The sequence below is a fragment of the Poromitra crassiceps genome, assembly GCF_964638095.1.
Source record: "Poromitra crassiceps genome assembly, chromosome: 13".
Classification (NCBI taxonomy): Eukaryota; Metazoa; Chordata; class Actinopteri; order Beryciformes; family Melamphaidae; genus Poromitra; species Poromitra crassiceps.
In genome coordinates, this window is record NC_139644.1 from 4717363 (window position 1) to 4861541 (window position 144179).

A 144179-nucleotide genomic window follows, 5' to 3' on the forward strand; every position below is an offset into this window, starting at 1 on the left:
TTTGAATAACTAATGTCATATTTTTTCACTACCATTCACTGAGCCTCCCCTGAAACTGTTTGGAGCCCCCCTGGGGAGGCCCGCCTCCCACTTTGGAAGTTAGAAATTGCTATATTCTTAATTCTTTTGACTATGATATGAAAGAAAATTCATATAAAGCCCTTTCTAAAGGAACATGCCATGCACATTCACATTACATTCCAAGATTGTCATGGTGTCCAGACACCAGATTTTGGGGGGAAATTCCTTAAAAAAGATGAATCTTTCAATGAAATGAATGTGATAGCATGAACCAATGCTGTCTACAGTCCTAAATATATATATTTTTTCTCACACTTTATAGGCATTGTAATAGTAATTGTCATTTTGAAAGGGAGAATTAACAGGCTCATATACTATATAACTTAGTAACTCAGTAATATAACTTATTACTAGGATTTCAGTAATATTATACCAGTGACTTTGTCAAGTAACTCAAGTTACAAATTGATTTTTATTTTTTATTTTTATCAAAGCACATAACGATACAATCATTTCCTAATCAAACTGTGTGTTTTTATGCAAATAACCACTATAGATGACAATAACAAAGGAAAAGAATAACATTTAGAATTTTGGATTGTTTACACTGACTTCAAGGCGGTTGACATTATTTTTCCTGATGGTTCGTTCCGGGGCGGCGATGTCATTCTGCTGCTGCTGTTGTTTTGGTGAAAGTAATGCAAAAGTAGTGTAATAAGTAACGAGTTACTCTACACAGACAGTAATATTGTAAAGTAACGTATTACTTTCAAATGAAAGTAACTAGTAATAGCCTATGTGGTAGGCTATATTACATTTTGAAAGTAACTTGCCCAACATTGGAAACAGACTGACTGACTGACTGTCTGTCTCATTGATTTGAATGGGAAGAGTGTGAGTGACAGGCGGCTCAGCGCAGCGCGCACAGTCCAGTGTTGCCAGATCTCGTGAGAGAAACAAGCCGCTGTCGAAGACCTGGTGTTGCTTGTTTCTCTCACGAGATTTGGCAACACTGCTGGCAGAGTGATGAAGTTTGTCGGACCGGGGTCTGCCTGTGCCTGCCTGGCTGGTACCGTACTCTGAAACTTCCCGACCGACACCGCGGGGCTGAGACCCGGGCCGTCTGCACTGAAGAGCCGGGTCGGACATGTCTCTGTTGAAGCAGCGGGGGAGAGAGCTCGAACATTTCGATGGACTGTCGCTCTTATACTGGTAGGTGAGAGCCTGAGAGGTGAAGGAGAAGCATGCATGCCAAACTCCCGTCAGAAAACCGCTAGTTTAATGTTGCCTTGTTCAAAGAGCTAACGCACATTCTCGTAGAACAGGTCTTAAAGACCTGCTAATATCAAACTGCAGGTTTTGCAGTTTTGCAAGATGCTGGTGGGTTTGTGGGTTCCGTGTTGACTGACTGTTGGTGCTTGGTGCACCAGCCTGCTAGTGCTAATATAATAATATAATAATATAATAATATAATAATATAATAATATAATATAATATAATAATATAGTCTATATACACACTCTAGTCTAGCTGGTGTCAGGATGTGCTCTAGCTTTCTTTCATGGTTGCTATCCAATCACACAGGATTGTCACACACTTGTCTTAAAATATTTTTAAATTATTAAATTATGGAAATAAAATAAAGGAATATATATAAAAGATTAAATAAAAAACAATAACCACTAATTTGGCTACCCCAAATATATAATAAAATAAAAGAGATGACATTTTAATGACCCCTTTCAGAAAGAAAGAAATATGGCAGTTTGGTGAGGCAGCAGAAGGCAGCGAGAGCGTTCGTTTTGCGCTTGTGGCCTGTTTGGGGGGGGTGGAGTCAGTCAGGCAAATGTAGGTGCTGAGTGGACAGTTGGAGCTTGGTTGCTTAAAGGGAAGCCGAAGGGAGGCGATCAGACGCAGCTGGGTGCTCCCCTCTCTGGACAACACCCGGAGGAACCACTCCGTCTCTTTGGCAGTAGCACCCTAAGGTGTCCTCGTCTCTCTGGTGTCCTCGTCTCTCTGGCAGTAGCACCCTAAGGTGTCCTCGTCTCTCTGGTGTCCTCGTCTCTCTGGCAGTAGCACCCTAAGGTGTCCTCGTCTCTCTGGCTGTAGCACCCTAAGGTGTCCTCGTCTCTCTGGCAGTAGCACCCTAAGGTGTCCTCGTCTCTCTGGTGTCCTCGTCTCTCTGGCAGTAGCACGCTAAGGTGTCCTCGTCTCTCTGGTGTCCTCATCTCTCTGGTGTCCTCGTCTCTCTGGCTGTAGCACCCTAAGGTGTCCTCGTCTCTCTGGCAGTAGCACCCTAAGGTGTCCTCGTCTCTCTGGCACTAGCACCCTAAGGTGTCCTCCATGTTTCTCTCCTCAAAGAAGTTGCCCGAGCTCTGGGACTACTTTCTCCTTTACGTGTCAGGAGCCCTGGAGTGGAATCCTGACAGCAAGCCTGTAGACCTGGGACTATTTCCTCTCAGGATGAACCCCACCATTAAGACCCCATACTACAGGTAGGTGTCACATAGGGCTGACCACATACTACAGGTAGGTGTCACATAGGGCTGACCACATACTACAGGTAGGTGTCACATAGGGCTGACCACATACTACAGGTAGGTGTCACATAGGGCTGACCACATACTACAGGTAGGTGTCACATAGGGCTGACCACATACTACAGGTAGGTGTCACATAGGGCTGACCACATACTACAGGTAGGTGTCACATAGGGCTGACCACATACTACAGGTAGGTGTCACATAGGGCTGACCACATACTACAGGTAGGTGTCACATAGGGCTGACCACATACTACAGGTAGGTGTCACATAGGGCTGACCACATACTACAGGTAGGTGTCACATAGGGCTGACCACATACTACAGGTAGGTGCCACATAGGGCTGACCACATACTACAGGTAGGTGTCACATAGGGCTGACCACATACTACAGGTAGGTGTCACATAGGGCTGACCACATACTACAGGTAGGTGTCACATAGGGCTGACCACATACTACAGGTAGGTGCCACATAGGGCTGACCACATACTACAGGTAGGTGTCACATAGGGCTGACCACATACTACAGGTAGGTGACACATAGGGCTGACCACATACTACAGGTAGGTGACACATAGGGCTGACCACATACTACAGGTAGGAGCCACATAGGGCTGACCCCATACTGCAGGTAGGTGCCACACAGGGCTGACCACATACTACAGGTAGGTGACACATAGGGCTGACCACATACTACAGGTAGGAGCCACATAGGGCTGACCACATACTACAGGTAGGTGGCACATAGGGCTGACCACATACTACACGTAGGTGTCACATAGGGCTGACCACATACTATAGGTAGACACATAGGGCTGACCCCATACTGCAGGTAGGTGCCACACAGGGCTGACCACATACTACAGGTAGGTGCCACATAGGGCTGACCACATAAGGTGCCACATAGGGCTGACCACATACTACAGGTAGGTGCCACATAGGGCTGACCACATACTACAGGTAGGTGTCACATAGGGCTGACCCCATACTGCAGGTAGGTGCCACACAGGGCTGACCACCTACTGACCACATACTACAGGTAGACACATAGGGCTGACCACATACTACAGGTAGGTGCCACACAGGGCTGACCACATACTACAGGTAGACACATAGGGCTGACCACATACTACAGGTAGGTGCCACATAGGGCTGACCCCATACTACAGGTAGGTGCCACACAGGGCTGACCACATACTACAGGTAGGTGACACATAGGGCTGACCACATACTACAGGTAGGTTCCACATAGGGCTGACCACATACTACAGGTAGGTGGCACATAGGGCTGACCACATACTACAGGTAGGTTCCACATAGGGCTGACCCCATACTACAGGTAGACACATAGGGCTGACCACATACTACAGGTAGATGCCACATAGGGCTGACCACATACTACAGGTAGACACATAGGGCTGACCCCATACTACAGGTAGACACATAGGGCTGACCCCATACCACATACTACAGGTAGGTGCCACACAGGGCTGACCACATACTACAGGTAGACACATAGGGCTGACCACATACTACAGGTAGGTGCCACATAGGGCTGACCCCATACTACAGGTAGGTGCCACACAGGGCTGACCACATACTACAGGTAGGTGACACATAGGGCTGACCACATACTACAGGTAGGTTCCACATAGGGCTGACCACATACTACAGGTAGGTGGCACATAGGGCTGACCACATACTACAGGTAGGTTCCACATAGGGCTGACCCCATACTACAGGTAGACACATAGGGCTGACCACATACTACAGGTAGATGCCACATAGGGCTGACCACATACTACAGGTAGACACATAGGGCTGACCCCATACTACAGGTAGACACATAGGGCTGACCCCATACCACATACTACAGGTAGGTTCCACATAGGGCTGACCCCATACTACAGGTAGACACATAGGGCTGACCCCATACTACAGGTAGACACATAGGGCTGACCCCATACTACAGGTAGACACATAGGGCTGACCACATACTACAGGTAGACACATAGGGCTGACCACATACTACAGGTAGGTTCCACATAGGGCTGTCCACATACTACAGGTAGGTTCCACATAGGGCTGACCCCATACTACAGGTAGGTTCCACATAGGGCTGACCCCATACTACAGGTAGACACATAGGGCTGACCACATACTACAGGTAGATGCCACATAGGGCTGACCACATACTACAGGTAGACACATAGGGCTGACCCCATACTACAGGTAGACACATAGGGCTGACCCCATACCACATACTACAGGTAGGTTCCACATAGGGCTGACCCCATACTACAGGTAGACACATAGGGCTGACCCCATACTACAGGTAGACACATAGGGCTGACCCCATACTACAGGTAGACACATAGGGCTGACCACATACTACAGGTAGACACATAGGGCTGACCACATACTACAGGTAGGTTCCACATAGGGCTGTCCACATACTACAGGTAGGTTCCACATAGGGCTGACCCCATACTACAGGTAGGTGGCACATACAGCTGTCCACATACTACAGGTAGGTGGCACATTCGGCTGTCCACATACTACAGGTAGACACATAGGGCTGACCACATACTACAGGTAGACACATAGGGCTGAGCACATACTACAGGTAGACACATAGGGCTGAGCACATACTACAGGTAGACACATAGGGCTGACCACATACTACAGGTAGACACATAGGGCTGAGCACATACTACAGGTAGACACATAGGGCTGACCACATACTACAGGTAGACACATAGGGCTGAGCACATACTACAGGTAGACACATAGGGCTGAGCACATACTACAGGTAGACACATAGGGCCGACCACATACTACAGGTAGACACATAGGGCTGACCACATACTACAGGTAGACACATAGGGCTGAGCACATACTACAGGTAGGTGACACATAGGGCTGAGCACATACTACAGGTAGACACATAGGGTTAACCACATACACATACTACAGGTAGGTGGCACATAGGGCTGGGCGATATGGTTCAAATCAATATCACAATAATCACAACCATTATCAATATATATCACGATATAGCTCACGTATGCAAAATCCTGTTAAATCCAGTTGAACTGAATGTTAGATGTGATGTCAAACAAAATAGAGATACTCAAATAATATTCCATAAAAAAAGTTTCATACTTCAATTTGCCAAGTAAAGTGAGTAAAGTGAGTAAAATTAGCTCGTTATTTTTAAGGCGTTTACAGACTCGTCCGTCAGAGCCTCGCCCCGCCCTCCCCGCATGACGGCGGGTGGACGCCGTCATGCGGGGAGGGGGCGCCGTCTGCTGACGGGGGCTGCTCCAAAATGTAACTCAGCGGCGACGATACGTGCGTGACGTCAGCTGCACGAGAGTTGTGATTGGCCGTTGCCGGCACACCGGGACACGGAGTCAAATTATGACGACGATAAAGAGGTTAGTAGCAAATCCGAATCATTTTCCTTTGTGTGCCAACCTCTCCCTACCAACCAAACGCTAGGACTGACGTCCTAGCGTGTAGGGCTCGCTGGCACCGGCAGACGGCGAGACGGCTCCAATTCGAGGCGGACGGACGAGTCTGTTGTGGCCTTTAGACAGCAGAATCATGTTTCATGATATCCCAAAATCACCACATCAATATATCAATATATGATTCCACTGAAAGAGGATAAACGCTGAATTCTCGCCCAGCCCTCGTGCCACACCATTGATATATAATAATATATATATATGTCGATGTGCCACACCATTGATATATAATATAATATATATATGTCGATGTGCCACACCATTGATATATAATAATATATATATATGTCGATGTGCCACACCATTGATATATAATATAATATATATATGTCGATGTGCCACACCATTGAGATATATAATATCATATATATATGTCCATGTGCCACACCATTGATATATAATAATATATATATATGTCGATGTGCCACACCATTGATATATAATAATATATATATATGTCGATGTGCCACACCATTGATATATAATAATATATATATATGTCGATGTGCCACACCATTGATATATAATATAATATATATATGTCGATGTGCCACACCATTGATATATAATAATATATATATATGTCGATGTGCCACACCATTGATATATAATATAATATATATATGTCGATGTGCCACACCATTGAGATATATAATATAATATATATATGTCGATGTGCCACACCATTGATATATAATAATATATATATATGTCGATGTGCCACACCATTGATATATAATAATATATATATATGTCGATGTGCCACACCATTGATATATAATAATATATATATATGTCGATGTGCCACACCATTGATATATAATATAATATATATATGTCGATGTGCCACACCATTGATATATAATATAATATATATATGTCCATGTGCCACACCATTGAGATATATAATATCATATATATATGTCCATGTGCCACACCATTGAGATATATAATATCATATATATATGTCCATGTGCCACACCATTGAGATATATAATATCATATATATGTGCCACACTGGGAGAGGTTTGCTGATAGGTGTGAAAAGTTGCTGTGTAGTTTCAGGAGAGCTGAGACACCTCTGAGACACCTCTGCCCCTAAATGAAAATGGATGTTCTCCGGGAACACGAGACGCCTTCTTCACTTTCTCTGGGTTGCTGCCAATCCACCGGTCACAGCTTGAGACTGCTGGAGTGATAGAAACATGACATGATAGAAACACAATGTAAACTTCAGCATGACGTTTATGTCACAGCTTGAGACTGCTGGAGTGATAGAAACAATATAAACATGACGTTTATGTGACTGAAGTAGCTCAAGGGAAGAAAAGTTCAATGTCTGGGCGGGACCGGCACACAAAAAGAGAGTAAAAAAAGACCATGAATTCCAATTTCTGACGTAATACAGTGTTAAAAAGCTTCTGTGTAGTATAGTGACTATACTACACAGAACCAAGTGCTGCACGATTTGGGGGAAAAGGTGCAATTTGCCGTTACTGTGAACAATATTGTGATTGTGATATAATAAACAAATGGTACCTAGGGATGTGCCGGTATGAGTTTGTGACGGTATGTTTAAACAAGTGAGATAGTACTTAGTACACACAAGAGGCTAGGTACAGGCAGTTTAAACAAGTGAGATAGTACTTAGTACACACAAGAGGCTAGGTACAGGCAGTTTAAACCAGTGAGATAGTACTTAGTACACACAAGAGGCTAGGTACAGGCAGTTTAAACAAGTGAGATAGTACTTAGTACACACAAGAGGCTAGGTACAGGCAGTTTAAACCAGTGAGATAGTACTTAGTACACACAAGAGGCTAGGTACAGGCAGTTTAAACAAGTGAGATAGTACTTAGTACACACAAGAGGCTAGGTACAGGCAGTTTAAACCAGTGAGATAGTACTTAGTACACACAAGAGGCTAGGTACAGGCAGTTTAAACCAGTGAGATAGTACTTAGTACACACAAGAGGCTAGGTACAGGCAGTTTAAACAAGTGAGATAGTACTTAGTACACACAAGAGGCTAGGTACAGGCAGTTTAAACCAGTGAGATAGTACTTAGTACACACAAGAGGTTAGGTATAGGCAGTTTAAACAAGTGAGATATTACTTAGTACACACAAGAGGTTAGGTACAGGCAGTTTAAACCAGTGAGATAGTACTTAGTACACACAAGAGGCTAGGTACAGGCAGTTTAAACCAGTGAGATAGTACTTAGTACACACAAGAGGTTAGGTACAGGCAGTTTAAACCAGTGAGATAGTACTTAGTACACACAAGAGGCTAGGTACAGGCAGTTTAAACCAGTGAGATAGTACTTAGTACACACAAGAGGTTAGGTACAGGCAGTTTAAACCAGTGAGATAGTACTTAGTACACACAAGAGGTTAGGTACAGGCAGTTTAAACCAGTGAGATAGTACTTAGTACACACAAGAGGTTAGGTACAGGCAGTTTAAACCAGTGAGATAGTACTTAGTACACACAAGAGGCTAGGTACAGGCAGTTTAAACCAGTGAGATAGTACTTAGTACACACAAGAGGTTAGGTACAGGCAGTTTAAACCAGTGAGATAGTACTTAGTACACACAAGAGGTTAGGTACAGGCAGTTTAAACCAGTGAGATAGTACTTAGTACACACAAGAGGCTAGGTACAGGCAGTTTAAACCAGTGAGATAGTACTTAGTACACACAAGAGGTTAGGTACAGGCAGTTTAAACCAGTGAGATAGTACTTAGTACACACAAGAGGTTAGGTACAGGCAGTTTAAACAAGTGAGATAGTACTTAGTACACACAAGAGGTTAGGTACAGGCAGTTTAAACCAGTGAGATAGTACTTAGTACACACAAGAGGTTAGGTACAGGCAGTTTAAACCAGTGAGATAGTACTTAGTACACACAAGAGGTTAGGTACAGGCAGTTTAAACCAGTGAGATAGTACTTAGTACACACAAGAGGCTAGGTACAGGCAGTTTAAACAAGTGAGATAGTACTTAGTACACACAAGAGGCTAGGTACAGGCAGTTTAAACCAGTGAGATAGTACTTAGTACACACAAGAGGCTAGGTACAGGCAGTTTAAACAAGTGAGATAGTACTTAGTACACACAAGAGGCTAGGAACAGGCAGTTTAAACCAGTGAGATAGTACTTAGTACACACAAGAGGCTAGGTACAGGCAGTTTAAACAAGTGAGATAGTACTTAGTACACACAAGAGGCTAGGTACAGGCAGTTTAAACCAGTGAGATAGTACTTAGTACACACAAGAGGCTAGGTACAGGCAGTTTAAACAAGTGAGATAGTACTTAGTACACACAAGAGGCTAGGTACAGGCAGTTTAAACCAGTGAGATAGTACTTAGTACACACAAGAGGCTAGGTACAGGCAGTTTAAACAAGTGAGATAGTACTTAGTACACACAAGAGGCTAGGTACAGGCAGTTTAAACCAGTGAGATAGTACTTAGTACACACAAGAGGCTAGGTACAGGCAGTTTAAACCAGTGAGATAGTACTTAGTACACACAAGAGGCTAGGTACAGGCAGTTTAAACAAGTGAGATAGTACTTAGTACACACAAGAGGCTAGGTACAGGCAGTTTAAACCAGTGAGATAGTACTTAGTACACACAAGAGGTTAGGTATAGGCAGTTTAAACAAGTGAGATATTACTTAGTACACACAAGAGGTTAGGTACAGGCAGTTTAAACCAGTGAGATAGTACTTAGTACACACAAGAGGCTAGGTACAGGCAGTTTAAACCAGTGAGATAGTACTTAGTACACACAAGAGGTTAGGTACAGGCAGTTTAAACCAGTGAGATAGTACTTAGTACACACAAGAGGCTAGGTACAGGCAGTTTAAACCAGTGAGATAGTACTTAGTACACACAAGAGGTTAGGTACAGGCAGTTTAAACCAGTGAGATAGTACTTAGTACACACAAGAGGTTAGGTACAGGCAGTTTAAACCAGTGAGATAGTACTTAGTACACACAAGAGGTTAGGTACAGGCAGTTTAAACCAGTGAGATAGTACTTAGTACACACAAGAGTTTAGGTACAGGCAGTTTAAACCAGTGAGATAGTACTTAGTACACACAAGAGGTTAGGTACAGGCAGTTTAAACCAGTGAGATAGTACTTAGTACACACAAGAGGTTAGGTACAGGCAGTTTAAACCAGTGAGATAGTACTTAGTACACACAAGAGGTTAGGTACAGGCAGTTTAAACAAGTGAGATAGTACTTAGTACACACAAGAGGGTAGGTACAGGCAGTTTAAACCAGTGAGATAGTACTTAGTACACACAAGAGGTTAGGTACAGGCAGTTTAAACAAGTGAGATAGTACTTAGTACACACAAGAGGTTAGGTACAGGCAGTTTAAACAAGTGAGATAGTACTTAGTACACACAAGAGGTTAGGTACAGGCAGTTTAAACCAGTGAGATAGTACTTAGTACACACAAGAGGTTAGGTACAGGCAGTTTAAACAAGTGAGATAGTACTTAGTACACACAAGAGGTTAGGTACAGGCGGTTTAAACAAGTGAGATAGTACTTAGTACACACAAGAGGTTAGGTACAGGCGGTTTAAACCAGTGAGATAGTACTTAGTACACACAAGAGGTTAGGTACAGGCAGTTTAAACAAGTGAGATAGTACTTAGTACACACAAGAGGTTAGGTACAGGCAGTTTAAACAAGTGAGATAGTACTTAGTACACGCAAGAGGTTAGGTACAGGCAGTTTAAACAAGTGAGATAGTACTTAGTACACACAAGAGGCTAGGTACAGGCAGTTTAAACCAGTGAGATAGTACTTAGTACACACAAGAGGGTAGGTACAGGCAGTTTAAACCAGTGAGATAGTACTTAGTACACACAAGAGGGTAGGTACAGGCAGTTTAAACCAGTGAGATAGTACTTAGTACACACAAGAGGCTAGGTACAGGCAGTTTAAACAAGTGAGATAGTACTTAGTACACACAAGAGGCTAGGTACAGGCAGTTTAAACCAGTGAGATAGTACTTAGTACACACAAGAGGCTAGGCACACAAGAGGCTAGGTACAGGCAGTTTAAACCAGTGAGATAGTACTTAGTACACACAAGAGGTTAGGTACAGGCAGTTTAAACCAGTGAGATAGTACTTAGTACACACAAGAGGTTAGGTACAGGCAGTTTAAACCAGTGAGATAGTACTTAGTACACACACGAGGTTAGGTACAGGCAGTTTAAACCAGTGAGATAGTACTTAGTACACACAAGAGGCTAGGTACAGGCAGTTTAAACCAGTGAGATAGTACTTAGTACACACAAGAGGTTAGGTACAGGCAGTTTAAACCAGTGAGATAGTACTTAGTACACACAAGAGGTTAGGTACAGGCAGTTTAAACCAGTGAGATAGTACTTAGTAGACACAAGAGGTTAGGTACAGGCAGTTTAAACAAGTGAGATAGTACTTAGTACACACAAGAGGCTAGGTACAGGCAGTTTAAACAAGTGAGGTAGTACTTAGTACACACAAGAGGCTAGGTACAGGCAGTTTAAACCAGTGAGATAGTACTTAGTACACACAAGAGGTTAGGTACAGGCAGTTTTGAACATGCCTAGTATTCTACAACGGACTGGAAGTTCGGAAGGAACAAAAACAGCTGACATGGCCTTCATCATCATCATCATCATCATCATCATCATCCAACTAGCGTTAGGTTACGTTATCAGTTCATTGCTCTCCTCTTTCTCCCTCTGCCAAACAGCCACACCTTATTTCAAACAAGTAACATTAGTCTACCGCTCTCACATTCAGCTGTTTGTGTTTCATTGGAAATAAGTTACTGTAGCAACGTTATCATACTGGTAGTAACAGGCACCAGCTAACGTTAGCTACCAAGCTAAAACTAAGCTGCACTATCAGACAAACAAGCAGACTTACCAAATACGTAGACGCAATGTTTCCAATACATATAATGTATAATATAATAAGTATAATGGGTATAATCCATACTGCATTTATGATCGCTGTTCCGCTGACAGAAATGCACTTTTAGGCACAATACTACATTACATTAACCTAACTTGTCCACCGCTCAAGTGTCCAGACAGCGTCTCCAGTACAACACGTACTCCCGCCGTACGATCCGTAGCATCAAACAATGCAATATACTTGAAACATGTCACTATCTGGATTCTGGGCCAAAATATTTGACTGGTACTCTAAGGCCTATAAAATAACCGTTCAGCCGGAGGCGGAACTCGTCATCTTCGGCTGCTCGGAATCCTCTCTGCTCCTCCATATGGCTGTGCAACAGTCTCTGATGCAGGGGACGACTGTTGCTGTGCGGCCTCGCCCGTAGCTCGGCTGCTGCGTGACCTCACCTGCCCTATTGGCGTGTGTGTGTATTGCTCACGAAATGTTATTGCATCAGTGATGTCACAATGCCTCTGTGTGTGTGTGCCCCATTATGATCACTGATGACATCATCAGTGTGTTGTGTGTGTGTGCCCCCCTATGTGCGCGCACGCGTGTGCGCCCTTATGACATCACTTTTGACATCATCACTGATGACATCGAATCATTAGGTAATTAGCCCAGTCACCCGCATGGGTGCGCTTTACACACCCCACATACTCAATTAGATAGATAGTTCAATAGGCTGGTTCACTTTATCCACCGGTTCACTGCCGGACTAGTCTCGCTGGCCAGCCTCCCCTCCCTACCGTGAGAGGAGTCTGGCTGCACGGAAACAGGCTACTCTCTTCACATGGCACTCTTTCAGAACAGAGACAGTCTCAAATTTTTTTTTGACATGTTATTTTACTAAAAATAATGCATTTTACCATCATTTCAAGTAGAATGATACCAGCCAAGCAAGAATATTTGAAGTGTTTCAAGTGCTTTACTGAAATATTTGGACCCTATAATGATAATACAATTATCTCAACCTTAAAAGGTTACATGTAGGTGCCAAAAAGCCATACATTCACATCAAAGAACAAAGAAAAACAACAATTATAATTCAACTTTAAACGGTAAGTGTGCAGCTGCAGCATTTATTTAATTTTTATTTTTTTTATTTTTTTCAACTGAGCATGCAGACAATTATCACATGGCACTCTTTCAGAACAGAGACAGTCTCTAATGTCTCTTCACATGGCACTCTTTCAGAACAGAGACAGTCTCTAATGTCTCTTCACATGGCACTCTTTCAGAACAGAGACAGTCTCTAATGTCTCTTCACATGGCACTCTTTCATAACAGCCACAGTCTCTTGATGCTTAGTCATAATGTCTCTTCACATGGCACTCTTTCAGAACAGAGACAGTCTCTAATGTCTCTTCACATGGCACTCTTTCAGAACAGAGACAGTCTCTAATGTCTCTTCACATGGCACTCTTTCAGAACAGAGACAGTCTCTAATGTCTCTTCACATGGCACTCTTTCAGAACAGAGACAGTCTCTAATGTCTCTTCACATGGCACTCTCATAACCAGGGCCGGTTCCAGAACAAGGGATGACTAGGGATGCATCATAGATAGGAAGGGGTGCACATGCTCTTTGGCTGGCCACCCGAAAAATTTGACATGTTATTTTACTAAAAATAATGCATTTTACCATCATTTCAAGTAGAATGATACCAGCCAAGCAAGAATATTTGAAGTGTTTCAAGTGCTTTACTGAAATATTTGGACCCTATAATGATAATACAATTATCTCAACCTTAAAAGGTTACATGTAGGTGCCAAAAAGCCATACATTCACATCAAAGAACAAAGAAAAACAACAATTATAATTCAACTTTAAACGGTAAGTGTGCAGCTGCAGCATTTATTTAATTTTTATTTTTTTTATTTTTTTCAACTGAGCATACAGACAATTAAAATAAGGGTGCAATGCGTGCTTTTGCACCCCTGTAAAACCGGGCCTGCTCATAACAGCGACAGTTTCTTGGCAAATGAGACAAACCTAGTCTCTCTTATCAGACTCTCTCCGTTTGCAGCTAGCAGCTCCTCTTCCTCTCACTCTGTTATACAGTCTTTACAACCATCCACTGAAAGTACCAAGCAGGCCTGCATTATTGCACAATCTATATCTTCATCAAAACTTGCCATTTTCAGTGTGTAGCTTGCAGGCTAGTTGTTGTTTCCAGTGAGTCAGACTAAGACATTACAATACATTACATTACATTACATTACGTCACAACGCTTTTATCCACAGCGACTTACAATAACACATTTTTGTCAGCAATAGAGCAATCAACTATGCAACACAGTCTATGACAACTACAACTTCTGAAGGAACAGTGGTACAAGTTTAGTTTAGGTTAGTGTTTTTTTTTTTTTTTTTTTTTTTTTTTTTTTAATAAAGAGAGAGAAAGAAGTTAGATCAAGAAGGGCCCAGATGGAGCCTGAAAAGGTGAGTCTTTAGTCTTTTCCGAAAGATTGATTTCGGCAGTGATTCAGCTGTCCTGACCGAAGGAAGCTCGTTCCACCATTGAGGTGCCAGGGACGAGAAGAGTCGAGATCGGGATGAGCGACTTTTGAGCCCCCGTAGCGAAGGAGGGGCGAGGTGCCCAGCACTGGTGGAGGAGCGAAGGGAGCGCTGAGAGGTTTGGACAAGCGTTACAAGCGTAACTTAGACCCGCTGCCTGCTTCCAGTGAGTCAGACTAAGATGTAACTTAGACCCGCTGCCTGCTTCCAGTGAGTCAGACTAAGACGTAACTTAGACCCGCTGCCTGCTTCCAGTGAGTCAGACTAAGACGTAACTTAGACCCGCTGCCTGCTTCCATTGAGTCAGACTAAGACGTAACTTAGACCCGCTGCCTGCTTCCATTGAGTCAGACTAAGACGTAACTTAGACCCTCTGCCTGCTTCCATTGAGTCAGACTAAGACGTAACTTAGACCCTCTGCCTGCTTCCAGTGAGTCAGACTAAGACAAGTGTAACTTAGACCTGCTGCCTGCTTCCAGTGAGTCAGACTAAGACAAGTGTAACTTAGACCCGCTGCCTGCTTCCAGTGAGTCAGACTAAGACGTAACTTAGACCCTCTGCCTGCTTCCATTGAGTCAGACAAGACGTAACTTAGACCCTCTGCCTGCTTCCAGTGAGTCAGACTAATACGTAACTTAGACCCGCTGCCTGCTTCCAGTGAGTCAGACTAAGTCAAGCATAACTTAGACCCGCTGCCTGCTTCCAGTGAGTCAGACTAAGTCAAGCGTAACTTAGACCTGCTGTCTGCTTCCAGTGAGTCAGACTAAGTCAAGCGTAACTTAGACCTGCTGTCTGCTTCCAGTGAGTCAGACTAAGTCAAGCATAACTTAGACCCGCTGCCTGCTTCCAGTGAGTCAGACTAAGTCAAGCGTAACTTAGACCTGCTGTCTGCTTCCAGTGAGTCAGACTAAGTCAAGCGTAACTTAGACCTGCTGTCTGCTTCCAGTGAGTCAGACTAAGTCAAGCGTAACTTAGACCTGCTGTCTGCTTCCAGTGAGTCAGACTAAGACAAGCGTAACTTAGACCTGCTGCCTGCTTCCAGTGAGTCAGACTAAGTCAAGCATAACTTAGACCTGCTGTCTGCTTCCAGTGAGTCAGACTAAGACAAGCGTAACTTAGACCTGCTGCCTGCTTCCAGTGAGTCAGACTAAGACAAGCGTAACTTAGACCTGCTGCCTGCTTCCAGTGAGTCAGACTAAGTCAAGCGTAACTTAGACCTGCTGTCTGCTTCCAGTGAGTCAGACTAAGACGTAACTTAGACCTGCTGCCTGCTTCCAGTGAGTCAGACTAAGTCAAGCGTAACTTAGACCTGCTGTCTGCTTCCAGTGAGTCAGACTAAGACGTAACTTAGACCTGCTGCCTGCTTCCAGTGAGTCAGACTAAGTCAAGCGTAACTTAGACCTGCTGTCTGCTTCCAGTGAGTCAGACTAAGACGTAACTTAGACCTGCTGTCTGCTTCCAGTGAGTCAGACTAAGTCAAGCGTAACTTAGACCTGCTGTCTGCTTCCAGTGAGTCAGACTAAGACATAACTTAGACCTGCTGCCTGCTTCCAGTGAGTCAGACTAAGTCAAGCGTAACTTAGACCTGCTGTCTGCTTCCAGTGAGTTAGACTAAGACAAGCGTAACTGTTTCAGCTTTCAGTGAACAAGTACTCAACTTTCCACCGCTCCTGAAAGCAGCAACCCTCACTGTCAAATTTACGCTTCTTTGCTGTGGCCAAACTGTCCTTGTCTGCCACCCAGTGGGAAATACCTGTTGCTAGGCAACCGTTCGTTTGATGTTTAGTGTTTGCCGCCTGGAAACATTAGTTCCGCCTGCAATGTTCATACTTTGTGTTTGTCTGCAAACTGCATGATAGTGCTGTCATCGTTAGGTGAATGGAAAAAATGCAAAGTGAACTTGCTTGATTAACCAATACTGTGTGGAGGGAGGGCCACATATAGTATATTTTATATATATTAGGCCACATATAGTATATTTTATATATTTATATATATTAGGCCACATATAGTATATTTTATATATTTATATATATTAGGCCACATATAGTATATTTTATATATTTATATATATTAGGCCACATATAGTATATTTTATATATTTATATATATTAGGCCACATATAGTATATTTTATATATTTATATATATTAGGCCACATATAGTATATTTTGAGAGACAAGACGAGGGCCGCTTAAAATTGGGAAGCTCTGTGCTAGCAGCTAGCTCGGTGCTGCAGGTGCATGCAGACGTAAAATGGACTCGGGATTGGTGCCGATGCGTTTCATTGTTGAAAATGTTTGTTATTGTTATTGTATATGTAATGTTATGTTTAGGCAAGTAAAACCACTTGGTTCAGGTGAGGGTTATATTTAGGCAGGTAAAACAACGTTATGTTTGCTATCCGGACTAGGAAGTTGAAAGACAAGGAAGTTATCGGTCCGCCCTTCACTCTTATGTGTCAGCGAGCTATTTCAATATCAGACCGTCATTAGGTTATAGACCGCCAGAGGTTGCCGCTACTTCCTGGTTACAGGTCCCGACTCTGGCGTACTGGCACTGCACACATGCACTTACTCGACTACAAGGTCGCATTCGTAAACATTGGTCGTTTTCACCACCTTGAAAATTGACCAATGTTGTTGTTTTCCTTGTGAGGACGGCTTGGGTGAAGAGGTTACATGAAGAGATCTGATGAAGTCCAGGCCGGCTCCCTGCTGGGCACTGTGCACTCAGTCCACAGAGCTGAACCTGGATTTACATGAGGTTTGTTAGCTGTGTCTGAAACGCAAGGAACCTGTCTTATCACCAAGCTACCTAAGTAGGTACCTGCTTAATGAGGTACCTGGTGTGGTTTGAATGTAGGTGTAGGTACCTGCTTAATGAGGTACCTGGTGTGGTTTGAATTAGGGCTGTGCGATTAATCGATTTTGAATCGTAATCGAATTAATTAGTTAGGACGATGTTAAAAAAATGAAAATCGTAAAATCGTTAGGTTTTTTTTTTTAATTTAATTTTCACTTTAACTAGGGTAAGTACGTTACGCGGGGCGGCTCTCTCTCATGTACGCATGCTGCTACTTGTGTAAAGTCTCTCTAGAGGCTGTGATACTGGCTACTAAAAACAGCAGCACAATGGACTTATTTCAACACCTCCGACCAAAAAGCAGCTTGTTGCACTGCAGGCTGTAGCCTACAAGATAACGATTGCCACAACACACTCACGCGCGCACACGAACACAGACATTATCACCGGACGATGAAACGTTGCCAGTTCACATAATAACAAAACAACACGTGAGGCCACCGAGTACTGATAGATTGGCTGTATTCATGGCTGTCTGAATTTCCCCCTAACTGCTATCGCAGTTCCACGCATTCCTGTTGTGACTTTGTGTTATTCTAGTACAGATATAACTCCGAGCACGGGTGGTCGCTTAGACACTAATATAATTATCTCACGGAGGAACACGCAAATCCACCAGTGTCAAGTTAGCAAGCAACAGCCAGGAAGTTAAGCATAGCAGCGGCAAGCTAAAACAGGAAGTTGAGTTGTTCTACCTTCAGAGTAAAAGCGTAAATTGTCAATTATGGAAAAAAGGGGGGAAAAGAGCTCTGCAGGGCAACAAATGTTTAGAGAAGTATAATAGTATAATAAATCGAAATCGAAATCGAAAATCGAGTTTTGAGAGAAAAAATCGTCAATTTTAGTTTTAGGCAAAATCGCACAGCCCTAGTTTGAATGTAGGTGTAGGTACCTGCTTAATGAGGTACCTGGTGTGGTTTGAATGTAGGTGTAGGTACCTGCTTAATGAGGTACCTGGTGTGGTTTGAATGTAGGTGTAGGTACCTGCTTAATGAGGTACCTGGTGTGGTTTGAATGTAGGTGTAGGTACCTGCTTAATGAGGTACCTGGTGTGGTTTGAATGTAGGTGACAGAGAAATCATTTGTCCAGGAAAATAAATTCTTTGGCGGACTAGGCTTGGGCCGTTTTTCAGTAATATCGCGATATTTGCCGCCATATGAAATATTTTTTCATGGCATATGGCTGAATATAATGGCTATATATAATTCCTCCCAATGTTATGTCCCGCCTGTCTATACAGAAGTTAGATATCCTGGAAATGCCGTTTCAGCTGGACTTTAAATAAAGATTTCTCTAAAAACTCCTGCTGATGCAGTCCAAGACAAGACCATCGTTTAGCCTAAGCATGAGCGATCAAATGCGTAACGGCAATTAATAGATCATTGATTACTCATTTACAAGCCGAGCCAGAATTAGTTATTCCTAAACACACAAGTTTCTTCCCTATTTCCAGTTGCTGCTTGCAGAAAGTGCAGGCAGTGTGGGGGCTGACTGTGCAGCATCTGAAAGTTGAAGGCTTCATTTGGCCCTCGCTACACTGCCAAGTGTGCACTTGTTCCACCGCGTCAATGGTGTCCGACAGGCTAAAGCAGACACGCCTGGTGTATTTCAAATGATTCAAACACATTCAGGCCCGGGTCTGGCCCCGTTCCTCTCTGCGTCTAAAGCCCATGCATCAGAATGTTTGAGGGTGTGTTTAACACGGGCCTGGCCCTGTTCATCTCTGCGTCTAAAGCCCATGCATCAGAATGTTTGAGGGTGTGTTTAACACGGGCCTGGCCCTGTTGCTCTCTGCGTCTAAAGCCCATGCATCAGAATGTTTGAGGGTGTTTAACACGGGCCTGGCCTCGTTCCTCTCTGCGTCTAAAGCCCATGCATCAGAATGTTTGAGGGTGTTTAACACGGGCCTGGCCCCGTTCCTCTCTGCGTCTAAAGCCCATGCATCAGAATGTTTGAGGGTGTTTAACACGGGCCTGGCCCCGTTCCTCTCTGCGTCTAAAGCCCATGCATCAGAATGTTTGAGGGTGTTTTTAACATGGGCCTGGCCCCGTTCCTCTCTGCGTCTAAAGCCCATGCATCAGAATGTTTGAGGGTGTTTAACACGGGCCTGGCCCCGTTCCTCTCTGCGTCTAAAGCCCATGCATCAGAATGTTTGAGGGTGTTTTTAACACGGGCCTGGCCCTGTTCCTCTCTGCGTCTAAAGCCCATGCATCAGAATGTTTGAGGGTGTTTAACACGGGCCTGGCCCTGTTCCTCTCTGCGTCTAAAGCCCATGCATCAGAATGTTTGAGGGTGTGTTTAACACGGGCCTGGCCCTGTTCCTCTCTGCGTCTAAAGCCCATGCATGCATCAGAATGTTTGAGGGTGTTTTTAACACGGGCCTGGCCCTGTTCCTCTCTGCGTCTAAAGCCCATGCATGCATCAGAATGTTTGAGGGTGTGTTTAACACGGGCCTGGCCCTGTTCCTCTCTGCGTCTAAAGCCCATGCATCAGAATGTTTGAGGGTGTTTTTAACATGGGCCTGGCCCTGTTCATCTCTGCGTCTAAAGCCCATGCATCAGAATGTTTGAGGGTGTGTTTAACACGGGCCTGGCCCCGTTGCTCTCTGCGTCTAAAGCCCATGCATCAGAATGTTTGAGGGTGTTTTTAACATGGGCCTGGCCCTGTTCATCTCTGCGTCTAAAGCCCATGCATCAGAATGTTTGAGGGTGTGTTTAACACGGGCCTGGCCCCGTTGCTCTCTGCGTCTAAAGCCCATGCATCAGAATGTTTGAGGGTGTTTTTAACACGGGCCTGGCCCTGTTCCTCTCTGCGTCTAAAGCCCATGCATCAGAATGTTTGAGGGTGTTTTTAACATGGGCCTGGCCCCGTTCCTCTCTGCGTCTAAAGCCCATGCATCAGAATGTTTGAGGGTGTTTTTAACACGGGCCTGGCCCTGTTGCTCTCTGCGTCTAAAGCCCATGCATCAGAATGTTTGAGGGTGTTTTTAACACGGGCCTGGCCCTGTTGCTCTCTGCGTCTAAAGCCCATGCATCAGAATGTTTGAGGGTGTTTAACACGGGCCTGGCCCCGTTCCTCTCTGCGTCTAAAGCCCATGCATCAGAATGTTTGAGGGTGTTTTTAACACGGGCCTGGCCCCGTTGCTCTCTGCATCTAAAGCCCATGCATCAGAATGTTTGAGGGTGTTTTTAACACGGGCCTGGCCCCGTTGCTCTCTGCATCTAAAGCCCATGCATCAGAATGTTTGAGGGTGTTTTTAACACGGGCCTGGCCCCGTTGCTCTCTGCATCTAAAGCCCATGCATCAGAATGTTTGAGGGTGTTTTTAACACGGGCCTGGCCCCGTTGCTCTCTGCGTCTAAAGCCCATGCATCAGAATGTTTGAGGGTGTTTTTAACACGGGCCTGGCCCCGTTCCTCTCTGCGTCTAAAGCCCATGCATCAGAATGTTTGAGGGTGTTTTAACACGGGCCTGGCCCTGTTCCTCTCTGCGTCTAAAGCCCATGCATCAGAATGTTTGAGGGTGTTTAACACGGGCCTGGCCCCGTTCCTCTCTGCGTCTAAAGCCCATGCATCAGAATGTTTGAGGGTGTTTTAACACGGGCCTGGCCCTGTTCCTCTCTGCGTCTAAAGCCCATGCATCAGAATGTTTGAGGGTGTTTAACACGGGCCTGGCCCCGTTCCTCTCTGCGTCTAAAGCCCATGCATCAGCTCTTGCTCCGCCCCTCACTTCTTGTCTTTGCATACTCTTAACAGACGGGAGAATCGCCTCCATTTTTCCTTGTCAGGCCAAAATCAATTGGAGGTAATGGGATTCCGATTCAGCTCTCGTGGAGCACCGTGTCCCTATCCCCGCTGGTGGCTATTGATCTGCTTGGAATGACTTCATTGCTTTGGATTTTGCCTCCACCGGCGATCTAGATGGAGAAGCGAAGCGCTGACTGGCTTTGCCCTCAGGGAGGTGTGCTTGTTGCTGATTCTCTCTCTCTCTATTGACACCTCCTGGCTTCGCTGACTGGACCTTTGTGTCTGTTTAGGAGCCTCAGAGGCATTTGAGCTTTCTTCATTGGAAGTGAGAAGATGTAAATAGACTGTTATAGACTAGGCAGCTCTAATTAGCTAGAAGAGGCCAGCCTTTCATTCAACTGAAGGCTAATTAAGTCATTAGCGAGGCCTTTACTCTCATGCCTTCGCCTCTGCATTTTGTCCCTCATGTTGTTGTTTGGAATGTATTTGTGCAGGAGGCAGATTGTACGAAGCTCTGTTCAAGAGGACAAATCCACAGCTTTGTATGTTTCTGCAATGCACGGATATGTAGAATATCACGTTTCTGAAGCATAAATACCTGTCACATCCCGTTTCTACGTGTATATCAACATAATACACATCATAGAGGCTGGCAGGCTGCTATAGGATGAATCAGCGTGACATCATCACAACAAAAAAGCACTTCCGGGTGCCACTGCAGCAGAAACTAGTATGAAATAAAGCTGAAAAGCTGTGCAAGCCATCACAACTTATACTGTGTTATACTGTGTTATACTGTGTTATACTCTATTAGTGTATTTTGACTTTGTGAGTGAGAGCAGAAGTAGCTAAAGGTCATGTATGTATATATATATATATATATATATATATATATATATGGTGAAGAGAGGATTCCCATGTACACAGCCAGTAGAAAGATCAGGTGCTGGTCGGTTGCAGGAAAAACATCAATTGAAAAATTAAAGGAACCACCGCAACACTGAAAATGACTTACTGATATTTATTTATTGTGAACAACGCGTTTCGCGTGCAGCTTCATCAGGTTCACAGAAAATGCCATTGGCACCCACAGGTGAGTTAAATACATTAGACAGGGTCACATGACCAATTGTCACTGTCGTCTTTTTTAAAGATACAAGTTACAAAACAAGTCTTTCAAAAGAATGACATGTATTTACCAATATATCACAATTATGGCAGTTAATTTACATAGTATATCAAATATATTTTATGAAGATATTTAAGATTTTTCAAAGGAAAAAATACATTAAGAAAAGTACAGAGTTAATATTCAGTTACAGAATGAAAACATATTTTTAAGACTAAGCACCTGCACTGAGTGCACTCCCTCTATCACTAAAGGGGGGGGGGGAAGGGTAATGGGACTTAGTGGCTCGTCTCTTCCTAGGCTCCAGATCACCTGTAGGAAGAGACAACAATTAATATAGATCACAAAAAACAACTAAAATCTTGCATTTCATTAAGGTCAAAGGGTTCAATGGTGTGTAATTCAAAAATCCAGAAAGCCTCTGGTCTCAGAAGTTGATTGATCAGATTGCCTCCTCTTGGGTTGGGCTGTATTTTTTCTATGCCAACAAACTTGAGGGAAGTGGCTGCACCGTGATTCTTTTCTTTATAGTGTCTGGCAATCGCATAGTCCATGTTACCATTTCTGATAGCAGCTTTATGCTCGGCAACTCTCACTTTAAGATGGCGTTTAGTTTGACCAACATACATGAGGCCACAGGGGCATTTCAAGGCAGAAACAACATGGGTGGAAAGACAATTAATAAATTATTTTATTTCTTACCTGAATGTGGATGGTTAAATGACTTGGTGTCAAATGTGTTAGAGCAGTGTGCACATTTTCCACATCTGTAGTTACTAGGGGTGGGGGAAAAAATCGATTCACCTAAGTATCGCGATTTTTAATGTCACGATTTTTTGGATCGATCTTTTATTCCAGAATCGATAATCGCAAATTAAAAAAAAAAAAAAAAAATTTTTTTTTTTTTTTTTTTTTTGGGTGCTTGCAGTCAGGCCACTCACTGAACAGCAGGCCAGGCGCCGCCTACTGGTTTACTAGTGGTTTTATTACTTTATTAGTTAGTCTGAAGTAATAATTACACTTCAGGGTTAAAGTGGGTGCATCTCATTGTAAAATTGGACCCAAATCTGGCTTCAAACGGCCCAAATTTCACGCGCGTTGGCCCATATCGGCCTGGCCTGCTTGGTATCTAATGCCCGGCCTGAATTATGATCCCAGTCCGCCCCTGTTTTTAACTATATCGCCCAGCCCTACTCATGATATATAATATACAGTCTCTAGTGTATGATTCAACTTTTCCCATGTTCTAATCTAGTGTAAAAAAGCAAACAAACTGAAAAAATAAAAGAAAAAAATAAACAAAAATCGCAATAAATCGTAATATCGAATCGCAATAATCGTAGAATCGCAATAATCGTGAATCGCAATATATATCGAATCGGCACCAAAGTATCGTGATAGTATCGAATCGGGAGATAAGTGAATCGGCACAGCCCTAGTAGTTACCATATACTTGTTGAGAAAGCCAATTAGTTGGAGTAGGTTCTTTATACATAGAATTAATAACATCATCTCTTACGTTTCTGCCTCTTTTAAAACAAAACTGAGGTCTAGAGGATGACAATTGATTTAAACTAGGGTCACATTCTAAAATACGCCAATGTTTACTTATGATGCGTTTGATTTGTCTAGAAGCAGTTGAATACTCAGACACAAAAGTGACTCTACTTTCAGTCTGTCTAGGGACAGGGTGCAGTAATTCTCCCCTGTCTCGTCTACTGGCTTTTTCAACCGCTTGATCGATAAGTTTTTGGTTGTACCCCCTTTGTTTAAAGCGCTGGGACATTTATTTAGCCGAGGCATTTATGATCGCTGTTCCACTGAGAGAAATGCACTTTTACAAGGCACAACTGAGCTACGTTAGCGTAAGTTGCCCACTGCTCCTGGTTAGACAGCGTCTCAGCACGTTGCCTACAGGAATCCGTAGCATTAAACAATGCGGTATGCATACTTGAAACATGTTGGTTACGGCATGTATAAATAAAATATAAAACTGTCTGACAGGATGAAACGTCCGCCTGACTTCCTCCAAAACAACGTCATTACTGTAAGTGACTGAATTTAGTCAACACAAAAACATACAGTGCAAAATACCGTATTTATTCTAAAAAACGCCCCGGCGGGAAAATGAGTCAGGCGCTTATTATGCTAAATCAATTTGGACCCGGCGGTAAAGGGAAGACCCGGCGGCAATTAAAGTACAGGCGCTTATTGGAAGAATTACGGTATATACCGTAAATTCCGCACTATAAGCCGCACCGGAGTATAAGCCGCACCTGCAAAGTTGACTGTTTTTTTACATATATACTGTAAGCCGCACCGGACTATAAGCCGCGGGTGTTTTAATGGTATTTTTTTTTTTTTTTTTTAATTGTGTTTTAATGTTTAATTACCATATGTAAGGTTTCATGCACAGAGGGGATTGTCGGGAAAGAGATGGCTGTTTGAGGAAGCTCCCATTTATTAACATTTCAACAAAACAACATAACACAACACCACCTGTGTTTTTTTTTACAGTGCACACAGTGTCATACAGTGTCATACAGTGTGGTGAAAAGAGGGCAAGAGAGGAAATTAAAACAGAAGTGGATTTATAGTTAGAAAGAGTGCTAAAAAAGAGAGAATTCCGTTTTTTGTTTTTTTTTCCGGAAAAAATCCATAGATAAGCCGCACCGTTATATAAGCCGCAGGGGCCAAAAAAGGCCAAAAAACGGGGGGAAAGCCGCGGCTTATAGTCCGGAATTTACGGTATATATATATATATATATATATATATATATTGTGGAAGTTGATGCAAAGGAGATGAACAAACGTGAGTGCGAGTCTTGCTTGAGCTTACTTCCAACTTTATTTTACAACAACAACAAAACACTGCCAGCTTCCGGCATATATATCTCCTCCCCCCTGACCCCCAGTTCTGGTGTGAGAGACTCCCTTAAAGTGACACTACACAATATATAAATAAATAAATAAATAAATATATATATATATATACCGTATATATGTGTGTGTGTGTGTGTGTGTGTGTGTGTATGTAGGTATGTAGTGTTAAAGTTGTGTGAACTGTTGCAGTTTTAAATTGTGTGGATTTAGTAAGAAGTACAGCCTGCTAGAGTGAGACACACTCAAGGCTGGCTCCATAGGATCCCATTATAAAGCCTGGAAAGAGCATAAAACTTAAACTGTGATTTCTCAAAAAGTATAAAAGATAAATTAAAGCTGAATTAAGGTGATAGAGTCCTAAAAGTGGTGCCTTGTTAGTTTAAATGGAGTGTCTAGCTTAAAGTATGAAGGAGCAGTTAGAGTTCAAAGAGGGCATGGTTTCACCCTGACCTGCAGTTTAAAATGAACATGGCAGTTGCACCCGGAAGTCTGTTGTGTCCGTTTTAGAATGTTGCAGGGAAAAGTTGCAGTGGTGTAAACTGGCCCCTGTCATCTCGAGTCCAGCCAGCTGATGGCGTCGCCAGCAATGACGCTTGTCAAGTCACAGGCAGCGTTTCCGTTAGACAAGAACGGTGCCGGACCACGTGTCCGGCATGATTTCAGTTTCCCAGACAATTGGAATAAATCCCAGTCAAATATTAGATCTGTGTTTATTGAAAAACAATTGATAGCAGCTTATAGTCTATAATCTCCATATTGCTGTAAATTCCCTGAACCAACCATGTTTCTATGACCGGCCAATCAAACGGAACAATCCGAAATGCAAGCTTCGGGGTTAATTCACTTCTCTGTGGACTTTGTTACACGCTGCCTTAGGCTCAACACGACGTAGCCGAGTTACGCTACTGTCTGACATTTGTTTTCAAATTGACCTTGAGATTTTACCATTTTCAAGGCGTTATTGTCAAACTACAACATTTGCTGTAGACCAACCTTGCTATTTCACAATTGTTTTGGAGATTGCCTTGATGTATCAAGCCTGGGGCGATTTTCAATTTTTCTAATTAAACTTTTCAGTCTCTCAAACTTAATCTGGGAGGACAATTAGGCCTACTCACCTTGAGTTTTGAAAAGTTGAATACAACTTTTTATCCTCTAAAATTAAATTAAATTACAGTGAAATTAAACTCTTCCTCATTTTGCTGGGGTCCCGCCGGACCCTCGTCAAAGAGCCCTGGGGGACAACCAGGGAATTACAATGTGTCTTGATGCTTGCTGTACTTGCACCTTGTCTTCCTCAACTATAGAGGGCAGCCGTGTAATTAGAAACCGTTCAGAGATCACCCATATGCCCACACAAAAGGATTAGAACTCTATCAACAAGAGTGGTGTGTGTGTGTGTGTGTGTGTGTGTGTGTGTGTGTGTGTGTGTGTGTGTGTGTGTGTGTGTGTGTGTGTGTGTGTGTGTGTGTGTGTGTGTGTGTGTGTGAGAGAGTTGGCCCAGGCCTCTGTGTGGATTGGATAATCCCATAATCTGATAACAACCCACTGTGCCGATTTACTGATTACAGTTCTGGTGCAAATGGATGTTGCCATGGCTGCCAAATAGAAGAAGAGAATAGATCTGGGCCGAGAGAGAGAGAGAGAGAGAGAGAGAGAGAGAGAGAGTGTGCACTTGTGAGAAATATGATATTGAATTTGCAGAAAGTGATAATTTCAGTAGTAGTCAACATGTTAATGTGTGAGTGGAGGATTTGTAGAGAGAGAAAGAGACAGACAGACAGACAGACAGACATACATAGTGTGTGTGTGTGTGTGTGTGTGTGTGTGTGTGTGTGTGTGTGTATATTTGTTCTTCTGTAGTGAGCACTGTACTGTATGTCTCCTCGTTCCCATAGCTTCTCATTCAGTGCCAATTAGCCAGGTTGTTGCTGCTCCTAATTAGGATGAAAGGAATCTACTGTGTGAAGCTTTAGATGGACCTGTGCTGTTGAGAACATGAGCTGTGTCCACTCAGACCTTTGACCTGAAGAAGTGTAACGTTATACGAGGGATCAGCCGAGCAGCATTTTGGTCAACAAACCGCGTCACTGGGTGGCAACGGCAATGGAACCCTATGGAGCCTGAGTTTGAGCGTCTGTTCAAGTTCAAGTTTGAAGGGCACTTTGGGTTGCAGCAAAACATAGAAGACATAAAGTGCAGACACAGTTAAACACAATATGAGTACAAAGTAGCAGTTTAAAGTGCCAGTGTGGTTTAAAGTGACCATTGCAAAGTGCAAGGCTATAAGTTTTGACACTCAGCACTACACAATTACAAGAAATAAAATGCTACAATAGTAGGCTAGGCTACATATACCAACTGACTCTAGCCGGCTGACTGTGTTTACATTTTAAATACTGCGACAGTTCACACAACTTTAACATGACATGCATATATTATACATCAAACTCTTGAGCTAATTCTGCTCTCACTCAGAATGTCAAAATATAAGCGATGTGATGTGATGTATAGTTTTTGAGATATTAACGTTTGTTTGGCACAACTCATACTAGTTAACTGCCGCGGGGTTACGTATTTTTGGGTGGCAGTGACGTCACGCTGATTCGTCCTATAGGCCTACATTATTTAAAAAAGACCCAGAACCTCATTCCAAACTCGCCAACTGGCAAAGTTGGACGTTTCCCCCCCATCATTTAACCGAGCTATCTCCTGCACATGTGTGAATTTGGGAAGAAAGAAAACTCACTAAAATGTTCACATTTCAGCTCTGGTTTCAACAAATGCATAGCATAGCCTGCCCTACTCTTAACTCCTCAGTAGCCTATTCCTATACATAAGCCGTACATAAGCCGACTAGATCGCTCTCTCCCTCTCTCTCTCTGTCTCTCTGAAAAACGTGTGAGAGTCAAGCCTCCACGCGGCGAGTCCCCGGGATATTTTTAAGGCCCCCACATTACCCACCGCGCCATTTATTGATCTATTTGTTTGATTTGGATGACTTCTCTTGAGTGATGTAAGCGGTGTAATCTGCGGGTGAAGGTTGTGGACGTGTCTGGTGAACAGAGAGGCTGCAGACAGAGCACCATGTGGCCATGTGAAGGATGAAGGCTTGAGGGAGCTCCAGTCCGACCTGACGCGTCCTCGTCCTCCGTGTCACCATGCCAACCTTTTCTGTCCTGTATAAAGGAGCCGTCATCATCAGCAGGTACCTACACATCCAACGGGACACGCGCTTTGTTGCGGTGAAATACAGATGTCATGCCGTGCGCCTGCTGGTATCCTGCAGACTGCAGTTATTAGCGCGTCTTGCTCGGGCCGTGCTGGAGCGTGTGGTGCGCTAGCATTGTGATGGGAAGGTTATGTGGGAATAGAAAAAGCCGTGCGCATCCTTCAGCGGCGAGTCCTTGTAGTCAATGTGGTGAAAGTCAGCAACCGCCAGGATGACTTCTATTGGTAGAAAATCCGAGTCGAAATTCATAAAGTGGGGAAAATGCAGTGGTGCGTTTTTAGCTGTATTTTACCACAATAGTTTTAACTGTGAAAGCGTGTTGTTGTGGCGTCCATGGCACAGTACAGAGCACACCTGTGCTCCTCCATCCATCCATCCATCTGTCGACCTACCTGTTCATGCGCCGTGCGTAATGGTGGCGCCTTTTGAATATTTTTCAAAAAAGATGAAAACGTACAAGTATAGCCTATTCAAAACCCTGAACTATAACTTAACATGGATAAACTCAGTGAATGAATTATTGTAGCACCACTTAGCTTCCAAAGAATAGGACGGATCAGCGTGACGTCACTGCCACCCAAAAATGCGTAACCCCGCCGCAGTTAACTAGTATGAGTTGTGCCAAACAAACCTTCATATCTCAAAAAGTATACATCACATTGCTTATATTTTGACATTCTAAGTGAGAGCAGAAGTAGCTCAAGAGTTTGATGTATAATATATGCATGCCGTGTTAAAGTTGTGTGAACTGTCGCAGTTTTTAAAATGTAAACAGGGTCAGGGGCTAGAGTCAGATGCTCAAACTCAGGCTCCATAGGGTTCCATTGCCGTTGCCACCCAGTGACGTGGTTTGTTTACCAAAATGCTGCTCAGCTGATCCCCTCGTATATATGGCCAAAAATGGCATCACCTCAACTGGCTCAACAGCCACTTTAACGGCCTCATGTGAAGGAGCAGTGGCTCTCTCATGATGTCAGTCACTCTCCTGTCCTGAGGAAACCCTTTTCAGCTGCTTGTATCCACGATCTGGTCTTTTCATCATGACCATACAGTAGATGAGAGTTGGGATGAATATTGGCCGGTAGATCGAGAGCTTTGCCTTCAGACTCAGCTCTCTTTTAGTCACGATGGTGCGGTAAAGTGAGCGCAGTACCACTTCCACCGTTTGTCATGGTAATTTGGCTTCATAGGCCTACAGCATAAAATGGAAATTATGATATTTTATGGGTTAGTTGCTATGGTGACAACACAAGTCAGGTCATTAAGAGCGTAAAGTGTGTCACACTGTCTGTTGCATGAGTCCTTAGAAAACACTGAAAGCTGACGTTAGTGATGGACATAACATGATCAAAGACTAGTGTAGCCTTCTTCTCTCTCTAGCTCCTCCAGTCAACATCAGCATGTTAGAAGGTCCAGACAGACTGTAGTGTAGCCTACTTCTCTCTCTAGCTCCTCCAGTCAACATCAGCATGTTAGAAGGTCCAGACAGACTGTAGTGTAGCCTACTTCTCTCTTTAGCTCCTCCAGTCAACATCAGCATGTTAGAAGGTCCAGACAGACTGTAGTGTAGCCTACTTCTCTCTTTAGCTCCTCCAGTCAACATCAGCATGTTAGAAGGTCCAGACAGACTGTAGTGTAGCCTACTTCTCTCTCTAGCTCCTCCAGTCAACATCAGCATGTTAGAAGGTCCAGACAGACTGTAGTGTAGTCTACTTCTCTCTCTAGCTCCTCCAGTCAACATCAGCATGTTAGAAGGTCCAGACAGACTGTAGTGTAGCCTACTTCTCTCTCTAGCTCCTCCAGTCAACATCAGCATGTTAGAAGGTCCAGACAGACTGTAGTGTAGCCTACTTCTCTCTCTAGCTCCTCCAGTCAACATCAGCATGTTAGAAGGTCCAGACAGACTGTAGTGTAGCCTACTTCTCTCTCTAGCTCCTCCAGTCAACATCAGCATGTTAGAAGGTCCAGACAGACTGTAGTGTAGCCTACTTCTCTCTTTAGCTCCTCCAGTCAACATCAGCATGTTAGAAGGTCCAGACAGACTGTAGTGTAGCCTACTTCTCTCTTTAGCTCCTCCAGTCAACATCAGCATGTTAGAAGGTCCAGACAGACTGTAGTGTAGCCTACTTCTCTCTCTAGCTCCTCCAGTCAACATCAGCATGTTAGAAGGTCCAGACAGACTGTAGTGTAGTCTACTTCTCTCTCTAGCTCCTCCAGTCAACATCAGCATGTTAGAAGGTCCAGACAGACTGTAGTGTAGCCTACTTCTCTCTCTAGCTCCTCCAGTCAACATCAGCATGTTAGAAGGTCCAGACAGACTGTAGTGTAGTCTACTTCTCTCTCTAGCTCCTACAGTCAACATCAGCATGTTAGAAGGTCCAGACAGACTGTAGTGTAGCCTACTTCTCTCTTTAGCTCCTCCAGTCAACATCAGCATGTTAGAAGGTCCAGACAGACTGTAGTGTAGCCTACTTCTCTCTCTAGCTCCTCCAGTCAACATCAGCATGTTAGAAGGTCCAGACAGACTGTAGTGTAGCCTACTTCTCTCTCTAGCTCCTCCAGTCAACATCAGCATGTTAGAAGGTCCAGACAGACTGTAGTGTAGCCTACTTCTCTCTCTAGCTCCTACAGTCAACATCAGCATGTTAGAAGGTCCAGACAGACTGTAGTGTAGCCTACTTCTCTCTCTAGCTCCTCCAGTCAACATCAGCATGTTAGAAGGTCCAGACAGACTGTAGTGTAGCCTACTTCTCTCTCTAGCTCCTACAGTCAACATCAGCATGTTAGAAGGTCCAGACAGACTGTAGTGTAGCCTACTTCTCTCTCTAGCTCCTCCAGTCAACATCAGCATGTTAGAAGGTCCAGACAGACTGTAGTGTAGCCTACTTCTCTCTCTAGCTCCTCCAGTCAACATCAGCATGTTAGAAGGTCCAGACAGACTGTAGTGTAGTCTACTTCTCTCTCTAGCTCCTCCAGTCAACATCAGCATGTTAGAAGGTCCAGACAGACTGTAGTGTAGTCTACTTCTCTCTCTAGCTCCTACAGTCAACATCAGCATGTTAGAAGGTCCAGACAGACTGTAGTGTAGCCTACTTCTCTCTCTAGCTCCTACAGTCAACATCAGCATGTTAGAAGGTCCAGACAGACTGTAGTGTAGCCTACTTCTCTCTCTAGCTCCTCCAGTCAACATCAGCATGTTAGAAGGTCCAGACAGACTGTAGTGTAGCCTACTTCTCTCTCTAGCTCCTACAGTCAACATCAGCATGTTAGAAGGTCCAGACAGACTGTAGTGTAGCCTTCTTCTCTCTTTAGCTCCTCCAGTCAACATCAGCATGTTAGAAGGTCCAGACAGACTGTAGTGTAGTCTACTTCTCTCTCTAGCTCCTCCAGTCAACATCAGCATGTTAGAAGGTCCAGACAGACTGTAGTGTAGCCTACTTCTCTCTCTAGCTCCTACAGTCAACATCAGCATGTTAGAAGGTCCAGACAGACTGTAGTGTAGCCTACTTCTCTCTCTAGCTCCTCCAGTCAACATCAGCATGTTAGAAGGTCCAGACAGACTGTAGTGTAGCCTACTTCTCTCTTTAGCTCCTCCAGTCAACATCAGCATGTTAGAAGGTCCAGACAGACTGTAGTGTAGCCTACTTCTCTCTCTAGCTCCTCCAGTCAACATCAGCATGTTAGAAGGTCCAGACAGACTGTAGTGTAGCCTACTTCTCTCTCTAGCTCCTCCAGTCAACATCAGCATGTTAGAAGGTCCAGACAGACTGTAGTGTAGCCTACTTCTCTCTCTAGCTCCTCCAGTCAACATCAGCATGTTAGAAGGTCCAGACAGACTGTAGTGTAGCCTACTTCTCTCTCTAGCTCCTCCAGTCAACATCAGCATGTTAGAAGGTCCAGACAGACTGTAGTGTAGTCTACTTCTCTCTCTAGCTCCTCCAGTCAACATCAGCATGTTAGAAGGTCCAGACAGACTGTAGTGTAGTCTACTTCTCTCTCTAGCTCCTACAGTCAACATCAGCATGTTAGAAGGTCCAGACAGACTGTAGTGTAGCCTACTTCTCTCTCTAGCTCCTACAGTCAACATCAGCATGTTAGAAGGTCCAGACAGACTGTAGTGTAGCCTACTTCTCTCTCTAGCTCCTCCAGTCAACATCAGCATGTTAGAAGGTCCAGACAGACTGTAGTGTAGCCTACTTCTCTCTCTAGCTCCTCCAGTCAACATCAGCATGTTAGAAGGTCCAGACAGACTGTAGTGTAGCCTACTTCTCTCTCTAGCTCCTCCAGTCAACATCAGCATGTTAGAAGGTCCAGCTACGATAAAAAAAAAAAAAAAAAAAAACACGATTTCAGACGGACAAGCCCGTCTTTATTGTCACACGATTACACATCAACACATGCACGGAGGGCCACAAACACACACATGCTGACTAGGGGTGTCAAAAATAATCGATTATAAGATGCATCGCGATGCGGACGTGCACGATTTTGCATCGATTAACAAATATCAAAAATCGATTATTTAATTATTATTATTATTATTATTATTATTTTTTTTTTTTATCAAATAAAATAGAATGTAAGTACATGCAGTTGTTTATTTTAATTATGGATCATAATACAATGCAATTCCAAATGCACTTACTTGTCATTTACTTTTTATTGTTATTTTTCTCAATGACAAAACAAAACAATACTGTACAGACAACAGCACAAAACATAAATAAACTAAACGAACAAAAAGACAGGGGAGGATGTTTCTTGTACTCATCTACATTCACATAATCATTCATTCATTCATTCGCACCCACATACAATTTTCAATTATAAGCATTTACGGTACCCATTTACACACACCACCTTGTTTCTTCTCAGCTATACAAAGTCAGGTCTTATATCCGATACATAGGCAAGCCACTTCGACCATTTGTTTTCAAAGGAATCAACTTGAGCTCTTAGTCTAAATGTTACTCTCTCCATTACATATATCGAGTGGATTAGATCTATCCATTCATTCACAGTTGGTACCTCTTGCTTTAGCCATTTTCTAGTCACAGCCTTTTTGCTAGCCACTAACATCACTCTCAACATATATTCATCTCGTTTCACACAATGCAACTCTTCTATATCTCCCAAGTACAGTATTTTAAAATCAAAAAGAATTTCCATCCTAAAAACCGCCTCCAGGACCTCATGTACTTTCTTCCAAAATGGAACCACAGAGGGACAACTCCAAAAGATATGGAAATGGTTTGCCATTGTATTTCCACATGACCTCCAACATTCAGATTGGTGAGAGAATTTAGATTTTTGCGCTGGAGTACAGAAGTATCTAATCACATTTTTCCAACTAAATTCCCTCCATGATGGTGAACTCGTCATTTTCCATTGCTGACCACATATTCTGGTCCAATCTTCTGGAGATATCGTGGAGTTTCCCTCTGCTTCCCATCTTTCCTTAATATTCATAGTATGGTCACCTTTTAGACTTTGAAGAGCCATATACAACCTAGATACCATCTTCCTGTAACTACCATCATCGTATGCATTCTGGAAGATACCAAGGATTTCCATTCCCATTGCTCGATCATTTTTCGGGAATGTCTTATCTATAAAGTTCCTGATTTGTATATATCTAAAGTGATCCTGATCCTGCAAATTAAATTTTACTTTGAGGTCCTGGAAGCTATACACTCTACCTTGGTTCAAGAGAGTACAATGTGCTGTAAGGCCACTAGGAGCCCAATTTCTAAACGTTGAGTCATATCTACTGGGAATAAAATTCGAATCGTATGCAAACCACTTGAATATTGTCGCCCTATCTTTCAAATGATGTTTTCTAATTATTTCCTTCCATGTTTTAAGAGAGCTAATTACCAAAGGATTATTGGGATCCGACAGGAAATCAGTCGATGAGGGGTCCCCTATCAACGTATTAACTGGAATTCTCTCACTCATTGAGCCTTCAATCTCTTTCCACCGGGAGTTATAACTTGGAGTACACCAGCCCACTAGTGGCCGGATCTGGGCCGCTCTATAATAGTCCCTCATGCATGGAAGGCCTAAACCCCCATTCTCTTTTGCTAGTTGCATTGTTTTATATCTAATCCTCGGCTTCTTCCCTGCCCAAATAAATCGTGATATAATTTTGTCTAAATCAATAAAGTATTGTTCAGTTTTTTCAATGGGAATCGATTGAAAAAAATATAAGAATCTTGGGAGGATATTCATTTTAACTGAGTCAATCCTTGAGCCTATATTTAAATACGGGATTAAATTCCACCTACTTATGTCTGTCAAAATTTCCTTTCTAAGTGGGCCATAATTAATTTCTTCCAATTTGGACAAATCTGTGGACAGGTTAATCCCCAGATATTTAATTGATGACTTATCCCAGCACATTTGGTATTTGGATCGAAGACTATGAGGAGGATTATAATTTATATTCAGGATCTGAGTTTTTCGTTCATTGACTTTATAGCCTGAGTATGACCCATATTCTTTAAGCACCGCCATCAAGGCTGGGAGAGAGTCTGTTGGGCTTGAGAGGTACACGAGAATATCGTCTGCAAATAATGCTAGCTTTTGTTCCCCGGCAGCCATTTCTATTCCCCTAATCGAGTTATTCTGTCTAATCCATTGTGCCAATGGTTCGACAAAAATTGCGAATAACAAAGGACTGACCGGACAGCCCTGTCTCGTAGACCTCTCAAGCAAAAAAGAGTCAGTTAGCTCACCATTGATCTTTAATCTGGCTGATGGCTTGTCATACAAGGCTTCTAATGTCTTAATAATGACCTGATCAAAACCGAACCTTTCCATAACTTTAAATAAGAATTTCCACCTAACCGAGTCAAAAGCTTTTTCAGCGTCTAAACTTATAAGCATAGCTTGTATTTTATTTAGATCTATATGTCTAATAACCTGCAGGGACCTCCTGATACTATCGTGAGTCTGACGTGACATAATAAACCCAGTTTGATCTAAGTTGATTATTTCTGGTAGAATTTTTTCCAGCCTCTTGGCAATAATTGACGTAAACAGTTTATAATCAAGGTTCAGTACACTAATTGGCCTATAATTCGCACATTCCGATTTGTCTTTCCCTCCTTTAGGTATAACCGAGATAATTGCCTCCTTCCATGAATCCAGAGTTTCCCCTTCTTTCAGGACCCAATTAAATGTTTTCAACAGAATAGGTGTCAGGGCCCCCTTCAGGCCCTTGTACCACTCTGTAGTGAATCCGTCAGTGCCAGGGGACTTGCCTGCCTTCAATCTAGCTATAGCTGAATATATTTCTTCTTGTGATATCTGTTGGATCAGTGACACATTTTGGGCTTCTGTAAGGGTTGGCAAATTTAGAGATTCGAGCATAGACTCCATTTTCTGATCATTATCAACCTGGGGTTGTGTATATAGCTTCTCATAATATTCTTTAAAACAGTTTTTAATTTCCCTCATCTGATAATGAAGAACATTAGTTCTTGGATCCTTTATCTTGTATATCATGCTATCTGCCTGTTGTTTTCTAAGTTTGTAGGCCAACAGTTTTGAATATTTGCTACCACCTTCATAGTATTTCTGTTTAGTGTATAACATCTTTTTTTGAATTTCCTGTGTACATATTTCTTCAATTTTATTTTTTATCTTTTTTATCTCTATTTTAATCTTAGGGTCAATTGTTGTCTTATGCTCAAATTCCAATACTTTCAATTCCCCCTGCAGAGTGTTAAGTTTTTCGGCTCTCGCCTTCTTAATAAATGATGTTACTGCAATCACCTTTCCCCTCATTACCGCCTTACAGGCGTCCCAAAGCACTGGCGGACTCACCTCTCCATTGTCATTAAATTCTATGTAGTCTGATATCTCCTTCGTAAACCTTTCAATATTCTGTTCATTCAATATGTTGGAGTTAAATCTCCAGTATGTAAACTTCCTCTCAGAAGCTGCTGTTAGGGACAAATACACTGGGCAGTGATCCGAAAGATCCATCGTTCCAATATGGCAATCTTGCACCTTACTGCTATCTGACCCAAACATTAGGAAATAATCGATTCTCGAATATGTTGAGTGAGGAGATGAAAAAAAGGTATAATCCTTAACTGATGCGTTACGTTGCCTCCAAACGTCGATCAGCCCCAGCTCAGATATTATTGAGTTTATTTTCCTTGTAGTTTTTTTGGATTGGCCTGATCTCAGTCCTGATGAATCAATATGAGGATTCAGAGTAATATTGAAGTCACCTCCACAAAAAAAGTTCCCTGTGCTTCTGCCGCAATCTTATCCAATATTTGTACATAGAAATCTGACTCTGAGCCAGGTGGAACATACACATTATAGATAGTAAACAAATGACCCTCAATTTTACCCTTTATCAATATGAATCTTCCTTCTTTGTCCTTTATAGTTGTTATGTGTTCATACATTATTCTACCCGAAATCAATATTGCTACCCCTCTTGTGTGCCTATTCCCATTTGAAGCGTGGAACACATACTTAAATCCTTGTCTTCTGAGCTTTTCATATTCTACCCCTGACATGTGTGTCTCCTGAATCAGGGCGATATCAATATTCTCTCTCTTCAGTTTTGCCAAGGTTCTTTTTTGTTTAACTGGGTTACGAAGCCCATTTACATTTAGCGAAATCACATAAACCATGTGGTGCGTACATTCATCGTTTTGGAATTGGGTGCGTTGCTATGTATGAGAATGTCCTTCCTACTTGTAGGAATCGTATATGAAAAACAAAACCAGATCTCCCCTTTGAGTAACAAAAAACAATAAGAAATAACAGAAACTTCCCTGAGCAGGGGGACTATGGTCCCTCTATAGTCCCTGTTGGTGGGTGGAGGGAAAACCCCCCCCCAAATGGTGGGGGCCCCCCCTAGTGGAGGAATGCTTGTACATTCCATGACCTCTAGATAAGTCCAACATAGATGAAACATGCTTGTCTGGTCAATCGGTAATCCAAGATAATAGTTTCCTAAATTATTATACTTATTTATAGTCAGTAGGTAACTAAAGCAGATCTTCCTTTAATTAAAATAAAATGTAAAATAAAATAGAATAGGAAATGTCCTCTAATTTACTTCCCTCGTTTACGTACAGTTCTTTTGTGTTCTTCCCATTCTCCTTTTACTCCTGCGACTCTGCCCTCCTGAACGGCTGTAACTTTTCCTTCACTCTCGTCTCCATTCGGCCCCCTCTGATCCTCTCTTCCCTCCGTTGCCATGGAAACGCCTTCTGTATACGATCCTCCATGGAAGAGCTCGTGTCCCCCCTCGGAGCGACCAGGTGGAATCCCCTCTCATTCATCTCACGTGTGGCATCCTGCGCGTCCTCGTAGGTCTTCGGCCCGGTGCTCCAGTGGATTCGGATCCTCGTGAACGGTGTTTGGAATCGGATCCCTCTTTCCTTGAGAGCTTTTTTGATTCCCCCGTAGGCACGGCGCTTCTCCATCACTTCGTAGGCGTAGTCGTGGTCAAAGTAAATCTGTTTGTTGTTGATTTGGATTTTCTTCTTCCAAGCCAGCTTCAGGATTGATTCCTTAACTTCAAACTGCAGGAAGTTTACAACGATGGATCTAGGATTGACATCGGGTCCTGGTTTTCTCGCCAGCGCTCGGTGTGCGCGTTGGATTTGAAGAGACATACCTTCGGGTAATGTGAGCTCCGTATTCAGCAAGTTCTCCACGAAAGTAATCACCGAGTCACCCTCGGCCTCTTCCCGTATCCCGTATATCCGGATATTATTTCGTCTCGACCTACTTTCCAGGTCCGTCACCTTTTCCCGTAGCCTGCGTTGTTCTTTGAGCAGCGATATCATAGCTTCTTTGGTTACTGACCCGCTCTCTTCCATCACCGCAATCCGCTCCTCCGCCGCGGAAATAGCCTGGCCCTGGGTGTTGAGTATTTCCCCGACCTCCGTTAGCTTCTGATAGAGTTCGACTTTCAGCGTTGTTATCTCCTCTTTCAGGTCTTTCTTTATTTCCCCCTTAAGTTCGGAGAAGGCCGAGTACATATCTTTCTTGAATTCTCGGAGTTCTTTGGAGATAGACAGCATTTCGTTGAGCAGCTCACCTCCGGTGCTGAGAGGGCCTTCTCCCTGTTTTTCGGCTAGCACGCCCACGCCATTCTCAGAAGTGGCCATTTCGCTATTTTTCGACGTACAAGCTTCAGTTACCTTGTTTTTGGGTTTCTTTTCTTTTCTATTCCTTCCCCTTCCACTCATTTCTTACTCGAAGTAGTTTGTTTATTGAATTTTTCAAGTTTGGGGGTGAATTTGATACCGATTGAGACAGAGCACTTAACTATGCGACCGCATCAGGCATGGCTCCACCGGAAGTCTCCAAATGCACTTTTATTTTAAAAGTAGCCACACAGTGAGAAAAAAGAAAGTGAGAAAAAATAAATCATGTATTGCGGAAAAAGTGATGCATCGATTTAAGATGCATCGCGATGCATCGTGATGCATCGTTTAATCGAATCGAATCGAATCGTTGACAGATGAATCGTAATCGAATCGAATCGTGAGGCCAGTGACGATTCACAGCCCTAATGCTGACGGTGGCCGGTGAAATTTGTCCTCTGCATTTAACCCATCCTGGCTTTGTCCTTTCCTCCGGGGGGCAGGCCAGGAGCAGTGGTCGCTTTCTCGTACAGCGCCCGGGGACCGACTTCGGATGTTGTCGTCACTGGTCGGATGACGATGACGATCTGATCTTCTGCATGTTTTTAATGGGGGGGGGGGGGGGGGGGGTTATATACGGAGGAACCCCCCCTGGGGGAGCACGGGGAGAACATGCAAACTCCACACAGACAGAAAGGCCCTTACGACGAGATACCCCACCTGGGCAGTAGGCACTGAAGATATGGAGGGAACACAACCACAGCGCCCACAGTGTCCCAGGCGAGAATCGAACTCAGGACCTTCTGACTGCGAGGCGACAGCTCTACCACTGAGCCACCGTGCCCCCCCTAGTGTGTGTGCTAGTGTGACTGCCTGGAAGCAGGCTGCAGGTCTAAGCTCTGCCATTGGTGCTGACCATTTCAGTCGGCAGCGGAAGAAAATCCCTCTCCGCTCCCTGCAAGCTCTGCCATTGGCTCCGACCAGCTCAGACCGACCGGCTCCGACCATTTATGGATTTGCTTTCCGCGCTCTGCGTGTCGAATCTGTCGATCTCAAATGCCTCCACCGCTGTGAAACAACAACAACACTAGCTCGTTGCTACACGCTGAAGATGGCAAGTTTTGACAAAGATTTGGATTGTGCAATAAAGCAGGCCTGCTTGCTAGTTTTGGTGGATGGTTGTAAAGATAACAGAGCCTTTTTTCCCTGCTAGCCCAGAGTGGAGGTATGACCAGCCAGACTCTCTCCCGGTGCAGGCAAATAGTCTGGCAAGCGAGACTATGGAAGCTAACTAGCCCTACAGTTCACATAAAAATGGCCGCCACTCCGACTGTTCAGGATGGTTGATGATTTGAATGGGAATGACCGTTCTATCCAGAGAGACATCCACACAGGCAGGATGGTTATAGTGTGAAGTTTGTGATTGACTTATTTTCTCCTTCTCTCCTCTTTCATCCCTCCATCTTTAACCAGGACACTGATGGGTCCATATGGAGTAGACCGAGCCGTTCATTCCCATGAGTTTGTAGACTGTGAGAATGGTCTGGGTAAGTCTTCTTTTCTATTCAATCGCCATCGATAGAAAGCCCCCTCTGCCTCATGCTGCATTTGTTTATAACTCTGAGGTCGCACATTACCACTTGCTACTAGCAAAAATCGAATAAAACTTGCCACTTCCCGCCTCCGACCATAGACGAATGCAGCATAAGTCCCTTTTGCATTTTGAAGAAAATCCACTTCCTGGTGGGTTGACTGCAGTGAGCTGAGCCCTACATGGAGGACAGTTACTGTAACCCAAATGAATGAGCATATTTCTGCCTCTTGAAATCAATGAATATCACCTTAGCTACAGTATGGTGAATCACCATACTGTAGCTAAGAACTTAGTTACATAACCTTCCCAGTCCTCCTCTGTCAGCAATATGCCCTTATAATGACCATCCCCTCGCTCCCTGGAGATCACAATATTCTAAATGCCATCTGTACAAAGTCATGACTATTGATGTATGTACTGTGCTGTGCTGCTGGCCAGCTCTCTGCTGCTGAACATGTACTGTGCTGTTAGCCAGCTCTCTGCTGCTGAACATGTACTGTGCTGTTAGCCAGCTCTCTGCTGCTGAACATGTGCTGTGCTGTTAGCCAGCTCTCTGCTGCTGAACATGTGATGTGCTGTTAGCCAGCTCTCTGCTGCTGAACATGTACTGTGCTGTTAGCCAGCTCTCTGCTGCTGAACATGTGCTGTGCTGTTAGCCAGATCTCTGCTGCTGAACATGTACTGTGCTGTTAGCCAGCTCTCTGCTGCTGAACATGTACTGTGCTGTTAGCCAGCTCTCTGCTGCTGAACATGTACTGTGCTGTTAGCCAGCTCTCTGCTGCTGAACATGTACTGTGCTGTTAGCCAGCTCTCTGCTGCTGAACATGTGCTGTGCTGTTAGCCAGCTCTCTGCTGCTGAACATGTACTGTGCTGTTAGCCAGCTCTCTGCTGCTGAACATGTACTGTACTGTGCTGCTGGCCAGCTCTCTGCTGCTGAACATGTACTGTGCTGTGCTGCTGGCCAGCTCTCTCCTGCATTACACTCAATGGCTTGGGATTTGTAATGGTTTCCAATGGGAAATCTCTTACATTCCTTTGAGGTTTGATTGATTTCAAATTCAGTCCTTTGAAAAGTCATGATTGTTTTGTGATTTTTCTCCAACAGGAATCAAAGTGATTGGTGGAGTGAAGGAGATAAGTGGAGAGGAGTTTGGAGTCTACGTTAAACGCATTTTACCTGGTGGCCTTGCTTCAGTTGATGGTACTGTCATTACTTTCCAAGTGCACTTTTTCTTGTCATACTGCATCTTTGTTTACGTCTTACTTATCATTACCCTCACCAGTGCTGTATCACTTATCATTACCCTCACCAGTGCTTTATCACTTATCATGACCCTCACAAGTGCTTTATCACTTATCACTACCCTCACCAGTGCTTTATCACTTATCATGACCCTCACAAGTGCTTTATCACTTATCACTACCCTCACCAGTGCTTTATCACTTATCACTACCCTCACAAGTGCTTTATCACTTATCATTACCCTCACCAGTGCTTTATCACTTATCATTACCCTCACCAGTGCTTTATCACTTATCACTACCCTCACCAGTGCTTTATCACTTATCACTACCCTCACAAGTGCTTTATCACTTATCATTACCCTCACCAGTGCTTTATCACTTATCATTACCCTCACCAGTGCTTTATCACTTATCATTACCCTCACCAGTGCTTTATCACTTATCACTACCCTCACAAGTGCTTTATCACTTATCATGACCCTCACCAGTGCTTTATCACTTATTACCCTCACCAGTGCTTTATCACTTATTACCCTCACCAGTGCTGTATCACTTATCATGACCCTCACCAGTGCTTTATCACTTATTACCCTCACCAGTGCTTTATCACTTATTACCCTCACCAGTGCTTTATCACTTATTACCCTCACCAGTGCTTTATCACTTATTACCCTCACCAGTGCTTTATCACTTATTACCCTCACCAGTGCTTTATCACTTATTACCCTCACCAGTGCTTTATCACTTATCACTACCCTCACCAGTGCTGTATCACTTATCACTACCCTCACCAGTGCTTTATCACGTATTACCCTCACCAGTGCTTTATCACTTATCATGACCCTCACCAGTGCTGTATCACTTATCACTACCCTCACCAGTGCTTTATCACGTATTACCCTCACCAGTGCTGTATCACTTATCATGACCCTCACCAGTGCTTTATCACGTATTACCCTCACCAGTGCTTTATCACTTATCATGACCCTCACCAGTGCTTTATCACTTATTACCCTCACCAGTGCTTTATCACTTATTACCCTCACCAGTGCTTTATCACTTATCACTACCCTCACCAGTGCTTTATCACTTATTACCCTCACCAGTGCTTTATCACTTATCATGACCCTCACCAGTGCTTTATCACTTATTACCCTCACCAGTGCTTTATCACTTATCACTACCCTCACCAGTGCTTTATCACTTATCACTACCCTCACCAGTGCTTTATCACTTATCACTACCCTCACCAGTGCTTTATCACGTATTACCCTCACCAGTGCTTTATCACTTATCATTACCCTCACCAGTGCTTTATCACTTATCATGACCCTCAGCAGTGCTTTATCACTTATCATGACCCTCACCAGTGCTGTATCACTTATCATGACCCTCACCAGTGCTTTATCACTTATCATGACCCTCACCAGTGTTTTATCACTTATCACTACCCTCACCAGTGCTTTATCACTTATCATTACCCTCACCAGTGCTTTATCACTACCCTCACCAGTGCTTTATCACTTATCATTACCCTCACCAGTGCTTTATCACGTATTACCCTCACCAGTGCTTTATCAGTTATCATGACCACCAGTGCTTTATCACTTATAATGACCCTCACCAGTGCTTTATCACTTATTACCCTCACCAGTGCTGTATCACTTATCATGACCCTCACCAGTGCTTTATCACTTATTACCCTCACCAGTGCTGTATCACTTATCATGACCCTCACCAGTGCTTTATCACTTATTACCCTCACCAGTGCTTTATCACTTATCATGACCCTCACCAGTGCTTTATCACTTATCATTACCCTCACCAGTGCTTTATCACTTATGACTCTCACCAGTGCTTTATCACTTATCATTACCCTCACCAGTGCTTTATCACTTATAATTACCCTCACCAGTGCTTTATCACTTATCACTACCCTCACCAGTGCTTTATCACTTATTACCCTCACCAGTGCTTTATCACTTGTCATGACCCTCACCAGTGCTTTATCACTTATCATTACCCTCACCAGTGCTTTATCACTTATCACTACCCTCACCAGTGCTTTATCACTTATCGTTACCCTCATCAGTGCTTTATCACTTATCATTACCCTCACCAGTGCTTTATCACTTATTACCCTCACCAGTGCTTTATCACTTATCATTACCCTCACCAGTGCTTTATCACGTATTACCCTCACCAGTGCTTTATCACTTATTACCCTCACCAGTGCTGTATCACTTATCATGACCCTCACCAGTGCTTTATCACTTATTACCCTCACCAGTGCTGTATCACTTATGACCCTCACCAGTGCTTTATCACGTATTACCCTCACCAGTGCTTTATCACTTATCATGACTCTCACCAGTGCTTTATCACTTATCATTACCCTCACCAGTGCTTTATCACTTATCATGACTCTCACCAGTGCTTTATCACTTATCATTACCCTCACCAGTGCTTTATCACTTATAATTACCCTCACCAGTGCTTTATCACTTATCACTACCCTCACCAGTGCTTTATCACTTGTCATGACCCTCACCAGTGCTTTATCACTTGTCATGACCCTCACCAGTGCTTTATCACTTATCACTACCCTCACCAGTGCTTTATCACTTATTATTACCCTCATCAGTGCTTTATCACTTTTATCGTTACCCTCATCAGTGCTTTATCACTTATCGTTACCCTCATCAGTGCTTTATCACTTATCGTTACCCTCATCAGTGCCTGTTGCACCAACTTCCAACAACTGTAGTTGGTTGTGTAATCTGCACTCGTAATCTTCCCCATCAAGGATTTTGCCCCAATCCTCTGATATCCACTGAAATGTGTCATGGGAGCCGCGCTAAATTAAAATGCTCTGATCCTCCTAAGTCAGGCAGCTTTCATTAATGACGAGAGAGGACACATCTCATTACTAAGTCAGGCAGCTTTCATTAATGACGAGAGAGGACACATCTCATTACTAAGTCAGGCAGCTTTCATTAATGACGAGAGAGGACACATCTCATTACTAAGTCAGGCAGCTTTCATTAATGACGAGAGAGGACACATCTCATTACTAAGTCAGGCAGCTTTCATTAATGACGAGAGAGGACACATCTCATTACTAAGTCAGGCAGCTTTCATTAATGACGAGAGAGGACACATCTCATTACTAAGTCAGGCAGCTTTCATTAATGACGAGAGAGGACACATCTCATTACTAAGTCAGGCAGCTTTCATTAATGACGAGAGAGGACACATCTCATTACTAAGTCAGGCAGCTTTTGACGAGAGAGGACACATCTCATTACTAAGTCAGGCAGCTTTTGACGAGAGAGGACACATCTCATTACTGCAATAAGGCCTTTGGATAAAAAGCTAGAGGGCCTTTTTATTCTAACCACAGTGCCTGAGAGTCGACTTCCACTGATCCACTCTTTGTGGGGTTGTTAAGTTAAGTTAAGTTAAGTTAAGTAAGTTAAGTTATCCTTTATTTATCCCCATGGGGAAATTCATCCCCTGCATTTGACCCATCCTCTACTAGGAACCTTCCTAGAACTAGGAGCAGTGGGCAGTCGCAGTGCATTGCAGGGTAAAACTCCGATGGTGAAATAAGTTCTCTTGTCACACAATAAATCACACTCGTTTGACTTAAGAGGGCATGTATGTTGTATCCTTCACATTCGCTAACCAGTCTTTGAACTGAAATCTTTGAAGAAGTTGGGATCCCTGTCGGAGAGAAATAGCCTGGCTGGTTCGATGTTTATCCGTTCACCTGCGTCGCGTTGAAGCACTTCTTACAGACTGGCTTCGTTTGATGTGTCCAGGGGCTTGCCTTCGCTGTTGGCAACGTAAACAAAATACTTCCACATTTTGCTTTGTGCATCTGCTTTCTCTACAAGCGTTGGGCGGCTTCAGACTCTCAGAACAAGCCGCTGCCATTTTCGCTGTGTCTGTCGGGCTGCTGAGGAGGACTGAAGGACTGGCCAGAAATCGGCACGCCCACACATGAAGCAGACATACCGCTCTTATGACAAGCTCCGAAGTGGTGAAATGTCCGCGATGACGGGGACGCGCTTATACCGGAAAACAACTTTCACACATGAAGGCATTACACCGCTTTCTGGTCATTTCCCGGTATAAAGCGCATGTGTGAAAACTGCAGGACTTTCTCCAGTGCTGGCACACAGTGATCAAAGTGTGGAGATAGGTGTGGCTACAGTATGTGAGTCTAGTGCATTGCCAGAACACTCTTAGTGTTTTGACCTAGGTAGGCAAATAAGTACAAGTCAGCAGTTTGGCTGATTGTTGACTCCTCCTGTAGGTTAATTATTGTTCCAATAAAGTGGATTCACTTCTAAAAGGACCTGGCTAAATAGGTTGTATGTCACGTTTTCGGAAGGGGGATGCGTAATCGAGAGTAACTAGTAATGCAACTAATTACTTTTGATACCAAGTAATCAGTAAAGTAATTGTATTACTTTTTTAAGGAGTAATCCAGTAGCTAATTACATTTCCTGAATAACTTGCCCAACACTGATGACAAGCAACCTTGGCCCTCTGTGTGACGTGATCGGCCCAGTCATATGCTCAATATTCAATCCCTCGTGTCTAGGGGTTGACTGGTATTATGATCCTATAACATGTGAACAGAAACAATGAATCAGGCTGTTTATCGATTGAGAGGCAGGCCAACAAGCTGAAAATATAAACTAGCATAGACTATCAACAAGCTGCGTCGTGGGCCGTGGCCCCATCTTCTGTATGGACCCACTGAGCTCCAGCCATCTTATCTTAAACAACATTGTGATTTGGTCCTCCTTTCCAGTTTCCACACACTCTCTCATTGTTCTAACACACCACATTCTACCTGTCTCTGGCCCCGATACTCCTTGATTGAGGAATTGTAAGTCATTCTGGATAAGAGCAGCAGCTAAACATGAGCCCACTGTCAGACATGAACAGGCAGAAGTCTTATACAGCAAACCCGGCCAGTTGAGCCGGATCAGGTCAGTTCCTGGAATATCTTCTCTTTTCTTTCGCTCTCTGTATGTCAGGTGACTGTTGGGATGGAGATGTTTAGTACTAATTAGGGATGGGCATCGAATTTCGAATTTTCGAATAATCGTTGTTATTATCAAGGTCGACTTTTCTTATTGAAATTCGAAATTCGATTTTTTTTTTTTTTGAGTGAAATGTTGCATTGTCTCCCCTGATTCTAAGTATAGTCAAATCGCTTGGTTTGAGCAAGTAAAACAATTTTTATAAGCATTTTAAGCAAGGTTTATGGAAAAATGAATGGCGGATGAAATCCCATGAAGAGGGAGAGGGGTGACTTTGGCACCCCTTTGGCACTCAGACCTGAGCCTACTAAATATTTAATGAACCACTCATGATTGTCAAAACTGTTTTTTATTTTCGAAAATGTCAATGTCATGTAACATGTTCTTTACTTCAGTGGTGCAATGCTTGTTTGAGCTAAAAATCCACAGCAGAAGCTTTTTATATTAATTAATAAAGCCGTAGACTTAGAATCAGGGGAGACAATGCAACATTTCACTCACAAAAAAAAAAATAAAAAAAAAATACATTTTTAATTTTTTTTACATTTTTATTTTTATTTTCGAATTTCGAATTAAATTCGAATTTGGCCAGCGAATTTCGAATAGTGTTTTTGCTAGAAATGCCCATCCCTAGTACTAATTACAGTAGGGCAGCACAATACAAAACATCAAACAAAGCACGTCAGGATGTTATAAAGAGTAGGGTCATACACTTACACATCACATTTTCAGCAGAAGCTCTGGGGCCAGTTGCACCAAGTGGTCTTAACTATGCCTGGTCTTTAGAGTGGATTTACGCCTGTTGCACCAACAGGGCTTACGTCTGGTCTTAACTACGTCGGTCGTATGTGAATTGCCAGGGAATGCCCCATGATTTGCCCAAAAATGTGCCTCGCGCTGTCACTGTGCCATTACGCTCTAATATACAGTCTATGGCCACTACTGTATGTGCGTCACTACACCCTCCCTCCTCCCTCCTCCTGTGGAAGCTCCGGGGGAAAATGGCGGCGATTGAGTGCCAGGCAGTCTGAATGAAATTGAATGTAACGTTCCCAATTCCATGTATTAAATTCTAAAAAAACGACCCTCAACATTTGGGAAGGCTAAGCCACACAACTAGTTTGTTATGTCATGCTTCGAAGGCGACTTTACGACGATGAGGACGGTGAGGACTCAATCACAGCAGGTCTCCGCTGATAGACTACCACGGAGATCTCTTACAGGCACAGGCACCTTATGCCTCCTCCTGACCAGGCGTAATATTTATGACCGGTCTTAGTGAGAAAAAGGCAACCGGCGTAGCTGTTAGGTCGTAAAGTTATGACCGGCTTAGCTTAAGACCAGTCGTAAGACCACTTGGTGCAACTGGCCCCTGAGGAGTAGCAGCAGCTGACATGACAGCTAGAGCTCCCCCTAGTGTAAACCTACCATAGCCTGCCAGAAAATGTCTTTTTAACTAGACATGAGCAAGTAGAGGAGGAGGTGAGATGTGTAGTTTTCTTCTCATCATTTTGATTTGTATTGCCTTCCACTGCTGACATGTTTTCCACCTGTGTTGACACACCTCCACGATTCACAGCACCAAGTGGCAGAAGTCAAAGCATAGGAAGAAATCCCCATGTGGCCTCCTTGTAACTGCCTCCTGGAGGCTGGACATGTTTTTCCGTTGATAATCTGCGTGTTTAGCTGCTCTGTGTTTGGGTGTGGACTGTTGCAAACTGTCATACAATCAGCAGGGATTAGAATTGAGGATGGGTGTCTACAGGCAGTGTGCTGAGTCTAGGAGTTTGGTGTCAGGGGAGATCTTTGTGAAGGAGCTGGCAGGAGCTAGTGGAGCAGTGTGCCAGGAGGAAGGAACCAAGACGACGAGGCAGCTGGGCACAGTGCCTGCTGAGGAAGTGTCCGATTTGGTGGATGTTGTAGAGCAGGGAGATACGCATGTTGTATACATGTTGTATACATGTTGTATACATGTTGTATACTGATAGCACCACTGTACACCATAGCATTGCTGTTTGACCTATCTGCAGTGTTTCCCCTACCATACTACAGGCCTGGCGGGCCCGCCAGAAAATAAATATATATATATTTTTTAGATCTCCTTCCTGCTCTCCCCAAAATTTCAATAAACCTTTATGACATATTATTACAATACAACAATACTGGTGTTGACAGTAATAGAAGATGCCAAATCATTCAAAACAATAAGCATTTTGCTATTAGGACTATTGTGCCAGCGTGCGGCGCTGTTCCAAAACGTGTCAATGTGTGTCGTTGCCTGGGAAATGCACATCCCATAATACAACTGTTCGCATCACATCCCATAATAGTATGATGATACTTGGGATGCCATTGCGAACATATATGTGAACAGGTTAGCTAAAAGTTTAGCGTCGCCAGCGAGGGCCCCCACCGTTGCGGTCGGGGTACATTTCGAAATCCCTCCAGGCCTGAATATGTTTCTAGGGGAAACACTGCTATCTGATAGCACCACTGTACACCATAGCATTGCTGTTTGACCTTGCTTTGACAGGAAACCTGATGGCAGGAGACCAGATCATGGAGGTGAATGGGGACAGTCTAATAGGAGTCTCAAGTGAAACGTACGCAAGTAATCTTGCTCTCAACTTTGCTAGAACCTCAAATGACAAAGTGTGATGCTCAAACAATGATGTGAACACAGTGTGTTGTCTTTGTGTCTGTGCTTCTGCAGAGCTGTGGACATTCTGAGAGCGGCCTCCGCAACCAATCACATGCGCCTTCTCATAGCCAGAGACGAGGAGGCAAAGTAGGTTGCATATTGTAGATGTATATACTATTCCTGCAGAGGTGCTGTTGCTGTTCACCCTGTATTCTCATGATTATTTTTTCTCAAGAATGTTTTTGTTTTGTTTGCAGGCTTTTGTTTAGTAACCTTAGGAAAAGGAACCTTGTGTTAGACTATTCTACAATATTATGTGATTATGCAGGTTATGAGAAAAACACAAAGCACATTTTAACCCCAAAACCCCAAATTTTTTCCATTTAGATCAGCAACCTTTTTGATATGAAGTGCCATTTTTGGAACGTGTGTGTGTGTGTGTGTCTCCCTAAATTTTTCTCGTGTTTGGTCTCAAAATGGCATTTAACACTCGACGTTCGGCAAACAAGATTTTCAAAACCTAAAGTCCACGCGGCACGCTCCTTCTGAAACACCAACCCCACTCTTCCGGAATGCCTGAACCTTTAGCTTTCTTACAGTAGCTTGTGGGCCTGCCATCGTTCTAATCTGACCATGACCTGTTGTGGGCTGGTCAAAACAAGGTCACCTGTTCTTCCCACGATACTTCCATTACAAGTAATGAGATCTTTAACTAAGTTGGCAAAGGTAATAGTGGCTTAAGATATTTAAAAGAGCATGAGCGTAACATGTGGCCTTATGGCGTACATGTACATGTAGGATGCGTCTAATCCTAAGTGGAGACAGGATTTGACACCTCTCCTCCACCCCAACATGACAGTCCAGGCGCCGTCTTCTACAAACCTGCTGTCTCCATACCTGCCAACAGGGGCTGTGAAAAAGAGGGAGCTTTTCTGGGGTAGCTACAGACAAATAAATACTAATCAAATAAACATACAACATGTACAAAAGATGTGATCAAAAGTCAACATCTAAAATTTACATCACAAAAAATATCAAATGCTAACATTGTGAGTGTCAGTGAGTGAAACCTTCAGAAATAAGAACAGGAATGAATATTATATATATATATACGGTATATATATATATATATATATATATATAAATATATATATATATACACTGTATATATACAGGACTAGTCTGCAGAGGCAAGTGAGACAGGAGGCACAGATGTCAAAGCTTGCAACATGCATGGTGTTTGCTGATAGCGGTTAGAAACAGGAAGATCTTTTGCACCAAGTGGACTGAAATTTGGACGCGTATTTCTTCTTCTTGGGACGTGTTTCATTCATTTCCAGTGGCACAGCGAGCGGAGCCCATACAGCACATGCGGTCCTCACCTGAGAGCTTGCGCTGGGTTGCCAGGTACCATGACATCCTACAGTCTGGACATATTACAGGAACTGTCAAACACCCATTTGAGTTGTTGTATGACATCGAGAGATTAGCGGGAGAAATTGCCAATCAGGAGCACAGCGGGAGAAAGGGTTAAAAATAGGGAGACTCCCGCGTAAATCAGGAGTGTTGGCAGGTATGTAGCTGAAGTCTTAAGTTAAGTTAGGAAGTTCATACATGCTTTTTTAAATGAAGGAGGATCTGGCTGTTATGTGTAAAATCCTTCAGTCGTCTTAGAAAGAAAAGCCGTTGCTGGCACTTTTTAACGATTGTTTTGGTATTCGAGTGCCAGCTAAGATCATCCGAAATAGTGACACCAAGAAATGTAATGCTCTTTACCATATCAACCTCGGTGCCATTGATTATGATAGGATGATGGAGTGCCTTTGTACGGCGGAAATCAATGACAAGCATTAAGAATGAGGTTGTTGGCCTCGCTCCACCTGACTAGGTTTTGTACCTCTGATCTGTAGTTGGACTCGTCATTTGAGTTTATGAGCCCCATGACGGTGGTATCGTCCATGTACTTTACAATCAGATTGTCGAGGTAGTGAGCGATCGTAAAGAGGGTAAACAAGAAAGAAGTAAGAATGCAGCTTTGAGGTGAGCAGAACAACTATATCACACAGATTATTTCCAATCCTGACTCTGTGAGGCCTCAAAATAAAATAAAAAAACTAAAAATCCATTCACAGGCAGCATCACACAGACCAGATTGAGCAGTTTACGGATCAGAAGTGAGGGAATGATCATATTGAAAGCAGAACTATAGTCTATGAAAAGCATTCTGACATAAGATTCACTTTTATCTAAGTGTTCATAGACAGAGTTCAGAGCTATGGAGATAGCATCCTCAACTGATCTGTTGATCAGATAGCATCCTCAACTGATCTGTTGGATCAGATAGCATCCTCAACTGATCTGTTTTTCCTATAAGCAAAGTGCCAAGGATCAAGAGAAGGAGGAATCTGACATTATGTAGTCCAGCACTAAACGCTCCAGACATGTCATTAACACACTGCACACCTGTGGAAAAATGGTATAGCATGAAGTACTCGATTGGGATAAGTTTCACTTTAAGGGTACTGGTACTGATAACGATACCCAGCCCTATCATACCTGTACATTCAAGATTCAAGATCATTGTAATGGCCATAGTGAGTAATCAGATTACTCTTGTACGGTATGCAGCGCAGCAATCTCATCAATAGCAAAAGATGAAGCAAACAAGACAATCTCAATTTATACTGTCATAAATGATCAAGTGCAAAATCAAAGAGCTTTAAAGTGATATACGAGTTATATTGTAATAATATCATATTGAATTGTCTCAGATATTGTGGTGAGTTTCAGTAGACGATGGTTCCAGACACCAAAGCTTTGAGACGGTGGATTTAATTCATGGTGGATTTACAAGCGTCTGTAAGCTTTGAGATAGCGTGAGTCTGTCTTCCCCATTTCTCTGCATGCAGAGGAAGCAGAGCAGACTGAGGGGGAGAGAGAGCTTAACCCAGGACTGTGGTCCTGATGACATGAGCCTCTGTGTTAATCTGAGCTGTGTGCTTTAACTCCCATGCAGCAGGGGGGGGGGGAGAGGAGGGGAGGGGAGAAGAGAGGATGAGAGGAGGGGAACAGAAGAGAGGATCCGAGGAGGAGAGGAGAAGGAGGAGGAGAAAATGAGGCGGGCTGATACCTCTCTGTCTCTGTCTGCCTCCTCCCCAGGGTTGTCACACTACTAGAATTCTGACTTTGATACCGATACCCTGGAAAATATTGATACTCGATACCAATTCATTTCCATTTCAATACGTGGTGGGTGCTGGTAAATGACAACACATCATCTCATTATTTGTGTTATTCTGATATTTGGTGTGAATATAATGTGATGGTCACACTGTGAGGTCCGATGCCCACGTTTTAAATAAAGCAGTAGTAAATAAAAAACATGTTTATGCCATAATAACGTTACATCCTACGATATACAGTAGGCTATATTTGTGTCTGGTCTAGCCTGTGCTGTGGTGTGCAGGAGTGCTGGGTAACCAACGTTATAATAGGCTGGAGACGCGACTTACGTAAAATTTGAGGGAACCCTCAATGATTCTTCGAGATTAAGATTTGAATGAAATTACATTTCATTTTTTAAACTGTCCCGACTCCACACACACTGTTGAAAGAACAAGTGAAAAGGGATCCATGTTTTGAAACAGTATATAGTTCAATGTCAGATAGTGTAGTGGTAGAGTAATGCGCTGCCACGCTGGAGACTCCGGGTTCAAATCCCAGTTGGGACAATTTTTTTTTTTTTTTTTTAATCTAGTATAAATTGTTAATCTGGACATAATTATGTATAAAGCTGCTGAATACACACAGTGTACATAGCAGAATAACTGAATATTCCTTCCCATTCATGGTAACGTCATATTTAAACATCAGCTCGACGTCCTTGCGTAGACGTCTAAATCATCCCCAAATCGGCTGTGATTTGGCCTAGTCCTGGACGTCACTGAAAGACGTCATCATGACATCATTTTGCTTGCTGGGTTAAGGCCATGATTTCTGCAAAACGGAAATAAGAGACGGAATCATGGAATTTGGTAATAAAAATGGAATCAACTGTAAAACATGCAATATTGTAGAATTTAAAATAATTTGTCTGAAATTGATATTATCAAAATCAAAAGTAGACCTAATTATTGTAGTAACCTAAATTATTTCATCCTTGTAAAATGGGCAGAGAGAAATTATTGTGTTTTTGATCGGGCTGCTTTGAGAGGGGGGGGTCAGTCTTGCTTTGAGAGGGGGGTCAGTCTTACTTTGAGAGGGGGGTCAGTCTTGCTTTGAGAGGGGGATCAGTCTTGCTTTGAGAGGAGGGTCAGTCTTGCTTTGAGAGGGGGATCAGTCTTGCTTTGAGAGGAGGGGTGAGTCTTGCTTTGAGAGGGGGGGTCAGTCTTGCTTTGAGAGGGGGGTCAGTCTTGCTTTGAGAGGGGGGGTCAGTCTTGCTTTGAGAGGGGGGTCAGTCTTACTTTGAGAGGGGGGTCAGTCTTGCTTTGAGAGGGGTCAGTCTTGCTTTGAGAGGGGGGGTCAGTCTTGCTTTGAGAGGGGTCAGTCTTACTTTGAGAGGGGTCAGTCTTGCTTTGAGAGGGGGGTCAGTCTTGCTTTGAGAGGGGTCAGTCTTGCTTTGAGAGGGGGGTCAGTCTTGCTTTGAGAGGGGGTCAGTCTTGCTTTGAGAGGGGGTCAGTCTTGCTTTGAGGGGGGGTCAGAGGGGGGTCAGTCTTGCTTTGAGAGGGGGGGTCAGTCTTGCTTTGAGAGGGGGGTCAGTCTTGCTTTGAGGGGGGGTCAGTCTTGCTTTGAGAGGGGGTCAGTCTTGCTTTGAGAGGGGGGTCAGTCTTGCTTTGAGGGGGGTCAGTCTTGCGTGGGACCTTGACGTCACATCACAACTTGGTTTTCGCTTTGAGAAACATGCGGAAGAGGCTGTAATAAAAAAAGTTATATGGATCATAACCCCTCAATTAAAATTAAAATTAAAATGGAAAAAACTAAATTTGGGGAAGGGGTTTCATATGGCCCTAGCATCGGTGCATCTTTCTATCTGTCCATGACTCCTTTAAAATGATTGTTATTACTTGACTTGATATTAATTGTTATTATTAACATTTCTCGTTTGCTTCCCCTGAAAAGGAAAGAGTTTGCTGAGCTGCTGGAGAAGTATGGAGGATCCACACGCAACTCTCCTATCCAACAACAAGGTGCTTCCATTTTTCAATGATCCATTCCACATTCACTATTTTGCACAAGCGCAGTAAAAACAGTCATTATTTTGTTTTGAATGTGGGCCATTGTTTGATGTTAGGAGCCATGTAGCTCTTCATCAGGCACATCTACTGTATCTCCACACTTTCAGATGCTGCTCCTCCTCACACTTTGGTTTTGCACACTGTATTGATCATTGCTAGCATGACATTGCCAGACCAATTCACGTTGCACTGCATTGCATTTGCATGAAAGACATCATTTACTGTACACCCTGTTTTTAGCTGAAGGGCTCTCAGGGCTTGTGGAGACTTGGATTACGCCTGGTAACGTGATATCTCAGGAACGCCTTGATGGAATTTAATCTAATTTGCCTCAAACGTCCACATGGACTCAAGGATGAACTGATTACATTTTGCTGGTCAAAGGTCACGGTTAATGTGACCTCATGAACGCCATTTTCAAGCTCGGTAACGCCATATCTCAGTAACACCTTGACGGAATTTCTTCACATTTGGCTCAAAGTCTGGACAGACATGGATGTCGACTGCTCACTTGTTGGCGGAGGCATACAGTATATCCGGTCGTTCTAGCTTAACATGATTTTTAGAAAACGCTTCAAAAGTCATAAAAGTGGTTCTCATTTGTGAAGATGAACTTGATGAACACAAACTTCACTGTTTCATAAACTTTTGTTAACCACAGAATTTATTTCAGACATTTAACCAAAGATCCCATTGCCTTTTTACACCTATGAGCTGAAAGTGTTGAGCCATGTTTTCCGGACTCATTCCTGTGGTTCTCTACGGATCACTTGGATGGTTCTATCAGTGGATCACTTGGATGGTTCTACCAGTGGATCACTTGGATGGTTCTATCAGTGGATCACTTGGATGGTTCTATCAGTGGATCACTTGTATGGTTCTATCAGTGGATCACTTGGATGGTTCTACCAGTGGATCACTTGGATGGTTCTATCAGTGGATCACTTGGATGGTTCTACCAGTGGATCACTTGGATGGTTCTATCAGTGGATCACTTGGATGGTTCTATCAGTGGATCACTTGGATGGTTCTATTAGTGGATCACTTGGATGGTTGGCATTTACACCTTATGAGCACCATTTTGATCGCTCTACTCACTCTTCTTTATGTTATTTCTTTCTGGTTTGAGAAGGAGGCCGCATCCTGGACAGCACCTCCTCCGGTTCCTCATCCCGTTCCCAGAGTCCTTTGCTGTTGAGCCCAGCAGGTTCTCAGAGCGTCTACAACAATGGTGGCCCCCTGCTGCGCTCCCTCAGGTACGACACGCTGAGACCACCACACCACGTCTCTTGTTGACAGCTTGTTTTTACCAAAGATCTAAGGCCGATAGAGCGGAACAGTCCCGTGACATCTCTTGCCTCGGGAAAGTTCTTATATAGTTTTAAGGCTGGAACCAAGCCAACCAGTGACCTACTGAATCGAGTGAGTGACTGTAAAACATTTCACTTGGAGCAAAAACAAAAAGTAAATCCCCCCCCCCCATTTTTATTTCTGAGCTCTTCCACACATTTAAATGAAAACAATCTATATTCTTTTAAAATGAATAAAAATAGACCTGTTCACTATAAAGTGCCACATTTAACATGTTTAAGTGCAAATGTTTTTGATCAGTAACTTAAAGAGCCCTTGATGATCTTTCAATTATGAATATAAGCCATGCACATCTATGCTTCATCATCACCTTGGAGTTACAGGTCATTACTAGTCATTACTAGTTACAGGTCATTACTAGTCATAGGTCATTACTAGTCATTACTAGTTACAAGTCATTACTATCTTAATGATGACTACACTCATGCTGATGGTGGCTGGTGAAACAGGGTCGGTTCCAGAACAAGATGACTAGGGATGCATCCATAGATAGGAAGGGGTGCACATGCACGGGCCGACCGACCCGGGGGGGCGGCCAAATTTTTTTACGTTATTTTACTAAAAATAATGCATTTTACCATCATTTCAAGTAGAATGATACCAGCCAAGCAAGAATATTTCAAGTGTTTCAAGTGCTTTACTGAAATATTTGAACCATATAATAATACAATTATCTCAACCTTAAAAGGTTACATATAGGTGCCAAAAATCTATAAATTCACATCAAAGAACAAAGAAAAACAACAATTATAATTCAACTTTAAACAGTAAGTGTGCAGCTGCAGCATTTATAAAAAAAAAAAAATTACCCTTCTTTTCAACTGAGCATACAGACAATTAAAATAAGGGTGCAATGCGTGCCTTTGCACCCCTGTAAAACCGGGCCTGCGGTGAAACAGTCTTTGCATTTATCCCATCGAGGCATGTTCTTCCTCCAGGGGGCAGCCAGGAGCAGTGGGCAGCTTCTAGTGTACAGCACCCGTGGACCAACTTCAGCTTGTCATTGCCCCCCCCCCCCCCTCCCCCATCAGATTTGTTTATTAGTTTCACATTATGACATACAAATGTCCAGGAAGCCACTTATCACGTTTCAATGTTGTGTCAAGTATAGTATGTACTGTCGGTGTCGGGCCAGGACCTCGAATGTCACTTTTTTCACTTTCTTACTTTTTGTCATGAATCAATGCCATTGGTCACCCTTCACGTCTCTGTGTGGTTTTTAACAAATGCAACCAATGGAAAAGCATTAAAACGAGCTTGTGAGTAAATCTCGTAACGCCATTCGCCCTCAATCTGTCAGTCAAACCTCGAAATCCCCCCCCTACCTCCGTGTGTACCCCCCCCCCCCCACGCAGGACAATAAACCCGGAAAAGACACACGGCAGACGTGCTGTGTATTTCTCATATCGTTTTGACTCATCCTGGCTTCCTCTGACGTTAATATATCAATCAAATGTTTTCCAGTTATTCCTAGGCTGCAAACTTGTTTTAACATGCAAATCGGAGTGCTTTCTGACGAGAATAAAGTAACGTTAACGTTACGTTATGTCAGACTATTTCTCACCCCATGCGAAAGCCCCCATTCAGCCATGAGAGGCGAGGGGCAATCCTGCTGCTCCGGCGCGCGCCCCCGCGGCCTGGAGCTTGGGGGCTCGTGCATGAGGATGCGGCTGCCTCCCGCTTGACTGGCCATGAGAAAGCGCTTCCAAGTCGGACTGATAATATAAACAACATCATTTGAGCTTATCCAGGTCAGATATTTATAAAGTAATGACACATTCAGCGGGAAACTAACTATAATTAAGACATGTGCCAACTTTGACGACATTTGGTTCAGTAGTTTAAGAGCAAACAGGTTTTTTTTACTTCCTGAAAAGTTTCTGTTTTGGAAATTCGAGGTCCTGGAAATATCAGCTTGTCATCGTTGCTGGTCAGGTGACGAGCTATCATCTGCCTCATTGGGGCAGTGGTGGCCTAAAGGTTAGAGAACCGAGCTTGTAGCGGCAGGTTAAATCTGGGTGGAGAAAGTGAAAAGGCAGCGCTTGCCCCTCCCTCATTACCACCACTGAGGTGCCCATGAGCCAAGGCCCTTAACCCCAACCGCTCCAGTGGAGCTGATCAGTGGGCAGCAGATCAGACTGTGGTTGTACTGGTCAGCTTGCAGGTGTGAATGTGAACAGGGCTCTCCTGAAAAAGAGAGCATTGCTCTCAGTGAGACTCTCCCTGTATAAATAAAGGTTCAATACAAAATAAATAAAATAGGAAGCTGATTGGTGCTCACCTCACTGGTGGTTCTGATTTCCAACCAATAGATTGGAGGGTGGCAAGAGGGATTTGTCATGTGATCGTGACCTCATGATCTCATGTGAATCCAGCGTCCTGGTGAGGTTACATCCTCAACCAAGCATGAATCCACACATCCACATGTCATGTAGTGGATCCACTCACAATGAAGAAGTACAAGAAACAAATGGGGTTTTTTTCCGGCAAAGACTCAAGTGTTTTGTGTTTGTTTGTGTTGTTAGTCACCCAGGCGAGGGGGTGATTCAGCTCATTTCAGTGGCGCGCTCCTCCAGTCTGGGCATCACCATCGGAGGAGGCTCCAACCGGCCGGACGGCCCCGCAGTCTTCATCCAGGAGGTGCTGTCTGGAGGCGACTGCCACCGGGTGAGGAGGGAGGGAGGGAGGGAGGGAGGTGCTGTCTGGAGGCGACTGCCACCGGGTGAGGAGGGAGGGAGGGAGGGAGGTGCTGTCTGGAGGCGACTGCCACCGGGTGAGGAGGGAGGGAGGGAGGGAGGGAGGTGCTGTCTGGAGGCGACTGCCACCGGGTGAGGAGGGAGGGAGGGAGGTGCTGTCTGGAGGCGACTGCCACCGGGTGAGGAGGGAGGGAGGGAGGGAGGTGCTGTCTGGAGGCAACTGCCACCGGGTGAGGAGGGAGGGAGGGAGGGAGGTGCTGTCTGGAGGCGACTGCCACCGGGTGAGGAAGGAGGGAGGGAGGGAGGTGCTGTCTGGAGGCGACTGCCACCGGGTGAGGAGGGAGGGAGGGAGGGATGGAGGGAGGTGCTGTCTGGAGGCGACTGCCACCGGGTGAGGAGGGAGGGAGGGATGGAGGGATGGAGGGAGGGATGGAGGGAGGTGCTGTCTGGAGGCGACTGCCACCGGGTGAGGAGGGAGGGAGGGAGGGATGGAGGGAGGTGCTGTCTGGAGGCGACTGCCACTGGGTGAGGAGGGAGGGAGGGAGGGAGGGAGGTGCTGTCTGGAGGTGACTGCCACCGGGTGAGGAAGGAGGGAGGGAGGGAGGGATGCGAATATACATGCATCACTGATGCAATGTCATCAGTGATGTCATTTGAGCAATTGTGATGTCATCAGTGATGTCATCAGTGATACTCGAGCAATTGTGATGTCATCAGTGATCTCACTCGAGCAACTGTGATGTCAGTCAGGCAGTTGTGATGTCATCAGTGATGTCACTGGAGCAACTGTGAGGTAGAATGAACCAATGGCGCACAGTTGCACGATGGCGCCTAGGTGGGTGGGCGGTGTCTGTCTGTCTGTCACGATTTTGGGAGCCCGCGGAGCAGGCGATTTCCATAACTGCATCATCTATCTCCAGAGTCTCTCTCTACCCTAGGAATGGATCCAGTAATATAAAAGCCCTCTGTCTCCTTCTCTGTGCAGGATGGGCGTCTGAGGCCTGGAGATCAGCTCATTGCCATCAACAAGGAGTCCTTGATAGGCGTGACCCACGAGGAGGCTAAGAGCATGCTGAACAGAGTCAAGTTCAGGTGAGGAACATGTGTGCACAGGACCTGGGTCAGGTGGAGAACATGTGTGCACAGGACCTGGGTCAGGTGAGGAACATGTGTGCACAGGACCTGGGTCAGGTGAGGAACATGTGTGCACAGGACCTGGGTCAGGTGAGGAACATGTGTGCACAGGACCTGGGTCAGGTGAGGAACATGTGTGCACAGGACCTGGGTCAGGTGAGGAACATGTGTGCACAGGACCTGGGTCAGGTGGGGAACATGTGTGCACAGGAGCTGGGTCAGGTGAGGAACATGTGTGCACAGGACCTGGGTCAGGTGGGGAACATGTGTGCACAGGACCTGGGTCAGGTGAGGAACATGTGTGCACAGGACCTGGGTCAGGTGGGGAACATGTGTGCACAGGACCTGGGTCAGGTGGGGAACATGTGTGCACAGGACCTGGGTCAGGTGGGGAACATGTGTGCACAGGACCTGGGTCAGGTGAGGAACATGTGTGCACAGGACCTGGGTCAGGTGAGGAACATGTGTGCACAGGACCTGGGTCAGGTGAGGAACATGTGTGCACAGGAGCTGGGTCAGGTGAGGAACATGTGTGCACAGGACCTGGGTCAGGTGAGGAACATGTGTGCACAGGACCTGGGTCAGGTGAGGAACATGTGTGCACAGGACCTGGGTCAGGTGAGGAACATGTGTGCACAGGACCTGGGCTTGAAGGATTACAAAGAAAGTGACAAGTAGGGAGTTCAACTTGACTTACTGGCTCCAGAGCTCAATGGTCACAGCTAGAGATGAAACCATATGAACATTTCTTATCACGATTATGTGTGTGTGTGGCTCAGGAGGTAGAGCGGGTCGTCCACCAATCAGAAGGTCGGTAGTTCAGCACCCTACTTTGGTCGATCATGGACAGTATTTACTATGTTTTTCAAAGCGTACGGTTATCGTAAGGAATTTTATCGTGTTTATCATCATTAAAACCAGTTATTGTTTCATCCCAAGTCTCGGCTACTGGATATATAGATCAAATACTATTCCAATAATGCAGAGCGAGGGCAGGGTCTGATGTTCTGCAGCGATAGAGAGCAGAAGGGAGATGACACAGCGTTCCACACTGCCACAGCTCGTATCCTTTCCTCTGCTTGTATATTGAGGGGTGAGAGGGGTGAGAGCCAGAGGGGTGAGAGGGATGAGGGGTGAGAGGGATGAGAGCCAGAGGGATGAGAGCCAGAGGGGTGAGAGCCAGAGGGATGAGGGGTGAGAGCCAGAGGGGTGAGAGCCAGAGGGATGAGGGGTGAGAGCCAGAGGGGTGAGAGCCAGAGGGATGAGGGGTGAGAGCCAGAGGGATGAGGGGTGAGAGCCAGAGGGATGAGGGGTGAGAGCCAGAGGGATGAGGGGTGAGAGCCAGAGGGATGAGGGGTGAGAGCCAGAGTGTAAAATGAGTTATATATCAAATGAAAGCTCTTGAGCTCTTTCTACTGCCAAAAGGGCACATGTGAATTCTAACCCAATCCACCTAAAACACTCTGAACACTCTGAACACTCTGAACACTCTGAAGACACTGAACACTCTGAACACTCTGAAGACACTGAACACTCTGAACACACTGAACACTCTGAACACTCTGAAGACACTGAACACTCTGAACACTCTGAACACTCTGAACACTCTGAAGACACTGAACACTCTGAAGACAATGAACACTCTGAACACTCTGAACACTCTGAACACACTGAACACTCTGAACACTCTGAAGACACTGAAGACACTGAACACACTGAACACTCTGAAGACACTGAACACTCTGAACACTCTGAACACTCTGAACACTCTGAAGACACTGAACACTCTGAACACTCTGAAGACACTGAACACTCTGAACACTCTGAAGACACTGAACACTCTGAACACTCTGAAGACACTGAACACTCTGAACACTCTGAAGACACTGAACACTCTGAACACTCTGAACACTCTGAACACTCTGAACTATTTGGAGCCAAAGTGACGACTTTCTTCCAAATAAAGAAAGATCAACATAATTGTGGTCAATGAATGTCAAAATATTGCCTCCTGTCATCCACTTCTTTATGAAGTTTTCATTATTAAAGATTAAATTTCAGGACTCAGGACAAAGTCAAATGTCACTTATGCCCTTCTGGTTCTCACCGCTCGAGCTATGCTTGTTCTCAGTATGTGTCTTACGTGTGTGTGTGTGTGTGTGTGTGTGTGTGTCTCTGTCTGTCTTCTTCTCTCCAGCCAGGACAGTGTGGTGGAGATAGCCTTCATCCCCGGCAAAGGGCCGTTTCCCAGCAGCACATCTCTCCACAGCGGGGTCCAGCGGGCCACGGCCAACAGCTCCAGCTTCGGACGCTTAAAAGTCCACATCCGATCACCTGAGGTCAGCTTAAAAGTCCACATCAGACCACATGAGGTCAGCTGCAGCTGGTTTGTCAGACAACGCGTAACCAGAATGTGTCAAAAAGTTTTCAAATTTGAGACCCTCCTTCAATGGAATCTCAAGTTCCGTAGTCGTTAAATTTTGAATGTGTACGTCTGAATGATCAAATGTATTTGTTCTTCTTTTTCTGTGCAGATCTGTGCAGAAGAGCCAGTCCAAGTGTCGTCACTGTCACCTGACATCTGCCTACCTGACATCCACATTTCAGGTATCACTAGTCACACAGTATTGGATTTTCTTTTGTGCTAATATCTGATATGCTGATATTGACCAACAGGAGTAGGCGAAGAGAGACATGTTCTCTCAAATGAGGTGGTGGGGGGGATGCATGAGTATATCGCTATATCTGAATCGTCATGACAAGCTCAGCATGAACCTGTGTTGACTGGCTTGGTGTGAATTGACAAAAGAGTGGGTTGAACATGGGTCAAATAACCCGGGCCCGCCCCTGGTGGTCGTTGGTGAAAGTGGCTTCAGAGATGGAGTATTCAACAAGCAAAAGAGAAGAAGGTAGTAAATGAATGAGAGAAAGGACATGACAGTGCAGTGATGTGGATGATCATTCTCCTCCTCCTCCTAAACAAGATAAGAGTCCATCTCCAAACCAGAGCAGAGCCACTGCTGCTTCAAACCCAATTCACAATCCTTCTCTCTACCCTGACCAGCTCAAGGATGGTGAGTTGATTTCCCTAAAAAGTTCAAATAGTTTTTCCCCTACCATTCTACAGGCCTGGCGGGCCCGCCAGGCCAACGACGCCCCCGCCAGGCCAGAACAAAAATTGCAAAAAAATATATATATCGTCGCTGTTGTGCCAGGACCTCGAATGTCCCTTTTTTCACTTTTTGTCATAAATCAGTGCCATTGGTCACCCTTCACGTCTCTGTGTGGTTTTTAACAAATGCAACCAATGGAAAAGCATTAAAACGAGCTTGTGAGTAAATCTCGTAATGCCATTCGCCTTCAATCTGTCAGTCAAACCTCGAAATTCGTCCCCTACCTCCGTCTGTACCCCCCCACGCAGGACAATAAACCCGGAAAAGTCACACGGCAGACGTGCTGTGTATTTCTCATATCGTTTTGACTAATCCTGGCTTCCTCTGACGTTAATATATCAATCAAATGTTTTCCAGTTATTCCTAGGCTGCAAACTTGTTTTAACATGCAAATCGTGTGTTTTCTGACGAGAATAAAGTAACGTTAACGCTACATTATGTCAGACTATTTCTCACCCCATGCGAAAGCCCCCGCCTCGGCCATATGAGAGGCGAGGGGCACGCTGTTGCTCCTGCGCGCCCCCGCGGCTCGGAGCTTGGGGCTCGTGCATGAGCATACCACTCTCTCCCGCCTGACTGGCCGGGAGAAAGTGCTTCCAAGTCGGACTGATAATATAAACAACATCATTTGAGCTTATCCAGGTAAGATATTAATAAAGTAATGACACATTCAGTGGGAAACTAACTATAATTAAGACGTGCCAACTTTGACGACGTTTGGTTCAGTATTTTAAGAGCAAACAGGTTTTTTTAACTTCCTGAAAAGTTGCTGTTTTGGAGATTCGAGGTCCTGGAACGACAGCGACGATATACGATTTTTTTTTCCTGCTTTCCCCAAAATGTCAATAAACCTTTATGTAGGGGTGCACAGATCGATCGGCACGCAATCTGTATCGCCCAATTTTGACCTCAAATATGCGATCGGCTGATTGCAGATATTTCTTTATTGTCGCCGATTGCACGTGAGAAACATGAGGCAGCTCATTTTCATGTCTTCAATGTCTATCGTTTAACTTTCATATTGTGCTCTAACGTTTATATTATTGTGTTGCAAAGCACACGCTTTGCTTTCGTCAGTACTCACCTCCACACACCACACCAGACTGTCAACACACCCCTTGCGTCTTTCAATCACACAAATCAGCTGGTGATTAGAGCAGACTCAGCAGAGAAGTTACCTCCAGTCCTCCCGCCTACCGAGGCATTTGCATGCTGTTAAGTCCGTGTTTGATCCATATTTGCGTGTATCCTCCTAACGTTAATAGCTCCGGTTAGCTTTAGCCCCTTTAGCTTATAAATCGATAAAATAGTTTCCTTGGGTCAAAGTTATTTTTCTTGTCTAACAGGGAAATCCCGGATGGAGTATTTTTGTTGAGTGAACTGAACTGCATTGAACTGGTAACATGGAAATCCCGAAGTGGCAAACTTTTGTTCCTTTATAAACTGAACTGAGGGAACTGGACTGAACTACTAGCCATTTAGTTCAACACAGTCCTGTGCTCCAATTATCTCACACACAAAAAATCATGTTGGCGGTTTCCTTTAGCCTACACAGTATAAAATATTGATGTAGAGAAAAAAAGAAAATGTGCTGCACTTTCAATTTGATGCATGAAATGTAGGCCTATATGTAAAATGGAAGCGGTTCTATAATAGACTGCTATAGCTGCTTAAAATATATATATATATACTGTATATATATATATCGGTGATCGGTCGATGATCGGTTGGGCAGATATTTCTCATTGGTGATCGGCAATCGGTGATCGGTGGCAAAAAACGTGATCGGTGCACCCCTACCTTTATGGCATATTAATACAATCATCATCATCATTTCCTTTATTTTACCAGGTAAAATAAAGACCACAGACCCCCCCCCCCCCCCCATCTGTCATTGTGTTACTTATGAATGGAATTCTAGTGAAAATAACATTACCCTCCTTTTTGTTGGCCCTGGGGGTCCCCGGACCCCACTTTGAGAACCACTGCCATAGAACATTTCACTCAGACCTAAACATTTGAGGATTAATATTATTATTATTATTATTTTACGTTTTGTTTTGAAGTTTTGTTTTTTAAAGGACTCCTCCACGTTAAGGGTCGCCCACGGGCTCAGCCCGACAACCCGTCACAATCCTCTTGGCCTGGATTAGCCCACTTACCCTCCAGCCAGCCTCTGATTGGCTCAGCCCCCCCCGCCCAGCCAGCCTCTGATTGGCTAAGCCAGTTGCTAGCCATAACAGAATGTGTGCAGGTTCAGGTTGGAGGCGAGGTGAGCGGACAGATATTCAACAAAAAGACACATGAACCAGATGACAGACAGGTGGCATCTGCAGGCGAGCTGCTCGTTAGTGAGGTCAGTCTTCTGTCACTTAGACTGGTTCCAAGTAGATTTAGGAAAAAGAGAGGATTTAATATAAACCAGTAAAAATACAAGTATGCATAAATATGAATTCACTCACAAAGTAGAATAATATGCAAATAATTTTGCACTGTGACCTTTTGGATGTTATATTTCATATTTGATGCTCTTTTCTAGTTATCCATGTTATATAAAGCATTTTGAGTTGCCTCGCTGTATGAAATGTGTTGCACAGATAAACAAGCTTTGCTTTGTTAATTTGTTCTCCGCTAAAGTGACTTTGTTCCTGTGCATCAGGTTAAGCCTGTGTGCTGCTACCACAGCTACACACACACGTCACACACACACACGTCACAAACACACGCGCGCGCGCCACGAACAAACATACACACACATCACAACACACACACACACACACACACACACACACACACACACACACACACACACACACACACACACACACACACACACACACACTTGACTGGATTTACCTATTTTGACAACTTGACCTTCCTGTCTCACTCAAAAGGGCTTCAACCCCTCTGACGTCCTCTGTGACCTCTGTGACCTCTGTGACCTCTGGGTTCAATCCAGTTAAGGAGACGTGTGTGTGTGTGTGTGTGTGTGTGTGTGTGTGTGTGTGTGTGTGTGTGTGTATGTGTGTGTGTGTGTGTGTGGAGGAGAGCCTGGTTGTCAAAGAGGGGTAAAGATAATGAGGATCGGGAAGGACATAGACGCCTCCCTCTCCCTCAGTCTCTCTCTCATGACTGTGTGTGAGAGTTAATTTATGACATCACTGATGATGTCATCAGTGGGATGAAAGGGGTAAAGACAATGAGGATGGGGAAGGACAGACTCTTCTCTCTCTCCCTCTCCCTCAGTCTCTCTCTCCTCTCTCTCTCGTGACTGTCTGTGTGAGGGTGAATTTATGACATCACTGATGATGTCAGTGGGATTTATGACATCACTGATGATGTCATCAGTGGGATTTATGACATCACTGATGATGTCATCAGTGGGACAGACAGACAGACCGAGCCCCAGCTCCCATGTATTATACTGATGATGATAAGATGAATAATGCTGTATTGAAGAAGACTTGAAACTAGTGGTTGAGACCATCAACTCATTAGGAAAGTGTTTACTGAGGTCATAAATATAGTAAGAAGTAGGGACATTTTCCAGAGAGAAATTTCAAGTAATTTCCCCATTGGCTTCCATACAATCAGACTTTCATACAATCAGGGGGTAAATCCTTTGGGTGGGAGATAGTCACTGCAATCGCGTGTTCAACGGATCAGCGTGCGGTAAAGTTAACCCTCCCATTCTTCCAATGCAGCAGAGTTAGCATTTAGCTGCTAGCCCAGCCCAGGCAGACAGGATCAGTGAACGTAACATCTGAACACACGTCTGTCCTCTATCTACCTGCTTTTGAATGAATCCACAATCCTGTAGTGTGGAGCTGCAGCACCGTCCTTTGGTGAGTCAGAGTCAGCCCATTGAGATATAGGAGGTTTTACCCCAACATCTAGTCTCACACTCTCTCTCACACACACACACACACACACACACACACACACACACACACACACACACACACACACACACACACACACACACACACACACACATCTGGGACAGACAAACTCATCAAATTAATATTAGGCATTGGCCGTCTGCCTGTCTCTCTCCCTCAGTCTCTCTCTCTCTGTCTCTCTCTCTCTCTCTCTCTGTCTCTCTCCCTCAGTCTCTCTCTGTCTCTCTCTCTCCCTCTCTCTCTCTCTCTCTCTCTCTCAATTAAATTTTCAATTCAATTCAATTAGGCTTTATTGGCATTAGATACAGTGGGAGCTGTTGCCAAAGCAAACAGCATATACACTACTACACATATTGTTACATAATATACATACAAACATAGCATATACACTACTACACACATATACACTACTACACACATTGTTACATAATATACATACAGACATATGTAATGGTAGCAGCTACAGCACGGTACAGTACAGCTACTACACTATTTGTGTATGTTAACTCATTGAGTGCCAAGGACGTCGATCGACGTCAAATGCGTTTTTTGACGGTGGGACGTGGATGAAAGCCTCAGGCATCTCCTGTACAAATATGGGAGCTATTGAAGGTGTATAACCTATTTTACGGACTCATTAGGTGGCGACAGTGCTCTCCAGATTAGAGACAGGTCCGGAGAACCAGGAGGAAAAAGCCGTGATCAAAGGGAAACCGATGCATGCTGCAGCCAGAGCCATATAGATTGCTCTGGCTGGAGCTGACGTTGGCTGCGAACAGCAGTCAATCCGCTCCCACAACTGAACCCCTCTGCCTCTGTCTGTCTGTCTGTATAGTTTCTGCACACGATTAGCCGCCAGAAAAGCAGCACCCGACGCCAAACCATTCAGCAGTCCGGTTTGGCTCTTCCGTGTTGCGCTGGGAGCCGCCCGGCACACAAATACGGAGCACTCCGAAAATAGAGTGGGTGCGTGAGGCTGTGTGTTAGTGTGGGGAGGAGTTTGCAGCTGAGGGGGGGAGAGGGGGATGGGGCACGCAGGGCATCACACAACTACACCACGTCACTACATCAGAAAATATTATCTTCAGAGTCCGTGAATGTGCTTGAAATGCTTCATTTCACAAAAGGCGGAATATCTCAGCTAATAATTTGAAACGCCTGTATTTGCTCAAAACGACCTATCTTCTCCGGCTCATAACTAAAGAACGGAAAATGGTATCAATAAACTTTTTTTTGCTGATGATACAAGAGAGTCAGCTCGTTCTTTGTGCGTGTTTGGTGTTTACATAGTAATATCACACAATATTCTGTGGGCCTCGAGAAATCACTGAAAACGCTCTGAAAACTCTGGCACTGGGAGCGTCCGATCTCCAAAAGTGGCTGGCACTCAATGAGTTAAGGAGTCTCGTGGCCTCAAGCGATTTGTGCGTGCTTTTGGGACCCTGTATCTCCTCCCTGAGGGTAACAGGGAGAACAGACTGTTGTGGGGGTGGTTTGTGTCTTTGATGATCTTCAGGGACCTCCTGAGGCACCGCTGGTTATACAGTTCATGCAGTTCTGGCAACTCACATCCTGTTACGTGCTGGGCCGCGCGTCTCACTCTTCTTAGCGCCCTGTGGTCCATGGTGGTACAGTTCCCGTACCAGGTGGTGAAGCAGCCAGTCATCAGGCTTTCAATGGTGCCTCTGTAGAACCCCTAAGGATTTCTGGCCTTAGCCCAAATTTCTTCAGGCGCCTGAGTCCGTGTAGTCGCTGTTGGGCCTTTTTGACAACAGTGGCGGTGTGACCGGCCCAAGTCAGGTCCTGGTGGATGTTGACTCCCAGGTACTTGAAGCTGTCCACCCTTTCCACCACTGTGCCGTTGATGGTGATTGGGGGGTGTGCGCCCCCCCCCCCCTCCTGTAGTCTACAATGACCTCCTTGTGCACTCTTAAGGCTGATGTATTTCAAATGTGTTGGCTTTTATAGTCCAGTAATAGTGGCATTATTTCTTGGCTGATTTCATGTTTCAGTCAAACTGCATGTTTCCCTCATCTCCCCTTCCCAGGCTCCACTGGCCAGAGATCTCCATTGGGGGGCACTAAACCCAAGATCACGCTGGACCCCCACATCCGCCTCAAGTCAGACAAGCTGGACCTGGTCAGTCCTGTACTTTGACCACCAGTCACTTTGATTTCTACATCTGTTTGACTCAAAATACACCTTCTGCTCTTCCTACTCCTCCTTCTACCTTCTAGCACTCACACAGAACAATTCCTAAACCCCCCTTTTTTCTTGATACATTTGAGAAGATTTCTAACATTATTACTTATTATCACTTTACTTCGATCGCTGCACTGCGTACTGCACAAAGACACATTCCTCCTTTGTAATCTGATTACTCACTATGGCTATTACAATGATCTGGAACCTACAGTATTTACCATGAACACGCTTTTGTGTGTGTGTGTGTGTGTGTGTGTGTGTGAGTGTGTGTGTGAGTGTGTGTGCGTGTGCGTGTGTGCGTGTGTGTGTAGTGTACAAGTTTTTCACAGTTGTAGCACTTTTCCAACCCCCCCCTCTCAGTGTTCTCTCCATCTCATTATTGATCTCTCTCTCTCACGCTTGCTCGCTCTATCACCTCTCTCTCTTTTTCTCTCTCATTCTCTCTGTCTGTCTCTCTGTCTCTCTCTCTCCGTCTGTCTCTCTCAGGCGTTGTCCTTTCTGGGTTTGGACGTCACAGAGGACAAGGGAAGGAAGTTGAAACAGAGTCTGACCACAGACCCACAAGGCACTGTGGCCTATGGAGGTGATGCACACACACGCGCACACACACACACACACACACACACACACACACAGACACACACACACACACACACACACACACACACACACACACACACACACACACACACACACACACACACACACACACACACACACACACACACACCAGAGATGCCATTTTTTGCCAATCCAAGTCAAGTCTCAAGTGTTTTATGGATGAGCGTTCATCTGCTGGATGCCATCCAGTCTGCTTAGAACACTGCAGAGCTAAAACTAAGGGATTCAAAGCATGTACTGTATTATCCTCACTCCTCACTCACAAAAAAAAGGAAAAAAAGTTTTTTTTTTTTTTTCCATATTTCATTTGAGTTAAATTCAGATTATTGAAACTGGATTAGCCTGACCAGTTTTACTTGTTTAACAAGCTGAAGCATATGCTCTGCCTGTAATTCAAGAGAAGTCTGCCTTTTCATTTCATATTTAATTTTAGTTCAATTCAGATGATTGAAACTGGATTACCATGGCCCCAGTTTAATTAAAAGTTATGACCACTTTAACTAAAAAGCATATGCCTGTGATTCCTTTTTATTTCATATTAGTTAAATTCAGACTATTGAAACTGGATTAGCATGACCAGGTTAACTTGTTTTATTATTATTATTATTATTATTATTATTATTATTATTATTATTATTATTATTAACTTGTTTAAAAACATATAGGCATGTAATTCAAGATAAGTCTGCCTTTTATTTCATATTTCATACAGTTCAAATATGACTTTCTGAGCATGACCAGTTTGACTTGTTTAAATTTAAAAACATATAGGCCTGTAATTCAAGTCTGCCTTATTTCAATTGGTTTTTAGCCCTAGTTGCACTTCTGTTGCACTTTTTTGTTCATTTGAGGTTTATAACAGTGCATGAAGGCATTGTGTATTAAATTAATGCGCAATTTTTTGTGCAATAAATTTGAGTGATTTAAAAAAAATATGAAATTTGGGTCGCGACTTCATGACAAGGAAAATAGTGGGTCCTGAGGCTACACCAGTTGAGAACCACTGGTCTATATCATATACCCCCCCCCCCCCCGTTTATACAGTCTATATCATATACCTCCCCTCCCCTGTTTGTGCTTGTCTGTGTGTCTCCAGACTTTGTGGAGGCCATCCGCAACATCTTCCCTGAGAGCCTGGAGGAGGCGGGCTTAGCCACAGGCCCATTCATGTTCTCCTATCACCAAGCAGCCAGCTTGATGGACACGTCCGCCTTCCACTCTCCTGTAAGCACCATGTTCCATCCTCTGTTGAAATCTATAAACACTCGCGTGTTTCAACTGCCATGTTCAAACTGTGTCATACTGATAATGACATCTTCTCAAATGTGACAGCTAATACACCTGATGTTGTCGTCGATGAGGACAGTAGAGAGGCCACCATTTTGGAAGTGGGGTGTGCTTTTGATTCCAGTCTGGAAGAATCTTTTATCACCAAGGTTTTGAAATACCAACTGCTCAAGGATGTTATGATACAGCCTATGATATTATGATGATGTTATTATACAGGCTTGGGTACAAATGTAAATTGCTTGTATTCATATTTGGAAGCCTTGGTAATGTCCATAGGCTGGTCGTAAGTGGCCTGCAGAGGGCAGGACTGCCCAAACCAAGAGCCAAGGCACTGGCCAAATTCTGCTCTAATTCTGCAATAATTGGCAGATTTGGAGGAGGCCTGTTTCCTTTATCCATAGATTCAGACTAGATACATCTGTCATGATGAGATTTCCCATTGTTTGTGCATTTTTGTCTAAATGTGAACACAAATAAAGGTATTAAAATGTGTGTGCGTGTGTGTGTGTGTGTGTGTGTGCGTGTGCGTGCGTGCGTGTGTGTGCGTGTGGGTGTGTGTGCGTGCGTGCGTGTGCGTGTGTGCGTGTGTGCGTGTATGTGTGTGTGTGTGCGTGCGTGCGTGTGTGCGTGTGTGTAGACATACGAGTCAGAGTGCAGCTACAGTAGTGAGGAGATGGAGCAGTTCCAGACGGAGGTGAAGCAGCTGCAGACCCAGATGACCCAGCTCAAGGTGAACACACACACACACACACACACACACACACACACACACACACACACACACACACACACACACACACACACACACACATCCCATAATACGATTTGATACACAATATGTAGTTCACGATTCAATACAACCACGATACGATGTCAGAAAAAATCAGCTCCAGGTGCCGGAGTGGAGGCGGTTTTGTGCGTTTTGGTAGTTTTTGAACAGTCTTTGGGCTCGAAATCATCAGCTGCATCTATCTGGCAACACTGGCAACCTAGGCAGCTCTGCTGCTGACCTAGTCAGAAAGACTGACTGACATGTGATGTACATTGTTTTTGGAAATATGAGGATTACTATAGGAATATTATAGGCCTACTGTAGGAATATTATAGGATTACTATAGGAATATTCTATCAATCAATTTTATATTCATATAGCACCAAATCATAACAAGATGCCGTGGCCATCTTGGTTCTCACGTAGCTTGTGTGAGACGACACCAGACCAGGGCTTACCCACAGAGCAGGGCTTACCCACAGACCAGGGCTTACCCACAGACCAGGGCTTACCCACAGAGCAGGGCTTACCCACAGACCAGGGCTTACCCACAGAGCAGGGCTTTCCCACAGACCAGGGCTTTCCCACAGAGCAGGGCTTTCCCACAGAGCAGGGCTTACCCACAGAGCAGGGCTTACCCACAGAGCAGGGCTCACAGACCAGGGCTTACCCACAGACCAGGGCTTACCCACAGACCAGGGCTTACCCACAGAGCAGGGCTTACCCACAGACCAGGGCTTACCCACAGAGCAGGGCTTACCCACAGAGCAGGGCTTACCCACAGAGCAGGGCTTACCCACAGACCAGGGCTTACCCACAGAGCAGGGCTTACCCACAGAGCAGGGCTTACCCACAGAGCAGGGCTTTCCACAGAGCAGGGCTTTCCCACAGACCAGGGCTTACCCACAGACCAGGGCTTACCCACAGACCAGGGCTTACCCACAGAGCAGGGCTTACCCACAGAGCAGGGCTTTCCCACAGAGCAGGGCTTTCCCACAGAGCAGGGCTTACCCACAGACCAGGGCTTACCCACAGACCTCACTCTCTCAGTTGAGAAATGTTCACACATTCAAGCCTCTCTCTTTTTAATTGAGCTTCTGTAAAGCTGCTAGTTGACGTTATGAAAATTGCCAGTGTTGTAAAGATGATGAAGCTCTCAAAGTGACTCCAGACCTGAATGATCTGAAAAGATGTTTTCACTGTTGGCCAAGTTACTCAGGAAGTGTAATTAGTTACAAAAAACTAAGAGTGTCCTGGCAACGCACTAGACTCACATAGCCAGACCTATCTCCACACTTACTTTTAGCACTGTGCCAGTGCTGGAGAAAGTAATGCAGTAACATGAAGTTACTAGGATTAGTAACTAATATAATTACTTTTTGGAAATTAATAGTTACTTGGGAAAGTAATCAAATGACCGGAAATGAGTTACTGTAACTAAGTTACTGCCCAACACTGGTTGTTTGACCCCGGTATGCATGCGGTGTTGTGTCAACAGAGAGCCTGTGTGACTGTGGAGGAGAATGTGCGTCTGAAAAGTCGTCTGCAGGCTGCAGACACCGAGGCTGCCAGCAGGGGGCAGCCTACCAGCAGCGCCAAGCAGGACTATGAGGAGGTCAGCCAGGCCAGCAGGGGGCACACTACCAGCAGCGCCCAGCAGGACTACGAGGAGGTCATCCAGCTCCTGGAAGCCGAGATCAGGGACCTGAAGACCCAGCTGGCCCCCGGCAAGAGACAGCCAAGAGGCCTGGAGCCCACCAAGGTGAGCAGGCACCACCATACATAATGTGAGGTTTCTCCTGCTATTTTTAACCCTTTCTCCTGCTGTGCTCCCGAGTCCGACTGACTGAAATCAGGAGATTAACGGCCACAGTGACGTATCTGCTATCATATGAAACTAGAAGCGCTAGCTTGTCATGCTAGCTTGTTGGGAAGGCGGCTAAATAACGCTCCAAATTTAGGCTACATTTTGGAGAGGGAAAAACTGGCATGGCCATTTTCAAAGGGGTCCCTTGACCTCTGACCTCAAGATGTCTGAATGAGAATGGTATGTATGGAGATAGTCTCCCGTTTAAATTAACAGAACAATGGATCACATCCCAGCTTCATCGGACCTGAGTTTCTGCTGTTTTCAGTTTCCAGTTTCCCTCCTGTAGGTTCATGTTGTCTCTTTAATCTACTGTAGGTTCATGTTGTCTCTTTAATCTACTGTAGGTTCATGTTGTCTCTTTAATCTACTGTAGGTTCATGTTGCCCCTTTAATCTACTGTAGGTTCATGTTGTCTCTTTAATCTACTGTAGGTTCATGTTGTCTCTTTAATCTACTGTAGGTTCATGTTGCCCCTTTAATCTACTGTAGGTTCATGTTGCCCCTTTAATCTACTGTAGGTTCATGTTGTCTCTTTAATCTGGACAATTATTGGATATGATTGATTCATTTTAGAAGACAAGATCATGTGACTAGAGGCACTCAGTCGAGTGCATACTGACACGCCCACTTTTGACCAGTGTGTGTGGAAAGTTAATCAGTTCGTCTTTGGCCCATGACCAATAGAGAGCCGCAGAAACGAGTCCGGAAATCATCGATGCTAACAGTCCTGGTTCTTCACTGTTTTTGCCTATGGGAGTTTTGAATGGGTTTTTGGCGCGATGCTTCTAATAATCTCTCTGGGCAACGCTGGCTTAATCAAACGCGAACCAGTGTTTAGTAATATCATCTTCACACACAAGGACCACTTTTACGAGTTTTGAAGCTTTTACGTGCCGTTAAAAGGGCGGCTAGCTAGCAAACGGCTAAATGAGACTACACTTTTGAGTCGATGGGGATATAGCCTATACGTCAATAACGTCACCACTTCAAAGGACGAACACGGAAATTCTCTTTCCCTCACCTGGTTCAGCCCGTTCATCCCGGGGTAATCAGTGCACAGCAGCGCACACATCAACAAAAGTCCAGGTTGAGTGCTGAAGTGACGTGGAAGCCTATGCGACAGTGTGTAGTTCTGGATTAGCTTAGCTCGAGCTTTTTACTTCTAGGGCTCGCATTTACGGTACAAAACTCATGAAAGTGGTCCTCATGTGTGAAAATTATCCGACTGAACTCTGGTTCGCGTTTGATTAATCTTGCGTTGCCCAGAGACCGTATTTGAAGCATCGCGGCAAAAAAACCCATTCAAAAATCCCATAGACAGAAACAGTGAAGAACCAGGAAGTCCGGGACTTCCACGTTCTGACTACAAAAATACGTCATCCCTGCGGCTCTCTATGACCAGCCTTTCCACAAAGTTTTGTGGTGTTATGTGAATCCGTTTGGAAGGTAGGCACCTTTTTCTGATTGAACACGCCCATTACAGCGCCCCCTTTTGGCCAGCGGGCATGGAAAGTTAATCAGTTCTAAGACGGTCCATTACCTGCTTTTTTACAACGTTTTGTGCAAATCCGTTCATAACTTTTTGAGATATCCTGCTAACAAACAGACAAGCAGACAAACAGACAAGGGTGAAAACAACCTGGCCAACTCTGATGGTCCGAGGTAAAAAGCATCCAATTCTTTTTCAAAAGAATTGGATGGCGATTGCAAACAAACTGAAGTGTTTATTGTCGCAGCGTGCTGCTGCTAAGGGCCATTCTGCTGTTGCAATGAAAATGTAAGTTTGTTAGTTTCTTGTGATCAGCAGCTAAAGATCAAAAGAACAGAAGCTAAACAGCTGATTGGGGTCAAGTGCATTTCTTTTGAGCTTGACCTCTCTGAAATCCATTAACAATTAGGCAACTATTTCTTTAGTCAGCTCCTCCACACACACACACACACACACACACACACACACACACACACACACACACACACACACACACACACACACACTTACTTTAAAACCGCCTGCTCCTCCAGTACAAAGCAGACTTTAAAACCGCCTGCTCACACACTCACACACACAATTGATTAGAGGGGGGGTGTGTGTGTGTGTCGTGCGCACACTCGCACAGAATTGATTAGGTGTGTGTGTGTGTGTGTGTGTGTGTGACAGGAGGAGGTGGTGGAGCTGAACAGAAAGCTGACGGCCATCGACTGCCAGCTGAGGAGGTCCGAGCTGAGCAGGAGACACCTGGAGATCTCTAATAGGAAGCTGCTGGGCTTTGCACAGGTAAAGCTTCACACAGCAGGTCCTTACGTCGGTCCTTTCATCTCATCAGAATGAAATGTTCTGATTGATTGATTGATTGTTTGATTTTATTTATGGATATAGCGGAACAAAATCCAAGGGATAAACATGTAAAAGTGTGAACACTTATTTCCAACATGGTCCCTGGTTTTATAAAAACACATCATACAATAACACATAACATCAAATACACAATAGATCAACAATAAAAAGAACAAAAGATATAAACCACACAAGTTCAATAACCACTTTGCATTAGAGGCCAACGACTTGTTTTGTTATTAACATATTTTAAATTAGCTCATATTTCTTTCTTAACTCATTGAGTACCAATGACGACGCCTGTCGTCAAAGTAATTAGTAACGTAGAGTGCCAAAGACGATAGCTGTCGTCAATTGCCTTTTTTGACGGTGGGACGTGGATCAAAGCCTTATGTATGTCCTGTACAAATATTGTAGCTATTGAAGCTGTATAACCTATTTTACGGACTCATCAGGTGGCGACAGTGCTCTCCAGATTAGAGAAATGTCCGGAATACAGCCTGAAAAAGCCCCGTGATCAAAGAGAAACCGCTCATGCTGCAACCCAGAGCCATGTAGATTGCTCTGGCTGCAGCTGACGGTGCCTGGCAACAGCAGTCAATCCGCGCCCACAACTGAGCCCCTCTGCCTCTGTCTGTCTGTCTGCATAGTTTCTTCACACGATTAGCCGCCAGAAAAGCAGCAGCCGACACTGAAAAGCCAAACCTTTCCCTGCAGTCCGGTGTGGCTTTTTTGTGTCGCGCTGCCTGGGAGGCGGCGCACAAAAAGCACTCCGAAAATAGACGCTGGGTGCGTGAGGCTGTGTGTTACTAGTGTGGGGAGGAGTTTGCAGCTGAGGGGAGGAGAGGGGGGTGGGGCACGCAGGGCAGCACACAACTACACCACGTCACTACATCAGAAAATATTAGCTAGAGTCAGTGAATGTGCTTGAAATGCTTCATTTCACAAAAGGCTGAATATCTCAGCTTCTAGATGGAAATGCCTGTTTTTGCTGTTTTTGACCTATCTTCTCCGGCTGAAAACTAAAGAACGGAAAATGGTATCAATAAACTTTTTTTTGCTGATGATACAATAGAGTCTCCTTGTTCTTTTTGCGTGTTCGGTGTTTACATAGTAATATCACACAATATTCTGTGGGCCTCGAGAAATCACTGAAAACGCTCTGAAACTCTGGCACTGGGAGCGTCCGTTCTCCAAAAGTGGCTGGCACTCAATGAGTTAAAAAGGGAGCAAGTGGGCAACAGCTATGCCGTTTTACGTGCGATCAGGCTGAAACTTTCAGAGGGTGTAAACAGCACTCGTGCGGGTGACCTGACGGAGCCGGATGTTTTAATTCGTAATTACCTAATGATGTGATATCAGTGATGATGTCATCAGCATCCTTCCCGGCCGAGGCTATATAAGTTCAGTGATAATGTCATCCATGATGTCATCAGTTATGCCATAGAGCAGGTGAGCGTATGCGACGCGCAGTGGGCGAGCTGCACGGCGGGCAGGCCCGCCTCCAAACCCAAATTACAGAGGGGGCTTTTAATTAGCTTGGGGGGGCACTCCAATGGGGGTGGACCTTGGGGATTTCCCAAAGGTGTATTTTTCAGAGCATAAGAACAAATTCAAGCTCAGACACAGGAAGAAGAAAAAAAACATTCATATATTATCAACATTTCAACGCCAAAATGTGGTGCTGCTGAACCAGCCACATAAGGTGCTGATGTTATGTGCTTATAAGAGGTGTTGAGCATGGTATACCACCACGCAAGTGGTCCATGAGATAACAGCTGGGCAAGTTACTTGTCGCTTTTAATCTCGTCAAAGTAAGCCAGGAACGGGTCCCATGATAGTTGAACATTTCTTCAGTGAGTTGGTCCTCAGGAACCTGAGTCTCTCTCCATACATCTAACTGACACCATGTCCATCAGCCTGAGTCTCTCTCCATACATCTAACTGAGACCATGTCCATCAGCCTGAGTCTCTCTCCATACATCTAACTGAGACCATGTCCATCAGCCTGAGTCTCTCTCCATACATCTAACTGAGACCATGTCCATCAGCCTGAGTCTCTCTCCATACATCTAACTGAGACCATGTCCATCAGCCTGAGTCTCTCTCCATACATCTAACTGAGACCATGTCCATCAGCCTGAGCTGAGAGGAAGAATATCTCATTTTAAATGACTGGCTCACTCACTAGCATTGCAGGCACATGCAAATAAGCACAAACACAACAGCTGCAGCAAGCAAGAGCATGACAGCATTGCAAACGCACGCGCACACACACACACACACACACACACACACACACAGCACGCATAAATCAACACTGATCAACAGCGTTGCTGCGTAAAAGCGCACAGCGGCGCACATGTGCACAAATATGCCCAAATCAACAACACAGCATGATGATCAACATTATATAAAAGGCACACAGTGACAGCGCACAAACAATCAGCAGCACTGCGTTTTGTACAACGCATACAAATAAACAGCATGAGAGAACAACAGCAGCATTATAGGCCCTATGCTTGTCCAACAACACTAACTGACCTCTGAACAGCAGAAAAGATAAATACAGTAACATGAAAATAGTCTACTCACCCCAGCTAGCTGCTGCAGCATCGTCTGTAGGTTCTACACGGTCCACAGCTGCAGCACTTTGTTGACGACGCTGGCCTTGCTGGCTTGATGTTTTCTCCTGGACTTTTACTCAAAACTTTCTCATGTCCATTTTGTTTAAACAAACAAATTCTGTGGAACGCGTTGTGGAAGAGGACGGCAGTATAGAGGGTATGCACAGAGGTCACTTTCCCACCAGAACACACCCCCTCAATCAGGACTGAGTGTCAAAACATTGGTTCCTCCCTGAGCAGCAGGTGTCAGTTATCTAGGCTGATTACTGCATTCAAGCTCAGTCTTGCTGTGACTCAGTGACCCTGCAGTGACTTCTGCCTCTGTGACATCACGTGTCGTGCATACCCTGCCTCTATACACTCAAACTTTCCGTTTCAACACCCACCCATCTACTTGCTTGAAAGCTCTCACTTCCTGATTTGGGATAGGTCTAAATGTATGTCAATCATAAAATATCCTATACTGTATGTATGGTATGTATTTGATTCAGTTACAGTATTACATTTATTTTTTGGTTTTGCCGTTACATGTAAATCTCTCTAAAGATTTCTGTGCAAGTGTCTTTTTTCCCTTTTTTTACACACACATTATCTGGCCGGGCAAAAACGGGAAATGGGCGGCCTGGCCCGCCCCCAACGCCGGGCCTGACTGGCGGGCAAGCCTAGTATATATATATGTGTGTGTGTGTGTGTGTGTGTGTGTATGTGTATGTACATGTATGTGTGTGTGTGTGTGTGTGTGTGTGTAGTAGTGTTAATTTTGACGACGAATACTATGACGAAAAATGTCATACCTTTTCCCCCCGAGACTAAGATGAGATTAAAATGTTCAGACTTTTAGGTTCTTTGATTAAAACGAGACTAAAATACTCAAAGTTTTAGTCGACTAAAACTTGACTAAACAAAAACAGGATGAGGTAAGGGCTTCCTTCGTTCGCACCAAATGCAAAAATGATATTGTTTTGTTTTCCAGCTGGTCCGGTTCGCTTTCACACCAGCCGAAAAGCAAACGGACCAAAAGCTGAAACTATCGGTTCAGCGTAGCTTCGGCGTGGCGCGCGACTGGTGTGAACGGACTCACCTGTTAACAAAGACACCAAACTGAAACAGTGTGGCTTCAGCGTGGGATGGGTGTATGGTGTGAACGTGGACTAAGACTCAATTAAAAAATAGACGACAAAATTAACACTAGTGTGTGTGTGTGTGGGGGGGGGGGGGATACACACTCACACGTTACACACGTATATAAAAAAGTTTTATTCTTAGTTAATGTTTTGGCTAAATTAAACTTGCAATGCCTACTGGCCATCAATTGAAGTCAATAAAAGTTATTGAATACTTAGGGTGTATCAGTATGTAGCCTACTGTCAAATAACATAACCACTGTACGCTATTACAGTCTCATAAAAGAGCATTTTGCACTAAAGGCCACCAAAAACACAAGTTCCAACCCTTTCCATCAGTATTGTGCTGCTATGGAGCTCCACTGCCACCTAGTGGCCAAAGGAACAAACTGCAGTTCAAACTGAAGCCGACTGTATTTTGATCAACCTGGTTTAAATTGCCAACTATTCTGACTTGACTTTCCTCCCTGTGTCTCTCTCCTCAGAACGTCCACAAAGTGCTGACCACTCCCAGCTTGTTTGGAGGGGAGAATGGGTGAGCGAGCCAGAACACCTCATGCTGCGAGTTCCTCAGTGACCTACAGTGTGACCTACAGTGACCTACAGTGTGACCTACAGTGTGCGTTCTTGCTCTAATCAGCCTTCCTGTGTCTTTGTTGTTGGTCAGGAGTAACAGGTCGTCTCCGGCCAGCGAGAGCCCGGACCCGCCCTCACCGCTCCCCGACACAGCTTTCCAGCTGGCTGTAGAGGCCAAGGAGCTGGTGGAAGGAGTCTGCGCCCTCAATACTGACCACACAGGTCAGTATTGATATATACTGTGAAACATGACCACACAGGTCAGTATTGATATATACTGTGAAACATGACCACACAGGTCAGTATTGATATATACTGTGAAACATGACCACACAGGTCAGTATTGATATATACTGTGAAACATGACCACACAGGTCAGTATTGATATATACTGTGAAACATGACCACACAGGTCAGTATTGATATATACTGTCAAACATGACCACACAGGTCAGTATTGATATATACTGTGAAACATGACCACACAGGTCAGTATTGATATATACTGTGAAACATGACCACACAGGTCAGTATTGATATATACTGTGAAACATGACCACACAGGTCAGTATTGATATATACTGTGAAACATGACCACACAGGTCAGTATTGATATATACTGTGAAACATGACCACACAGGTCAGTATTGATATATACTGTGAAACATGACCACACAGGTCAGTATTGATATATACTGTCAAACATGACCACACAGGTTAGTATTGATATATACTGTCAAACATGACCACACAGGTTAGTATTGATATATACTGTGAAACATGACCACACAGGTCAGTATTGATATATACTGTCAAACATGGCCACACAGGTCAGTATTGATATATACTGTCAAACATGACCACACAGGTCAGTATTGATATATACTGTCAAACATGACCACACAGGTCAGTATTGATATATACTGTCAAACATGACCACACAGGTCAGTATTGATATATACTGTCAAACATGACCACACAGGTCAGTATTGATATATACTGTCAAACATGACCACACAGGTCAGTATTGATATATACTGTCAAACATGACCACACAGGTTAGTATTGATATATACTGTCAAACATGACCACACAGGTTAGTATTGATATATACTGTGAAACATGACCACACAGGTCAGTATTGATATATACTGTGAAACATGACCACACAGGTTAGTATTGATATATACTGTCAAACATGACCACACAGGTCAGTATTGATATATACTGTCAAACATGGCCACACAGGTCAGTATTGATATATACTGTCAAACATGACCACACAGGTCAGTATTGATATATACTGTCAAACATGACCACACAGGTCAGTATTGATATATACTGTCAAACATGACCACACAGGTCAGTATTGATATATACTGTCAAACATGACCACACAGGTCAGTATTGATATATACTGTCAAACATGACCACACAGGTTAGTATTGATATATACTGTCAAACATAAACACACAGGTCAGTATTGATATATACTGTGAAACATGACCACACAGGTCAGTATTGATATATACTGTCAAACATGAACACACAGGTCAGTATTGATATATACTGTGAAACATGACCACACAGGTCAGTATTGATATATACTGTCAAACATGACCACACAGGTCAGTATTGATATATACTGTCAAACATGACCACACAGGTCAGTATTGATATATACTGTCAAACATAAACACACAGGTCAGTATTGATATATACTGTCAAACATGACCACACAGGTCAGTATTGATATATACTGTGAAACATGACCACACAGGTCAGTATTGATATATACTGTGAAACATGACCACACAGGTCAGTATTGATATATACTGTGAAACATGAACACACAGGTCAGTATTGATATATACTGTGAAACATGACCACACAGGTCAGTATTGATATATACTGTCAAACATAAACACACAGGTCAGTATTGATATATACTGTGAAACATGACCACACAGGTCAGTATTGATATATACTGTGAAACATGACCACACAGGTCAGTATTGATATATACTGTCAAACATAAACACACAGGTCAGTATTGATATATACTGTGAAACATGACCACACAGGTCAGTATTGATATATACTGTCAAACATGAACACACAGGTCAGTATTGATATATACTGTCAAACATGGCCACACAGGTCAGTATTGATATATACTGTCAAACATGACCACACAGGTCAGTATTGATATATACTGTCAAACATGACCACACAGGTCAGTATTGATATATACTGTGAAACATGACCACACAGGTCAGTATTGATATATACTGTGAAACATGACCACACAGGTCAGTATTGATATATACTGTCAAACATGACCACACAGGTCAGTATTGATATATACTGTCAAACATAAACACACAGGTCAGTATTGATATATACTGTGAAACATGACCACACAGGTCAGTATTGATATATACTGTGAAACATGACCACACAGGTCAGTATTGATATATACTGTCAAACATAAACACACAGGTCAGTATTGATATATACTGTGAAACATGACCACACAGGTCAGTATTGATATATACTGTCAAACATGACCACACAGGTTAGTATTGATATATACTGTGAAACATGACCACACAGGTCAGTATTGATATATACTGTGAAACATGACCACACAGGTCAGTATTGATATATACTGTCAAACATGGCCACACAGGTCAGTATTGATATATACTGTCAAACATGACCACACAGGTCAGTATTGATATATACTGTCAAACATGACCACACAGGTCAGTATTGATATATACTGTCAAACATGACCACACAGGTTAGTATTGATATATACTGTCAAACATGACCACACAGGTCAGTATTGATATATACTGTCAAACATGGCCACACAGGTCAGTATTGATATATACTGTCAAACATGACCACACAGGTCAGTATTGATATATACTGTCAAACATGACCACACAGGTCAGTATTGATATATACTGTGAAACATGACCACACAGGTCAGTATTGATATATACTGTCAAACATGACCACACAGGTCAGTATTGATATATACTGTCAAACATGACCACACAGGTCAGTATTGATATATACTGTCAAACATGAACAAGTAATCATCTCTTAACAAAAACATCATATTGCTACATCGCTTAGATTGACATTCTGAGAGGCCATTTACACCTGGCGTTAACATGCCTTTTCTGCCATCAGATTGCAATCTGATTGTGCTTGACCACTTCAAATGCCAGGTGTGAACGCCCCCAAGACACATTGAAGAAGGATTGCAATCTGATGATTGGCCAAACCACCTCCGGAGGTGGTCAGGGATACATTGTGACCACATTGAACACAAGTGTAAATGCAATGTGTCCTCTCAATCTGGATACAGCAAATTATGCAGATTGAGAGGACACTCATTTTGGGTGTTAATAAGTTATCTGGATGTTATCTGGATAAGGAAAAATGCATGTTAACTCATTCTCTGCCAGGGTCATTTCGGTCTGTGTGCTCCCAGTGCCAGGATTTTGAGCATATTTCCTGATCTTCCAGGACCCACAGAATATTCTGTGCTAGGAATAAAATTACACAACATATCTTACAATAAAGCAGAGACTCTCTTCTTACCCCTTGTAAAAAACTGAAACTCTACCATGTTTCCTTGTTGTAGTTACAAGCAGTGGAAGTTAGCTTGTTTTCACTAAAAATGCCCTCCTTGGAAGAGAAATAGGAGAAAAAGAGGTTTTTAGTGAAGGACACCGTTTCAAGCAGAACTCTCTTTTGAGCCTTTTATTTTTTGCCTCAGTGACACATCAGACATATACAGTATTTGTTTTCCCCAAAAAAATAAAAAAAAATAAGAGAATGTATTTGAGGGAGCTGTGTCGGTCCATCCCGCCCAGTGAGCGGCTACAGAGAGAGAGAGAGAGTCTGGCCCCTGGGGTTTCTTGACAGATGAGGCTTGGCCGCAGCCTCCTTGCTACAGTATTGTCAGTAAAATGGAAGAACCTCAGAATAAGTTGGAACCTATTTCGAGACATGGTCTTTCCGAAATAGGTGGTGTAGGACTACACACAGGACTGGGACTAGGACTGGGCCTCCATCGACTCAGTTGCCATGTGGATTTTTAGCTTAGCTTGATAAAAGCATAAACAAATGGAACCAATGAACCCTATGTGGTCACACTCACACACTCTCTCTCTCTCTCACACACACACACACACACAGGAATAACGAGTGCTGTAACGTTACCTGCTGTCACGTTACCTCTCATAACTAACGTTAGCACAGAAGATCACACAATAGCTACGTTAGTGCTGTAAACTTTGAAATGTTTATGTGACACAGACGGCTGTGTGTGATCATTTCATCTCAAACGCGATACAAAAAATAGGCTATTTCTTACCATTGTCATCGCTCTCTCGAAGTGGCACCCATTCCTCCTCCTCCGATTCATCTGTGTCAGACGGATCAGAACGCTGTGAAGGGGAGCCTTCGTCGCCATGGCGCTACGTCGTGGAGCAACAACAAAATATACGCTGGCGTCTTCCTCGCCATCGTCGCCATCCGAGAACTCTGGGTCGGACTCTGTTTCGACCACAGGCTCCATCTGGACCCTGGGCAGGGGCACGGGACGACGAAGCCCCATGGTCTCTTCGATTGTCCGCTGGCGTGGACCGGGGTGCGTGCTGGAACTGGGCCCATGGGAATCCAAGTGTGGGCCTTGAGGACGCCCAGCAGCGCTGCGGCTGCGGCCACGCCGGCCACCGCGGCGACCGCCTCTCTTCATCTGCTACTGCTAAATAGATTACTGCTAAATGGGTGACTATACTATAAATACTAAACTAGCGGGTTCCTTTTATCAGTTTGACTTGAAACAATGTCACAGGCTGGGAAAGTGTCTGATGTAATGTAAACAACCAAAACATGAAAGTACGTCCGAGGACGTCCTTGGCACAGAACGGCATTGTTAAAAGTATGTCCGGGTACGTCCTTGGCAGAGAATGAGTTAATGCCAGGTATAAATTAAATCAGGCTAATGTGGTCATGCACAATCAGATTGCAATCTGATGGCAGAAAACGCATGTTAATGGCAGGTGTAAATGGCCTCGGAGTCAGAGCAGAAGTAGCTTCAGGGTTTGATGTATGTATGTAGTGTTAAACTTCTGTGAGCGTCCGTATTAAAATGTGAATTTAGTTTAAAAAAAAGTGCCACCTGGAAAGTCTGGTGGTGTGAATTGTGAGATCACACACTCTAGGATCCCATTGTAAAAGTTGAAAAAGCAAACAACTTTAACTATGATTTCTGAAAAATTACAAAATATATCCAAAAGCTGAATTAAAGTGATAACATAGTAAAAGTGTTGATCTGATTCAGTCCTCCCATATAACGGGTACCAACAAGTTGTGTGCTGCATTCGGTCCTCAAGTTGGCCGCCACAACTAAAGTGTCACGTGACTGAAGCCCATGAATAGTGTAAAGTAACTCTACTACAAGCTTAGCCACACACTTTCCATCATGTTTAAAATAGGAACAATTAGTTATTACATGACTTTTTATTCCTTCCAGTCACTTGTTCGTCTTCTGTTGTTTCTGGCAGATTCTAATAAACTGTATTTGACCTTTGACCCACAGCGTTCCTGAGCGACGCGGAGGCGGCAGCCCCGGATGTCAGCCCTCGCCATGTGTAGACACACACACACACACACACACACACACACACACACACACACGTGGGACGAAGATCCAGAGAACACTGGGAGAGCCGGGGCGAAAACCCGATCCAGTAACGCTGAGGCTGACCGACCGACCCAAACTACAATCCCAACCCCCTTATACCACTTTCACACCAACCACCAGGGATGCACCATGGGTACTTGACCAGGTTCAACCCTTCTTTTGTCAATTGACACCAAGTCAGTCAACATGGGGTTAATACCTGGTCATGACTATAGAGCCAAAGTATGCCCTCTTCCAGGTTAGGCGGACAAGCCAAGGGATTTCATCTGCCATTTATTTTTCCATAGACATTTCGTAAAATGCTTATAAAAATAAATTAATTTAACAACCAATCAGGAGAGACCATAGAGCACTTCACTCTGACCTTTGTTTTTGTCAGAGTGAAATGTTCTACAGTCTCTCCTGATTCTAAATATAGCTGAATCTCTTGGTTTGACAAAGCAAAAAATGTCTATGGAAAAATAATTGGATGAAATCCCTTGGTTCGTATGCCTAACCTGGAAGGTCCAATGTTCACATAGGACCTGGGTCACAACCTGGGAGAGCTGCATAACAATTAGCCTAGCATAATTAGCATAACAAATAGCAACCCGGACGATGCCATGCACACCCGGGTTGGGCAACCTGGGTTAACCCTTTCAGTCACAAAATCAACCTGGCAATAACCGTGATTGGACCCTTGGTGTTAAAGTGGTATTAGATAACGAATAGAATCGGGATGCCGTTCAATACGTTTCTTGAAAATAACTAAATACTTTCAGAACATCAAATCCAGTGAACGATAAAACGGTCTTCCAGCATCATTCGAGGCTTCGGACAATCGGATTGGATTGTCTGTGACGGCTTGTTTGCCTCTAAAGTGCTCAGTGGTTTTCTTCTGTGAATACTAGCTCATCTTTGTTTCATACCAACATGCTGTCATCTCTGTCATATGTCATCGCCTGTTCGCTTAGCAAACCATGGCTGTGAACTCTCAAACAGAAAGTAAAGGGGGACACTGACATCAACGGTATCTATTTCCCTATTCCCATCTCGCTAACTTTCATTGTTTCCTCATCCAGTCAAAAATAAGGGAAGGTGAGGAATGAAATGTTTAAAGAGTATTTGTTCCTTTCAGATTCATCTTCAGGGGCTGAAAATCACTGCATGCTTCATGTTATTACCGCCTCCATACAGGAATGGGTAGAACGTTTTAGGTTTGGGAGATGCAATCGTTACTATACTGTGTAAACCCAGGTTTGAGATACATGTTGTAAGTCATGGAGAGTAGGGAGATATACATAAAAAGCATAGATTAAACTTAAATGGATTTTGTTTATATTGACTGCAAATGTTAAAAATAACTTCATATACTGTTATATACTGTAATTAAACCAGATTGCATCTTTGGCCTCAATTTCTTTCTGTTTCCGTTTTATATTAAAGGAATAAGCTAAGACTGTAGTCTGTCTGGGTCTTGTTTATTCAGCTGTTTTGCTGAGTGCTCGAGTGACATCACTGATGTCAGACATTGTGACATCATCAGTGACATCATTACGGATCAAAATCATCACAAATCAATGTGGGGCCAAAACCGTGACGAAAATCGCAGACAGATGCCACTTTGGCAATTCTTTGTAAGATTGTTGTGGAGGAATCTTACAAATTGGACCTAGCAGTCTGTAGGCCAGTGATACTCAACTTGTGACCCGGGGGCCAGATGTGGCCTGCGATAGGGTGCAGAGTGGCCCCCTGATCATTATCTTTGGGGGGGTACGGTAGCGCTGTCGCCTCACAGCTAGAAGGTCCTGAGTTCGATTCTCGCCTGGGACGCTGTGGGCGCTGGAGTTGTGACCCCCCCATATCCTCAGTGCCCACTGCCCAGGTGGGTTATCTCGTCAAAAGGGCCTTTCTGTGTGGAGTTTGCATGTTCTCCGCGTACCCCCCAGGGGGTTCCTCCGTACATAACCCCCCACTAAAAACATGCAGAAGAGCGTCATCCGACCAGTGACGACAACATCCAAAGTTGGTCCCCGGGCGCTGGAAAGAAAAAAGCGACCACTGCTCCTGGCCTGCCCCCCGGAGGAAAGGACAAGCCTGGATGGGTCAAATGCAGAGGACAAATTTCACCGGCCACCGTCAGCATGAGTGTGTTGTGGCCGCATGCATGTGTTGAAGTGTTCGCGTGACAATAAAAGACGGGCTTGTCCGTCTGAAATCGTGTTTTTTATCTAATTCACAATGAAAACGTAACGTTGAATAAAGTTTGACTGAACTCCAGCTAAATTCTCAAATAGCACCACCAGGCACTTATAAGTGGCCCCCGGGCAAAGCAAGTTGAGTATCCCTGCTGTCGGCTGTAGGGCTTCAGAGGTTCACTTCATTTAACACCGGCAACTCAGGGGGTACACAGAGCCTCGTATACAGTCTGTTACAATAACATAGCGTGCCCAGAGCACCTCCTTCCGCACATGATGCAGTATTGCTTCGGATTCAATTCTGGGCAGACTAGTCAGTCACAGCTAGTGACTACTGTAAGTACTTGCGCATGCAACTGCAGGAACTCAATTCATTATTTTATAGTATTGCGCTAAACTATTAACCATAGTTGTGTCCTGGAAGCTTTTTGCTGGCAGCACATAGCCTATATAGTCCCATATTTATGATATCTCATGTGACATAAAATGCATTGAAATGTATGTAGTGTTTGTGTAGACGAGATTTCAACTCAGTTACACAATAAATTGGACAAATACCAATTCACACAGTATGAATATTGCCTCTATTTCAAGCTACAACGAACGTTTTAACAATATCATGATTAACCAAACTGTGTTTTTAGGGGTGGCTCAGTGGTAGAGCTGTCGCCTCACAGCTAGAAGGTCCTGGATTCGATTCCCACCTGGGACGCTGTGAGCGCTGAAGGAGTGCGTGCCCGTCCGCATGTCCTCGAGTCAAAAGGGCCCTTCTGTGTGGAGTTTGCATGTTCTCTCCGTGCCCCCTGGGGGTTTCCTTCATATAGGAACCCCTCACCAAAACATTCAATATCCTAGTCGCTGAAGTGGTTCCTCCTCTGGTCGTTAGGGGCGCCTGTTCGGAGGGAGGGGAACTCGTTGGAATAGCGTGATCCTCCCACGTGCTATGTCCTACCGGTGAAGCTTCCCCTGTCAGGTGAAAAGAAGCGGCTGGCTAACTGCCCATGTCTCGGAGGAAGCATGGAGCCAGTTTCGGCTCTCCCCAGATCGACAGAGGGTGGAGCAGCAACCAGGATAAATAAATTAAAAAAAATTGCACTAATGGGGGATAAGAAAAAGAAAGAAAAGATGGTGGAATTAGGTCTTAGACGTTCAAACCAGATTGCAACTAAAAATCAACGTTGAAAAAACATTTTGTGCTCGCTGGGATGCCTGATGTCCGCAACTCCCCATCCAAGCATAGAACCAAGCATGATAGAAGCTGTCCGCTCATCTGTGGCAATCTTTTGGAGTAGCCTATAGCTTATAATCAGCAACTCAATTCACATTCTCAGCCAGAACATGATGGCTATGGTCAAACAGTAACGTATTAAGCATGATTTTGATGAGTATACCCATGATTTTTTCAGTAAAAGAAAAAAAAAAGGGGGGGGGGGGGGGGGGGGCAGAATCTAGGTTTTGAAAAAGAGGGGGGGGCATGTCCCCCCCTGTCCAAAGTGGAAAATTCGCCCCTGGTGTGGTGGCTGGGATTAGAAGGGTCTCTGGAAGGTGACAGGGGGTGAGCCCACGCTGCTCGGGCTCATCGGGCTGTGGAGGCTGGAGTCGTACGAGCCGGGCGTCATTCCCACAACCCCGTCTGTCTGGGGTGTCTCCCCATGCAGGAAGTCATCCTCGTCGTCCTCCAAAGCCTGAGAAAGACAGCAGCACCCATCAGATCAGGACTCAAATCTCTGTTCAATCAAGTCTGAATCGTAGACTGGCTCTAATCTCATCATAGAGGGAGATTGATCTAATGCCTTGATGTTAGAGCTGCAACTATTTTGATAATCGGTTTGAGTATTTTTTTAACGGGAAAAAATCGGAATGATCTGATTCCAGCTTCTTAAATGTGCGTTGTTTTTTCTGTTTTTAAATCCTCTGACTGTAAATTCTTTGAGTTGTGGACAAACAAGACATTTGAGGACACAATCTTGTGCTTTGGGAAACACTGATCGACATTTTTCACCATTTTCTGACGTTTTATAGACCAAACAACTACTATAAACAATTAATCGAGAAAATAAGAGATCAAGCAAGAATGAAAATAATTGTTAGTTGCAGCCCTACTTGATATTGGCATTATTCAGCTCCAGACATCTCACCTTCTGGTGTGTGTTGGTGGTGTTAGGCTGACTCACCTTCTGGTGTGTGTTGGTGGTGTGAAGCTGTGTGTCTGAAGGCTCCTGCCACACCTGGTAGAGAGGCTCGATGAGCTGAGCTGACCTGCAGAGACACAACACAAACTGAGTCGTCTGACTCAATGGAAGCAGGCTACCGTTTCTGCTATCTACGTGTTTTTAAAGTCCACGTAGCTACAGTATGTGAAACAACAACCGCCCAGCTAGCAACCTAACGTTACACGCTGAAAATGTCAAGTTTTACATACGTGTTTTACGGTTTTATATGTTGGTTTTCTTTGGCGGGGATTTAGACATTTGGTTCTAGCAGTTCCCCCTGACACTATTTTATACTGTCGCTGCATCCTGTGTGCTTAGTGCTGCCCAAGACAACTGTGATTGGATAAAGGAATCCAAACAAGGCAGTGTTTGTTTCCCTATAGACCCTAGATCCTCGATGCGCGGCTCGCGAGACGATGGCGGCTCTAGACTCTTTCATGCGAGCCCGGTCCAAAAATATATACCGGTATATATATATATATATTTCTTTTTAACAAACATTTTTTTTACAAACTACAAACATAAATAAACGTCAACTTGAAACTATATTTCAACTACCACACAGCCTATAATATTATAGCCTATGTTTATAAAAAAAATAAAAATAAAAATAAATTGACAACCGGTCCGTGACTTTTTTTTCCATCTATCTACCGGTCCTTGGCACAAAAAAGGTTGGGAACCCCTGGTTTAGCCTACTGAGCTGGGTGTGGAGACCAGCAAAGCACAGGCTGTTTACTGAGCTGGAGGTGTGTGGAGCTGCATCCCAGAGAGAGACAGACTGGACATCAAAATGTTTTCATATATATTTTTTTAATCAAGCCGGTGTGAATGTTTTCATCACTTTTATAATTTTTTATTAAGTTGGCCTGAATGTTTTTTATATCATATATATATATATATATATATATATATATATATATATATGTTATATATATATAAAAAGAAATATATAAAGTCGGTCTGAATGTTTTTATGATTTTTATAATTGTTTCTAACATTTTTATCATTGGTTCTACATTTTTTATCATTGGTTTTATCATTGAATAAACTAAAAACTAAATCAAACGCTTACTGACTTTGACCGGCTAGTGTGGCTCTCATGGAGAAAATAGTGAGGATCACTGCTTTAGACCTTATTCGATAACCCCGGACGGCGCCATATTGTTGACAAACCGCAACCGTAACGTAGTCTGGCCGAGCGTATAGCAACAGTTATGGCTTTGTCAAAGACACTACACACTGAGTGACTAAAAATCACCTACATTCAAGATTGTTTTAAGTAGTAATCCTGTTTTTATTTGCAATCTTTGGTTAAGATAACAATATAAGCATTATACATTGTGACTGGGTGAGCTAAGGTGACGTTGAATCTGTAGTACTGCAAATGAAAGCAGCAGTTTTAAAATGCTTCTTGTTTTGTGCCATAAAGCATCCACCTGTTTTCTCGCCAAATCGGACCCAGTGACGATCGATCACGTGAACTCACGTTCTGTTTGGTTCTGCGGATCAGCTGGCACCCAGCCAGCCATTTACAGAAATGACAAAGTGCACCGGCCAAACGCCGCTCACGAAGTTATGAGCGCTAACGTTAACATTAGTAGAGTAAACAAAGCCACATGTGGAGTTGCAGAAATAGACTCAATAGCAACAATTAAACAAGAACAAGATTTTTTTTTCTGCGGAAAAGACGGTTTTGCCGTTCTTCCGAGTGGATTTGGCAATGCTGATTGTCTGAAAAGTTGTCTGTCAAGGCAACTAGTCCCCCCCACTGAAACTGCTGTGGACTGCTTAGAGTCCACTCAATCCAGGACTGATACGTAGAGCCAAACAGGATGTGAGGTCATGTTACGCAGGCTACACGATGTGAAACGCTGTGTCGAGGCCGAGTGTTTTCTTAGTGATGCTCTTGTTTAGCCTGGTTGTGTCGAGGCCGAGTGTGTTCTTAGTGATGCTCTTGTTTAGCCTGGTTGTGTCGAGGCTGACTGTGTTCTTAGTTCTTGTTTAGCCTGGTTGTGTCGAGGCTGAGTGTGTTCTTAGTTCTTGTTTAGCCTGGTTCAAAGCATCAGTCTCAGATCACACCATACCTCTTGAGCAGGTAGGGGTCGAAGGGGAAGAAGCTGTCCAGGGGGTTGGTGTTAGTGGGAACGCAGTCGCCCCCTGTGTTGCTGCGCACTACTGGCAACACGTGCCGGTTATTCCTCTCTATAAGCGTGTAGCAGAACACCACCTGGTACTTCCTGTGACAGAAAAACACCCACATCCAATATAGTAGATTGTGAGGGAGGCACAAAACTGTCTGCAACAAGTTATTAAATAACTGGCAAACTTTCATTCTGATAATAAAATAATTGATTTTGCATAATATACTGTACTGTAATGATAACATGCTGTACAGATATAAGCTACATTTGAACATAGTCAGGGTTCCCACACCTTAAACATCTAATTCAAGGACTTTCCAGGCCCAATTCCCTCAAATTCGAGGACCCAACACGGCATCGTTTTGAGGCACGGATTAAGGTTCATTACTGATACAACAGAGAATTTCTTATACTGTAATGAGAATTAGAAGCTTCACGGAAGCTCACAGACAATAAAAAAAAAAGAGGCTTGAATGTGTTAACACCTCAACTATGTTTTGTTAGATGTTAAGTTAAAAGAAAATCTAAATAAAAAGAACTTCAATTTCTATTCTTGCGCAAAATGTATAGATTCAAAGACTTCAAAAATAATGACCCATGTCCATCTATTTACAGTATGTCTATCTTCAAAAACTTTTTTCTGTAAAATTCACAGGATTTCAAAGACCCGTGGGAACCGTGACATGTATATGACATCATGTACATATATTGATTATTTTTGCATTGGCATTTATTCTTTGTGTTTTATTCTCCTAATTACAGTATGCACCTGGATTTGTGCTTTGTTTTGTCTGTTTGTCATTCATAGATGACATCACATCACTGGTCCACAACTTTAATCAACTCAACTCTCAATAACTGTCAAACTAAATGAATGTCTGCAAAACTGTTTTCAGTTTTCTGATGTGTGAGATCATGATGTGTGAGATCATGATGTGTGAGATCATGATGTGTGAGATCATGATGTGTGAGATCATGATGTGTGAGATCATGACGTGTGAGATCATTATGTGTGAGATCATGACGTGTGAGATCATGATGTGTGAGATCATGACGTGTGAGATCATGTGTGAGATCATGATGTGTGAGATCATGATGTGAGATCATGATGTGTGAGATCATGATGTGTGAGATCATGATGTGTGAGATCATGTGTGAGATCATGACGTGTGAGATCATGATGTGTGAGATCATGATGTGTGAGATCATGACGTGAGATCATGATGTGTGAGATCATGTGTGAGATCATGACGTGTGAGATCATGTGTGAGATCATGATGTGTGAGATCATTATGTGTGAGATCATGACGTGTGAGATCATGATGTGTGAGATCATGACGTGTGAGATCATGTGTGAGATCATGATGTGTGAGATCATGATGTGTGAGATCATGTGTGAGATCATGATGTGTGAGATCATGATGTGTGAGATCATGTGCAAAACAAATCAGCATCGTTGTTCAGTGAACATCTCCTTTAAGTCTCTTGCTGCTGTAGCAATTTGAAATCTATATCATTCTACTCAATCCATCTATCCACCAATGCAATTATGCATATTAGCTGGTGTATGTCAGAGGCGTCAGGTGCAGTACCATGCTGTACCTGGTGATGGCGGCGAACATGCTGGTTACCGACGGCAGGCAAACTTTGAGCGGATTGAGCTGACACATCACCACCCGCTCGAGGTTCAGACTCTGTAGGTATGCCAGACCTGACACACACACACAATACACACACACACACACACACACAATGCACATACGCACACAATGCACACACGCACGCGCACATGCACACAGACAGTGGACTAAGTGTTATATTGATCACTGAAGGCAGGAAAATATGACTCAGACTCAGGGTTACATTTCAATATGTACACTAATATTACATACATTTCAATATGTATACTAATATTACAAAAATAAAATCACTTCCATGTTCATAGGAAATAAGAAAATAAAAGGCATATAACAGATACATTACAAACTAGCCTACACATGTGAACTGCACTGTGCCTTGGGGTAATAAATTTACAGTGTGGTTCTCTCCTTCTCTGTTCTCTCCTCCTCCACATTTCCCATTTCTCCCCACCCTCGCCCTAATCCGGGCCCGTATCCTACTCCCTCCCCTCCCCCAACCCTAGACCCTACCTCTACCCTGGCTCTCCCTCCCCTGCACCCTCATCTCTCCTCCTCTGTTCTCTCCTCCTCCACATTTCCTATTTTCTCCCCACCTCCCCCCTCTCCTCCCTCACATCCCCCCGCTCTCCTGCTTTCTCCTCTTCCCGGTGTTCTTCCCCTTCCCCCTTTCCCCCACTACTCTAAAGCATAGTACACATTTTACTCCAAAGCATGGCACCCACTCTATCCTCTCCAATATTCCGCCACTATTTAAAGCATGGCATAGCACGGCAATATTCCGCCACTATTTAAAGCATGGCACCCATGCTCTTAGTATTTCGCCACTATTCAAAGCATGGCACCCATAAGCTCTATATGTGAACATGTGCTTATCTGGCAAAAGGACTCATTACTAAAGGCTTGCAGCCAATTAAATTAGGCATAGTTTGGTTGCTTAGAAATTGACATATGTCCGTTTGCAAGATGTGCGTCTATATTTCTCATTCTCTCCCCACCTCCTTCCTCTCCTGCTCTCTCCTCTTGCTCCTTCCCCACCTCCTATACCCTCCAACATCTCCCATTCCCTCCCCACCCCATCACTCTCACACATTCCCCCTGCTCTTCCCCCTTCTCCTGCTCTCTCCTCTGCTCTCTCTTCATTTCTATATTTTCTATATTATCAATTGTTCAAATGTTATCTTTATTCTGTATATTCTTGTTACTGTGTGTTAGCTAGAATCAGCTAGACATACTTTCTGTGAAGCCCTCTGAGACATGCTTGTGAATTAGGGCTATATAAATAAACTTGACTTGACTTGACTCATGGTTCATCAAATTCAAAATGTGCGGGAAAATATGGGCGATCCCGCGCCAGATTTCAGGCCCTGCATTGTGTTAGCAAACACCACAGCAGGAAGTCAGCTGGGGGCCATGTGGAGTGAAAAGTGTCTCAGACAGTTGTACCTTTCTTCATGTTGCCCTCCAGGATGGCCGAGTGTCTGAAGATCAGTGTGTAGAAGACGGCCTGGCAGGCGGTGTAGAAGGGCCCGTGCAGGCTGATGTCACAGCAGGCCTGTCTGTCCCCGCTGTCCTGCCTGTCGATGTAGCTGTGGAGCCAGGGCAGCAGCAGGTCCAGGCAGGCTCGCACCGTCCTGGAGGACGCTTCAGTTTAGTTTGACACTAGATTTTGTGTGGATGAACTCACGCTACGGAGATGAAGGGTAAAATAACTCACGCTACGGGGAGGAAGTTCGCTCGAGCCAGGAAGCTTCCCAAGTATCCGGCAGCGGCCTGGCGAAGCACGGCAGGCTGGGAGGGGCTCTGGAGGATCTTCCACAGGTGATCCAGAAAGGCTTCTGCCAGCGCCTGGGACAGAGACACAGAGACACAACAAGGACTTCAGACAGGGCCTGGGACAGAGACACCTGATGCAGGTTAATTTTCAATGGTGTGTGTGTGTGTGTGTGTGTGTGTGTGTGTGTGTGTGTGTGTGTGCGTGTGTGTGCGTGTGTGTACTGACCAGTCTGAAGCTACAGAGGTAAAACAGAGAGTACTGGACATGAGAGCAGGTGTGTGTGTGTGTGTGTGTGTGTGTGTGTGTACTGACCAGTCTGAAGCTACAGAGGTAAAACAGAGAGTACTGGAGATGAGAGCAGGCGTGTGTGTGTGTGTGTGTGTGTGTGTGTGTGTGTGTGTGTGTGTGTGTGTGTTTGTGTGTGTGTACTGACCAGTCTGAAGCTACAGAGGTAAAACAGAGAGTACTGGACATGAGAGCAGGTGTGTGTGTGTGTGTGTGTGTGTGTGTGTGTGTACTGACCAGTCTGAAGCTACAGAGGTAAAACAGAGAGTACTGGACATGAGAGCAGGCGTGTGTGGGGAGGATGAGCTTGTCGAACACACTCAGCAGGTCTCTGTACAGCTCCTTCGTTCTCTCCACATCCAGACAACCTGAGAGAGCAGACAGGGAGAGGACTGATGACTCTCTTTAAGACCCTGTTTACACCAGATGTAAATGTGTGAGCCGGTGGTTCCTCATTCGGACAGCATATCCAGCTCGCAATTTAATCCAGATCGCAACGGGAGTTCAGGTAATTTGAGATGACAGGCTGAACTATCCCTTTAATACTAGGTGTGTTTGTGTGTCTCTGTGTGTCTCACCATTGACATGACAGACGTCCTTGATGTAGGCGAGCAGCACAGCCATGAGAGTGTCCAGCCTCTCTGCCACCGGGTGGGCCATCGCTGTGGAGGCTTTACCTGCCGGCACGTCCTCATCCTGACAAGAGAGACAAAGAGAGAGACAGTGAGACAGAGAGACAGAAAGACACAGACAGAGAAAGACAGAGAGACAGAAAGAGACAAAGAGAGACAGAGAAAGACAAAGAGAGAGACAGCGAGACAGAGAGACAGACAATAACATGCATAAAACAAAGTTGTGATTGATCAAACGTATATCTCTCTGAAGTGGCTGGTTTAACAATTCAAGATCATGTAAGGTGATGTGGACCTGGCAGTCAAAATGCTCAGGACTAGTACCATGTCAAAGAGACCCTCCTCTGCACAATCTTCTGTGCTCTGGTTCTGCACGGCATTGTCCTCCACCTCCTCAATCTCACACCGTGATGCACTCACCTGAAATACATTTGACACACTGTTACAGATGAGTACAGACACACTGATATAACTTATCCTTTATTTATCCCCATGGGGAAATTCATCGTCTGCATTTGACCGGTAATGAGTTAGACATCACTCTTTGGTGTTAAATGATCATGTCTGATAAGCAGACATGCCAGGTAACAAGCAGGATCCTGTCCAGTGAGCCTCTGCTGTGCATCAGTCTGACTGGACAGGATCCTGTCCAGTGAGCCTCTGCTGTGCATCAGTCTGACTGGACAGGATCCTGTCCAGTGAGCCTCTGCTGTGCATCAGTCTGACTGGACAGGATCCTGTCCAGTGAGCCTCTGCTGTGCATCAGTCTGACTGGACATTTGATCCCTGAATTCTTCTGAGCCGCTTACATCCAGTTTGAGCATCTTTCCCATGACGACCTCCAGCACATCTCGGCGTACAGAGGGGATGTACACTGCCACCCGCAGGAGGTTGTGGACATAACACTCCTGTGGAGAGCAACAAACCATTCAGTCATGTCTGTCTTTTCAAGAGCTGCAGTGCAAACAGAGCCTTCAATCATGAGCAATAAAGCTGCTCTTTCAATATAAAGCTCAATTTATATTATGATATCATATATATATTATATATATATGATATCACTGTATACTCCGGCTGTCACTTTTTATTTCAAATTTCATTTGAACATGGGGAGGAAAAAAACTCCATCAAACTGTAATGACCTGTTCAAATCCAACTCCACTGAACCGGGACACACTGGTGATATTAAACACCTTAGGAAAAGCAGACAGTTGACTCTGAGCTGTGGGACACACTGGTGATATTAAACACCTTAGGAAAAGCAGACAGTTGACTCTGAGCTGTGGGACACACTGGTGATATTAAACACCTTAGGAAAAGCAGACAGTTGACTCTGAGCTGTGGGACACACTGGTGATATTAAACACCTTAGGAAAAGCAGACAGTTGACTCTGAGCTGTGGGACACACTGGTGATATTAAACACCTTAGGAAAAGCAGACAGTTGACTCTGAGCTGTGGGACACACTGGTGATATTAAACACCTTAGGAAAAGCAGACAGTTGACTCTGAGCTGTGGGACACACTGGTGATATTAAACACCTTAGGAAAAGCAGACAGTTGACTCTGAGCTGTGGGACACACTGGTGATATTAAACACCTTAGGAAAAGCAGACAGTTGACTCTGAGCTGTGGGACACACTGGTGATATTAAACACCTTAGGAAAAGCAGACAGTTGACTCTGAGCTGTGGGACACACTGGTGATATTAAACACCTTAGGAAAAGCAGACAGTTGACTCTGAGCTGTGGGACACACTGGTGATATTAAACACCTTAGGAAAAGCAGACAGTTGACTCTGAGCTGTGGGACACACTGGTGATATTAAACACCTTAGGAAAAGCAGACAGTTGACTCTGAGCTGTGGGACACACTGGTGATATTAAACACCTTAGGAAAAGCAGACAGTTGACTCTGAGCTGTGGGACACACTGGTGATATTAAACACCTTAGGAAAAGCAGACAGTTGACTCTGAGCTGTGGGACACACTGGTGATATTAAACACCTTAGGAAAAGCAGACAGTTGACTCTGAGCTGTGGGACACACTGGTGATATTAAACACCTTAGGAAAAGCAGACAGTTGACTCTGAGCTGTGGGACACACTGGTGATATTAAACACCTTAGGAAAAGCAGACAGTTGACTCTGAGCTGTGGGACACACTGGTGATATTAAACACCTTAGGAAAAGCAGACAGTTGACTCTGAGCTGTGGGACACACTGGTGATATTAAACACCTTAGGAAAAGCAGACAGTTGACTCTGAGCTGTGGGACACACTGGTGATATTAAACACCTTAGGAAAAGCAGACAGTTGACTCTGAGCTGTGGGACACACTGGTGATATTAAACACCTTAGGAAAAGCAGACAGTTGACTCTGAGCTGTGGGACACACTGGTGATATTAAACACATTAGGAAAAGCAGACAGTTGACTCTGAGCTGTGGGACACACTGGTGATATTAAACACCTTAGGAAAAGCAGACAGTTGACTCTGAGCTGTGGGACACACTGGTGATATTAAACACCTTAGGAAAAGCAGACAGTTGACTGAGCTGTGGGACACACTGGTGATATTAAACACCTTAGGAAAAGCAGACAGTTGACTCTGAGCTGTGGGACACACTGGTGATATTAAACACCTTAGGAAAAGCAGACAGTTGACTCTGAGCTGTGGGACACACTGGTGATATTAAACACCTTAGGAAAAGCAGACAGTTGACTCTGAGCTGTGGGACACACTGGTGATATTAAACACCTTAGGAAAAGCAGACAGTTGACTCTGAGCTGTGGGACACACTGGTGATATTAAACACCTTAGGAAAAGCAGACAGTTGACTCTGAGCTGTGGGACACACTGGTGATATTAAACACCTTAGGAAAAGCAGACAGTTGACTGAGCTGTGGGACACACTGGTGATATTAAACACCTTAGGAAAAGCAGACAGTTGACTCTGAGCTGTGGGACACACTGGTGATATTAAACACCTTAGGAAAAGCAGACAGTTGACTCTGAGCTGTGGGACACACTGGTGATATTAAACACCTTAGGAAAAGCAGACAGTTGACTCTGAGCTGTGGGACACACTGGTGATATTAAACACCTTAGGAAAAGCAGACAGTTGACTCTGAGCTGTGGGACACACTGGTGATATTAAACACCTTAAGAAAAGCAGACAGTTGACTCTGAGCTGCGGGACACACTGGTGATATTAAACACCTTAAGAAAAGCAGACAGTTGACTCTGAGCTGCGGCCTGGAGCTGAGAGGTTGTGTTGTGAAATGTGGAGCAACAATCAATGAGTCTGCACTGTCACTGCATTCTACACGAATCGAGAAGAAAATAGTCGTTTAGGACAGCCCTAATAAATAGATAGATAGATAGATAGATAGATAGATAGATAGATAGATATAGACAGACAGACAGACAGACAGACAGTCATTGGGCCAAGGTCTAGTCTCTCCCCAGACTCAACTATTACGTTGAATCGCTGCGCTCCGCATACTACATAAAACAAATCGCTTGAGGAACAGTTTCTTCCCGCAGGCCACGAGACTCCTTAACATACACAAATAGTGTAGTAGCCGTACTGTACCGCACTGTAGCTGCTACCATTATGTATGTCTAATGTTTGTATGTTTAATAAGGAATATGCTATTTGCACCTGTAGGTCAAATACGCCGAATTTAAAACGCTGAGTTTAATTGTATGTTTAATAAGGAATATGCTATTTGCACCTGTATGTCAAATACGCCGAATTTAAAATGTTTAAGCACGTCTAAAGTATGCACATGAAATGTGCACCTATGTGCAGTGAATACGCCACTGTCTCTGACTTGTCTTATCACTCTACTGCCTTATTGCTTGTTGTGTCTCTTGTTGTTTTTGCACTCATATGCCCTGTCACATTTGTACTATGTTGTAAACGGAGTCCTCAGCACAAGAATTTCACACGTGATACTTGTACCATGGAGTGACAATAAAAATCTTGAATCTTGAATCTTGAAATGAGTCTGTACCACTTCACAGCCACTGCTGGAGTTTGGTGGGCGCGTCTAGGGGGGTGAAATTGAATGAGTGACAGGTCGTAGCACCAATGAGAGAGTGGTTTGACAAATGGGCTGCGCCTCCCGTGTTGTCTGATCGCAAAGTCGTTACTGATTGGGCAGGACTGTATCCATCCCTGGCATATGACTGGCCAAGTGAACGGTTCCCTCCCATTACCAGCCAGCTGGGGGGAAGCGTCCCAGACCCAGAGAGAGCTCTGCAGCATGCAGTAACGTAGTGTATCAGACCCAGAGAGAGCTCTGCAGCATGCAGTAACATAGTGTATCAGACCCAGAGAGAGATCTGCAGCATGCAGTAACATAGTGTATCAGACCCAGAGAGAGCTCTGCAGCATGCAGTAACATAGTGTATCAGACCCAGAGAGAGATCTGCAGCATGCAGTAACATAGTGTATGAGCGTAAGAACTCTCATGGGTCTGGCGTAGAGACTAGCCAATGTCTAACTCAGTGATACTCAACTTGCGGCCTGATGGAATTGCAAAAAAAAAAAAAAAATTTTTTACAGTGCACCTGAACGCAACATGCAAGATACCCGCTGAATAAGTGTCCAAATGTTCATGTCATTCTGGCCAATATGGAATATCTTTCAATAATCTATGATTTAGCTGCTAAATTGTCAAATACCGGCGTCTGCTCGCTACCCAGGCACTTATGTATGTACTAGGGGTGCACCGATCGATCGACAAGCAATCTGTATCAGCCGATTTTGACCTCAAATATGCGATCGGCTGATTGCCGATATTTCGGCTGATTGCCGATATTTTTTTATATTGAATTTTTTTATATTGATATATATATATTTTTTTAATAAAAAAAAAGCCCTATCACTAATCAGGCTTTCCAATGATATAAAATACAATGCCAATTGGTATTATTAAAGTGGAGAAATAATCGACCAAAATAACGTTTCCATACTTTTTGTTTAGTTTATATATCGGTGATCGGTCGATGATCTGTTGGGCAGATATTTCCCATAGGCGATCGGTGATCGGTGGCAAAAAACGTGATCGGTGCACCCCTAGTATGTACTTAACCTAACTATCTGGTGTGCACAACATTGTCAGACTAAACTCCGGCTGACACCCCAAAAACCTACAATCCGCTACAGAAAAATGTATATTGTTTGTTTATTAACTGGCCCCTGGCCTTCTATCATTTCACGAAAGTGGCCCCTGGGCAAAGCAAGTTGAGTGTTCCTGCTCTAACTTGTTAACTGTCACTGGGCTGACTCACCAGGGTCCTGGAGGATTTCTGTATGAAGGGGAAGTTGTCGTGCAGAATGGGCATCAGGAAGCGACTGGTGCTGAAAGCAGAGGACAGCGCTGCTCCATTATGGCAAAAAATTATAATCGCCATTATTTTGACAGATATTGAAATCACAATTATTATTTTATTTGCCCGCATTGTACATGGCCAATTTCACCCTGCTGCCCTGGTCGCTGCTCCACCCTCTGCCGATTAGGGGAGAGCCGTAGACTAGAACCATGCTTCCTCCGACACATGCGCAGTTACCAGCCGCTTTTTTTCCCACCTGACAGTGGGGAGCTTCTCCCGGCAGGACGTAGCGTGGGGTGTCAAAAATAATCGATTATAAGATGCATCGCGATGCGGACGTGCACGATTCTGCATCGATTCACGAATGTCAAAAATCGATTATTTAAAAAAAAAATTTTTTTTTTTTATAATCAAATAAAATATAATGGAAGTACATGCAGTTGTTTATTTTAATTATGGATCATAATACAATGCAATTCCAAATGCACTTTTATTTTAAAAGTAGCCACACAGCAAGAAAAAAGAAAGTGAGAAAAAATAAATCAAAAAAGTGATGCCTCAATTTAAGATGCATCGAGATGCATCGATAATCGTTATCGAATTGAATCGTAGCCCTCTGAATCGTAATCGAATCGAATCGTGAGGCCAGTGAAGATTCACAGCCCTAACATGCGGGGATCACGCTATTCCCACCAGTTCCCTTCCACCCCGACCGACAGCGACCAGGACACATACCCCTAATCCGGCTTCCCACCCGCAGGCATGCATGGACGCCTGACCAAGCCGGAGGTAACACTGGGGTGCGAACCTGCGACCCTCGTGTTGGGAGGCAGGGAATCTACCGCTACACTACCCAGACACCTGAGATCACGATTATTTAACACGATTACTCATTGACTTTGGCAACATCATGCATTTATTGAACTTGGAAAAAAAACAACTCCTTTAATACTGGATTCCTTTTAAATTTAAATATAATTGAACTGAAAAACAAAGACATAAATGTAAAAAGGGGGGAGATCAAAAGGCTAACTAAAATAAATAATATATATAAAAAAATATGTTATCTCATTATCTTGTTTTCATAATTGTAGGGAGCCAAAATTGTAATTGCGATGAAAATGAGATTAATTGTAGAGTCATACTTCATACCATTCAGCACATAAACCAACTGCTTACTTTCATCAATAACCTGCGTGCTGTTTGAGTGACTTACGATGGGACGTATCTGGCGATGACCTGCAGGGCCTGGTGACACTGCTCAAAGTTGCTGGGGAGATCTTAAGAAATCAAACCAACAAATAGCTGGATTTATTTGGGGAATTTGAGTACAACACTTTTCAGCATTGTTCAGCTGTGCAATCGTCATTTCAACTTAGAGTGAGCGAGGGCACCTACCGTCATCTTCGTCGTCCGAATCTGAGATATCGACTCCTCCTTCCCAGATCTGCACTCTCTCTAGAAGCAAATGCATGACAGGTCAGTCTTCATCATCTCTGAATGAAACATTATAAATACATAACAGGTCAGTCTTCATCATCTCTGTATGAAACATTATTGGTGTGACACAGTGGATAGGCAAGTCAAACCCCCCCAACCAAAATAAGCAGAAAATGAAAAATAAGCAAGACAATAGGCAAGTGTGGTCGACAGGCCCATTCAAGATGACATAACCATACCAGCACAAATAATTGACATGAAATTCTCAAAATAAATACAGTGTTTATCCTTATATAAAGTGAGAGGTTACTGAGCGCCCCGCCCCCCACCGCCCAAGACTTGCATAAAGTTGTGTCATTTTCTTTCTTTCTTTCGGGGAGGGGGACGTACTGGGGGTGAAGTGGGAGACCACCATCTTGAGGCAGGCGCACAGGTAGACGGTCTGGGCTGACACCAAGTTACTGAGGAAGGCCAGGTACTCCTCCACCACCGATGGGCTTCGGCCTACCCAGGGGAGCCGCTACAACACACACACACACACACACACACACAGTGTGACGTCAAACAACATAGATATAATATCCCTTAAAAATGTTTCATACTTTCATTTTGTGTTCAAATGTTTTGAGTAGAATTGGCCTGTTATCATCAATTTAGACAGCAGAATTGTCACGACATCCCAAAATCACCAAATCATCACGATATGATTCCACTGAAAGACGATAAACGATATTGAATTGCAATTGAATTATTATCAGCCAGGCCTAATATGTAGAGCAGCAATAAATGCTCTTCTACATTCGAGGAGTTTTCATACTCACCAAAATGGTGTAAATGAGCTGTTCATGCTCTTTGCTGAGCTGGCTCATGCAGTTACGAAATTCCTGCAGCCAGTTGATAATTTGAGCATCCTGTCAGACAAGAGAGCTTACTTACACACAAGAGAAACAACATTCAATCACACTACTCGTACTGAAAGCATTAGTCAATTCATCGCTTCGTTGATTTCACAGAATATTTATTGATTATAATTTTGATAAGCGATGAATCGTTTTAGTCACATTCAACATTTGTTTGTTTGTTACAGCTCCACAGATGAAATTAAGCAATCTGAACTCTTTCTCATAAAAGAAAATATTCTGTGGGTCTTGGAAGATTCGTGAAAATGATCAAAAACCCTGGCGTGGCGACTTTTCCTTTGAAACTCTGACGGGGATTAAGTTCAAACATAATTGAAATATTGTGCTCTGGCATTTGTCATTATTTTTGACATTTTATAGACTAAAAGATTAATTAATTGATCAAAAACGTAGGTCACACACTCTTGGGACGCTTGCCTGTACCTTTATCTCAGGGTCGGCCAGCTGATGCTTCAGCAGCTCATAGTCACCTGAGTCTCCCTTCAAACAAAGAAGAAACCATTTCAGCAGCAAATCACAAATGGCAAAGTTGGTACACACATAGCTAGGTTAGGAAAGAGTGCTGCGCTAAAATTCATTAAAAAAATCTGTCAGTTTAACGTTTCCTTGCTCATCTGATCTGCAAACTTACACCTACCTAAAATCAATAGAATGTCAACTTTGGGTGTAATTATCGCCCTCCGTGGTGCATTTCAGTGGAAGCAGTTTAAGTTACTTTATTTTATTTGTTTTACTTTACTTTGTGTATTTAACTATCAGGGATGCAAAGTCATGGAGAGTGAAAAAGGTGACAGATACCAGGGCAATCCTCCTATATCAGCAGGATGGAAAGGTGACTAGTTTGCATCCCTGTGTGTGCTGAATCGAAGACACTGGACCCAGGTGTCATGCCGAGTTTTGCACCCCCACCATATTTTGGGGCTGTTTTAACTTAAAAACAGCGATGCAAATCTTGTCAGATTTGCACCCCCCTCCATAAAGCCAGGAGAGATCCCCAGGTCTCGAGGTCCTCTGTACCCGGATTTTAAGCACCACAGTCGGCTTCCATGAGCCAGAAGAGAGCCCCAAGCATGGAAGTCACCTCCACGCGGATCTAATGCATCAAAGTCGGTCTCCATAAGCCAGGACAGACCTCCATGGGACAGACCCCCTGGCTTGGAGATCACGTCTACCCAGACAATTATATCATTTTTAAACAGTTACGTTTCCGTATAAATCATTACAATATGCTCCCGGAAGGTAGGGATGCAATTCTCGGCGGGGGTGCAAAACTCGGCATGTCACCGGACATTTCTAAAGGGTCTCCCATTCGTGTTCTGAGTTCATTCAATGTGTTTGGCGTGTCGTTGTCTTCATACAAGAACTGAACATTATCATGACAGTCGCAGCGGCATTTCCCTATGTGCCACTCACCTGTTGATATTTAGCTAAGGTTACGTTTCATATGTGCCACTCACCTGTTGATATTTAGCTAAGGTTTCCACAACACTGCCTCCAAACCTGACAGTCTTCATAGGAGAACTGCTGATGAAATCCCGCTCTTCTAGCTCCATATCGCACTGTGCGAATGAGAATATTAGCTAATGGCTGCTTAGTTGTCAACTACTGTTTGGTTGAAATAGTTAGTTAAGTAGGTGAGGTGTCCTTGCTACGCTAACGTTTGCCACGTTAACGAGAGCTAAAGCTAAACTAGCTAAAAGACCAAAGACAGCTCGGTTAAGTGACGTCAGCGGTGACGTCACTCACAGTTTAACATCAATGTTTAAAGTTATGGTCAACCACTTAACGTACTGTTGCGTTCAAACTGTCCTGCAAATGATACATAACATTATCTACCTATCCTCCAAACATGCCAACGCATGTGAGAGCTCCATTTTCATAACAGGAAGTAAATGATGTGTTTACGGAAATGAATGCGGGGACATGAACGCTGCGTTCAATGTCTCGTGCCAAGCTTGTCTTTTGCATGTAACGTTAAAGTGATTTGCTGCTGCTTGTAGAACGCAGATCTACTTTGAGCAACAGTAACAGAACGAAAAGGAGAAATGCAAATCAGATGAGAACAAGCACGCACATCCAGGCCGGATAGGGCAGGTGCGGTGCTGATCCGAAAGTCACAGTGAGAAGAAATTAAACGTTTATTAGTAGAACAAAGAGTGAACATGCAACAAAATAATTTATTTACCCAGATTAACATGGCTGCCATTTAAATCCTACATCTTGGTGAGAGTATAGGCCTATAGAAAAAATAAGAAATACAAAAATCTATGTTGTCGTTTGTGCGATCATCCCAATGAGATTTTGTCCGGCAGAACCTGAAGGCACCATTCTCCTTTCCCTCTTCCAGCTCGCTCTCGCCATCTACTGCTGTGGAAGTCAAGGGCGCTAGAAATTAAATCTATTTAACCGCTTTGATACATACACATTCAATTACAAAATTAACATTGATCTCATAGTAGTAGTAGTAGTAATAGTTTATTTGACACAATGTAAAATCCACATAAAAAAGGCTATTGCTGCAGAGTAGCCTATAAAAATGTGTTTTTTCCCATTAAGGTCTTAAATGTAAAAAGAACAAAATCAGTAGAGCTTCTTCTAGTGACATAATTGTGAATATCTCTGAAACAACTAAAGTAATTAATTAGATAGACCTAGGTATTTGGGAACCTTATTATGTACAACTGGCAGCCAAGTTGCTGAAAGAAAGCTGGCACAAGTGAGTGCGTGAAGGTAGCTTTAACACCACCGGAATTCATTTGTTTTGGGCAGTCTGACTGGAGTTTGTTTTTAATGTGCTGCGGTGTAGGTCCACTATTGTACCAGGAGGTGGCAGCGTAGTCAAAATGGCTTTGGACTAATGCTCCAGCTAAAGTCTTGAGTGTGGCTCTATCCAACAACTCAGATTTTCTAGGCAATAATTTAGTTTGATGGCAGATAGTGAGGGATTTTGTAGCCATGGCCTCCCCTGAAAGATGTTTATCTAATCTACATCTCAGATCATTTACAGTGTGCGTGTGTAACCCATGTTAGGGGCTTGCTTGCCCATGGAGTGAAGGGGGATTTGAACCACCGACCTCCCGCTTCCAAAGCGCACACGCTGTAACCACTATGCCAGAGCTGATTAACGGGCCTTTATACAGGCTGTGGTGGTGGTTTCAAGTTTCCACATCACACTTTTGTCAGTTGAATATTGGACAGGGATTGGCTTCTTTATAAGGCGTTATAAAACTCATACATCTTTATAATCATGCATGGCAACTTATAACAAGGTGTATAACATATTATAAGTGGTGGACATAATGTATTATAATAAACATCAATAATATGCTATGACTTTGTGAGCTTTAAGTAGCAATTGTATACTATAACACAGTTATGAGGACTTATGAGCCGTATTTTCTGGCAGTAATGTAGGTAAACAAAAAAGATGATTCTTTCAAACACTGTTTTCACTTTGGCATGGAGATATAGCCTAAAGCATTATGGATGCTAAACTTATACATTATGACCAGCACTTATAATCCTTTATCAACCTTGTTATAAGTTGTTATACATGATTATTTATAAAGCATTTCATAAAGCCTTATAAATGCATTATAATATCTTATGAATGTGCTCATAATGCATTATAGACAGGGCCTTCATAGAAAGTGTTAACAAACTTTCCACTTTCAGAAGGTGATTGTGAAAACAGCCTTCTAGTGTCAAACTGTGCAGAGACATTATTATTATTATTATTATTATTATTATTATTATTATTATTATTATTATTATTATTATTATTATTATTATTATTATTATTATTATTCTGCACAGTGAAGCGCAAACATCTAACTGTAGGACCAAGAAGAAAAGAAGAACAACTGATTGTTTGACTTCAGGGCGTCTTTAAGGACTTTGGAATTTGTCTTCCAAGTAGCCTACATGAATTTCATGTTTTCCACAGTTTATTCTCATTAGGTGTACACCATGTACTGTGCCCCTGAATACCTGAGGTGTACGTATGAAGTTTCTAACATTTACCACCTCGTTACTCACACACACACACGCACGCGCACACACACACACACACACACACACACACACACACACACACACACACACACACACACACACACACACACACACACACACACACACACACACACACACACAGAGGGTGGGGCAGGAAGTAAAGCAGAAATAAAGGAGCAGAGAAAGCAGCACAGTAAACAGCCATCTGGGTCCAAAGGTTGAGATGGTGAGGCTTCTTATCTGCATGGGTGGGAACCAGGGAGGCTGCTGCCAGTAGTTTTATGGGGGGTTATTATGGGTTATTTTATGAGGGTTACAAGCAGGGTCTGTTGCAAGTGCTGAATAACCGTCAAGTTCAAACTAAGTGGACACTGAACTCTCTATAACAAACCCCATATCTCTGCTGCTATGACTGTATTGTGTATTGTTATTGTGTTTTATGTATTACGATGTTCAATGTTGGACCATAGCTTACGTATGAACTGTACTGAAAACAAATTCATTAAAGAATCTAACCTAATCTAATCTATAGAGAACCGCAGGGATGACATCTTTTCTTATTCAGAAGGTGGAAATCCCGGACATGTTGGATCTTCAGGGGAAAAGAGAACGATGGGCTTTTAGAATGGGAATTTCACTAAATTGCATAAAATAAGGTCTGTGGTTAAAGTTTATGGGAGTGGTCATTTGTGTTCAGTAGGATAATCTTCACAAACGTGATTCACTTTTTTGACTTTTGAAGCGTTTTCTGAAAATCGCGTTAAGAAATGCATTTACGTTTCATGCTACTTCCAGACTCATTCCTGTGGTGCTCTACTGCTTTAACACAACTTCACAAATGATCATCACTATTTCATCCTGTAGCCCAGGGACGCTCAACTTGGTTTGCCCGGGGGCCACTTTTGCAAAATAACAGGAGGCCAGGGGCCCGTTAATAAACACATATTAATAATAACTTTTCTGTAGCAGATTGTAGGTTTTTGGGGTGCAGCCAGAGTTTAGTCTGACAATGTTACTCTGTCATGAACCCACATAGCATCAATGTGAAGCACCAAGCAGAATGCAAACAAATAATCAAAGCAATAATGAGAGCAACAATGCAAACACAGGGAAGTTAACTTATTTAAAAAGTTCCTGGGCAGCAAGCAGGCTGTGATATTTGACAATTTAGCTAAAGCTCAGTCAAACTTATTTAATGTTAGTTTTCATTATGAATTAGAAAATGGCCGGGGGGCCACTCAGCACCCTATTGCGGGCCGCATCTGGCCCCCGGGCCCCAAGTTGAGTATCACTGCTGTAGCCTATAGAAGCTGATATCTAGTTTTTAATGCATTTTTTATGATGTTTCAAGGTCAGTTTGTGATTTGACCTTTGAACTCTTCTGCAAAGACAAATGGGAGAAAATGTTCTTGTGTTATCAAAGCAGAAAGTGCTTCTACTCTGAAGTATTTATTGAACTAGAAATTGAGCTTTGCACGCTCCTTTCTAGCATCGCTCGCTGGCTCGCCTGCTGCGCGGGCTCGCAAACGCAGCTCGCCGGTCCCGCCTCCTTGGCAGGCTCGCAGGCTGCCCAATTATATTAGTAAGATGTATGTATGTATGTATACTGATTACTGAAGCAACCAAGCTGTTTTAGTTTTCCATCTTAAACACATTAAACTTTACTATTTTTGTTTTTAACTTTATTTTGCTGGTTGTTATATCCAAGTTAAAGTGGAAAACCTTTATTTGGGGGCTTTCATTTCAGGCCTAAAAGCAAGAAAATGTGTAGAACATTAAGGAAGTATAGACTTTTGATAGACGCTTCAGAAGCTGCATGAGCAGGTAGGCCTACATACAAGTGTGCAGCTGTCAAGAACCTCTCTGACTTGGACATGATGTTAATGGAGCTGTAGTCTCACATAGATGATATTTATTCACTAGATTCAGTTCAATAAAAACAAGGCACATCAAAACCATGGTTTGTCTGATCAATAATCAACTGGAGGCCTGTTCACTTCACTCCCAACCAAACTCCATGTTGCCACATTAGCTGCCAGAAGAGACTTTGACAAAACGACAGAAAAACAGTAAAAAAACAAACAAACATGAGAAACGTCAGCAGACAAATACACACATGGCTATTTTTCTTCTGGGATTGATCGATCGTTAACAAATCACAGCTATTGAAATAAATGATGAACATGTTCATTAAAAAGCAGACAGTGCAAAAAAGAAGTTGAGAGTCTGTTGAAGCAGCTCGTTCTCTTCAATCTCCGTACAAATAACATCACTTTCCACTTTCAAATTGTGTGCAGTGAAAACGCCAAACGTTCCAATGTGTGGAGTGGATCTGTCTAATGTGTGGAGTGGATCCATTTTTGGAGTACATTTTCTCCCCAATTGTACTTGGCCAATTCCCCCTGCTGTCCCGGTCATTGCTCCACCCCCTCTGCTGATGGGGAGAGTTGTAGACTAGCACATGCTCCCTCTGATACATGTGCAGTTGCCAGCCGCTTCCTTTCACCTGACAGCGAGCCATTTCACCGGCAGGACGTATGGCGCATGGGAGGATCATGCTAACCCCCCCCCCCCCCCCGCCAGTTCCCCTCTCCCCCGAACGGGCGCCCTGGCCGACCAGAGGTGGCGCTAGTGCAGAGAGCAGGACTCATACCCCGCCGGCTTCCCACCTGCAGTGCAGACACCTGTAGGAACGTCTGACCAAGCTGGAGGTAGCCGACCACCGCCGGGGGGATTGAACCCGGGTCTCCATGGTGGTAGGCGAGTGCTTTTACCTCTCCTACCTAGACGCCCCTAACCAAGTTGTTTTAGTTGCCTAAACTTAACCAACATTTTCAAGTTAAGCAATGTGAAATTTGTCGGTTGTTTTAGTTGCAGCCGCGTGCATATCGTGCATATAAGATGCACCGGTCTCTGCAAAATGTGACTTTGGCGTACGTACACATTGCACGCATTTTGAAAGTGGAAATCTGTGTTGTTTTGAAGAGGTTTGTAGTGTTGTTTGGGCTGGTGAAGACAGTGTGAAGACGATGCAGAGCCTCCTCAGGTCCGTGCTGCAGGAACTAAACTCTTGTCTCTGTTCAGGAGAAAAGAGGAAACGTTGTTACAAAACTAAACGTGTCAAATGAACTGTGATGGCTGACAGCAGTGTTGTAGTAAGTGTGATGGCTGACAGCAGTGTTGTAGTAAGTGTGATGGATGACAGCAGTGTTGTAGTAAGTGTGATGGCTGACAGCAGTGTTGTAGTAAGTGTGATGGCTGACAGCAGTGTTGTAGTAAGTGTGATGGCTGACAGCAGTGTTGTAGTAAGTGTGATGGCTGACAGCAGTGTTGTAGTAAGTGTGATGGCTGACAGCAGGGTTGTAGTAAGTGTGATGGCTGACAGCAGGGTTGTAGTAAGTGTGATGGCTGACAGCAGTGTTGTAGTAAGTGTGATGGCTGACAGCAGTGTTGTAGTAAGTGTGATGGCTGACAGCAGGGTTGTAGTAAGTGTGATGGCTGACAGCAGTGTTGTAGTAAGTGTGATGGCTGACAGCAGTGTTGTAGTAAGTGTGATGGCTGACAGCAGTGTTGTAGTAAGTGTGATGGATGACAGCAGTGTTGTAGTAAGTGTGATGGATGACAGCAGTGTTGTAGTAAGTGTGATGGCTGACAGCAGTGTTGTAGTAAGTGTGATGGCTGACAGCAGTGTTGTAGTAAGTGTGGTGGCTGACAGCAGTGTTGTAGTAAGTGTGATGGCTGACAGCAGTGTTGTAGTAAGTGTGATGGCTGACAGCAGTGTTGTAGTAAGTGTGATGGCTGACAGCAGTGTTGTAGTAAGTGTGATGGCTGACAGCAGTGTTGTAGTAAGTGTGATGGCTGACAGCAGGGTTGTAGTAAGTGTGATGGCTGACAGCAGTGTTGTAGTAAGTGTGATGGATGACAGCAGGGTTGTAGTAAGTGTGATGGCTGACAGCAGTGTTGTAGTAAGTGTGATGGCTGACAGCAGTGTTGTAGTAAGTGTGATGGATGACAGCAGTGTTGTAGTAAGTGTGATGGCTGACAGCAGTGTTGTAGTAAGTGTGATGGCTGACAGCAGTGTTGTAGTAAGTGTGATGGATGACAGCAGTGTTGTAGTAAGTGTGATGGCTGACAGCAGTGTTGTAGTAAGTGTGATGGATGACAGCAGTGTTGTAGTAAGTGTGATGGATGACAGCAGTGTTGTAGTAAGTGTGATGGCTGACAGCAGTGTTGTAGTAAGTGTGATGGCTGACAGCAGTGTTGTAGTAAGTGTGATGGATGACAGCAGTGTTGTAGTAAGTGTGATGGCTGACAGCAGTGTTGTAGTAAGTGTGATGGCTGACAGCAGTGTTGTAGTAAGTGTGATGGCTGACAGCAGTGTTGTAGTAAGTGTGATGGCTGACAGCAGTGTTGTAGTAAGTGTGATGGCTGACAGCAGTGTTGTAGTAAGTGTGATGGCTGACAGCAGTGTTGTAGTAAGTGTGATGGCTGACAGCAGTGTTGTAGTAAGTGTGATGGCTGACAGCAGTGTTGTAGTAAGTGTGATGGCTGACAGCAGTGTTGTAGTAAGTGTGATGGATGACAGCAGTGTTGTAGTAAGTGTGATGGATGACAGCAGTGTTGTAGTAAGTGTGATGGCTGACAGCAGTGTTGTAGTAAGTGTGATGGCTGACAGCAGTGTTGTAGTAAGTGTGATGGCTGACAGCAGTGTTGTAGTAAGTGTGATGGATGACAGCAGTGTTGTAGTAAGTGTGATGGCTGACAGCAGTGTTGTAGTAAGTGTGATGGCTGACAGCAGTGTTGTAGTAAGTGTGATGGCTGACAGCAGGGTTGTAGTAAGTGTGATGGCTGACAGCAGTGTTGTAGTAAGTGTGATGGCTGACAGCAGTGTTGTAGTAAGTGTGATGGATGACAGCAGTGTTGTAGTAAGTGTGATGGATGACAGCAGTGTTGTAGTAAGTGTGATGGCTGACAGCAGGGTTGTAGTAAGTGTGATGGATGACAGCAGTGTTGTAGTAAGTGTGATGGCTGACAGCAGTGTTGTAGTAAGTGTGATGGATGACAGCAGTGTTGTAGTAAGTGTGATGGCTGACAGCAGTGTTGTAGTAAGTGTGATGGCTGACAGCAGTGTTGTAGTAAGTGTGATGGCTGACAGCAGTGTTGTAGTAAGTGTGATGGCTGACAGCAGTGTTGTAGTAAGTGTCATATGAACACGGTTGCTGTAGCAGGGGATCTCTGGCAGGTTTTTGAGGAAGTTCCAGGTTCACCTTTATATTGTTTGAACAAACTGGCCTTGTTTTTGAGAGAGCCGTTTGGTTAATGGTTAATCGGTGATAAGGATGTTGAGTGCATGTAGGCACAAACGGCTTCTTTCAGGTCCTCATTCTGTCAATAAAGCAACGTTACAACTTCAGTCAAATCAATATCCTTTCCATAGCTTAGAGGCGGTACGGTAGCCTTTGATTTGATTTGTTACCAATATGACAATGATTAAGTCTCACTGAAATTAAGCATCTGATTTGGGCTATGAAGTGCATTCAATGAACTATGAATTTGTAGGCTATCTCTTTAGCTGCCTCGATGCAATCGATTAATTCTATATACACTCTGTAGCACCTATTTGGACCAGAACTGAGCTTTATGGTAGCCTACTTATTCATTGTTCTGCTGACTAGAACCGTGCTTGTGTTCCATTACATCTCATGTGTATGGCGCTGACCCTCCTCGATTTGGATAAAATTGTCAAATATGACAGATTGCAATTGTAATTGACGAAAATCAACAGCATCCATTTAAATGTAGGCTATGAAATGTTGTCCTCACTTCAAAAAATGTGTTCATAAGGTAGTTAGGCATAGCTCTGGTGTGTGTTTCAGTCTAGTTGATATTAAACCAAAATATATATATTTCATTATTCTCACAAAGTGACAGTGTAAACAAAACCTAGTCAATAGGATTGGCCTGTGTGTGTATAATAATGTTTAGGCTATAGATCATTAATTGTCATTTCATATGAAGCACACCTGGTAGGCTAACGTAAATATAGCGTTATGAATATGGCTTCTTCACCTTGACATAGGCTACGTGGGCGAAGTCTCCGTGGTTGTGTGCGGCATCGCTACGTCACAATCCACCGCTGCAGACACGGTGTGCGGGCTATCCTCCCGCGGGCTTATCGTTGCCATGGGGACCGGGAGACTCTCCGGTTGCCGGGCGACCCTGGCGTGCGCGCCCGACCCGGCGGCTCCGTTCCTGCGCAGCGAGCTCCTGATGCCCCCCGCCACGCGGCTGGAGAGGCGCCGCACCGCGCCGCCCAGCCCGCCGCCCGCCCGCTCCTTCTTCAGCAGCCCCACGTCGTCCTCCAGCTCGGCCGGCGGCACCTCGATGTTGCCGGTGTACCAGAACACCCACCACACGAGGCTGAGGAAGATGATGATGGAGCCGGCGTAGATGAGGAAGTCATAGAAGAAGACGTCGGCGAACACCCCGAGCAACAGCACCAGCAGCCCGAACAGGTCAAAGGCCACGGCCAGCCAGAAGGCACAGGCACAGCGGCCCAGACCCCGGGGAGAGGGCTCCATGGTGGGGCTTTTCCACTGGCGCTCAACTCCGTGCTATGGCCCGCAGTCACCCCGCTCTCAACGGCTGTCCGCCGCCGGCGGCATTGGGTTTCACAGCCGTTTGTGTGGACAGGTAAGCTGAGCCAGGTGAGTGTTCAGGACAGGTAGCCTGGCTGGCTTCATGGGCGTTGAGAGAAGAGGCGTGGCGGCCAGGTGAGAGGAAGGAGGGGCGGGCACTCACTGCCTCCCCCCCTTTCCCCATTACACACTCCAGAGCTCCATCTGCCGACATGTCCATGTCCTGATATATCCTAATCATGCATGCTGACTTGACTTCTTCTCAGCCTGCAGGGGCTGTGGACGCGGAGGGACCCTCCAGGATCCCGATCCTGATGCCAGTTGGGGGGGGGGGGGGTCTATTCTCAGCTAGAGGTTTTCAAAGTGGTTGTCAGGCCTCCAAACAGATTCGGGAGGGGGGGGGGGGGAGGCTCAGTGAACGGAAGTGAAAAAAATATGACATTATAGTTATCAAAAGAAGATCATAGTATTTCCCACAGGATTTGGAGTTGAGGTGGTTGCGGACCGCAGACCCCCTAGGGGCGTCCGGGAGCATGCACCGCCGGAAGATTTTGCAAGTAAAATGCATCAATCTGGTGCACTTTGAGATCAAAATGTAGATGTCACATTAATAACCTCTTTACTGTGCTGTGGCTTTGCAATGATAAAAAAAAGTATATATTCTGAATCTGCATACAGGCCACTATATGGTAGAATAATACTGGCTTAAATACAACGGCCCATCTATACCAAAATCACCTGCAGGTGAGAAGTCAAGTACAAAGGAACATTAGTAGACATAAACGAAAGTAAAATAAAAGGGAATTGCCAAACATTGATTGGAATCATGTTCAGCCAAGACAATAAATAGATTATTCACCTTATGTTCCAACACAGGGGTCAGCCAATTACTTCCTATTGTATTCACACGTCCTGTGACAGTACAGTATTGTCAACTGTGGCTAACACTGCTGAGGGGCTTTTAAGGTGTGTGCAGACCCCTAAGATCAGCCAGTGAGTCAGACTAGGTTTGACCAGGTAAAACAGACAGCGTTTTGAACAGGAAGTCATAACAGAACTGGGTCAAGTGGGCGGGGCTACATAAGGTGAATATAAGCCCCTGCATTGGGGAGGAGAGGCTAGTTCATAAGCACGCTAGAAATGTGAGCGCACAAAGCGTGTGACATTTCCAGTTTGATATAAATCTTAAAACATGACTTTAGAGCTCTTTTAACTATTTAGTAGAATGCAACTGGTATTTCCTTTATTCAACATCAAGAATCTGGAGCAAATAATCACCTCGGGTAAAATATTCATGCCAGCTTCCTACAGGAATTTGCTCTGCAAATGAACATGCTTTGTTTTTCCCAATTTAATATTTTATTGTCATAGTAGTTTGCTTTAATAACATTTGAGCACACTGCCAGAACGTCTGATAAGAAACCAAAAAGTGGGTCAAAGCAAATAAGACATGTACACCCAATAAACATTTTGGTTTCACTGGTTAAATTTGTTCAAACTAGGTATTTTGCAATTTACTTTTCAAAATCATTTTTGTATCCCAAGCAAATCCTGGTCCACATCCGTTTCCAGATATCACTTCTGCCATTGGTCATTCTCATTGATGAAACAAGAAAAAAAATGGAAGAGAAAAATAATCTTTAATCATGAGTAGGCCAGAGTAGGTAGGTGGGAATGTGGGAGGGGCTAACCCAGAAATGGCATAGCTGAGCTCTCAATATGAGAAAGCCGACTCATCTGTGTGGACTTCTTGGTTTTTCCATCGCTTAAAAACAGGTTGAGAGTTTTTTTTCTGAAGCTGTATCTTGGGCAGGCAGCAGGGGGCGTGAGAGGGAGTCGCCGTCACCGCTGAACAACAGTGTTGGGCGGGTCGTGACTTGGCTCCGCCCCTTCCTTCTCACCAGGACTCGCAGGCCACCGTACCTCTTCAGTCCCGCTCAGGAACCAGCTTCAACACCTTGCCGATGGCAATGGTCTTACCTGCAGGGGGACGGACACAACGTCAATCAACAAGAAGTGGATCTTTTTTAAGAGGTCGTTATATTTACTAGAAATATCGTGCACTTTGCATGCTCATTTATAGCGTGCTGAGCTTGTCTCGCACGCTTCTTTGGTTGTTCTATTGACTTTGAGCGCTCATTGCTAGCGTGCCTCGGCCGTGGCGCTCCCACGCCTGCATCGCCTCTTCAGTTGAGCAACTGTGAACCACAGAGCGGAACTGGCTGCCTTATTATACTAGTGATATGCTTGCCAGAAGGTCCAACATTTGCATGTGCTGATGCATCTAAAAGACTAGTATTTATTTCCATGAGGTCCTTATTGAACTGCTACGTGTGAAACACCTGTGGTAGTGACCTTTATACATCAGCTGGTGGACCGTGGACCACACCTGCTCCTGTTGCTGATCATTTCACTACAGTTTCATTGGACTGACTTTACTCAATGGCTTGTGGAAGCAAGTTCCCTGGTTTACTGATGACATCGATTGTCACTTTACATTAGTGGTGCACCGATCACGTTTTTTGCCACCAATCACCCATTGCCGATCGCCTATGGGAAATATCTGCCCAACCGATCACCGATCACGATATTTAAACTCCTCAAAAAGTTTGGAAACGTTATTTCGGTCGATTATTTCTGCCCTTCAATAATACCAATTGGCATTGTATTTTATATCATTTGGAAAGCCTGATTAGTGATAGGGCTTTTATTTTATTTTATATAAAGAAATATCGGCAATCAGCCGATCGTATATTTGAGGTCAAAACCGGCCGATACAGATTGCGTGCCGATCGATCTGTGCACCCCTACTTTACATCATAGTTTGGTTTGGATAGTTTGGTTTTGGTTTAAGTTTAAGGTTTAAGTTTGCATTTCAATTGTTTGACTTTAATCCTTTGTTGAGGATGTGCAAATACATTTTCATTATTGTTTTCATAACAGGAGGCTCTTGTCAGATTGGATGAGATCCAACAACAGCAAAACCTCAAGTCAAACAAGTGAAGAATACAGTAAAAAACACCAATTAGAAAGTAGCCTGATGGAACCAATTAATTTTGTAACCAGTTACCAGTATGATAATTTCTGTTGTTGGATATTTTTAATTACCGGTAAGTGCACTCACACTCCTCCACGCCCCAGGCCCATCACCCTGGGAGCTGCTGTGGGTTGCCTACCTTCGTCTCGTAAGGTGAACCGTCCCATCTGGGGAAAGTCTTTAAAGGTTTCAAGGCAGATGGTTCCTGCCGTGCGGAGACGGGCGATGCACACTTGGTCCTGTTTGACAAACCGTGGTCTCGTCTTGCTCTTCTCTCCTGACTTTTTGTCTACCAGACAGATTAAGGCCTGCAAGGAGAAGGAAAGGGGAAAAAGTGTACCAGACTCCATGAGGAAGTGATTGCAGCTATTCACCTTATGTAGCCCCGCCCACTTGACCCATTGTGTCACGACTTCCCGTTCAAAACTCCGGTTGTTTTACCTGCTCAAACTAGTCTGACTCACCTGGTCAAACCTAGTTTGACTCACATATGAGTCAAACTACGTTTATGAGTCACAGAAAGTGTAAACACAAACAGAACCTCCGATTGTGTTTACACTTCCTGTTAGTCTCTCAAGCCACACTGTCTATTCTACTTAAGGTGAATATCGCTAATGGCACGACAAAATCAACCTGCATTTCCACATTCAGGATCCACTGGTTCTGAAGTCTGGCAGTAAACATGGTTCTGAAGTCTGCCAGTAAACATGGTTCTGAAGTCTGCCAGTGAACATGGTTCTGAAGTCTGCCAGTAAACATGGTTCTGAAGTCTGCCAGTAAACATGGTTCTGAAGTCTGCCAGTAAACATGGTTCTGAAGTCTGGCAGTAAACATGGTTCTGAAGTCTGCCAGTGAACATGGTTCTGAAGTCTGCCAGTAAACATGGTTCTGAAGTCTGGCAGTAAACATGGTTCTGAAGTCTGCCAGTAAACATGGTTCTGAAGTCTGCCAGTAAACATGGTTCTGAAGTCTGCCAGTAAACATGGTTCTGAAGTCTGCCAGTAAACATGGTTCTGAAGTCTGCTAGTAAACATGGTTCTGAAGTCTGCCAGTAAACATGGTTCTGAAGTCTGGCAGTAAACATGGTTCTGAAGTCTGCCAGTGAACATGGTTCTGAAGTCTGCCAGTAAACATGGTTCTGAAGTCTGGCAGTAAACATGGTTCTGAAGTCTGCCAGTAAACATGGTTCTGAAGTCTGCCAGTAAACATGGTTCTGAAGTCTGCCAGTAAACATGGTTCTGAAGTCTGCCAGTAAACATGGTTCTGAAGTCTGCCAGTAAACATGGTTCTGAAGTCTGCCAGTGAACATGGTTCTGAAGTCTGCCAGTAAACATGGTTCTGAAGTCTGCTAGTAAACATGGTTCTGAAGTCTGCCAGTAAACATGGTTCTGAAGTCTGCTAGTAAACATGGTTCTGAAGTCTGCCAGTAAACATGGTTCTGAAGTCTGCCAGTAAACATGGTTCTGAAGTCTGCCAGTAAACATGGTTCTGAAGTCTGCCAGTAAACATGGTTCTGAAGTCTGCTAGTAAACATGGTTCTGAAGTCTGCCAGTAAACATGGTTGCCACTAGGCAGTTCCTCCATGAAATTGGGATTTTGCAATCGCAAAAATTAATAGAAATTCAACTAATCTCTGTAATATTTGTGGGGGCAATGTTTCAAAATCCCATCGATTGCTCAGCAAAACCGCCTCCTCAACTTGCAAGTTTTGCCAGTTCCTGCAATTTCACCACAAAATCACATAAAACTTGGCAAATTCCATTGCAATTTTTGAGAAAAGTTGCCATTAACTCATTGAGTGCCAGCCACTTTTGGAGAACGGACGCTCCCAGTGCCAGAGTTTCAGAGCGTTTTCAGTGATTTCTCGAGGCCCACAGAATATTGTGTGATATTACTATGTAAACACTGAACACGCACAAAGAACGATGAGACTCTATTCTATCATCTGCAAAAAAAAGTTTATTGATCCCATTTTCCGTTCTTTAGTTATGAGCCGGAGAAGATAGCTTGATTCATCCAAAAACAGCAATTTTTTTCTAGAAGCTGAGATAATTGGCCTTTTGTGAAATTAAACATTTCAAGCACACACTGACTCTGAAGCTAATCTTTTCTAATGTAGTCACACCTCAAAAATAATTTCCTTCAATAAAACAGTTTAGGCCAGGGAATTTTGTTTGGCAGAATAATATTTTTAGCTACAACCAGCAGCGCTGGCCCCTGCGTGCGCTGCTGGTTGCAGCTTCTTGCTGGTCTTGATTTGCTGCTGGTGGGCATCGGATATTCTGGCTTGCGTTTGTCAATCCTGTCCTGCTGCCTGGGTCTGTCTGGGTGTTGCGTGCTGCTCTGCGTGCCCCCCCCCCCCCCCCGCCCCGCCCCACCCCGCCCCGCCACGCCTCAACTGCACACTCCTCCTCCTGTCTGTGGTGGCTCTCTGCTGAGTTTGCTGTGCGCACAGTGAAGGGTGCAGCTTTTTTACAGCGTTCCGCGTGTGTTTGTCACCGGCAACGATGCTTCCAGTTGAGAATAATAACTCCACGGTGTGGATGTGCGGATGTGCTGTCGCAACCGACACAGAGCGGCTCAATTGTGGGAGCAGATTGGCTGCTGCAGGCACAGCTGCAGTAACGTGCTTCAGCATATCGATGCATACGGATGCGATGCGATTTCCGTTTCCATAACGACTTCTTCTTTGTTTTTTCCTTGCCTTTCTGTTATGTGGAGAGCACTGTCGCCACCTAAGGGTTCTGTAAAATAGGTTATAGACCTCCAATAGCTACAATAGTTGTACCAGAGATGTATCAGGGATTGATCCACGTCCCACCGCCAAAAAACGCAATTGACGACAACCGTCGTCATTGGCACTCTACGTCAGTATTTGAATTGACGACAGCTGTCGTCATTGGCATTCAATGAGTTAAGAAGTAGTCAGGAAAAAATATTGCATTGTTTTGCTCAACTTGCAATTTTTGCCACTTTCAAGTACTGAACCCTGAGTCAACATTTGGTGTATTTATGCTTCATTTACGATGATTGATCCATAATGGTTATGAAGGAAAGGCCTTACTGTAATTTGTACTTCTTCGATGCAGGTGTGAATGTGGAGGACTGCGTTGTAACCCGGGCAGATGATGGACTTGTGTTCAATGATGACAATCTGCAAAAGGGGGAAAAGTGTCAAACAATGACAACACCACCACGAAAAAATAAACATTAAAGCACTTTCACAACAGCTTCCAGGATTACATTGAACTATTTATGGCTGTTTGTGGAGATGCTTAAAGACCCCCTAAAGTATCTTTGTGTTCCTTCAGTTGGATATTTCAGCTTCACTGTGCCGTAGTGTTGGGCGATCTTGACCTCAGTCCTCCCGTCCCCAAGCTGCAGCCCCGCCCCCGAGCTGCAGCCGAGCCTAGGCATCGAGCGGGCGTATCATGTGTGGGGGCTTTAGGCTGACCTAGGCATCGAGCGGGCGTATCATGTGTGGGGGCTTTAGGCTGACGTAGGCATCGAGCGGGCGTATCATGTGTGGGGGCTTTAGGCTGACCTAGGCATCGAGCGGGCGTATCATGTGTGGGGGCTTTAGGCTGACCTAGGCATCGAGCGGGCGTATCATGTGTGGGGGCTTTAGGCTGACCTGGGCATCGAGCGGGCGTATCATGTGTGGGGGCTTTAGGCTGACCTAGGCATCGAGCGGGCGTATCATGTGTGGGGGCTTTAGGCTGACCTAGGCATCGAGCGGGCGTATCATGTGTGGGGGCTTTAGGCTGACCTAGGCATCGAGCGGGCGTATCATGTGTGGGGGCTTTAGGCTGACCTAGGCATCGAGCGGGCGTATCATGTGTGGGGGCTTTAGGCTGACCTAGGCATCGAGCGGGCGTATCATGTGTGGGGGCTTTAGGCTGACCTGGGCATCGAGCGGGCGTATCATGTGTGGGGGCTTTAGGCTGACCTAGGCATCGAGCGGGCGTATCATGTGTGGGGGCTTTAGGCTGACCTGGGCATCGAGCGGGCGTATCATGTGTGGGGGCTTTAGGCTGACCTAGGCATCGAGCGGGCGTATCATGTGTGGGGGCTTTAGGCTGACCTGGGCATCGAGCGGGCGTATCATGTGTGGGGGCTTTAGGCTGACCTAGGCATCGAGCGGGCGTATCATGTGTGGGGGCTTTAGGCTGACCTGGGCATCGAGCGGGCGTATCATGTGTGGGGGCTTTAGGCTGACCTAGGCATCGAGCGGGCGTATCATGTGTGGGGGCTTTAGGCTGACCTGGGCATCGAGCGGGCGTATCATGTGTGGGGGCTTTAGGCTGACCTAGGCATCGAGCGGGCGTATCATGTGTGGGGGCTTTAGGCTGACCTGGGCATCGAGCGGGCGTATCATGTGTGGGGGCTTTAGGCTGACCTAGGCATCGAGCGGGCGTATCATGTGTGGGGGCTTTAGGCTGACCTAGGCATCGAGCGGGCGTATCATGTGTGGGGGCTTTAGGCTGACCTAGGCATCGAGCGGGCGTATCATGTGTGGGGGCTTTAGGCTGACCTGGGCATCGAGCGGGCGTATCATGTGTGGGGGCTTTAGGCTGACCTGGGCATCGAGCGGGCGTATCATGTGTGGGGGCTTTAGGCTGACCTGGGCATCGAGCGGGCGTATCATGTGTGGGGGCTTTAGGCTGACCTAGGCATCGAGCGTGTGTATCATGTGTGGGGGCTTTAGGCTGACCTAGGCATCGAGCAGGCGTATCATGTGTGGGGGCTTTAGGCTGACCTAGGCATCGAGCGGGCGTATCATGTGTGGGGGCTTTAGGCTGACCTAGGCATCGAGCGTGTGTATCATGTGTGGGGGCTTTAGGCTGACCTAGGCATCGAGCACGTGTATCATGTGTGGGGGCTTTAGGCTGACCTAGGCATCGAGCACGTGTATCATGTGTGGGGGCTTTAGGCTGACCTAGGCATCGAGCGGGCGTATCATGTGTGGGGGCTTTAGGCTGACCTGGGCATCGAGCGCGTGTATCATGTGTGGGGGCTTTAGGCTGACCTGGGCATCGAGCGCGTGTATCATGTGTGGGGGCTTTAGGCTGACCTGGGCATCGAGCGGGCGTATCATGTGTGGGGGCTTTAGGCTGACCTGGGCATCGAGCGTGCGTATCATGTGTGGGGGCTTTAGGCTGACCTAGGCATCGAGCGGGCGTATCATGTGTGGGGGCTTTAGGCTGACCTAGGCATCGAGCGCGTGTATCATGTGTGGGGGCTTTAGGCTGACCTGGGCATCGAGCGGGCGTATCATGTGTGGGGGCTTTAGGCTGACCTGGGCATCGAGCGGGCGTATCATGTGTGGGGGCTTTAGGCTGACCTAGGCATCGAGCGGGCGTATCATGTGTGGGGGCTTTAGGCTGACCTAGGCATCGAGCGGGCGTATCATGTGTGGGGGCTTTAGGCTGACCTAGGCATCGAGCGGGCGTATCATGTGTGGGGGCTTTAGGCTGACCTAGGCATCGAGCGGGCGTATCATGTGTGGGGGCTTTAGGCTGACCTGGGCATCGAGCGGGCGTATCATGTGTGGGGGCTTTAGGCTGACCTAGGCATCGAGCGTGTGTATCATGTGTGGGGGCTTTAGGCTGACCTGGGCATCGAGCGGGTGTATCATGTGTGGGGGCTTTAGGCTGACCTAGGCATCGAGCGTGTGTATCATGTGTGGGGGCTTTAGGCTGACCTAGGCATCGAGCGTGTGTATCATGTGTGGGGGCTTTAGGCTGACCTAGGCATCGAGCGGGTGTATCATGTGTGGGGGCTTTAGGCTGACCTGGGCATCGAGCGGGCGTATCATGTGTGGGGGCTTTAGGCTGACCTAGGCAGCGAGCGGGCGTATCATGTGTGGGGGCTTTAGGCTGACCTAGGCAGCGAGCGGGCGTATCATGTGTGGGGGCTTTAGGCTGACCTAGGCATTGAGCGGGCGTATCATGTGTGGGGGCTTTAGGCTGACCTAGGCAGCGAGCGGGCGTATCATGTGTGGGGGCTTTAGGCTGACCTAGGCATCGAGCGGGCGTATCATGTGTGGGGGCTTTAGGCTGACCTAGGCATCGAGCGGGCGTATCATGTGTGGGGGCTTTAGGCTGACCTAGGCATCGAGCGGGCGTATCATGTGTGGGGGCTTTAGGCTGACCTGGGCATCGAGCGGGCGTATCATGTGTGGGGGCTTTAGGCTGACCTAGGCATCGAGCGTGTGTATCATGTGTGGGGGCTTTAGGCTGACCTGGGCATCGAGCGGGTGTATCATGTGTGGGGGCTTTAGGCTGACCTAGGCATCGAGCGTGTGTATCATGTGTGGGGGCTTTAGGCTGACCTAGGCATCGAGCGTGTGTATCATGTGTGGGGGCTTTAGGCTGACCTAGGCATCGAGCGGGTGTATCATGTGTGGGGGCTTTAGGCTGACCTGGGCATCGAGCGGGCGTATCATGTGTGGGGGCTTTAGGCTGACCTAGGCAGCGAGCGGGCGTATCATGTGTGGGGGCTTTAGGCTGACCTAGGCAGCGAGCGGGCGTATCATGTGTGGGGGCTTTAGGCTGACCTAGGCATCGAGCGTGTGTATCATGTGTGGGGGCTTTAGGCTGACCTAGGCATCGAGCGGGCGTATCATGTGTGGGGGCTTTAGGCTGACCTAGGCAGCGAGCGGGCGTATCATGTGTGGGGGCTTTAGGCTGACCTAGGCATCGAGCGGGCGTATCATGTGTGGGGGCTTTAGGCTGACCTGGGCATCGAGCGGGCGTATCATGTGAGGGGGCTTTAGGCTGACCTGGGCATCGAGCGGGCGTATCATGTGTGGGGGCTTTAGGCTGACCTAGGCATCGAGCGGGCGTATCATGTGAGGGGGCTTTAGGCTGACCTGGGCATCGAGCGGGCGTATCATGTGTGGGGGCTTTAGGCTGACCTAGGCATCGAGCGTGTGTATCATGTGTGGGGGCTTTAGGCTGACCTGGGCATCGAGCGGGCGTATCATGTGAGGGGGCTTTAGGCTGACCTAGGCATCGAGCGGGCGTATCATGTGAGGGGGCTTTAGGCTGACCTGGGCATCGAGCGGGCGTATCATGTGAGGGGGCTTTAGGCTGACCTGGGCATCGAGCGGGCGTATCATGTGAGGGGGCTTTAGGCTGACCTGGGCATCGAGCGGGCGTATCATGTGTGGGGGCTTTAGGCTGACCTGGGCATCGAGCGGGCGTATCATGTGAGGGGGCTTTAGGCTGACCTGGGCGTCGAAGGTGCGCCCCGAGTGGCAGAGGTTCTCAGCGTTACACAGGATGAAGCCGGGCAGGATCTCCTCTTCCTCGATGCCCTTCAGTCGCAGCTTGAGGTTTTCCCCCGGTTCAGCGTCGTCTGTCTCCACATCGTCTGACAGCAGGCTCAGCACCTCCACCACATGCTGCGAGAGGGAGGGAGAAACACCACAGAACAGCCAGGAAAGGCGGAGAAAAAAGTCAGAACAGCCAAGAGAGAGAAGAGCCAGGCCGTCTTAATTGTCTTTATTTTTAGTTGGCACATGCTTAAAACAACTTGAAGCTAAATTTAGAAGCTGATGATAGCTAAATCAGAGCGATTGAGTAATTGTGCGATAAGCTGCAATTTATGATCCGATTAGTCGACTAATCGTAAAAATAATCGGTGACTAGTCGACTATCAAAATAATAGTTTGTGGCAGCCCTACTTAATACATGTTGGGTATCCACACCATCTTTAAGATTGCTGTTACAATAACATCAATTCAATAAGTACAACACTCGGACACTCTGGACGGTATGGACACTCTCTATGGACACTATGGACGGTATGGACACTCTCTATGGACGGTATGGACACTCTCCCAAATTAGATTTGGGAAACCAATCAAGATAATGACTTTAGCAACAAATCGGATTTGCCTGAAGTCTGAACCTGGCCAAAATTATTTTGCATGTGACAAGTGCGATGTTTCTCTTATAGTCCCAGATTGAAGTTGAGGAAAGTCGACCTGCAACAACAACTAGAGCTGAAAACTCTCAACCTCCCCACAGTGTTTGAACAGCAATGAAAATATGATGCAAGTCACCAGAAGCAAAGAGAATATACAGGGATGCAGCAGAGCATGTATGCATGGATCAGGCCCGTTTACACTGTGGAGAGATCTTGGTTCCAACAGAACCACTGCTTTGGAGCAGCAGAGCCAGAGCCACATACACATACACGGCAGTAACTTTACCCTACAATTTATAACTGAGCCCTGTACATGCAGAGCTGGTGTTTGGGCTAGGGTTGTCAAAAATATCGATACTTCAGTACTTACTCGATACTAAACATTTTAAACGGATACTACAGCATCGAGTTTATCAATACCAGATACTAGGGATGCACGATATATCGGCAATCATATCGGTATCGGCCGATGTTAGTCATTTTTTAACATATCGGTATCGGTCCGATGTTGCAATGTTAACATCGGTTATCGGTATCAGCCAAATCCTTCACATTGAGATGAAATAATGCAGTAAATCTATGATTTATGGGCTTTCACAAATGTTTTTGAAATAAAGAAATGTATAACTTTTACAAATTCAGTGTTTACACGTGTTTTTCAGTATGGACAAAATTGTATTATCATAGAAATGTGTTATTATACAGATCATATCGACATCGGTAAATATCGGTTATCGGCCATAACAGCAATCTTAATATCGGTTATCGGCATCGGCCAAAATCTTCATATCGGTGCATCCCTACCAGATACATCAGCACTTTCTTCGCCTCCCCCACACGGACACACAGACAGACAGACGGACACACAGACACACACTCACACCGGCTTCTTGTTGTCTGCATGGTTTTCGGCTTGTCGCTAGCAAAACGGTACGTTTCCCGAGGGAAAGAGCCTTGTCAACATGGCAAGTGTCATAGCAGATCACGTCCACAACCAGTTAAGGAATTTCCAGAGGTAAGCTCCCATTTCAATGTTTAAACATGTATCAGAAACAATAACGTAACGTTACCATTAGGTGCTGTTAGCCACATTTTAGAGCCAGCAGCTAACGTTAGGCCTGCCCGAGTAATCGACTGTTAATTTAACAAGACACGCAATTATTTGCGTCTGATAGTGACATTTCTCTTATAGTCCCAGATTGAATCTGAGGAAAAAAGACCTGCAACAACTAGGCATGGGTCGATTTCCGGTTTTACCGGTTCGGTTCGGTGTACGAGCCCAAACCGGTTTGATCACGTGCGAACCGAAAAAACGTAAAAAAAAAAAAAAAAAAAAAAAATCTTTTTTTGCCAGTCCATTCTGATTGCACTATTGTTCGTATTAGCCTCTTCTCAAGTTGCACTAGTATGCAAAAGTCTTATTTTGTTTATTATGTTGATGTTTGAAGAAAAGTTAAGCTGAATAGTTATGAGAAATAAATACAGGGTGTGTTTGTTACACAGGTGTCCTGCTTCTTTTTATTCAGTATCATTGCTGGTTGACAATACCAGCTTAGAGGTGTATTATCGCTATCAGGTGGACTGAAGTTGCACTACAAACAGTTATGGGCCACACTCGGGAGCCCTGCTTATTTTTTTTATTTTTATTTTTTTTAAATTACAAAAGAACCGGTTCGATCCGGTTTAGACGGCAATATCGAACCGGTTTTAAAATTTTCAAACCTAGGGCTGCAACTAACGATTATTTTCATAATCGAATAATCTGTCGATTCTTTTCTCGATTACCGTAATCGATTAGTTGTTTGGTCTATAAAATGTCAGAAAATGGTGGCAAATGATGATCAGTGTTTCCCAAAGTCCAAGATGATGCCCTCAAATGTCTTGTTTTGTCCACAACTCAAAGATAATATCAGTTTACTGTCATACAGGAGTAAAGAAACCAGAAAATATTAACATTTACGAAGTTGGAATCAGAGAATTTAGACCTTTTCTCTTAAAATTGTACTCAAAACGATTAATCGATTATCAAAATAGTTGTCGATTAATTTTCTGTCGATCGACTAATCGATTAATCGTTGCAGCTCTATTCAAACCGACCCAGCCCTAGCAACAACTAAACCCAAACACACAGCCTACACGACCAACACCGTTTGAACAGCAACGAAAACATGATGCAACCCCGTTTGCCTGTGTAGCATTTTAACAATCAATACAGCATTGTGAAATTAATTATGGTATCTTGTAGGGCTGCAACTAACGATTATTTTCATAATCGATTAATCTGTCGATTCTTTTCTCGATTACGGTAATCGATTACCGTAGTTGTTTGGTCTATAAAATGACAGAAAATGGTGGCAAATGACGATCAGTGTTTCCCAAAGCCCAAGATGACGCCCTCAAATGTCTTGTTTTGTCCACAACTCAAAGATAATATCAGTTTACTGTCATACAGGAGTAAAGAAACCAGAAAATATTCACATTTACGAAGCTGGAATCAGAGAATTTAGACCTTTTCTCTTAAAATTGTACTCAAAACGATTAATCGATTATCAAAATAGTTGTCGATTAATTTTCTGTCGATCGACTAATCGATTAATCGTTGCAGCTCTAGTATCTTGGTATAACTAAATAAATGGAAAGTTAGACACATTTATCAATCCTAATTGACTATGTTGGTGTAAATGGCAAATGTGTTTAAAAGTTCAAAAGCCCAGGGCCTAATGTTTATTTCCCCATTCTGAGGCACAGTCCAAGCTTCAGCAGCAGTCAACATGTCTAAGAAAAGGTTAGTGAAAGTTCTTACCCTGTTTGGCATCATGACGAGTTGCTGTGCTTTGCTGATGGAGCCCGACTCCAGCTTGCCCAGAATCACGGTGCCCATATCCTGCCGGAGAGAGGACATGAGACATGAGACATGTCCTGGCAGGACGGGGGAGAGGACATGAGACATGTCCTGACAGGACGGGGGAGAGGACATGAGACATGTCCTGGCAGGACAGGGGAGAGGACATGAGACATGTCCTGGCAGGACAGGGGAGAGGACATGAGACATGTCCTGGCAGGACAGGGGAGAGGACATGAGACATGTCCTGACAGGACGGGGGAGAGGACATGAGACATGTCCTGGCAGGACGGGGGAGAGGACATGAGACATGTCCTGACAGGACGGGGGAGAGGACATGAGACATGTCCTGGCAGGACAGGGGAGAGGACATGAGACATGTCCTGACAGGACGGGGGAGAGGACATGAGACATGTCCTGGCAGGACAGGGGAGAGGACATGAGACATGTCCTGACAGGACGGGGGAGAGGACATGAGACATGTCCTGGCAGGACAGGGGAGAGGACATGAGACATGTCCTGGCAGGACGGGGGAGAGGACATGAGACATGTCCTGGCAGGACAGGGGAGAGGACATGAGACATGTCCTGACAGGACGGGGGAGAGGACATGAGACATGTCCTGGCAGGACAGGGGAGAGGACATGAGACATGTCCTGACAGGACGGGGGAGAGGACATGAGACATGTCCTGGCAGGACAGGGGAGAGGACATGAGACATGTCCTGGCAGGACAGGGGAGAGGACATGAGACATGTCCTGGCAGGACGGGGGAGAGGACATGAGACATGTCCTGGCAGGACAGGGGAGAGGACATGAGACATGAGACATGTCCTGGCAGGACAGGGGAGAGGACATGAGACATGTCCTGGCAGGACGGGGAGAGGACATGAGACATGAGACATGTCCTGGCGGGACGGGGGAGAGGACATGAGACATGTCCTGACAGGACGGGGGAGAGGACATGAGACATGTCCTGGCGGGACGGGGGAGAGGGCAAGAAGAATGTGGAGCCATGCGTTCACAATGAACAACATGAGTTCACCAGAATCACCATGACACATGCTCTGATCTGCAGGAAGTCAAAGTAATGGGAGTTCATTTCACAGGTCCTTTAGATGAAGTCTGGGCTGGAGAAAGATCTTACCTTGTATTTATCTACTATAGGTAATCTGACAGGTCCTTTAGATGAAGTCTGGGCAGGAGAAAGATCTTACCTTGTATTTATCTACTATAGGTAATCTGACAGGTCCTTTAGATGAAGTCTGGGCTGGAGAAAGATCTTACCTTGTATTTATCTACTATAGGTAATCTGACAGGTCCTTTAGATGAAGTCTGGGCAGGAGAAAGATCTTACCTTGTATTTATCTACTATAGGTAATCTGACAGGTCCTTTAGATGAAGTCTGGGCAGGAGAAAGATCTTACCTTGTATTTATCTACTATTGGTAATCTGATAGGGCCGTCACTTGATCTGTTGAAATTTGGCAAACTGTCCAAGTGTGGAATGAATGGTAACCCTCTGCAATGACAGCAAACCAAGACAGGAGTAAGTTGAGATACAGAACACAAATTGAAATAACACATTTTAAAACTGTGACAGTTCACACAACTTTAGCACTACATACTAACTACCGTACTGTATTAGCAATTTGATGTATACCGTAAATTCCGGACTATAAGCCGCACCGGTGTATAAGCCGCACCTGCAAAGTTGACTATTTTTTTCTTATATAAGCCGCACCGGACTATAAGCCGCGGGTGTTTTAATGGTATTTTTTTTATTGTGTTTTAATGTTTAATTACCATATGTAAGGGTTCATGCACAGAGGGGATTGTCGGGAAAGAGATGGCTGTTTGAGGAAGCTCCCATTTATTAACATTTCAACAAAACAACATAACACAACACCACCTGTGTTGTTTTTTACAGTGCACACAGTGTCATACAGTGTGGTGAAAAGAGGGCAAGAGAGGAAATTAAAACTTATTATAGTTATATAGGATTTATAGTTAGAAAGAGTGCTAAAAAAAGAGATTTTTTTTTTTTTTTTTTTTTGAAAAAATCCATAGATAAGCCGCACCGTTATATAAGCCGCAGGGGCCAAAAAAGGCCAAAAAACGGGAAAAAAGGTGCGGCTTATAGTCCGGAATTTACGGTAGTTATTGAGATTAACGTTTGTTTGACCGAGCTTTATTTAATACTAGTTTCTGCTGCAGTGGCACCCGGAAATACTTTTGTCACCCTGATTCATCCTATACTTTGCAGTAAAAGAGATGGATTTAGGGGTGCTCCGATTGATCGGGCACAGTAACGATCGGACGATATTTGCTCTATCCGGTTTGATCAGAGCTCTCTGAAAAGGCCGTTCTGAAGAGGCGATCAGATCAGTGTAGGAATTTAGCCGGGGCTCGCAGCCCTCGCTCCTCCCCCACGCGGCGACCATAAAACAAGCTTAAGGCCACCTTGGCAGTGACCTGCTACTGTCAGTTGTAAATAAGCCATGCAATACCATCTACAAGCAGACATGGTGTTGTCTTAGTGTCAGGTGTAATACCATCTACAAGCAGACACTGTGTTGTCTTAGTGTCAGGTGCAATACCATCTACTAGCAGACATGGTGTTGTCTTAGTGTCAGGTGTAATACCATCTACAAGCAGACGCTGTGTTGTCTTAGTGTCAGGTGTAATACCATCTACAAGCAGACGCTGTGCTGTCTTAGTGTCAGGTGTAATACCATCTACAAGCAGACGCTGTGTTGTCTTAGTGTCAGGTGTAATACCATCTACAAGCAGACACTGTGTTGTCTTAGTGTCAGGTGTAATACCATCTACAAGCAGACGCTGTGTTGTCTTAGTGTCAGGTGTAATACCATCTACAAGCAGACGCTGTGTTGTCTTAGTGTCAGGTGTAATACCATCTACAAGCAGACGCTGTGTTGTCTTAGTGTCAGGTGTAATACCATCTACAAGCAGACACTGTGTTGTCTTAGTGTCAGGTGTAATACCATCTACAAGCAGACACTGTGTTGTCTTAGTGTCAGGTGTAATACCATCTACAAGCAGACGCTGTGTTGTCTTAGTGTCAGGTGTAATACCATCTACAAGCAGACACTGTGTTGTCTTAGTGTCAGGTGTAATACCATCTACAAGCAGACGCTGTGTTGTCTTAGTGTCAGGTGTAATACCATCTACAAGCAGACGCGGTGTTGTCTTAGTGTCAGGTGTAATACCATCTACAAGCAGACGCGGTGTTGTCTTAGTGTCAGGTGTAATACCATCTACAAGCAGACACTGTGTTGTCTTAGTGTCAGGTGTAATACCATCTACAAGCAGACACTGTGGTGTCTTAGTGTCAGGTGTAATACCATCTACAAGCAGACACTGTGTTGTCTTAGTGTCAGGTGTAATACCATCTACAAGCAGACACTGTGTTGTCTTAGTGTCAGGTGTAATACCATCTACAAGCAGACATGGTGTTGTCTTAGTGTCAGGTGTAATACCATCTACAAGCAGACGCTGTGTTGTCTTAGTGTCAGGTGTAATACCATCTACAAGCAGACGCTGTGTTGTCTTAGTGTCAGGTGTAATACCATCTACAAGCAGACGCTGTGTTGTCTTAGTGTCAGGTGTAATACCATCTACAAGCAGACATGGTGTTGTCTTAGTGTCAGGTGTAATACCATCTACAAGCAGACGCTGTGCTGTCTTAGTGTCAGGTGTAATACCATCTACAAGCAGACGCTGTGTTGTCTTAGTGTCAGGTGTAATACCATATACAAGCAGACACTGTGTTGTCTTAGTGTCAGGTGTAATACCATCTACAAGCAGACGCTGTGTTGTCTTAGTGTCAGGTGTAATACCATCTACAAGCAGACGCGGTGTTGTCTTAGTGTCAGGTGTAATACCATCTACAAGCAGACACTGTGTTGTCTTAGTGTCAGGTGTAATACCATCTACAAGCAGACACTGTGTTGTCTTAGTGTCAGGTGTAATACCATCTACAAGCAGACACTGTGTTGTCTTAGTGTCAGGTGTAATACCATCTACAAGCAGACATGGTGTTGTCTTAGTGTCAGGTGTAATACCATCTACAAGCAGACACTGTGTTGTCTTAGTGTCAGGTGTAATACCATCTACAAGCAGACGCTGTGTTGTCTTAGTGTCAGGTGTAATACCATCTACAAGCAGACACTGTGTTGTCTTAGTGTCAGGTGTAATACCATCTACAAGCAGACACTGTGTTGTCTTAGTGTCAGGTGTAATACCATCTACAAGCAGACGCGGTGTTGTCTTAGTGTCAGGTGTAATACCATCTACAAGCAGACGCTGTGTTGTCTTAGTGTCAGGTGTAATACCATCTACAAGCAGACATGGTGTTGTCTTAGTGTCAGGTGTAATACCATCTACAAGCAGACGTGGTGTTGTCTTAGTGTCAGGTGTAATACCATCTACAAGCAGACGTGGTGTTGTCTTAGTGTCAGGTGTAATACCATCTACAAGCAGACACTGTGTTGTCTTAGTGTCAGGTGTAATAGAGAGCCGCAGTAACGAGTCCGGAAATCATCGATGCTAACAGCCCTGGTTCAACACAGTTTTCGCCTATGGGAGTTTTGAATGGGTTTTTGGCGCGATGCTTCTAATAAGCTCTCTGGGCAACGCTGGCTTAATCAAACGCGAACCAGATGGTAGTAACATCATCTTCACACATGAAGACCACTTTTATGAGTTTTGAAGCTTTTATGTGCCGTTAAAAGGACGGCTAGCTAGCAAACGGCTAAATGAGACTACACTTTTGAGTCGATGGGGATATATACGTCAATAACGTCACCACTTCAAAGGGCGAACACGGAAATTCTCTTTCCCTCACCTGGTTCAGCCCGTTCAGCCCGGGGTAATCAGTGCACACATCAACAACAGTCCAGGTTGAGTGCTGACGTGACGTGGAAGCCTATGCGACAGTGTGTAGTTCTGGATTAGCTTAGCTGGAGCATTTTACTTCTAGGGCTCGCATTTACGCTTCAAAACTCATGAAAGTGGTCCTCATGTGTGAAGATTATCCCGCTGAACCTTGGTTCGCGTTTGATTAAACTTGCGTTGCCCAGAGACCTTATTTGAAGCATCGCGCCAAAAACCCATTCAAAAATCCCATAGACAGAAACAGTGTTGAACCAGGAAGTTCGGGACTTCCGCATTCAGCCTACAAAAATACGTCATCCCTGCGGCTCTCTATACCATCTACAAGCAGACACTGTGTTGTCTTAGTGTCAGGTGTAATACCATCTACAAGCAGACGCAGCGTTGTCTTAGTGTCAGGTGTAATTACCATCTACAAGCAGACGCTGTGTTGTCTTAGTGTCAGGTGTAATACCATCTACAAGCAGACGCGGCGTTGTCTTAGTGTCAGGTGTAATACCATCTACAAGCAACCATCTACAAGCAGACACATGGTGCTGTCTTAGTGTCAGGTGTAATACCATCTACAAGCAGACGCGGCGTTGTCTTAGTGTCAGGTGTAATACCATCTACAAGCAGACGCGGCGTTGTCTTAGTGTCAGGTGTAATACCATCTACAAGCAACCATCTACAAGCAGACACATGGTGTTGTCTTAGTGTCAGGTGTAATACCATCTACAAGCAGACGCATGGTGTTGTCTGATGGACAGGGCGAGGCTGGGGGACTTACGTATACCAGGTGCACAGATCTGCGTCTGCGGGCTCCTTCAGGTTGGCTCCCGTCAGGCCGGAGCAGGGCATGAAGTGAATGTCTTTCTTAGGGTTGAAGCCCACCTTCTTCAAAAATGGCACTAGTTTTCTCCTTACACTCCTCATACCTGCAGGGGGACAACATGAGTTACTCAAGTGTCTCAAACAACAACAACAACAGATATTTAAAGATGTATAAAGAGGTCATGTGTAAAGGCGGTTATTATACAGTGGACTATTAGAAGCGATTAAAAACTTTTATTTAGAAATCTGCTATTGGAACGGAGCTATCTAGTGTATTAATTAGGGATGGGCATTTTAAGCAATTTAAATACTCGAGTACTCTCCTTCTATTATGAACGAGTACTCGCGCAAGCGCTTGCGAGCGCGCGGGGGGGGCGGTGGGGGTCTATGTGATTACTATGGTAATGACGGAGCAGGGGTAATCTGCTGTGTGTGGGGCTGTTCACACATAACGTTTGCATTTTTGCATGGAGAAAGCGTTAACCTGGAGCATGTGAGTAGAGGGACTGACTGACTGACTGTGATATTAGGTGAGGTGACGCTAAGCTAACGTCTAAAGCAGGGGTGGGCAATTATTTTTCATGGGGGGCCACATGAGAAACCCAGATTGTTGCCGGGGCCGAACAAATATTGTCATGCCGTAACCCATGGATGGGTAACTTTGATGATAGAGAGGGCCACAAAAAATGTCCTCGCTACCAGGGTTTTGCTGAGGGCCGAATGGCGCCAGCGTGAAAAATTTGGTGCATTTGAAGCCACGTTTAGAGGAATAACTAATTTTAAATTAACAGTTGTGATGTCATTATTCAGTCTTAACCACCAATATTTCATCCTTTTCTCACTCACTCCTATGTCACCACCTGCTCTCAGGGCTTGAAATTAACTTTTTTGACCACCTGCCAATATGGCTGCTAGATTTTATAAAGTTACCAGGCAATTAGAATTTCCACTAGCCAAAATGTTTTTCTTGAAATAAATCAGAATATGAGTGGGTTAATTTAAACATAAGTATCAGTAAGTGTCCCGGGATGATCAAAGCCTGTGTTGCGGGTCACACGAACAAAAATGCAGTCTTGAAGCTAAATAAATCCAAAACCAATGAGTTAATTATTTAAATTTCTAATTCAATGTAGCCTTTTAATCTAAAGATTATTGAAAGATATTCCATATTCCATACTGAAATGCTATAACAGAAGTGGAGTATTGGCCAGAATGACATGAACATTTGGACACTTATTCAGCGGGTATCTTGCATGTTGCGTTCAGGTGCACTGTGTAAAAAAAAAAAAAAAAAAAAAAAAAAATTTTTTTTTTTTGCAATTCCATCGCGGGCCACACAGGTGGCGCCCGCGGGCCGCATCCGGCCCGCGGGCCGTAGTTTGCCCAAGTATGGTCTAAAGCCTACCTCAGACAGCATCTCCGATGGTTGGATGGATGGCATTAGCGCTTCGGAGCGGACAATATTGTTGTGAAACAAGCGAAGGCTCAATTCCAATACATGTCCATTGTCCAGTATCATCCATTTTACTTTATGATCACTGTTACACTAACGTAAATCCACGGCTTACAAGGTCCGGTGTTCTGCCAAAAAGTGAAAACTGACCACTGACCAGTGTGATTAACATTACAGCTGCAGCTAAATAGTGATCACCATGAAACGATTGTCTCCCAAAAAGCGATTCTTTCTCCACATTTCTTGTGACTAACGTTATGGGAAACGACAGTGTAGTCGGTAAACTACTGCAAAGTTGTGAATGAGTTTTATCGGGCGTGCGCTATGAAGAAGCGTGCATCTGTCTCCTTCGGGAGCATATCTTCAGCCACCATCTTCGGGATGAGCTGGAAAACTTCCGGTTAAAACTTTCAAAATAATGTTACTTAAACAAAAGTAAATAGCTTATTGATGCACGTTGGAGGAGAAAAGGGTATTTCAACGAACGAAGCAGCAAACCTTGTATCAAAATACTCGTTGTGATGTTATATGGCGTGAAACTATGGCTGTAACGCATTACTCAAAATCAATAAGGTTACAACTCACGTTACAATAAGCCTTTTATTTTGAAATCAACAAAGCGGATGACGTACTTGTACATTCTGGCTGACTTGACGCCCGTGCAGTTCATGCTGCCAGATCCACATAACGATGCATGCGTAGATTTAGACCATTTTTAAAGGGGTGGGGAGTGGGGCGAGTACCCGGACAGCGGAAACGTTACTCGAGTACTGACGTTATGAACGAGTGCTCGAGTACCCGAGTACTCGCGCCCATCCCTAGTATTAATTATCTTTTCTTCACTTAATTCCAACGCGTCGACGTCGACTAAGCCGAGGCATCAGAACCGCCCTAGTAAATATGATTGTAAATATAGTATGTGTGAATTAATGTAGGCATCATTATGTGTAAATATGTTGTGGTGTTGCACTTATTTCAATTTGTCTTGGGTCTCTTCAAGGTCACAAATGCTTACTGTCAATTATTTAGAGACACTCCCACAAGAGACTGATTGTCCTATACCTACAACAAAAATAAAACTGCACGACACATTGAAATTACAATACAAATCTTTAGTTTTTGAAAGCAGTTTTACAGCATCAAAAAATAAACCCTACTGTATTTAACAACTTGAAGTTGTGTGCCTCAAATAAAACTTTTCCTGCATGCCTCTACATGACAGCCAATCACCAGCCTTATTAGAGCGTGGTGTGCAAGCATGTTGCATGCTTATAGGCTCAATGACGCTGTTTTTTTGTATCGGAAATTAGTATAGAATGACGAGGCATGTTTTGATACTCATTACTATCGAAGCAATTGATTCTGTGACAGAAAAGTATCAAAGTTGGATACCCAGACCTAACGGCGTGTCAATCAACTGTAGTCGGCTTTTAATAACGTATTTCAAAAAATACTTTTTAAGGTTTGCTTCATTTCTCTCGTCTCTGCATGTGTGCATCCTAATTGTAAATGTAACATTTGTTTCGTTCATCGCACAAGATAGGCTATATAACATACACATCATACAAATATTCACTTAAGCTGTGTTCACACCGAGATATTTATTTTTCGCTCTGTCGCTTGATTCAACCCTTTGGAATCACTCTGTCGCTGTGTTTAAATCGCTCGTCAACAGGCACACGAATTGACGGACATCTGGGGGCTATAATGTTAAGCAATGTCATGATATTTGTCCACTATGAGCCACCGTAGTTGTTTACAAGCTAAGCCTATCAGCGTGCTCCTAATGCGAGCTCTATACCGGTAGTACAGACTTCACTTCATGTCAGCTGTCAGCCTGTCAATCAGCTGTCAATGCGGTTTGTTGCCACACACAGTTTGTTCCAAGCCAGTGTGATCCTTGACTCACTCTCACACGGCAGCCAATCAGCGTTGAACAGCGAGCGACTGATGCCAGCGTAATTTCGCTCGAGTTGGGATATTTCATCTCGGGCGACGAGCGTATTTTCTCCCTATCGCTCTGTCTCCGTCGCTCGGACGCCCAGCGATTTTTCTCCCGGGCGAATATACGCTCAATCGCTCGTTTGCATTGACTTTGTATGTAAACTCGATGCCAGCGAAAAACTTTGGTAATAGGTCGGTGTGAACGCAGCTTTATGCTGGATATAAAAAAAAAAGTGGAAATTTAATTTGGGTATATTACAATTCAAATTCTGTTTAGAGGGAGATCATTTCACCAGACTTGGTGTTGGGGAGATTTCAATTTGTCAGACTTTGATTAATTTTAATGGTAAAAGTCTGGCAATCCGTTGCATAATATGGACAGACATCCTGAACCAGCAGCCAAAACATATGCCTCATATGATATGGACTTGGTAGTCTAAAGAAAACCCATAAGTATCCATAACTGCATCTTAATTATATGATGTATTGACTAGGGGTGTCAAAATTAATCGTATAATCGATGCATCACGATGCGGACGTGTGAATCGAATCGAAGACGGATGAATCGTTGAATCGTTTATGTTTAAATTTCTGTTGACATTCAGATTTTAAAGCACTTTCTAAGTAAAAAAGGGACTTGATATTTATCTGACTGCTTGTATTAATTGATGAAAAAGTAGCCATGTGCAGTAATAATATAGAAAGTTGAGGATGTGATACGTGGAGCTGCAATACTTTGAGCTGTATCGAAATGCATCGTGGAATCGAAGACAGATGAATGGTAATGGAATGGAATCATGAGGCCAGTGAAGATTCACAGCTTTAGTATTGACCCTAACCCTGATATGATGTATTGACTAGGGATGGGCATTTTAAGCAATTTAAATACTCGAGTACTCTCCTATTATGAACGAGTGCTCGAGCACTCGCGCGGGGGGGGGGGGGGGTCTGTGTGATTACTATGGTAATGACTGAGCAGGGGTAATTTGCTGTATAGGGCTGTTCACACATAACTTTTGCATTTTTGCATGGAAAAAGCGCTCCCTGGAGCATTTTTTGTCAGGAGAGGGACTGACTGATATTAGGTGACGCTAAGCGAACATAAAGCCTACCTCAGACAGTATCTCCGATGGTTGGATGGATGGCATTAGCGCTTTGGAGCAGACAAGTTGTGAAACAAGCGAATGCATTTCCAATAGCCTACATGTCCATTGTCCAGCAATGTCAGGTTTATTGTCCAGTATCATCCATTTTACTTTATGATCACTGTTACACTAATGTAAATCCACGGATTACAAGGTCCGGTGTTCTGCCAAAAAGTGAAAACTGACCATATGATTAACGTTACAGCTGCAGCTGAATAGTGATCACCATGAAGCGATTGTCTCCCAAAAAGTGATTCTTTCTCCACATTTCTTGTGACTACCGTTATGGGAAACGACAGTGTAGTCAGTAAACAAGCGTTACTGCAAAGTTTTGAATGAGTTTTATCGGGCGTGCGCTATGAAGAAGTCTGCGTCTCCTTCGGGAGAATATCTTCAGCCACCATTTTCGGGATGAGCTGGAAAACTTCCGGTTAAAACTTTCAAAATAATGTTACTTAAACAAAAGCTAGCTTATTGATGCACGTTGGAGGAGAAACGGTATTTCAACGAATGAAGCAGCAAACCTTGTATCGAAATACTCGTTGTGATGTTATATGGCGTGAAACTGTGGCTGTAACGCATTACTCAAAATAAATAAGGTTACGTTACAATAAGCGTTTTATTTTGAAAGCAACAAAGCGGACGATGTACTTGTACATTCTGGCTGACTTGACGCCCGTGCAGTTCATGCCAATTCCGTTCATGCTGCCAGAGCCACATGACGATGCGTGCGTAGATCTAGACCATTTTTAAAGGGGTGCGGAGTGGGGCGAGTACCCGAACAGCAGAAACGTTACTCGACTACTGACGTTATGAACGAGTGCTCGAGTACCCGAGTACTCGCGCCCATCCCTAGTATTGACCTACTTACCTATCCAGGCTCCAGTTGACTGTAGGATCATCCATCTTGTTCACAAGAACAATCAGGTGCTTGACGCCTGCCGTTTTGGCCAGCATGGCGTGCTCCCGCGTCTGTCCGCCCTTCTCAAAACCCGTCTCAAACTCCCCTTTCCTGGCAGAGATTACCTGGTGGGTCAAGACATTTAGTTGGTCAGTTTTCTTGTGTACAACTGTGAGAAACGATTCCTAGTTAGAGCAACTAACGGGTTAGATTTAGGGATGCAGATGCTCCTTTCATTGTTAATATAAAAAGTGGTCTGAGAACACATTTGACCTCCGTACTGGTTATGGTCAGATGTGGGCTGTGAACAGTTTTGAGATTTTCAAGCAGGCCATGAGTGGGAAAAGATTGGGTACCGCTGATTCAAGATTCAAGATTTTTATTGTCACTCCGTAGTACGAGTATCACGTGTGAAATTCTTGTGCTGTGGACTCCGTTTAAAACATAGTACAAATATAACAGGGCATATGAGTGCAAAAACAACAAGAGACACAACAAGCAATAAGGCAGTAGAGTGATAAGACAAGTCAGAGACAGTGGCATATTCACTGCACATAGGTGCACATTAGAGCTGCAACTATCGATTCTTTTAGTAATCGAGTATTCTACCGAATAATCCATCGATTAATCGAGTAATCGGATAAGAACCCTTTTTTGTGTTTTCAAAGGCTTATCGTAAATATACACCAAAAAATAAGATAAATCTCTTCAAATAAACAACTACCGTAAATTCCGGACTATAAGGCGCACCGGTCTATAAGCCGCACCTTCAAAGTTGACTATTTTTTTCTTATATAAGCCGCACCGGTCTATAAGCCGCGGGTGTTTTGATGTTTAATTACCATATGTAAGGGTTCGTGCACAGAGGGGATTGTCGGAAAAGAGATGGCTGTTTGGGGAAGCTCCCATTTATTAACATTTCAACAAAACAAGTTGCATATTTGCATAACGTATTCAAGTGTTACCATTTAGTGCAATAGTAGCTACAGAACATGTACTGTGCTGTGTAAATTTAGGGGTCCTTGGCATGAAAAAGGTTGAAAACCACTGATCTACATTATAGCCTACAGTAGTACCATAACAAAAAACAAAGCTTACAGCGCTTGACGAGGCAATATCAATGGCTAAATTAAATGTGTTTTTTTTAAAGTGCAAAATAAAGTGCCTGTAACACGACAGTAAGCGCGTAAGCCTAAAGTTGCAGTAACACGGCTGCTTAAAATATACGGTAATCAGCCTACCAGAAAAGTCATTAATCCTCGTCTTCATCTTTTAGGCTAAGGTGCAGTACACGGCTGTAACCAGAAAAGTCAAGTCATTAATCCTCATCTTCGTCTTCTTCCTGCGTACTAAAACCACCAAAGTCCTCATCTTCAGTGTCGGAAACGAACAGGCTCAGGGTGGCTTCGTCAGCCACTCTCCTCTCTCCTTCGTTGTCGCTCTCAAAACCAACGAACTCCTCTTCGTCACTGTCGGAATCGAACAGCCTCTGAAGGCCCTCAGCTGGCGGCGTCCTCCTCTTCATCACGCAGCAGTCCAGCCTTTCGGAACCCGTTGTTGATCGTGGATGTTTTGACACTCCTCCACGCTGTCAGGATCCACTGGCAAACTTGAGCCTTCAGTCGGATCTGAACGGCACCTCGGTCGTCTGCTCTCTGTGTCAACACCCTGATGCCAAGGTTACGTGCTGCTACTCGATTTCCTTCTTTCCTTCTTCTTCTCGCCGCCATCGTCGTAACACAGCCAGTTCTCCATCTTTTGAAGCATGATGTTAGATTACAACGAGCTAGTTGTGTGGCTTAGCCTTCCAAAATGTTGCTGTTAGTTTTTTAGAATGTAATACATAGAATTGGGAATGTTACATTCAATTTCATTCAGACTGTCGTTCAGGCTCAATCGCTGCCTTTTTCCCCCCGGAGCGAGGGAGGAGGGAGGGTGTTTTACCGTAGTGGCTGAGAGAGCGTAGTGGCACAGTGCTCCAATCAGGTCGCGAGACACATTTTTTGCAACATCATCCAATCAGGGTCTCGCTCTCGTAATGTCTGTCTTGCTCTCGTTCTGCCTCATACCAACATCCATAGATTTTGGAGGTTCCCGAGTGGCCGTTTGCTGAAAAAATCCATAGATAAGACGCACCGTTATATAAGCCGCAGGGGCCAAAAAAGGCCAAAAAACGGGAAAAAAGCCGCGGCTTATAGTCCGGAATTTACGGTACATTAGTTTCTTTCTTAGAAAAAACAACATTTTTATTTTTAAATTGCATAGAACTGGCAGTGGCACCATTCATCTTTTCAACCTGACGTTTGAGTTCTTCCAGTGTACAGCAACCGTTAAATAATATGAATGAATGGCTTACTAGCTAGTTTACATCCTTCATTTACCTTACAGCTGCATGACACACACACTCTTTCTCTCTCACACACACTCACTCTCTCTTTCTCTCTCACACCAACAGGCTAGTGTGATCACACACACACACACACACACACACACACACACAAAACGCTGTTAAATTAGCCGCTAACGTTAATAGGTTGAGCTTTGTATTTCTCACAGAAAACGGTCCAAACTTCTCAGAGAGAGCGGTCGGTATTCACTAAAGCCTTCATATCTCAGGCTCTGTAGTACATAGAAACATAAAATAAAAAGCATTTGAGAGCTTAACCCTTTGGCTTTTCGTATTATATTTGCTCTAATGTTAATTAAAAAAAAAAGATCTTTAACCCAAAAAAATAAAAATAAAAAGATTCTAATGCATTTTAAGAAATGTTAATAAAGATTACGGCAAATGTAACCCTGCCAAATAAAAAGCCACGGGTTTAAGCTGTCAAATGCTTTTTATTTCATGTTGATAGCTACTATACAGGCTGAGGAAATACGTTCTGTTAAACCCTTGACAATCACTGCAGCAACGTTAGCGTTAACGCTAACGTTAACGATCTCTGTTTTGCAGTCGTTGTGAAGACAGTGAAAAGCCCCGTTATCTAACAACTACAACGGCAGTGAAACAACTTATCCAGCTAACGCTAGCTAATTAAATAACGTTACCTGATGTTGTAGTCGATGCCTCTCTCAACGTTACAGCTGATCGGAGGTGCTGCTAACGTTACCTGCGGTGCGCTGCCTGCTTCATTCACCCTCAGCCTATCTAGTAATACGTTACAGTCTTCAGCATTTAGCTACTGTAAATATATCTTGTGTTTGACCATGCTTCCTCAAGTTTGAGGTGTTTCCCTGGCCAGCTTTGCAATTCACATCACAAATGTTGCAACCTTGTCTGAGTCTATCTTGGGAAAGTGTAGCCACATTTTCGGGTGGACCCGTTTGTTGATGTTTTCAGGTAGAGTGATGTACTGACGTAACGCGCTCTCGCGTGTTGCCTTAAGGTTCCGTCGGAATTTCTATTTTACCCACTCTCTTCTATTACTCAGATGCGTGTCGAGGCGAATCATTTTGGCCTCGATCAATTTAATTATTCGAGTTATTCGAGGTACTCGAGGAATCGTGACAGCTCTAGTGCACATGTCATGTGCATACTTTAGACATACTTAAACATAGTTGACGTTCTGTTTGCACAGGTGCAAATAGCATATACCTAATTAAACATACAATTAAACATTAGACATACATAATGGTAGCAGCTACAGTACGGTACAGTACCGCTGGTCTAAATGTTTGCTGCAAAGCAATGACTGATCTACAAGTTCCACTGCAAGACGAGGGCTCAACTGGTGTTGAGGGACTATAGTGGATATGGGCGTGATGTAGACTCACCAGGACAGCCAGGTCAGCCTGCGATGCTCCTCCGATCATGTTGGGCACAAAGCTCTTGTGACCTGGAGCATCCAGGATGGTAAAGTGCCTCTTCTCTGTCTCAAAGTACGCTCGGCCCACCTCCACCGTCTTGCCCTTATCCCGCTCCTCTTGGTTGGTGTCCAAAGCCCAAGACAGATACCTGGAGACAGTCATTGCATGAATAGGACACAGGGGTTGGCAGAAAAAGAGCACGCATGCTCAGTCAGGGGCAAGAGGTCAAAAAGAAACGAGGCCCACAGAGCAATGCCCTATAGCACACCTAATGTAGCCTAATTAAAATACTGGAAATAGCATCACTTCAAATGGTTTGGTGCCATATAAGTGGACCATTAACATAAGGAAAGACAGGAAAGGAGAGGCGTGCGACACATTTTCTATTTAAAAATTCTA

General features: G+C 44.4%; 4 protein-coding genes across 6 annotated transcripts in view; 1 reads left to right on the plus strand and 3 right to left on the minus strand.

Moving 5' to 3' along the window:
- Positions 1-2364: 2364 nt before the first annotated feature.
- LOC310787882 (syntaxin-binding protein 4) lies at positions 2365-84838 on the plus strand (the record flags this gene model as incomplete). The annotated part of the gene is made up of 20 exons (XM_083649339.1): positions 2365-2516; positions 40041-40114; positions 41268-41363; positions 49001-49070; positions 49181-49255; positions 54227-54294; positions 55472-55598; positions 58239-58380; positions 59395-59501; positions 61741-61882; positions 62078-62150; positions 68666-68757; positions 69310-69406; positions 70541-70668; positions 71372-71464; positions 73005-73268; positions 75535-75651; positions 79948-79997; positions 80130-80260; positions 84657-84838. 20 exons carry the CDS (start codon positions 2365-2367, stop codon positions 84836-84838), a joined length of 2280 nt encoding a protein of 759 aa, XP_083505465.1.
- A 4608-nt stretch (positions 84839-89446) lies between these two features.
- rrn3 (RRN3 homolog, RNA polymerase I transcription factor) lies at positions 89447-106187 on the minus strand. Of its 3 annotated transcripts, none has more exons than XM_083648979.1 (17): positions 106132-106187; positions 104764-104820; positions 104242-104331; positions 103811-103940; positions 103379-103438; positions 103197-103260; positions 101939-102008; positions 97447-97545; positions 96962-97057; positions 96584-96701; positions 96243-96373; positions 95661-95791; positions 95390-95577; positions 93909-94017; positions 92250-92402; positions 90124-90208; positions 89447-89634 (listed from the first exon to the last, which is right to left on the minus strand). In XM_083648979.1, the coding sequence occupies exons 1-17, from the start codon at positions 106162-106164 to the stop codon at positions 89476-89478; spliced, it is 1773 nt and encodes a 590-aa protein (XP_083505105.1). In that variant the 5' UTR covers positions 106165-106187; the 3' UTR covers positions 89447-89475. The 3 variants fall into 3 exon arrangements, with proteins under 3 accessions (XP_083505105.1, XP_083505104.1, XP_083505106.1); XM_083648978.1 differs by having other exon boundaries at positions 105798-106182; XM_083648980.1 differs by lacking the exon at positions 96962-97057 and having other exon boundaries at positions 105798-106182.
- A 5036-nt stretch (positions 106188-111223) lies between these two features.
- Positions 111224-114935, minus strand: LOC310787692 (uncharacterized protein; the record flags this gene model as incomplete). Its single annotated transcript, XM_083649176.1, has 2 exons — positions 111224-111430; positions 114424-114935. The coding sequence occupies one exon, from the start codon at positions 114933-114935 to the stop codon at positions 114435-114437; it is 501 nt and encodes a 166-aa protein (XP_083505302.1). The 3' UTR covers positions 111224-111430; positions 114424-114434.
- Positions 114936-116613: 1678 nt separating this feature from the next.
- Positions 116614-144179, minus strand: part of gspt1l (G1 to S phase transition 1, like) — a 36347-nt gene continuing 8781 nt past the window's right edge. The window contains 10 exon segments of the mRNA XM_083649132.1: positions 116614-116972; positions 118169-118337; positions 121094-121183; positions 125264-125437; positions 128768-128848; positions 130232-130325; positions 134487-134614; positions 134616-134634; positions 139944-140098; positions 143748-143928. Of these exon segments, the coding sequence (XP_083505258.1) occupies positions 116920-116972; positions 118169-118337; positions 121094-121183; positions 125264-125437; positions 128768-128848; positions 130232-130325; positions 134487-134614; positions 134616-134634; positions 139944-140098; positions 143748-143928 (1144 nt within the window). The 3' untranslated portion in view covers positions 116614-116919.

What these genes read in the sequence shown, in the direction of transcription:
- rrn3 (XM_083648978.1), bottom strand. Translation starts at nt 105,893, where the DNA reads ATGGAGCTAGAAGAGCGGGATTTCATCAGCAGTTCTCCTATGAAGACT. An exon ending in GGACGTCTGTCATGTCAATG is followed by an intron (nt 96,374 to 96,583) that starts GTGAGACACACA and finishes CTGCTCTCTCAG; the next exon opens with GTTGTCTGGATGTGGAGAGA. An exon ending in GGAGGGCAACATGAAGAAAG is followed by an intron (nt 94,018 to 95,389) that starts GTACAACTGTCT and finishes TGTGTGTGTCAG; the next exon opens with GTCTGGCATACCTACAGAGT.